Genomic DNA, 144,179 nt, shown 5'->3' with positions numbered 1-144,179 from the left:
GATGCCACACTTGTTGGAAAAAATTTTCATTCTTCCTCTCTGTACTTTACCAGAAATTAAACATGTGGGTTTTAGATTGCACTGTTGTTATTACTGCACGTGTTGACTGCTGTGGTGTTTCTGAAGTTCAACTTATTACCATAACAAATTAATGGCGTTACGGCACTATAAGAATGAACCTTTATCTTCAGCTAATAGAATCAGTAATTGTGCTCTATAGGGTAATAGTAGTTAGCTGGCGCAAGTTGGTTTACATGTACACACTTCGAAATGCTTCGTGTCGGATGGTTTACGTCTATATCTGAAGGCGACCAAAGGCCAGAACTAGTCCTTTGTGAAGTCCAGAAAACAAACACGTTGGAGTTGGTTTAAGTTACGGTGCACTTGACCGCGGGCATGGTGCCGAATTGACTGCAAAAGCAGCCGGTAAGCGAGGGCTACTGTGAGGTGTGTGGAGCTCGTAAATTCGATACACAAGTAACGAAGGGTGGTACTGACTGGGTGTGTGGTCGGAACCATAACCGGGAGGCCGCTCCCAATGTGCATCATAGTCGATTGACGGATATTAAGAATGCTACCAGAAAGACGTCCATATTGGTGGATCCATTGGATGGGATCATTGAGTTCCGTGGAGGAACAGGTGAGAAAGAGGAGGTCGTCCGCATAAGCCCTGCACTGAAAGGTGCAGTCACGTAAAGTGAGACCCTGCAGTCTAGAGGTAAGACCAGTGATAAGGGGCTCAAGTGCAATGGCATATAGTAAAGTAGACATAGGGCATCCTTGACGCACAGAGCGGCATATAGGAATCGGTCCTACAAGCCTCCCATTGACTTGTACCATCGAGACCGTGGGAAGTAGTAACCGGCGAATGGCATCGACAAAGAGTAATGGGAACCGCCACCATGAGGAGGAATGGGTGTCGTAGGCGATCAAAGGCACTCGCGAAATCGATGGATACCAGTGCTGCACGAAGGCGGCAAACTGCCGCCAGCGCGATGAGGTCACGGCATTCTCCTAGGGCTGTTTGTAAGGTGGCCCCACAACCACGTGCAGTCTGCTCCGGTAAAAGGACCGTAGGTAAGACGGCGCATATACGTGCTGCTAAGAGGAGTGCATAGATTTTATAGTCTGCATTCATTAATGTAAGGGGGAGATATCCAGAGACATGAGACCCTCCCTTCGGCTTAGGCACAGGTAGAAGAATGCCAGTGACGAATTCAGCTGGGATTGGGAAGGACGGAGTAAAGAGTTCCTGAATCAGTTCCGTCCAGCGAGGAAGCATTAGCGTGGTGAACCCCCGGTAAAACTCCACGGGGAGACCATCTGGTCCTGGTGATTTGTTCTTGGCCCTCTTATTGATCGCATCTACCACCTCTTCTGCGGTGACTGCAGACATCATGGACGTTGGCTCCGCTACGGTGAGGGTCCGATCAGGGGAGGACGGAAATCATCAGGAATTGGCGTTGTCATCAGTTCATCGTCATAAAATTGGCGATAATGTTCAGCGAAGGAACGCACCACTGCCGCCTGTGTTGTGTGGTGAGCACCGTCGGAGGTCGTGATGTTGGGGACGAAAAGTCGACGTCGGCGACGATGGTCGGATGCGGCATGGATTGTGGATGGTATTTCGTCGTGGAGGAGGTCCTGTCGTCGGAAACGCACCGAGGCACCATACAGTTGTGTACGTTGGAGAGAGAGGAGATGAGCTTTAGTACGCTGTCGTTCCCTATGGGTTTCAGGTGATGGAGGGAGCGCATCGAGCTCACGGAGGACGGCGTAGTAAAAATGTGTGGTGTCTCGATGTCATGCTGCTGCTTTCTTGCCACATTGCAAGAAGACCTTTCTGATGGCAGGTTTGGCTCATTTGAGCCACCAATGGAACGTGGATGCGTAATGCGGGAGGCGTGTTTCGCAAGACGCCCATGTAGTCACAATACATTGTCGGCAGTGTGGATAGTTAAGGAGGGAGTTATTAAGCTTCCAGTAACCTCTGCTGCGCCATACTGACTGAGGTGGCAAAGCCAGGGAGCAAATGACGGCGCAATGGTCCGAAAAAGCCAGGGCCATCTTTCAGCTTGGGCGACTTCGTTGCCAAGGTGGGCAGAGACATAAAACCGGTCTAGTCTGCCTGCAGAATGTTCTGTATAATGGGTAAAACCGGGGGTACTGCCATGAATTTTCTCCCAAACGTCCACTAGATGAAAATATTCGATTAAGGTGAGCAGCGCCGGGCATGGCGAATAACAAGGCATTTGGTCCTGCGGATGGAGGACGCAGTTGAAATCGCCTCCCATGATAAGGCGATCATAGCGCCCAGCAAACAGGGGCGCCACGTCATGTCCGAAAAAAGTGGACCGCTGCCAACGGTTCGTGGAGCCAGACGGAGTATAGATATTGATGAAGCGCGTGTCGGTAACAGCCATGCCCCTTCCAGAGGAAATGATTGTTGTGTCCTTGAGTGAGATTCCTTCGCGTATGTAGAAAGCCACGCCCTGATTGATCACATGTGGATGAGTATGAGTCGTAGCCGTAGACCGGTTGTAGTTTGGCAACGCGTACTTCCTGAAGAAGGGCGACGTCGACGTCAGAGGCCCAAAGCATGTCACATAGGAGCTGCAGCTTGGGTGCGGTGCCGATCATGTTGATGTTCAGTGTGGCGAACCGGTACGTTTGTTTTAGTGGCGGTGGACGCGCATCTACCATCACCAAGGGAAGTATGGGGAGGGCACCAACAGGAAGTCCCATCCCATCTGCTGCAGTGCCTCGCTTTGATGTTCACAGGTAGCCTCGTACGGCGGAGGCATTTCATCCCGAGGGGAGGGCGTACGTTCCTCAACGTCGTCGGCCCACGCTCCAGTGCCGTGGGTCTGTCCAATGTCCATGGGAATTGCGTCGTGGTGAGAGAGATCTGGAGCTGTCGGCGGGGAGACAGGTGTCTCAACCTGCGCACCGATCGTTACATTGTGTGTGGCGACCTCCATGGTGGTCCCGTCCTGCGGAACGTCTTGTTCATCGTGAAAACTGTCCGCCGACCTCTGCGTGGAAATGTCGGCTGGTTGGGTGTCGTCTTCGTTGTCGCGGGTGGCGACGCTTTGAGAGCCTGTGGGTGAACGGCGGCGGCGTTTGCGCCTACGTGGCGAGCGTTGTTTGCGCACGTGTTCCTCAGTGTCGGACGACAGCAAGGAGAAGCGTCGACCTGGTTCGAAGGCGTCGGTGGGTTCAATGAAGAAGTACTGGTCTCCTCAGCGTGCGGTGCGGGAGCCTGTTGGGCTGCAAGGTTGTCAGGTGGGACTTCTGCACCGTCCATAGGTGACTTGAACGGTGGGATGTGCCGATCGGATGGACCGGGCGACGGACTGGACGAAACTGTAGACGTGTCAAGAGCCGCTGCGTAAGTGACCGGTAGGGCGGTCATCGTGGGTGTGACGGACGCTTCCGACAACGAGAGCTGCGCGACACGTCGCTGAATGCATTCAGACCGTAGATGACCTTCTTTCCCGCAATCCAAACAGGTCCGAGGTTGGCCGTCGTACATTATAATGGCACGGCAGCCCCCGATACGTAGATAGGAAGGCACGTGTTTCTGCAACTCAATGCGGACCTGTCTAACACCGTTTAAAACTGGATAGGTTTGAAATTGTACCCATCATTCGGCAACATGTTCCAGAACGTTGCCATAGGAACGGAACGCCTCGGTGACGACGTCTGCAGGTAGTTCGAACGGCAGTTCGAAGATCCTTATCGTTCGTGTGCCGAGACCTGCGTGATCGACGGTAACGGTTCCGACGTTGCCGTCGAAATGACAGAAGCGCTGTCCACGTTTTGCCTCTTGAATCACATTCTCGCACGCCGCATCGTTGATCATTTTGACGTAGACGGTACTGCTAACTATGGACAAGTGGATACCAATTAGATCCGTTGCTGGTATTTTAACTTCATCGCGAATAAATAGTTCTACCTCCAGGGCCTTGGGTCGGGTGAAGTCGGAACAAAAGTTGTAACGGAATGTCTTCTTCCGATAGTTTTGCGCCATGGTGGCCTAGAAGCAAAACGGTAATCACAGCGGCCGAAGTAAACACAAACACACGATGTGCGCCTCGCCCGCAGCGCTCTGGCGCGTGACCGCCTCGCAGCACTGCCGGCGGCAGACTGTGACTCAGCTACCGGGGGCGGACATTGAGTCTGTTGGACCAGAGGACCCAGTCCTTTCCACGTAAACGTGTCACACACCTTTAGAAACCACCAACAGCTCGTACACTACCTTGTGGACAACTTGGGTCCACGGTTTCGTGAGGTACGCGCCACAGCACTTATCAACAGAAATCAGGACTCATCTCGAGAAGCCATGGTTTTCCAGTCCCTAGGGTCCTACTGAGTCTGAGAGAGCAGCTGCAGGTGATGTCGGGCTGTTAGCAAAGACACTCGCGTCGATCGTCTGCAGCCATAAAGACAAATTTCTCAGCACTGTCCTAACGGATACGTACGTCCCACATTGATTTCTACGGTTATTTCACGCAGTGTCGCCTGTCTATTAGCACTGAAAACTCTACGTAAACGCCGCTGAAGACCGTTGTCCGTGGTGAGAGGGTAATGCCTGAAGTGCGGTATTCCCCGCACACTCTTGACACTGTGGATCCGGAATACTGAATTCCCTAACGATTTCCGAAACGGAATGTCCCATACGTCTAGCTCCAACTACCATTCCGCGTTCAGAGTCTATTAATTCACGTCGTGCTGCCACAACCACGTCGGAAACCTTTCCATAGGAATCACCTAAGTACAAATGACAGCTCCCCCATCGCACTGCCCTTTTATACCTTGCGTATGCGATACTACCTTCATCTGTAAATGTGCATATCGCTATCCAACGACTGTTATCATCTCAGTGTACTTTCACAGCTTAAAATAAACACATATTTTATAATTATTGGCGTCCTATACGCATCAGTTTAAAATTCTACTGTCTGCCAGATGAGTGCATGCTGTCGAAACTAGTTGCAAAACATTTCACTAGCTTTGAGGTATATATACATAAAAAAAGTGTTTTGCCCTATCTGATCAGAAGTATATGAACGCTCCTATGTAGTGCGGAATCGAACACTATCTGTCACAAGAAGCGGCCTGCTAGTCTAAAAGGGGACGGGATGTATTGCGTTTTCAGTGGAGAAGCAGGAACAACAGACTTGGTTGATCATGAGAGCTTAGTGACTACGAAAGAGGACTAGTCATTGGATGTGCCTGAGTAATGCATCTAGGACAGACTTTTGAATCTTTCTAGAACTCTTCACGTTGAATGTTGATGATGTGAATGTGAAGTGGAAACGCGAAGTAACAGACACAGCTAAACTAAGATTAGCCACACGTCATGTACTGACAGATAGAAACCGTCGAGCATTGTGAATGGTGGTTGTAAAAATTTGCATGAATTTAGCTGGAGAAATCACTTGTGAGTTCCAAAGCAGTACAAGCTCTCACAGTGACTGTGCGCAGGGAGTTACACAGAGTGGGGTACGATAGTCGAGCATCTCCGCATAAGCCAAACAGTTCTGTAGTCAGTATTAAGTGATGCTTCAGTTGGTGTAAAGAGTGACGCCACTGGGAAGTGCATGTCTACAAAATAGTGGTTCGAAGTGATGTATCATGCTGTACCCTGTGGTAATCCAGTGGAGAATACCTGAAGAACTTTACCTATCATCAAGCATAGTGAAAACAGTGAAGTACAGTCCAGGTAATGTCATAGCATAGGGGGTGTTGCTTGTGGTCCCCTTATAGCGCTTACGATGACGTAAATGCGGAACAATATGAACACATTTTACAGCATTGTATGCTGCATATAGTATAGGAATAGTCTGGACTCGATGATTGTTTGTATGAGAACGAGAGTACACCCTGTCAAAAAACAACATCCGTGAGCAAATAGCTTATGGACAACATTTGTGAAAAGGACTGGCTTGCCCTGAGTCCCAAACTGAACCTAGTGTAAAATCTTTGGGATGAGTTAGAATTCAAGTTCGCTCAAGCCCCAGTGCCCAACAACCTTCCTCTGATTTCGCGTCTTGAAAACGAATTGACTGCCATTCCTCCCCTTATATTCATACATCTCATTGAAACTGTCCCCAGCAGATTTCAAGCCATCTTACAGGCGTAGGGTGGACGTACCCCATATTAATGGTCACTATTGGTTGTCCAGAGACTTTTGATCAAATATGTGCGGCTTTTGAGGGACCTCTTAAGCGGAACAAACACTGTCTTCGCATATTCAGGAGTAAAGACGTATTTTGCAGCTCTACACAGACTTCTTTTGTGATGTAATGTACAGCAGTCGCTCCATAAGTCCCTTACTCTCCTTTTAACATATTAGTGTATAGATCTAACACGTTCCAACAAGTCACAACAGTTTTGCTAAAATTAATCATTTTGTGCAACTCCATAACGATTGGATCCTCCCCAAGCCATTTCACATTCTGCAGCAGTGTTCCTTGGTGTGTAATAACAGTTACCACTAGTAGCCAGTGTACCATTTCGGAGGCATTTAATCGAGTACAGGGTTACTGCTGTACTGTAAAAAGCCTGCTGAACATCAAAAGGTGAACACATCTCCAGGAGGAGCCACAAAGGAGTGAACGACTGCTTACGAAAGGAAGGAGAAGACGCGATCAAGGTGGTCATGAAGAGGTGGTGGGAAGACAGAGCATGATGGAGAGGTTTATGTTCCAAACAGACCTGGCCATTGGACAGAAAATGTACCAGATGATGACAAGTAGGTGAAACACACTTTACTGAAATACGCTGTACCTTATTATTTTCACTGTGTTTTGTGTAATTATGTGTGTGTCTGCCCCATATGTTAATCGCTGTTTAACACCATTTGAAATAATTTAATACCCTGCAGTAGAAAAGTTCATTATCTAATTTCTTTAAAACAATTATGATTACATAAAAACTGTCAATTTGTGCATCCAGGTTTGTATTCTGTCATGTCAATATTTCCAAATATGGAAAGTAAAATCTGTTCATGTAATGCAATTTTTGTATAAAATACATAGAATGATTTAATGTAAGTTACCAGAAAGTACAGTGAAATGACGTTGTCAGATATTCAGACCATAAACTTTTGGCATAATATCGATCTTTGTAAGGTAACAGACTGAGATTCTCCTATTGCAGTATACAACACATATGTCTTCTAAACATCTTGATATATCGTAATTTTTATTATGTAATTACATTTTTATGATCATTTCCGGTTTTCAAATATACGAATTGCTTAACAAGTTTTGAAATAATATGTAATCTACAGCAGAACATACTTTAATAGAATTTACAACCAAGTCTTATACAGTGATGCAATTAGGTGCTGGAAACGTAAATAACTATTACATTACTTGCCTGCAGTACAACTTGAAATACTGTTTTCTGTGTAACATGATAAAACTTTAGCTCTAAAGTTGCTACAAGTATAGAGAACTGCAATACCCATTTCTTTTTAATGAATTGGACATACTTCAGCAGTAGTTCATTTTACGAAATTTTGCACAGAAAAGCTAACAATTTATTTGAAATAAATTTTTATTTATGTTGAGTATTTTGCCACCAGTAAATCAATTAGCACATATTTCTCCTCACTGTAATGTACACTAAGTGTAGTTACTACAATATCATAAAAGTATGCATTGTCATTAATCTGTGTAAGAGTTGGAGTTGGGCCAAAGTGGTGTAGATTTTGTTCAGCTGTTAAGATGGTAAGGAAGTTTTTACAATGCAGATAGAAAAGAAAATCATTAAAAAATTGGAAAAGTTGATACTTGTGTATCAAAAACATTTTCAAAAAGTATAAATCTCGTAGTCACATAAAGCATATAACACAGTCTAGGACCTCTGTAATGAACAAGAATGATGTGCAGTTGTGAACAAGACTCAACACCCCCTCCTATGAAGTTTTTAATTGATGTGTACTAAATTAACGTTTCGTTTCCTGTTTTAAAACTTAATTACTTTCAGGAAACTCCATTTATGTATTGAGAAGTTTGAAAATTATAACTAGAGCTTTTAGTCAATATTCATTTTCGTAAGTCTCAATGTTAAACACCATAGGTGTATAACCATGACAGTTTTAATATTAATATGGTCCACGTGCTTTATCACATGTACAAAGCGATTGGCAGCCCTAAGGACATACAGTGCAGCCTATGGTGGCATCTTCTTGTTCTTGTGTGGTGGCATGGCGCCTCCTCCTGAGAGACTGCCAACCCCTGCCCCCTACCTCCTGATTAGCTATCTCTGTCAGATCTGGACACTAAGATACTGGAGTCAGAGAAATTGAACAGTCTGACATTGGAATTTACGTTCTATGTGACTCCATAGGAACAATGACACATTCCTTATATTCCGTGTTACTTAAGAGTTTTTCTATGTTATTTGTGACAGGAACAGCAATCTTCAAATAATGACATATATTATTAACACCATCTTTGCTTTCTTGTTAGTTTCACCTTCTTGATAAATATTTTCGAACACACACCCTTCAGTAGGTAACATCAAAGTTTTGAAATTTTCTGCAGATGACCTTTGGTAATTAGGGTACTTTTACATCTGTCTGTGCCTGCTTTATTTCAAGCAGGCAATCTTCATGGTGTAACATTTTTATTTACTTATCAGTTCAATATATGAAATTACAAATAATGATTTCATGTTGTGTTTCTTTGTACAATGATTTATGAAGCATTTAAGACTTAAATTTAAATGTTAGCAATGAATTTTACAATGTTTAGTTTCAGTACTTGCATTTCATCCTGTTGTTGACACTGGGAATTTATAACTATTTGTCAAAAACTAATAACTGTCTAGGTTCAGATAGATTCGACAATTTTTACATAAAGTAATGCAAAGGTAATACTGAAATTTAGTTTTCGGATCCATTTCAATTAAACTTTAGCAAAACATTTTAATATAACGCATATAGATATGGCCCAAAGACATTCGAACTATTACTGACTTTGAGAAAATGTGATGTGATTAACAATGACTTCAAGAACTCACTTGTTCAAGTTTATATGTCTTCTAACAATTGTAAATTTTCGCACATACCGTTCCATTTACAGTTTTCAATGGATTAGGACTACAAATATTTGTTTCATATCACTTGTGTCACAGTTCAACAAACAAGTTAATCAGTATGTATCAATTAATTATCCACAATAATATAATATGTGAGGTTTATGTCTGATCAAGCAAGATATGTGTATCTATGACAGTACTTAAAAATTGTTTCTTAATTACAGGTACAATTATTGAATGATTAGTCTTACTAATATTTTTATTACATTGAATTGTTATATGGTGGGTTTTTGTACAAAAGACACCATGAATTGTTTCTTAAACAGAAAATACTAATATATTTCATTATATTTAAAATTAATTTTTATGTTTTCAATGAAAGATTATATGAATTGTACTGAACTGTAACACTCTCATACGTAATCAACATATCCAGTGAGATAAATGATAGACTGAAGTATTTGTGTGCAAATAAAAAGTGAGCAGTGTAGTTTCATTATTGTGAGTCTTTATCTGCGTTTTACAATTATCTGAATCCCCATTGAAATAACTTTGAATACACAATAGTTGTATGGAGAAATATTTAATAAATATGGCATTTAATTCTCACTAATAAGCATTCTGCAATTTTAAATTAATATTTGTTAGGAAATTAATGAAAACAGCTCTCATAGATGGAAATATTGCCTTAGGAACAATTATGTAGATGACTGCCAGCAATCATTGGCACTGACATGTGCAATTTTAAATCAAGCAGCAGTATTGAAACAGATGATTTTAATCAAGACATCAGAATTGAAGGCAAAAATAGACAAATGATTTTCTCAAATAGATAACACATTTTCTCAGTTAAAATGAGGACTATCAAACAGAGATTATAAACAGGCACACAATTTAGATACTATACTTCAAGGAAGAAATGTTAGAAAGCAATATTGAACACTTAGGTACCCCAAGAGCAGTTGTGGATGTTCCAGTGAATACAGATCATTTCTTATAAGCAGGATTAATAGAAACCAAAGGCACATTAGAACATGCAATAACTAATAATTTAGAAATGATTACAGGATTTACACATAATATGGAATATTTTTAGAGCAAATAGAATCTATTGTGAAATTTCCTTACAATGAAGGAACTAATTATGATAGAGATTTATTGGGCAAATTACTACCTAGCTACTACTAACAAGTAATTGTGTTATATTGCTATAGACAAGTTACAGTCTTCAGTCACTAGTGACAAGTTATTGTGTTCAGTTACTATTGACAAATTACTGTCTTCTATTAGTACTGAGAATTTACCAACTTATGATACTACTGAAAATTTATTTATTATTTTATCACTAAGAAGTCACTGCTGAAAATTGATTACCTACAGTTATTAACGACATCTTACATTACTGTTGTACAAGAAGAGGTTGGAACCTCATTAACTTTGTAGAGCAATAGGTCTACTACACATAATTCACATATTAGTAATTACTTACACTTGTAATATGTTACATGTGAGTTGACTATACATTTAACTGATGTGTTTTTCAGTCCAAAGAAGTGTGTACTATAGCAGAATAAATGTTATTACTTCTAGATTATGTTTAGCATTGTAAAGAAGACAGTGGGAACATATAGCATATGTTAAGAACTGAGTGTAGATACTAGAGCTATACATAATATTCTATATATAGTAATACCAGAAGCTCTTTGGCCATTTCTCTGGCTGTGGACCACAGTCTCAGAAATAACACTTTTTTCTGTTAACTGTAGGGGATTTCTATGTAATAATGAACTGTTTGGGTAATCATAGTGTGAAGAGTACGAAGGCTGATTAGTATAAAATGAATTAGAGGTTGATTTTTTTACATGCAAGTATTGTGTGTGTAGTTATGAAAATGCCATTTTTGGTATAAGGACACTTTTTTGCCCTTGACATGAGTTGACAGCTATTCTGGTGTGTTGTGATAGCTTATGTTACATAAAAGCCCATGAAGGGTTGTAGTATTGATTAATATTGTGGTCAAGGAACCATTTCTTTTCCCTTTAATCAGTGGGTTCCTTTGTGTTGCGTATTGTAGTGTGAGGCAGTGGGCACTCTTGGTGGGCCTACCAACAGTGACCATGGTTTTAGCACCCTCAGTCCTCTGTGCAAGAAAATACCCTTCCTTTCTTTGCTATAGGGAAGCATCAATTTAATAGTAATTAATTTGGTATTTGTTTCCTTTCTCCTCTGTGTGGAGAAGCAATAACTTTTTTTTTTGCTGAAGGGAAGTACCAGTTTTCTAGTTGGTATTTTGCTCAGATTGGAGACTCCTCCAGAAATAGAAATGCCATTATTTGCAGTGTTGGAGAAAAACAGAACACACTCCAAGAATCGCCCATTATAAGAGACATGCTCTAATTAAATGAAGGTATCAGTTCCCTGACAAGTTCTTAGGTTAAGGTAAGTATTCTAAAGTAAGGAGCGTTTCAATGTAATGGTTATTTCTGTATCAGGAGGTTTTTTAGGTTTAAGTCGTTAAATGAGAAGATCTGGTGAGGGTTTGTACATGTTTCTACAGGGTAGTAATATTAATCGATGTTAGTTTCGCACAAGGGTATTTTCACCATTTTGAATTTACTGAATGATTACATCGATGAGTTTAGAAACTTATACAAAAATAACTAGCTTAACTACAGTATGGATAGTGAAGCTCATCCCATCTTGTTCACACTTAATTAATTTAAGAGTTGTTTATATGAGAGGTACTTTGGAAAAATGTCTATGTAGCTTCTAGATAAACTATTCTTGTGTTATTTAACTCAGATGAACTTAATGACTGTTTAGTACCACATATGGACTAAATATGTGATGCAAAAATGTAAGTGAAAGAAATTACATATATGGTCTATAGTAGTCATTAAAACGCTATTAGTAGTTACTGTTATTACAAATGGAAGATTGCAATGGATCAGAAATAACAATTGCCTTAAAATAGAATGTAGTTACGTGTAATATGCTTTAATATTCAATATCAAGCCAAGGCTAGTCTATGGTGTTAACAGAAGTTATTCCAATATATTTAATGTATATTGAAATAATAAGAATTAATTGAAGTTATCTTATGAAAGACTGTACAAGTAACTGAGTTTGAAATAAAACATTAGAATAATAATACTTATGAAAAATGTAAGTACTTGTAGTTACTTCATGTTTTCTAAAGCAGAACCAAGAATGGTATGAATGTGTGAAGTAAAATAACAATTAAGTAATGAAAATAAGTCAAAAATGACTTATGACTGTTGCATAATAATGAAAAATGAGTAAAGTTGTGATGTATAATATTTGACTTAAATTTCGTGGAAAATAATAACACGATTACTCATTTCTGTGGGTGGTGTGTGCAAGAGAACAGAAGTTTTGCAGAATTAAATTCCCATAAGTGTTAGAGGTACGAAATATTCTGCATCTGGATTATCAATGAACGAGCAAGCATATATGCAATTAATATTGTTACAATGATGGTGAGGTTTAAGGAATATGCTCAGACATCATTTCAGTATAGAGGATATTCTGTATTAGTGGGAATGTTTGTTTTGTATTGTATTATTTGTTCAAGGTTCTTCTTGGGCAGCATGGAGTGGCTGGAGTTCCTCAGCATCCTTACATCACAGCAAATGCAGCATGGCGCTACCAACACTACACCAACCATTTAGGGCTACCTCAGGATATTGTAGGATAAGTGTCACCAACCAAGACCCAAATGAATAGTGGATAAACATTGCTATTGAAGAATTTTGTTTATTTGAATGTGAGAATTTAACGTCTACTCAATTCAGTTCTATGTAACTCAGTCTGTAACAAAGTGCATCATCATCTTTAATGGATGAACATAGCTCCAAAGAAGTATAAACAAAAAATAATAATTATTTTTCCACCCTGAACTTTCTTAGTTCCAAGCATTATCATCATCACTTAAAGCTACAATCTTTTCTCTTCTCAAACTTAATCCCATGTGTGGTTGTTAGTGTTCCCAGCTTTATCAGCATTACTAAAAGCTACAAAAGTTCAGTCTTCTCTCTTTTCAAACTTAATTCCATCTGCAATTGTTAATGTCATATATGTAAGTATTCGTTTTGGCAATGTAAAATGTAGCTGCATCAGGGAAACTTTAAACCAAAATTCCAACAATTTATCAATGTGTTCTTCATACCAGGCACTACAGCTCTACAGTGATTGATTGAAGCCAATATTTTTTCAGTTAAGGTCTATATTTCTTATTACCTCTTCTTAGCTACACAACTAGTTTCAGTTTAAAAAGACTTATTGAGTGTTTACCCAAAGCAAGGTGCCATACACGTGAAAATATCACCAAAATTACACAAAAGGCCCTATGCTACCATTCATGGTGGTTTGCAAATTATAGTTTTGTTGTTGGTGTGGTGATAGTTGGTACACTTATGGCTGACAAAAAATGTGCAAAAATATAACTGTTTCTTAATACCACTCAGTAATATGACAAGCATGTGATTCACTTGCTATCCATTCTCACTCAGTTGGTAAAGAAAATGCTTTGGCATCCGATATGACATATTAATGTAAAATCTCTTTCTGGTAGAGAGTTATTTGTTCCAATACTGTAGCTGAATTTATTAATTTGTAATCGCAGGTAGTAATCAACATCATCTACATGATTTGTAAACTATTGGCCAACTGTTCAATTAGTTTACTCACAGATTCAGTAGAGTCCATCATCAGTTGACCATCAACATGAAAAAGCAGTGGCATGTTTTCACTATAGAACATTCTTGGATCAGAATAAGTATCCCATAAATTATATTCACAGAAAAATGTAACAAGACATTTATGCCATCATCATGATGCTTACTTCAAGCCATGTTCTTTAGCTTCTTCATTGCTCTCTGACTGTGGATGTAAATTTTCTTCTTCAAAATAACACTGAGAAGTGCAGTGTTTACATGAAACTATTTAACACACCTATTACATGGAACTGAAACAGTCAAAACAGTTCTCATTGTCTTACATCTTGCTACAGGTACATGATTTAATTTATCATTGTGTATATTGTTCTGCCAACAACTGAGACTTCTGTCAAACCACTTGACTATCGATATTTAATATCACAGCAAAAACTCACCTATCAACTGTCTCAATTCTTATAGGTTATTAACTAATTTTTATAGTTTATTGTACTGTGGAGAATTCATTTCTTTCACTGTCACCCATTTCTCAATTTTTATTATGTTGACTTTATTTCTGCTAGATAATTCCTTGTTGCTTCATGTGAGGAAATAATTCTTTTGTTGATGAGCTGAATCTTGACTGCACTGTAACAACAACATAATGATTTCTTCTAACTTCATCAGTCATGTAAATTATAGGTTCCATTCTTTAATTTCTTGCTTCTTAAGTCCTTTCATTGTGTAATACAGTATCATGCAAGTGGTTGCTAACACTTCATTGACAGTATCTTGGATAATACAATCCTGTTAACTGGCTTCTTCAAAACTGACAATTTCACTTCCCACCTTCTGCATCTGAGGTATCAACAACATTCTTAATAAGAATATTAGGTGGGAACTGTAATGTTTTGAAGTTAAATTTTATATTTCTACATTCACAACACACCATTTTTCAGGAAAATAAACTTTATATCCACAATCGTCATAACCAACTACAGTTTCGAGTTGGAACCCAAACATTAAACTATATTGCCAAATTATAGAAATAACCTTCTTTCTTTAAGAATATTTCAACTGTACTTACACCTTCTGTTTTCATAGATCCAGACTAATTCAGAATACAGGTTGCAGCAAATTTGCTTCAACTTATAATGCTTATGGTAGATGTTCAGAAAAGCAGTGGCAAGAACATGCCATCCCACAAGGGGATTCTTGGCTACTGCATCATACTGGGAAGTATATGGTGCTGTGACAGAATGTTTTAGTCCAGTCAAGTCAGCAGACGGATGTGCAGGTTTGATTTAAAAAACTCATTGCAGTCATCTGTGTATATTTCTTTCACAGTAATATCGGCTAGTATCTTTATCATTTTAGTAAACAGTGGTAATTTTTATTTATTTTCATCGTTGAACTGCAAGAGATAAGTGACCATGTAACTGGGAAAATCACTTTACCTACAGCAAAGTACTGATTGCCTTGAAAATCACTTTTTCCATCAGTCTGCATGTATCTGCACAGACCACTTCCCCAGGTTTGTCTACTTCCTCACCAAACAGCGGCTTACTTTGTTTGCTAGTGAAACACTCTTAACAGAGGCTGCTATCAATCATTGTTTCTATACCACAGTCTTTTAAGAACTGTTGCACACAAAATTTATGCTGATGGCCAAATATTTTATGATATTTTATGCCATCTTCATAGCCTGCCGCCTTCACATTTAAACGATGAAGCTCACCTTCACTACTGAAGACATCAACAGCAATTACGGTTTTGTTCTTCAAAAATACCATGATTTACCATCATCTTCAGTTATTTGCTCGCTGTTGCCCAGCTTTCTTCATGGGAAATAAGTTACATGTCCCATCAAGACAAAACTTAATATCTTCGAAATATCGTTGCATATGCCAAAGAGCAGCACATCGACTAGATCCATCCCAAACTTCCAAATGCTTCAATTTGTATACTAGGTTTGGCACTTTTCAATTTCACTGGAGCTTTAAATGGTTGTCAATTTATAGTGTGATGTGTTGTACCACTAGCAATGTACCATTCTGTATTTTATTTACATTTATAAAATAATTGTAGTCATAGACCCTCATCTTGAAAGATCTCTATTATCAGTGCGAGCAACGTCATGTGACTAGGGCCTTCCGTTGGGTAGACCGTTTGCCGGATGCAAGTCTTTCGATTGGACGCCACAGTGGCGACTGGCGCGTCGATGGGGATGAAATTATGATGATAAAATCTCCGACCCAGCGGGGAATCGAACCCGGACACTTAGGATTAACATTCTGTCGCACTGACCACTCAGTTACCGGACGCGGACTATTGTCAGTGAATGTGTAGATATTCTGGCAGTGTGAACTAAATGAAAGAGTTCTACTATTATCGGGTAGGTGGGGAGGTACTTAGTATCCTGTTGCTGTTACATTCTACTAACGAGTTAATACAAGGGTCATCGAATGCCTGTGCATCAATCATTAATTCGAAATGAAGGAATATATCACATTTTCTGTAGGTTGATCGTAAACTTTCAGTCATTTAAAAGAAGGTTTGAACCACGGAATTGTCATAGGAAACAATATCCCTCAAATATAAGTATGGCTTTGGTAAATGTATATCCAAATGACATAGAATCCATTCACTATCGAAATAATCTCAAGAAGAATTCAATTTCCACGTATTTATTTAACAAAGATCAACACACATAGAAAAAGCTGAACATTTCGGACGTCTTTCTTAAAAAGAACCAGAAATACATGAAGTATGAAACTGTCTCAGTCATAAGAAATGCACGTCCGGTGGGACCACAGGGTGTTGAGAAACACAATGTAAAAGAGACGTTATTTCCAGAATCGCGATTGAATAGACTTTAAATTATGTGGCAGAAATAGCTGCGTTACCAGTGGTATTGAAGAGAGGTTAGACGTGCTCCAGAGAGGTAGTTCTGACCTTGCAGTTGATAATGGAATTAAGACTGAAGAAAAATCAAAACACTTTGATAGGTTTTTTCACCTGGAAAAAGTGTTCGACAGTGTCAAACGGTGCAATATTTCCGAAATCCTGAGAAAATTTGGGATAAGCCAGAGGTAAAGACTGGTAATGCGCAATATGTACAAGAACGAAGAGGGAACAATAATACTGGAAGACCAAGAACGAAGTTCACGGATTAAATAGGGTGTAACGCAGGGATGCAGTGTTTTGATGCTACTATTTGACCTATATTTAGAAGAAGCAGTGACGGAAATAAAGGAAAGGTTCAAGAGTGGGATTAAAATTCAGAGTGAAAGATAACAGTACCAAGATTCTATCCTCAGTGAATGTGAAGAGGAGTTACAGGATCATTTGAATGGAATGAACAGTCCAATGAGTGTAGAATATAGATTAACAGTAAATCGAAGAAAGATGAAGGTAATGGGAAGTAGCAGAAATGAGATCAGTGAGAAATTTAATATCAGAGTTGGTGAATAGATTAGATTAGATTTACTTTCATTCCAATTGATCCATAGTGAGGAGGCCCTCCAGGATGTGGAACATGTCAGAAAAACAATACATGACAAATATTTACAATTAAAACAAATAAGCTAATGTACCATTCCACATGTCCCAAGTGGAATGATAGTCATTTTTTAATGAACACTCTATGAAAGTCATTTTACAAATACTAATGCACTGAATTTAAAATCAAAAATTTTTTTATTTATTTATAAGGTATTAAACATGTAATACAACTACTATAATACTTATTTACAACGAACACATTACTGCACTGAAATGGTGCAGAAGTTAGATTGTACTCACACACACACACACATTTACAATGAACACATTACTGCACTGAAATTGCACAGAAATATATATATACATATATATACAAATCAGTTGATTTTACTGAGAAATTCATCAATGGAGTAGAAGGAGTTGGCCACCAATAAATCATTTAGGCTTCTCTTAAACTGAATTTCATTGGTTGTTAAGCTTTTTATGGCTGCTGGCAAGTTATTGAAAATGTGTGTTCCTGAATAATGCACACCTTTTTGTACAAGACTAAGTGACTTTAAATCCTTGTGAAGATTATTCTTATTTCTAGTATTGATTCCATGAATTGAGCTGTTGGTTTGAAAAAGTGATATATTTTGAATGACAAATTTCGTTAAGGAATAAATATATTGGGAAGCAGTAGTTAGTATCCATAGTTCCCTAAACAGGCTACTGCAGGATGTTCTTGTGTTCACACCACATATAACTCTTACTGCACGTTTTTGTGCGCGGAAAACTTTAGCTTGGCTTGATGAATTGCCCCAAAAAATAATCCCATATCACATTATGGAATGAAAGTAAGCATAGTATGCCAGCTTTTTCATTTTTATATCCCCTATGTATGACAAAATTCGCATTGCAAAGAGAGACTTGTTAAGACGCTTCAGCAATTCTGTGGTGTGCTCCTCCCAGTTGAGTTTATTATCAAGCTGTAATCCCAAGAATTTAACACTGTCCACTTCTTCTATCTACTTGTCATCGTATGTTACACATATATTCGTGGGACACCCCTTACAAGTTCTGAACTACATGTAGTGTGTTTTCAAAGTTTAGTGCCAAAGAATTGGCAAGGAACCAGTGATTAATGTCCACATACATTTCATTAGCTGATCTTTCTAAGACTACGCTGCAGAGTGAAAATCTCATTCTGGATTAGATTAGATTAGATTAGATTAGATTAATACTAGTTCCATGGATCATGAATACGATATTTCGTAATGATGTGGAACGAGTCGAATTTTCCAATACATGACATAATTAGGTTAATTTAACAACATACTTAAGTTAATATAACAACTTTATTTTTTGTGTTTTTTTGTTTTTCTTTATTTTTTTTATATTTTTGGTTTTTTTTCTTTTTTTCTTAATTTATATCTAAAAATTCCTCAATGGAGTAGAAGGAGTTGTCATTCAGAAATTCTTTTAATTTCTTCTTAAATACTTGTTGGTTATCTGTCAGACTTTTGATACTATTTGGTAAGTGACCAAAGACTTTAGTGCCAGTATAATTCACCCCTTTCTGTGCCAAAGTTAGATTTAATCTTGAATAGTGAAGATCGTCCTTTCTCCTAGTATTGTAGTTATGCACACTGCTATTACTTTTGAATTGGGTTTGGTTGTTAATAACAAATTTCATAAGAGAGTATATATACTGAGAAGCTACTGTGAATATCCCTAGATCCTTAAATAAATGTCTGCAGGATGATCTTGGGTGGACTCCAGCTATTATTCTGATTACACGCTTTTGTGCAATAAATACTTTATTCCTCAGTGATGAATTACCCCAAAATATGATGCCATATGAAAGCAATGAGTGAAAATAGGTGTAGTAAGCTAATTTACTAAGATGTTTATCACCAAAATTTGCAATGACCCTTATTGCATAAGTTGCTGAACTCAAACGTTTCAGCAGATCATCAATGTGTTTCTTCCAATTTAATCTCTCATCAATGGACATACCTAAAAATTTGGAATATTCTACCTTAGCTATATGCTTCTGATTAAGGTCTATATTTATTAATGGCGTCATACCATTCACTGTACGGAACTGTATGTACTGTGTCTTATCAAAATTCAGTGAGAGTCCGTTTACAAGGAACCACTTAGTAATTTTCTGAAAGACAGTATTGACAATTTCATCAGTTAATTCTTGTTTCTCAGGTGTGATTACTATACTTGTATCATCAGCGAAGAGAACTAACTTTGCCTCTTCATGAATATAGAATGGCAAGTCATTAATATATAATAAGAACAACAAAGGACCCAAGACTGACCCTTGTGGAACCCCATTCTTGATAGTTCCCCAGTTTGAGGAATGTGCTGATCTTTGCATGTTACGAGAACTACTTATTTCAACTTTCTGCACTCTTCCAGTTAGGTACGAATTAAACCATTTGTGCACTGTCCCACTCATGCCACAATACTTGAGCTTGTCTAGCAGAATTTCATGATTTACACAATCAAAAGCCTTTGAGAGATCACAAAAAATCCCAATGGGTGGTGTACGGTTATTCAGATCATCCCCCAGACTGTGGCTAAGCCATGTCTCCGCAATATCCTTTCTTTCAGGAGTGCTAGTTCTGCAAGGTTCGCAGGAGAGCTTCTGTAAAGTTTGGAAGGTAGGAGACGAGATACTGGCAGAAGTAAAGCTGTGAGTACCGGGCGTGAGTCGTGCTTCGGTAGCTCAGATGGTAGAGCACTTGCCCGTGAAAGGCAAAGGTCCCGAGTTCAAGTCTCGGTCGGTCACACAGTTTTAATCTGCCAGGAAGTTTCATATCAGCGCACACTCCGCTGCAGAGTGAAAATCTCATTCTGGGTACATTACTTTTTCGAAAATTTTTGAGAATGCTGGCAAGAGTGAAATTGGACGGAAATTGGACGCTATTTCTTTATCTCCCTTCTTAAACAGTGGCTTAACTTCAGCATATTTCAGCCATTCAGGAAATATTCCACTGATAAATGTCTGGTTACACAGATAGCTTAATATGTTACTTAGCTCAGAATCACATTCTTTAATTAACTTTGTTGATATTTCATCATACCCACTAGATGTTTTTGATTTTAAAGATTTTATGATGGACATTATTTCTGTTGGGGTAGTGAGGGTCAAATTCATATTATGGAAGTTGCTTGAAATTTATGGTCTGAGGTATTCCATAGCAGCATCTACCGAACCTGACAACCCCATCTTTTCAGTAACAGTTATAAAATGTTGATTAAAAAGTTCTGCAACACTATACACATCTGTCACCAATGTATCATTTACTCTTAATGCTATTTGTTCCTCTTCATGTATGGTTCTACCGGTCTCCTCCTTAACTATATCCCCGATTGTCTTTATTTTGTTATCTGATATGACTATCTTTTCCTTGTAGTATATTTGCTTTGACATCTGTATTTCAGTCTTTAATATTTTGCAATATTTCTTGTAATGTGCTATAGCATCAACATTGGAACTGTTTCGGATTGACAGATACAGATTTCTTTTTGTTTTACAAGATACCCCTATTCCTCGAGAAATCCATGGCTTTTTTGTAGACTTTGCTCTAACCTTGGTAAGTTTTGGGGGAAAACAGTGTTCGAATAAGGTAAGCACTTTATTAGCAAAAGTGTTATATTTTTCATTCATGCAAGATCATGAAGTAGATGAAGATGAGGATTTCTGCTACCTAAGTAGTAAAATAATCCATGACGGACCGAGCAAGGAGGACATAAAAAGTAGACTAGCAATGGCAAAAATGACATTTCTGGCCAAGAGAAGTCTGCTGATATCAAACAAAGGTCTTAATTGGAGGATGAAATTTCTGAGAACGTGCGTTTTGAGCACAGCATCGTATGGCAGTGAGACATGGACTGTGGGTAAATCGAAACAGAAGAGAAACTAAGTTTTTGAGACGTAGTGCGACAAAAAATATTGAAAATTAGGTACCCTGATAAGATAGGGAATTAGGAGATCCTCCGCAGAATCGGCGAGGAAGGAATGTATGGAAAACACTAACAAGAAAAAGAGGCAGGATAATAGGACATCTGTTAAGACATCAGGGACTGACTTCCATGATACTAGAGGGAGGTATAGAAGGGAAGAAAAAGAAAGACATGGACCAAAAGTAATACGTGCAACATGCGAGTTCACGTGCAAGACAATGGTAACTCAAGATTCGCTATAACAAATGTTGCTACCAAAACGTGAAAGAACTGACATGGAAAGTTAAAAATCATGACTACGGCTGTGAACCGACTCTAAATTGGTCACATGGTTTCTAAACTTCACAGCAGCTTTAGTTAAATCCAATCTTCGCAGCGATAATACTCACTACCCTGGCTGCCGCCTTGGATGTCGAATTAAGCCACCTGCTCTCCACCAATCTCCGATACCAACATTCGCTGTTCTCCACAACCCTCCGAAACAGAATCTTCTTTCCACAGTTCTTTGAAACAGAATGTTCTTCGTGCTTTTCGTGCCTCTAACTCTGGTGCTCAACAAAAATAATTCTGCCAAAAACTCGCTTCGGCCAACCAGGGCTCGTGACAATTTGTTTGACCTATCGAAACAGAGAAAAGTTTACACTCGAGACCCCTCCTCTCATCTTATGAGCTCCAGAAAAAAACTATGCATCATATTAGAGGCCAATGAGAGCTCTAGTCTTGGCATTAGCCTACGAGAAATGACCAAATCCTCGTTTCTCCCCCTACCATCCTGAATTTTTTCGAAAGCGTCTTTACTCTTCCCACAGTTTTGGTGAACACTGTTGGCATCGGCACGTCTGCTGTGGGAGTAACTTCCTAGCTAATCTCCAGGTTGTCAACTTTCTACTGGCGTCATTATGTCGCCTTGAGGTATATAGTCATCAGTTTCTGAGTTGTCTTTTCGGCGCTAAAGCCACCACGTCTGCAAATGGCGTGTCAACAAGTGAAATGTCCACCTCGGTGGGTACCTCTGAGAAAGGACCATGAAGAACGCATACCGTGCATTTAAATCGACCGCCTAGGGCAGCGCCTCATCTAAATGTGTTACGTGAAGGTTCTGCATTGTCTGAGTACACAAGGAAGACTGTTTTGCCGCAAAGGAGTGTGAAGCTCGGCCATCCCATCATCATCTCATACAAATGAAAAACTGTTATTTCAGCGACATCTGACTTGCTTATTACTTGACCTATTAAGAGGAGTGTCAACTCGTCTGTCTAGATTCTATCAAAGGAACTAATTATAAGATTCATTGCAATTGTTTCTGCTCTGTTCACACCGAAATTTCTGGTGGAAATCAATTTTAACAGACTTATAATCACAGCAGACAGATATCTCGGTCAATATGCAAATAGTGAGACGTCAGCATCATCCCATGTTCCTCTTTGTCATTTGCTGTGAGACTGGATTTTCACATTAGCTGGATTAAGAAGGAAGTCAGGAGTTCGGACCCGGATCGTGATTTATCAAACTTCCAAACCAAAAGAAAACAATGCCACACTTATTTTCAAAAGGTTGGTTATTTTTGTGAACATTTATCAAGTGGCAAGAGGCAATGAACAATTTGAAAAAGCAAGAAGATATGAGAGTGGTCTGCAGATCTCTGTCAACTTTCGTTCCACTTATACATATTTGTTTATCATTGAAAGTTCCATGTATTTCTTACAATTTGACAACATTGCACATGCCTCTCTTTTGTGTATGTTAGAAGATACATTTGACCGATGACCTTTTCAATTTCAAAACGAACCAATTTTACAATGCTTTGAAACATGACCTACCTTGCAATAAGAAAAGCGTTTTCTACTGTAGAGCTTCCTAAAACTTGTCTTTTTGGAAGGTCAGTCACAAATATATGTTGATTGCATTTTCGTTGTTACTTATTTTGAAAATCATATTACATCAAAATTCTAAGTACAGGATGACCCAAAAGTCCTTAACATTTGAAAATGCACAATTTCACGGAATAATGTAGGTAGAGAGTAAAAATTGACACACATGCCTTAAATCACATGAAGTGTTCTCGAAACCGAAAACGAGTGCAAAAAACGGCCAACAGATTGCGCTGGACAGATACACGTCAGTGAAGACGAATGAGAACACACACAGCTGCAGAATCTGGGCTACCAAAAATCCTAGAGCTGTCGTGAAATCCCTATTGCATGATGAGATCACGGCGTGGTGTGGATTTATCACATCAATTGCGATCGAACTCTTTTTTTCTTCGAGGATATGTTGGATGTTGTTTTTCAAACTTTCAGCGAGACGGGCGTGAGGTACGCCGACATGTTACATGATCGCATCATCCCTAGCTTGGCTAGAAATTATGACTTTTATGCAGGATGGCGCCTTACCCCATATTGGTACGCGTGTGAAAGACCTCTTGAACACATCGTTTGGTGGCGATCGTGTACTGAGTCATGTTTGGCCTCCTAGCTTCCCAGACCTCAATCCGTATGATTACTGGTTGCGAGGTTGTCTGAAGTCGCAAGTCTACCGCGATCATCTCACAGCAATTTCTCACCATACGTCCTGATATGCAGTACAGTGCTGTTCACAACATTGTCCCTCGACTACATGTATTCTTCATGAATAACGGCCGATACATTGAGCATTGATTATAAAGAACATTATCATTGCGAAAACCCAATTGTTATGCTAATTATTGCTTTTGTATCAAACGTAGCGAACCATTTTTGTCATTTTATGCACTTTTTTGGTTTCAATAAAACCTCATGTCATTTCTAGCATGTGTGTCAATTTTAAGTTCTCTACGTATATTATTCTGTGAATTATTAAATTTTCCAATTTTTACATACGTTTGGGTCACCTGTATTTGCAAAGACAACGTTGTTTGCATTAAACTAAAGATAAGGAAGGAGTTTAACATTTTTTTGGTGACGAGGTCATGCGGTCAGGAATATGAGTTGGGATAGCACAAGAACAAGGCACGAAGTTGCTATGGTTTATTCAAGCTAATGACTCTGATTTTCCCTTAAGTGATAGACTGTGAGTATAGGTACAGGTCTGTACTACCTGTGATAGTAGTGGATGTTATGCTTAAGCCTGAAAGAATACTGACTACTCTGAGAAGCTAGTAACTTATGTGACATCAGTGGGTATTCTTCAGGCGAATTTCATATAACTCATACTCAAGTGAAATGTAAACACACAGAGCTCCTTTTACATAGAAAATAACACACTCGATAGAGGTGGTGGAAGGCTAGAGGTCTGAGTTTAACTGTGGGATGTTATTTGATGTGTTTTTTAAAGAACTGATTTCGAAAGGCAAAGACCCTGAGCTAAAACTGACAGAGTTTATCAAAAGAGTCATTTATTGCATTACTTTAAACATACACAACTCAGTTCAGTTACGCCTTACAATGCAATTTGTAATACAATCAAATGGCACACTTTATGATTAGGATGAATTGGTTTTATTTCATCATATGACAAGAATCCCAATAATACAAACAATTGTCTACATATACAAAGAAGGACTGCGATAATCTTTCAGTAAGAGATAAACAATACAGTGCACTGTGCTCCACAGACGGTACAGAACCTGTAGAACAATGAATGCTACACAAAGATATGTAAAGAAGAAAAGGACCCTGTTAAGAGATTAATCACTGATTTTGAATGCAAATATATGAGAACATAGCACAAAATATCGAGTAGAATCAGGAGTGTACGACACTCGACATTTTGTTGAAATCTTCTGAATTTTATCGCAATCTGGGAATTTAAATTGCATAAAAACAGTACTACTGCTCTTCATGCTTACTGGTTTCAAAAGTTAAGAATTTGAAATTGTCTTATAAACAAGCAGACATTAACTATGGCATATATTACTATAATGTAAATATAAATTTCGTAAAAATAATTTATGATAAAATCAAATGGCAAATTTATTGAATAGAATGAATGTGCTGTGTTTCATCATTTTGAGTATGACAAGAATCTTGACTTCTTCTTCCATTCCTTTATACGCCATCTACACACGATTCCTTTTCCTGTCACTGACTAGTCGTTAATCAGCAGAAGTTAGAAGACTTCAGGAAAATACTTCAATCCACTAGTAGGCACAGTGCCACATTAAACCTCTGTCTGTATTTGCTTACTTCTAGGAGAAATTATATCCGTATTTTAGTAATACATGCTGTTATTGGTATCTGTCAGTTTATAAGAGAACTTAAAATTCAATAACATTGAATATATCTGCACGCTAGTCTCGACTTTTGAAGCTGATAAGCGTGAAGCGAAGAATAACATTCTCACTTTGTGACTGACAATTATGAGTAAGATGGAACTTACTGTCTCATATATGATATTTGCCCATAAGGCCACCAGTGGTGGATGGAGGATTCTGTCTCCACTCTTCGTAAATCCTTTTAAAGAACGGTGACAAAGGAAATGTATTGAAATCAAGTGTCACTTGATAAAATTCTCCAGTCCATTCATTGTTTTAGCCAGTGCCACAAGAGTCTACAGCAATTTCTGAAATCATGTGTGTAATTAAATACCTCTACATTTGCGATAAGTTTAAAGAAATAGTACAGTGATTGATGGTATTTAATAACCACCTTTCCGTGAGACTGTTGGAAGGTGCCTCAATGTAAGCAAATACAGTTTGGTTGTCAGCAATCATTCTTCTCCATTTCAGACCCAGCCCTCATCAACGAGGAGTGAACCTGGCCCAGAAGGACGGCTGAGTCTCAACGAAGCCAGGTATGTTGGAATCTAATGGCGGTACGCCATCTAGCTCGATTGTGAAGTTCTGCAGAAGAGCGCCACACAAGAGGTAGAAGTTCTGGCGGGAAAATGTCTCTCCAGGGCACAGCCGTTTGCCTGTAATATACAATGACCTTTTATTTTGATTATCACTTTACTACATTCAATAGATGTCAGACATTAGTCATAGCACACAGTTAAATTAGAGTTTGTACTTCAATGTCTGAATACTGTAAGTATACAGAGAACTTGATCTTACAAAAGTAGTAGCAATGTTCTAAAGAAAAGTAAATTTCCATGTGAGCAGAATGACAAGTACATGAATATTGCCGGCCGGAGTGGCCGTGCGGTTCTAGGCGCTACAGTCTGGAGGCGAGCGACCGCTACGGTCGCAGGTTCGAATCCTGCCTCGAGCATGGATGTGTGTGATGTCCTTAGGTTAGTTAGGTTTAATTAGTTCTAAGTTCTAGGCGAATGATGACCTCAGAAGTTAAGTCGCATAGTGCTCAGAGCCATTTGAACATGCAAATTAAGTCAAAGTTTTTTGCTTAGGCTACTATAGTGTTTTTCTCGTTTCGTGTCTGTGTGGAGACCAAGGGAACTTTTATACAAAACTCATTTAATACGTAACAATTTGCACATAATAATGGGCTATTGCAGTCATTGTTACTTTTTAAATGGGACAATCTGAAATCAGAGGGGAAAGAGTTTCTATAAATCACCTATAAATTGGTGCAGTTATTACCTTAGATGAATGTTTGATTCTTCATCAACGTTATGATAACACTCAATCAGTTTAATTAAGTTTACCATTACAAGTAAAATTTAATGACAGTGTAATTCTTAGATAACTGAATAGTTCAATACAAACGCCTGATATTAAGCGAGAACACTCTCAGACGTACTAAAGTGCACAGGCAGTATCTTTAGTAACTGTATTTTCGCGCCAACTGACTTAACTCCACATGTTGTCAGTGCACCTGAACTTATATGTGTGATAGATTATTAGAACGATGGTAACATCGACAGTTCAGTAAATATTTATCAACATATTACGATGTAATAACTGTCGTACTCATCAGATCTTGTGGGACTCTCACAGTCAAAAGGCTGCATTTTGACGACGACATGTACTCATGTCAGATAGTAAGAATGTAAGTAATGTACATTTATCTCCAATTTTTATAATTGAGCTACTTTCTAAATGAAATGTTTGCTTAATTATGTATATACACCCCGTGATTCACTTTTGTATTTTTGTGTTTAGGTAACTTTGCAGTGTTACTTGAAAATGGCCATAAGGCCGAAATTGCAATAGTAACAATAAAAATTTTGTACAGTCAACGGCGACTATGATGTCTTTTAAGAAATATTATATGACTGTGAATCCCAACCATGAGAAGTTAACTTTGTAGAGTTTTTGTCTTTTCCACCTATATTTATACATGTTCTATGCAAGCCATCGTATAGTGGCTGGGGTAGGTAGCTTCCTCCCAGGTTTAACCATTCCGCGCCCTGTTTCATGTGTGAAAGGAGCGAGGCTATATACCTCATTTCATGCCCTCGTCCTTCTTATCGTATTCTCACGGTTACTATATGAATTTACAACAGAATCAGGAGAACAGTTCTACACCAGTTTTCAAAGACTACTTGTTTAAAATAACCCAAAAGGGAATATTGACAAGGAAGTCACTGTTCTTCCAGTGACTTCCATCAAAACTTCCTAAGCACTTTTGTTAGACTTTCACATGGGCAATGCTGACCAATTATAATCTTAGCTACACATCTTTGAATCTCATCAATATCCGTTGTTAGACGTGCTTGATAATGATTCCATAATCCGGAGCGCCGTTGAAGAACAGGTCACGCTTGCATTCTGTAGGCGTCTTCTATTAGAGAGCGTTTACGCTGCCACCTCGATGTTCGCCGACATGGCCCGGCGATAGTGAATCAAGCCCACTGGTCCATTTAACCTGCACCATCACCGCTCGCCACTCTGCTCACTAAGATTCTCGCCACGCGACGATAAACAATTTTGTGGTTTGCTCGCGCGACAACCGCCGCATGTCCTCAAATTTCAACCGTAGTTGGCTGCTTCAAGGTCACGCTGATAAGTGCCGTGCTTGGCTGGGCTAGCTACGTGAACAAGTGTAGCGTAATTGACTCCCGGTGAGGAGAGAACAAAAGGGCTGCAGCGTAAATGTAATAAGGCCCACTGCGAGCAGCTTTGTGCGACGTGCCAGCAGCTAGTAGTAGAGAGCTGCCAGCAATGAGGCTGCAGGGTAAATGTGCCCTCACATACAGGCACTATACTCTCCTAGAATCTTTCCGTCTCGCATAAGACTTGACTTTGTCTTCTCTACTACTGATTTCACATTTTTCTTTTATTTTATGTTTCTTTGTAATATTACCCCGGGATATTCAAGTTCTGTAAGAGACTTCAGAAAACTACCACTTACTATTGACTTCTTTCTCATTGTGACAGGAATTACGATGCTTTTATTCACATTTAATTAGAGCTGCCTTCCAGAACACTAAATGAACATCCTCTCTAAGTCATCCTGCATTTTCGGGCAACATTCAAGTGATGATTCATTCCTGTAGACATTAATATCGACGGCAAACTGTCCGAGAGAGCTGTTAAATGATATTTAACCTATGTGGAGAACGTTGGCTACTCTATTAGACTTTCATGGGGAACATCGAATACTAGTCTTTCTTCTGTTCAATGACTGCTCTTCCCTTATAGTACACAAAGTTCTATCAGTTAAAAATTGTTCTCGCTTGGTAAATACTTATATAAATATTCTCTAGAATCAGACCTTCTCAATGAAATGGTACGGAACTGAATGCCTTTCTAAAATATAGGAAGGTGGGCTATACTTGTTCACCTTCATCTACACGACTGGACATTTAAGACTACAAAACAAAACAAAAATATCGAAAATAAGGAAGTTTTACTTATTTTGTTAGTACAGTGTAGTATGAAGAATACATGATTTTGTGTTCAGGTGATGTTTTGGGGGGTAGGGGAAAGGAGTATAAACTGTACGAATTGCCGCCTCTAGTAATAAACTGGCGCTAATCCGGCTGGGCCCTGAGATGCACTTAGCTTGAGTGACACAGTGGGAGTTGTTACTATTCTGACTGGTTTGATGTTGCCCGCCACAAACTTGTCTCCTGTTCGATGGACGTCATCCGCGACGCCCAGCGTTGAAATCACGCGATTTCCTGTGGGTAGGCGAGGATATAATCTCAGTCAAACCGCAGCTTAGAATCTTTACTAAAAAGTTTCAGGGGATGGCCTAAGGGCCGTCGATGAAAACACCCCTTCCCCTGTTTCTCAAACATTTCACGATCGGAAAAGACAGTTCTCAATGCGACGAGCGATAGGACAACGTTCTTGACAACCTTTGAAACTACAGATACGCCCAGACGTTTCCATCTCCTCTAAGGACACAGTGGGCCTGCGTCCCTAGTGAACGTGATGGAACCCGTTTGGAGTGCAACATGAACGCAACATGAACGCAATTTTTCCTCTCGCGTAAATCCTAGAGCCACTAACGGCCGTTCAAAACCAATCGCCGAATTCTCAACGTGATCCGTAGCAGCAAAGGGTGCTTACGAATTTTCAGCCTTCCTGTTTGTCGCCCTCCAGTGGCTTGATTTTCATCGAGGCTTGATCACGGAGGGTGGGGAGGGGGAGGGGATGACTGACAAACGCTTGGTAAAGCAGCAAAGAGTTCCCCTCCAAGACCCCCAATTCAGCACCCATCAACATTTACTGACAATTTTAAAATTGTACCTTTACAAAAACAGGCTCGAAGAAGTCCTAGACACCTGCAGGCAGACATCTGGAATCGGAGGGGTGTCAAGGCATTGTGTGAGAATCAACGCCCCAAAGAAAGGGGTGTTTCCTTGAAGCCCTTTATGCCGACCCCAGGGTGTTATCGCGTCGATACTGATCAGAACGTGGTCTAGGGGTAGCGTCTTTGATTCATAATCGAAACGTCTTCGGTCCCGGGTTCGATCCCCGCCACTGCCTAGATTTTGATAAATAATCAGCATTGGCGGCCGAAGACGTCCGGCATAAGAAGTCAGCCTCATTCTGCCAACGGCCTTGTCAAAGAGGGTGGAGGAGCGGATAGAGGTTCAGGACACTCTCTTGTCCTAGGGGTGGGAAATTGCCCCTAAAGGCGGAAGAATCAGCAATGATCAACGACATGAGGTTGCAGAAGGCAATGGAAACCACTGCATTAAAGACACGTAACGTGTATCCACAGGACATGTGGCCTGTATTTGAAGAAGTGTCATGATGATCTCTCCATTGGCAAAAGATTCCGGAATAGTCCCCCATTCGGATCTCCGAGAGGGGACTGCCAAGGGGGAGGTTACCATGAGAAAAAGATTGAATAATCTACGAAAGGATAACGTTCTACGAGTCGGGGCGTGGAATGTCAGAAGCTTGAACGTGGTAGGGAAACTAGAAAATCTGAAATGGGAAATGCAAAGGCTCAATCTAGATATAGTAGGGGTCAGTGAAGTGAAATGGAAGGAAGACAAGGATTTCTGGTCAGATGAGTATCGGGTAACATCAACAGCAGCAGAAAATGGTATAACAGGTGTAGGATTCGTTATGAATAGGAAGGTAGGGCAGAAGGTTGTTCTGATCAGTCGACAGCAGACCAACACCGACAACGATAGTTCAGGTATACATGCCGACGTCGCAAGCTGTAGATGAAAAGATAGAGAAAGTGTATGAGGATATTGAAAGGGTAATGCAGTATGTCAAGGAGGACGAAAATCTAATAGTTATGGGCGACTGGAATGCAGTTGTAGGGGAAGGAGTAGAAGAAAAGGTTACAGGAGAATATGGGCTTGGGACAAGGAATTAAAGAGGAGAAAGACTAATTGAGTTCTGTAACAAATTTCAGCTAGTAATAGCGAATACCCTGTTCAAGAATCACAAGAGGAGGAGGTATACTTGGAAAAGGCCGGGAGATACGGGAGGATTTCAATTAGATTACATCATGGTCAGACAGAGATTCCGAAATCAGATACTGGATTGTAAGGCGTACCCAGGAGCAGATATAAACTCAGATCACAATATAGTAGTGATGAAGAGTAGGCTGAAGTTCAAGACATTAGTCAGGAAGAATCAATACGCAAAGAAGTGGGATACGGAAGTACTAAGGAATGACGAGATACGTTTGAAGTTCTCTAACGCTATATATACAGCAATAAGGAATAGCGCAGTAGGCAGTATAGTTGAAGAGGAATGGACATCTCTAAAAAGGGTCATCACAGAAGTTGGGAAGGAAAACATAGGTACAAAGAAGGTAGCTGCGAAGAAACCAAGGGTAACAGAAGAAATACTTCAGTTGATTGATGAAAGGAGGAAGTACAAACATGTTCCGGGAAAATCAGGGATACAGAAATACAAGCCGCTGAGGAATGAAATAAATAGGAAGTGCAGGGAAGCTAAGACGAAATGGCTGCAGGAAAAATGTGAAGACATCGAGAAAGATATGATTGTCGGAAGGAGAGACTCAGCATACAGGAAAGTCAAAACAACCTTTGGTGACATTAAAAGCAACGGTGGTAACATTAAGACTGCAACGGTAAATCCACTGTTAAATGCAGAGGAGAGAGCAGATAGGTGGAAAGAATACATTGAAAGCCTCTATGAGGGTGAAGATTTGTCTGATGTGATAGAAGAAGAAACAGGAGTCGATTTAGAAGAGATAGGGGATCAAGGATTAGAATCGGAATTTAAAAGAACTTTGGAGGACTTACGGTCAAATAAGGTAGAAGGGATAGGTAACATTCCATCAGAATTTCTAAAATCATTGGGGGAAGTGGCAACAAAACGACTATTCATCTTGGTGTGTAGAATATATGAGTCTGGCGACATACCATCTGACCTTCGGAAAAGCATCATCCACACAATTCCGAAGACGGCAAGAGCTGACAAGTGCGAGAGTTATCGCACAATCAGCTTAACAGCTCATGCACCGAAGCTGCTTACAAGAATAATATAGAGAAGAATGGAACAGAAATTGGGAATGCGCTAGGTGACGATCAGTTTGGCTTTAGGAAAAGTAAAGGGACGAGAGAGGCAATTCTGACGTAACGGCTGATAATGGAAGCAAGGCTAAAGAAAAATCAAGACACTTTCATAGGATTTGTCGACCTGGAAAAAGCGTTCGACAATATAAAATGGTGCAAGCTGTTCGAGATTCTGAAAAAAGTAGGGGTAAGCTATAGGGATAGACGGGTCATATACAATACGTACAACAACGAAGAGGGAATAATAAGGGTGGACGATCAAGAACGAAGTGCTTGTATTAAGAAGGGTGTAGGACAAGGCTGTAGCCTTTCGCCTCTACTCTTCAATCTGTACGTCGAGGAAGCAATGATGGAAATAAAAGAAAGGTTCAGGAGTGGAATTAAAATACAAGGTGAAAGGATATCAATGATACGATTCGCTGATGACATTGCTATCCTGAGTGAAAGTGAAGAAGAATTAAATGATCTGCTGAACGGAGTGAACAGTCTAATGAGTACACAGTACGGTTTGAGTGTAAATCGGAGAAAGACGAAGGTAATGAGAAGTAGTAGAAATGAGAACAGCGAGAAACTTAACATCAGGATTGATGGTCACGAAGTCAATGAAGTTAAGGAATTCTGCTACCTAGGCAGTAAAATAACCAATGACGGATGGAGCAAGGAGGACATCAAAAGCAGACTCGCTATGGCAAAAAATGCATTTCTGGCCAAGAGAAGTCTACTAATATCAAATACCGGCCTTAATTTGAGGAAGAAATTTCTGAGGATGTACATCTGGAGTACAGCATTGTATGGTAGTGAAACATGGACTGTGGGAAAACCGGAACAGAAGAGAATCGAAGCATTTGAGATGTGATGCTTTAGAAGAATGTTGAAAATTAGGTGGACTGATAAGGTAAGGAATGAGGAGGTTCTATGCAGAATAGGAGAGGAAAGGAATATGTGGAAAACACTGATAAGGAGAAAGGACAGGATGATAGGACATCTGCTAAGACATGAGGGAATGACTTCCATGGTACTAGAGGGAGCTGTAGAGGGCAAAAACTGTAGAGGAAGACAGAGATTGGAATACGTCAAGCAAATAATTGAGGACGTAGGTTACAAGTGCTACTCTGAGATGAAGAGGTTAGCACAGGAAAGGAATTTGTGGCGGGCCGCATCAAACCAGTCAGTAGACTGATGACCAAAAACAAAACTGATCAGCGGTGTGTCTGAAATGTTTTCCTCGTCCACCCATAAGAAAATCCCGTGATTTCAACGCCGCGGGTCGCGGTTCTGACTTCCATGGCAGAGGAGTCAAAACGAGGGGTTAAATGTGGGCAAAAGGGAGTCTGACGACCTATCCACAGCGTGACATCTCCACGTTGCTGGTCGCCAGAACTGCAGAGAAATTTGGTGGCAACGTGATATCAATTAACCCATCTTACATATCACACAAACTTCTGAGCGCTGGCCTTTTTTCGCATGTGTCGACACCTTGCTGTCTGAAGCGTGCTCGCGGCCGAGAGTGACGTTACAGGAATCCACGCCCTTGCACCAAGACAGAGGAAGGTTGTGCACGCATTAGAGCAAAATTTCAAACTTCTGTGTTTGCATGAGAGAAATTTACGGAGTTTCGAAAAAGTGATCCTTTAATTGTGTTACGCAGAGTAGTAGGGTGTCCTCCAACTCCAACTATTATGTTGTAATCAATGTAATCCAATGTTCATGCGTATATGTCAGGTAGGTAACGCTTTTATAAATATGTCTGGTAATTCCGATAGCCATCTAAGCAGACGTTTCGCTTTTACATTCATTTTAAGACACAGGAAAGATTCATAAGGGATGATCAAAAGGTTTCGGTTCGGAGGCCACACTGATCTGTTAAGTCCATGTGGGTGCTTATATATCCACATCAGAGGCATGCTGGGTTGCATACTCGCTGCAGCAATGACCTCAAACGGAAATTTTTTGATCGCCCCGTATAATACAAGCCGAACGGGAAAGGGTTATGGGAAGATGATATCGTGAGGTACAAAACCTTGTAATGATCGCCCACGGCGACTAACACCAACAGATGATGGCTGCCTATAAAATACCACTCGTATGTACTCCGAGGACACTGCAACACAAACGCACGCTTTGGTTTTGGAGGACGCTGGGAGAGCGGTGTCGTGCTCGACAACGCCCAGCCCTGCCGTCGCCGATGAGTGCAGGATCAAAATTAGAATTAATTTAACACCTTCAGCTGCTGACGGGCGTTGATATATATCAACGGGCACAGGTGAAAATGTGTGCCCCGACCGGGACTCGAACCCAGGATCTCCCGCTTACCTGGCAGACCCTCTATCCATCCTTAAAAAAAAAAAAAAAAAAAAAAAAAAAAAAAAAAAAACCTCATTTTGTTCATTTTATCTGCTCGGGGCAGACGTCGTAAGACACCCGTTTCAGTTCGTCGTGGATCCATTAACTCAGTTTTTTTATTACAGAGAGCACCTAACCCTCTGACCGAACACGCTGAGCCACCGAGGGCACAGAGGATAATGCGACTGCAGGGACTATCTCGCGCACGCCTCCCGCGAGACCTACATTCTCACCTTTCCTCTTAGTACTATCTACACTGACTTGAGCAGTATTCCAAGATGGGACGCACCAGTGTTTAATAGCCAGTCTCCTTTGTAGGCTGATTTCATTTTCGTGTCAATCAACCCGTCTTCTACCTGTTTATCTACTACTAAAACTGTACAGTCCATCCAAAAAGACTCGAGACTGATTATATTCCTGGCGTATAAGCAACTTCAGCGAACTAATTGCGGTGGGAGCTTGAAGTAACAGTTATTAGTAAACAGCTGACTGCCACATTAGACCAGTCAGATGTGAGCAGGCAGGGTGAAGCAATGGACGTGCGGCCTTAGTGTGTTAGTGTTGTTTTGCCACAAATCGCAATGGAAGAACATCTTTAAATCAAGTGAAACATATTCTCCAGAATGTTTTGAGGAAGAGAAAAGAGTGTGCGAGGTGTTCATCGCACACCTGAGCCCCGAATTCAAACAGTGATGCGTGACACTATATTGTTGCTTCCTCTTAGACTCCTTCTTATGAGCAGATTCAATCAGTTTCGAGAAAAGATAGCTAATTCGTAGACCATCATATTTTCTTTTTCTTTTTTTTTTTTTTTTTTCACTGATGTATGTGAACATCTACATCAACATACATACTCCACAAGCCAGGTATCGATACGCACAGTATTTGATCAAAAGTATCGGGACACCCCCAAAAACACACGTTTTTCATATTAAGTGAATTGTGCTGCCACCTGCTGCCAGGTTCCCCATATCAGCGATCTCAGTAGTCATAAGACATAGTGAGAGAGCAGAATGGGGCGCTCCGCGGAACTCTCGGACTTCGAGATTTCCACACCCCTAAACATCCCTGGATGTATTGTTTCCGATGTGATAGTGAGGTGGAAAGGTGAAGGGACACGTACAGCACAAAAGCATACAGGCTGACCTCGTCTGTTGACTGACAGAGATGCCGAAAGTTGAGGAGGGTCGTAATGTGTAATAAGCAGACATCTATCCAGACCATCACACAGGAATCCGAAACTGCATCAAGATACACTGCAAGTACTATGACATTTGGGCGGGAAGTGAGAAAACTTGGATTTCATGGTCGAGCGGCTGCTCATAAGCCACACATTACGCCGGTAAATACCAAATGACGGCTAGCTTGGTGTAAGGAGCGTAAACATTGGACGATTGAACAGTGGAAAAACGTTGTGTGCAGTAACAAATCACGGTACACAATTTGGCAATCCGATAGCAGGGTGTGGGCATGGCGAATGCCCGGTGAACATCATCTGCCACCGTGTGTAGTGCCAACAGTAAAATTCTGACGCGGTGGTCTTATGGTGTGGTCGTCTTTTTCATGGAGGCGGCTTGCACTCCTTGTTGTTTTGCGTGGCACTATCACAGCAGAGGCCTACATTGATGTCTTAAGCACCTTTCTGCTTCCCATTGTTGAAGAGCAATTCGGGGATGGCGACTGCATCTTTCAACACGATCGACCACCTGTTCATAATGCACGGCCTGTGGCGGAGTGGTTACACGACAATACCATCCCTGTAACGGATTGGCCTGCACAGAGTCCTGCCCTGAATCCTATAGATTACCTTTGGGATGTTTTGGAACGCCGAATTCGTGCCAGGCCTCACCGACCGACATCGATACCTTTCCTCAGTGTAGCACTCTGTGAAGAGTGGGCTGCCATTCCTCAAGAAACCTTCCAGCACCTGAGTGAACGTATGCCTGCAAGAGTGGAAGTTATCATCAAGGCTAAGTGTGGCCCAACACCATATTGAATTCCAGCATTACCGATGGCAGGTGCCATGAACTTGTAAGTCATTTTCAGACTGGTTCAAAAATGGCTCTGAGCACTATGGGACTCAACATCTGAGGTCATCAGTCCCCTAGAACTTAGAACTACTTAAATGTAACTACCCTAAGGACACCACACACATCCATGCGAGAGGCAGGATTCCGTAGCAGTCGCGCGGTTCCGGACTGAAGCTCCTAGAACCGCTCGGCCACCGCGGCCGGCTTTTCAGACAGGTGTCCGGATACTTTTCATCAATAGTGTACGTTGGCGGCAGTAGAATCGTTCAGCAGTCAGCTCCAAATGCTGGTTCTCGGAATTTTCTCAATAGCGTTCTGCGTAAGTATTCCCTCCTGAGTTTACGAAACATCTCTGTGATAATCGCATACTGATCTACTCTACCGGTAACAAAATTAGGAGGCTCCTTCTGGAATGCTTCGATGTCTTCCTTTAATCAGATATGGTGTGGATCCGAGGCATTTGAGCACTACTCAAGAACGAGTGTTGTGTATGTGGTGTCCTTTACAGATGAAACACACCTTCCTAAAATTCTCCCAATAAACGGAAGTCAATCATTAAATGAAACAACAAGTTTAATGTTACTAGTCACTGGTAACAGTGACTGGTAACTGCAAACTTGTTTCGTTTAACTGGTAACGGTAAACTTGTTGTTTCATTTAATGTCGTGTGGCTAGGGCCTCCCGTCCGGTAGACCGTTCGCCTGGTGCAGGTCTTTCGATTTGACGCCACTTCGGCGACCTGCGCGTCGATGGGGATGAAATGATGATGAGTAGGACAACGGTCCGCCCCGGTAGCTGAGTGGTCAGCGTGACAGACTGTCAATCCTAAGGGCCCGGGTTCGATTCGGAGATTTTTCTCCGCTCAGGGACTGGGTGTTGTGTTGTTCTAATCATCATTTCATCCCCATCGACGCGCAGGTCGCCGAAGTGGCGTCAAATTGAAAGACCTGCACCAGGTGAACGGTCTACCCGACGGGAGGCCCTAGCCACACGACATTTCCGTTTATTTAATGTCAATAACAGTCACAGTAAAGCCTAAACTAAAATGTTCGCATTTAAAGGAAGTCAACCATATCATCCACCTGCCCTACCAATATCCATACGCATTAGTTGCATTTCATATCGCTTTGCCGTGTTACACCAAGGTATTTAATCGAATTGAGATTGTCAAGCTGAACACAATTAATGATATATATATATATATATATATATATATATATATATATATATGCGGTATTTTTTTTTCCTACTGATGTGCATGAATTTACATTTTTCTACATTTAGACCAAGCTGACATCCATTACACGAACTAGAAACTGTAAGTCATATTGTGTCTCCCTACCGTCACTCAACGACAACACCCTCTTTTGAATGGATCATTAACAAATAGCTGCAGATTGCTGTCCATCCTGTCCGGCAGACCATCTATGTATGCGGAAAACAGCAGCGGTCCTATCACACTTTCCTAGCACACTCTTGACGACAGCCTTGTCTCTGATGAACACCCGCCCTCGAGGACAACGTAATGGGTTTTATCACTTAAGAAGTCTTCGAGCCACCCACATATCTCGTACCTTCTGTAACAGTCTGCAGTGGAGAACCGTGTCCAATATGGAATAGGAAATCACGCGAGAAAAGGACAAGCTGAGTTTCATATGCAAAATGATTTCTAAATCCGCACTGATTTATGGATAGATAAGTTCCTCGTATATTCGAACTGAGAATATTTTCAAGAATACTGCAGCACACAGACGTTCAATTTTATGGGTCCGTTATTTTCCCCTTGCTATATAAGGGAGTCAGTTATGCTTTTTTTCCGATCCCTTGATACTTTGCGCTGGATGAGAGATTGTTTCATGTCTCAGGTGTGAAGGAGGAACACAGCGATACCATGGAAAACCTAAATCATGATGGCCGGACACGGGATTGAACCGTCGTCCTCTCGAGCGCGAGTCCAGTGTGTGAACCACTGCGCCACCTCGCTCGGTGGATAGGAGGGGCGTGGTCAGCATACCACTCTCTCGGTCGTCATGATGGTTTTCTTTGACCGGAGCAGCTATTATTCAGTCGAGTAGTTCCTCAATTGGCATCACGAGGCTGAGTGCACCCCGAAAAATGGCAACAGCGCATGGCGGCCCGAATGGCCACCCATCCAAGTGCCGGTTACGCCCGACAGCCCTTAACTGCGGTAATCTGACAGGAACCGGTGTATCCACTGCGGCACGGCCGTTGCCAATAGTAAGTATACGGTGTAAATAAAAAGATCGTCGTGTGCAGTGGGCGAGCTTATTGGATATTGTGGTGCACTGAGCATATTGTAGCACATAATGATAATCTAGGAGGATTACAAACGTTCGTTACCATTATGTTTTTCCATATGTGTAATTTATGTTGGTGAAATGCGCCATATCTGTATATGTGAATCAGGTGTAAAGATTTACCTTTGTCATTTGTGTAGTACATAATATGCTTTTTATATTGAGTAAAATTTTCATGATTTCAATATATCGCCGGTTAATACGATGGCGCCACCTGACGTCTACATGGTAAGTCACAAGGGCTCTGCAGCATCTCAGTTCAGTACACGTGAGGTCGTCGGCATAGCATGTAGTTTTACCTCTGCTGGTGTTAAGGATGTTGTACTCTTACCTATTATTCATTTGACAACCCATCTGGGAGCATTCTGTTTTACAAATGTGGGATTTGTAAATGTATTTACACTTTGTACATGAACGTATTCTCAAAGCTATGCAAAAGATTTGTAAAAATTAGGTCATCCCAGAAAAATGGTTCTACAACAGACTCAGCCTCCTGACACTCCTGTCCTGCCAGACATGGGTCTGCATCCTTTCACCATCGTTCACACCTACAAATCCTTGATCTGCCCCGTCCTCTGTTATGGCAGTGTAGCTTGGATCCGCCCCTTCCAGGTTCTATAAATCCCTCCAAATCCTAGAACGCCATGCGCTCCACATCGTCTTCCATTTCTGCCTTCCGTCCCCCATGCGCATCCTCTACAACCTCATACCCTTCCCCCACCTTCTCCTTTTCCTTGAACACATCCACACAATATATATTGTCCGCCACACTGATCCCCCTGGTGTCTCCCTTCCTCTCCACCCCCAGCCCGTTGCCGCGCTTTTACCATTGTGTCCCACCCTCTCTCCATCTCTACACCCTCCACCTCCTTTCCCAATGCAACTTCCACCATCTACCCCTTCCAGATGATGAGCGTCCCCCTGACATCTACCCTTCCTACCAGCTCTAACCCCATCTTCCTCCTGCCTCCTCCTCAGGGTTTCCGCTCCTCCCCCTTCCTTCTCCTGAGCAGCTTTCCCCTCCTACTCCCCCTCCATCTCTTGTGCTCCCCTTCAGTGTCTCTGCACTCCCTCCTACCTTGCCTTCTCTCTTCATCTCCTACCCCACCAGTCTCCTGCCTCTTAGTGTACCCACTGACGCCCCTACTCTTTTCCTCCCGCTGCCTCCCCTGCTGCCCCTTGCTCCCCCCTCCTTTTCCATCCTCTCTGGCCTCTCCCTCGCCAGGTCCCACCTGGTAGTTTTATTATTCATTGTGTGTGCTCCAAGTGGGTTTTAAGCGTGTTTTTCTGGAGTGTTTTTAATACTGTGGCCGACTTTTAACCTGTGTGTGTGCCATCATTGTCTTCTTTATGTTTTAAGATTCGTCAACTGTGTTTTTTAACTTTATGTCAACCTTTTTTAAATGTACCCCCATGAACGTCTTCATGTCAGTTTATTTTTACCTCCATTATCTCCCCTTACTCTGTTTTATGTCCCCCTTTTTTATCGCCTTACATGTAACATTTTATTCTTGTCTTACTTGTCATATCACTCGGGTGAAGAGCGGTGGATTGTGCTGCTGACAGCCCTCCCCTGCAGGGCAGGGGAATGAAATCACAATAAAGAAAAAGAATGGTTGTATGTTTCCCCACCTACCCTCTCTTTGCCTCCCTTCTCCCCCCCTCCCCCCGAGTCCTTTTGCATTCCCTTACTCTGCCTTTCCCCACTCCCTCTCGCGTCTGCCCAGCACCCCCGCCCCCTCTTATGAGTCCTCGTCCTCCGTAGGTTCCTTCCCCCCCTCCCCCACTTCATTTTTCCTCTCCTTCCCCCCCCCCCCTTTTCTTTCCCATAATCTGTCCTGGTTCCCCCTGTCTGCCCTTGGCTGTGGTATGTCATATTTGTGCCAACTTTTTAGTGCAGCGTTCAGGTGAGTATTCAGTGTTGTGCGTCTTTCCAAAGTGTTGCGAACAGAAATCATGCTGTCACTGGGTGTGAATTTTATATCTCTTGCGAACAGAAAGTAGACTGTCGCTGTGTTTTTTAATTCCCTGTCTATTATTTTACTTGTCTGCTTCCTGTGTATTTTGTTAGCATCATCAGCTCTTTCTCTTTATTTTAAGTTCCACAATTTTTTCACCACTGTACCATTTAAGTCACCGATTTTATCGTCTGCTTTTATTATTTATTATCTTCATCTTTTTAAATAAATTCTGTAGGCTGAAGAGCGGGGTACTAAGCTGCTGCCAGCCTGTCCCCTTCGAGGGGAGTCGAAACTCAATAAAGTAAAAAAAAAGTAAAATAAAAGTTTTGTAAAATATGGGCCATCCCAAAAAATTGTTGTCTCTTGTGCAGATTATCGTTTACCTATTTCCTTTTCATACAGTGTAGTGGCTATATATATATATATATATATATATATATATATATATATATATATATATATATAGAGAGAGAGAGAGAGAGAGAGAGAGAGAGAGAGAGAGAGAGAGAGCCTTTGTGTGTGTGTGTGTGTGTGAACAGAGATAAGTTATATAGAGTTCAGCAGGACCACACTCACTGACACGCTAGACCTCAATAGCCGTCCGTGATCAATGCCCTGGAGGACAAAGGATATTGTTTGACTCGCTGTGTACGATCATACAGCCATGTCATGCACACTGACTCAGGAAATGGGCTTATTTGCAGTAAGGTTCCCATGGTTATAAGAATCTTCCGTACTTCTACTACCAACCAACTGAGCCAGCTTACCATCGGTTTCTGTGTACCACAATAGGGAAATTGCTGGACACTGAGCTGAAAGCTGCGAGGCACAATGGAGACCCCAGTATTACATTGCTGATGCGCGAAACACCTAACTGTCGTCTTTGGGCGATGTTGGGTTAGTCGAGCAGGAGCTGTAGTGTGGCTAGCGTGTTCTCCTGATTTAACTCTTTATATGTTTGGAAGCATGTCAAGAGTGTGGTGCACATTTTTCCAATTATCACTAGAGTTGAGATTTTGACCTGATTCAATTATTCGTTTCACAACACTAAACGTAGGTGAAAGTGTTTTACCATAGAACACTTTTCAAACATTCGTCTCTAGCCAGCCCCGTAACAGATGTTTAATAGTTTTTTTTCCATTTTCAGATCATAACACACACTTTACACTAAGATGACAGGACAGTCATGGGATAGCGAAATGCACGTATACAGATGGCAGTAGTATCACATACACAAGGTATAAAAGAGCAAACTTTGGCATGGTCAGATGAATCCCGATTTGCGTTGGTACGAGCTGTTGGTAGGATTAGAGTGTGGCACTGACCCGACGAAACCATGGAGCCAAGTTGTCAACAAGGCATTGTGCAAGCAGATTGTGGCTCAACAATGGTGTGGGTTGTATTTATGTGGATTGGGCTGGGTTCTCTGGTCCGACTGAGCCGATCTTTGATTATAAATTATTATTTTCGAATAGATGAATACCATTAGCAGCCGTTCATGGACTTGATGCTCCCAAACAACGATAGAGTTTTTATGGATGATAATGCACGACGTCACCGGGCCTCAGTTGTTCACGATTGGTCTGAAGAACATTCTGAACGATTCGAGCGAATGATCTGGTCATCCAGATCACTCGACCTGAATCCCACCGAACATTTATGGGGCGTAATCGAGAGGTCACTTCGTGTAGAAAATCCTGCATCGGCAACAAATTCACTATTCTTTGCGGCTGGTCCCGGCGGAGGTACGAGTCCTACCTCGGACGTGGGTGTGTGTGTTTCTCCTTAGGATACTTTAGGTTAAGTAGTGTGTAATCTTAGGGACTGATGACCTTAGCAGTTAAGTCCCATAAGATTTCACACACATTTGAACAAATTCGCTATTATGAACAGCTATAGGGGCAGCATGGCTAGGTATTTCTGCAGTAAACACCCAACGACTATTTGAATCCATGCCACGTCGATTTGCTGCCCTACGCCGGTCAAAAGAAGGTCCAACACCATATTATCCCATGAGCTTTTTACCTCCGTGTATGTATGATTCAGTCTTTTTTCAAAATGGTTCAAATGGCTCTGAGCATTATGGGACTTAACTGCTCGGGTCATCAGTCCCCTAGAACTTAGAACTACTTAAACCTAACTAACCTAAGGACATCACACACATCCATGCCCGTGGCAGGATTCTAATCTGCGACCGTAGCGGTCGCGCGGTTCCAGACTGTAGCGCCTAGAGACTTTTTTCAGAAATTATAAAAATTACTCCACAAAAGTGAGGTTTATCTATGTGAAAAACTGTTTCAAGGTACAATACGGTCATGTACCTAGGAAAAAGTATTCTGTTCAAATTTAAAATCGTTGCAACCGAGAAGACCATGCCAAGACTCTATTTAATAATCTATGTATTACATTATTACTCTACTACACACCAATAATCAGTAAGTGAAGTCAATTTAAGAACTATGACGAAAAACAAGTTAAAGTTAAATCTGTTTTGAAATAGAAGCTATTGCCAAGTAACACAAAGTTTCATTTTCAATACAGGTGAAATTGTTGACATCAAAGAAACTCAGTTCATTTCCAAATATCACGTGTTCCATGGTAAAAGCCTTTTCATGTCATGGAACAATATGGTGTACGACTGACTAAGTATGGCTTAATCGTCCGTATGTTACGTAACCAGTTATAAGAATATGCAGCATTTTAGTCACCATGAAACTCTGAAGGGTTAACAGTATCTTGCAAACAGCTTTAATATAGTACACAGAACTCAGATATATAGAATTTGTAATATTCAAAAACTCTGCACATAGCACAACCTCATGTCTCACAACAACGGAAACAATACAGAATGCCGGAAAATGCTTATTGCGGTCTTTAGTGCATTTTCCGTCATGTGATACCAAACCGATCACGAGATCGAAAAAATGACCCCACAGTAGTAAGCACGCATTTAAGCTCAGGAAAGACTGCCTGAACGCCTACTGAACACCTGCCAAAAACGAAATGCAACATATTTCTCCACAGGTAATACCTCATGTGTCACGTGCATAATTTGTACGAGACAGCGTAAAAAGAATATTTCTCCAAAAAGGAACTAAAAATGATCCTCTCTTGTGACCTGTTACACTGAAACATTGCCAGTTACGGCTTACTGAAACACACCTGATAGGGCTTCCATTACGTTGGAATCTTTGTGAAACTAATTACTCCTGTTTCTCCATTTTCTCTAGCATACATTTCTGTGTTAAATGACTATGAATCAATAACTGAAAAGGGTTGAGAACAGTATGGGATATAATTCTATGGGTATTCGTAAGTAAGATAATACCGCTGGCAATCCTTACAAAATCCCTCATTCGCGAAGCTATTGTGCAATTATTACAAACCATTCTCTTTGTTTCAGACACAATCACATTTATAATTGGGACAGCAATCATTATCGCTTTCGGCCATACAGTAGCACTCCAGATTGTACGTGTCATAGGTCACATTTGGTAAGTAATTCGTTGTCAATTGTTTTCCACATGCCGTATATGATGTACAGAAACTGAAGATGGCAAGTGCACGGCCGAAACTGATAATATTTTTTAGCATATTGCTGATGTGTTTGTTACCAAAAATTAAAAGAATAGGATAGTATGTCAGTCTTCTCCAAAGACGGAATGTTATTTTTCCGAAAGAAACATTCGCCGTAGTTACTTTTGTAGTGTCACTGAATTGGCACAACAAATAGCTACTGATTGTAACGTTTACGTACATGCTTGACCCGCGCTGATTTTAACGTATTTCTTTCCGCAGCGATGTTCTTCTTTTGCACTTTATACAGTTAGTTTTCCTTCGGTATAACAGTAAATTTGTCATTGGGTGACGAAGTCAGTAACAAATGCGAGTTGACACAAAAACAAATGATAGTCCAAACTCACTTACTTCACAGTTTTAAAAAACTGCTTCACAACCATATATGACGTTTTCCCTAAACTGATATCTCCAAATGCGCTCAAGTTTGTCATTAATAATATTACATAATCTGAGGCACAAAAAGTATTGCATCTCACAGGCCAGCCTGTATAAACATAATTTGATTGTCAGTGTTTAGGACACTAAATTCTAAAACCTTTCATTTGCGATGCTCCAAACTGTAGAGGGACAAATTAATGGTTAAAATCTATAAATCGCTTACGCTAATTTTGATGTTTAAGATATTCAGTAAGGAAAGCATTGTAGAATTTCCAAACAGTTATCTGAGGCGAAAAGTTATTCAAGACGGCTGGCTCTGCAGCGATTTTGATCCAACTCTTCTCAAATAGGAGCACCTGTTTGCCACCTCGTGACTAAATTCGATATTCTTGTCACCTTTCAACTGAACAATGGAAATTGTAAAATTTGCTTGATTTTATGTTTATTAGTTTTTTCAGTTTGATACGCCACTAATAAAACAAAAAAACTGCTAAAAACTAATAACTTGGAAGTGAAGGCGATTAGCGAATTGCGACTGTAAATTAATGCACATGATGTTTGTATCAGATGGAAAAGTGCTGGTTGATGTTCATTATATTATCTAATATTAACAGACACAACTTTATTACAATGGACATATTTTTAAAAATTGATGAGTAAATAAATAGTAAAACGTTATCACTAACATACCTGCACCAAAGGGCAGAGTGTAGTCCTTCTTAGTAAGCGTGCCGTCATTCTCCAGAAATCTTTCTGGTCGGTAATTATTCGGATCACCCCACAGATTTTCATCCATATGTACGCTCCACAGACTCGTTATAACAGTGGTATTCTGGAAATCACAGAGAGAAAATATAATTACAGTATATTCTACAATTGTAATAACTAGACATTACTCCTGTACTGGAATTGTAAAATTACAATTATGTAGAATTTAATTAAATCTTAACAACTATCGTCAGCTTTTCACTGTAATTTAAAATTTAGAACATGTCAAAATATAATTCCCTTTAATGCTGAGGCAAGCCAGCACCTTCAACGTATCAAACTGTGAAGCTTTTATAGCAATGTCACGCCCATTTTTCCTATTGTATTGTTAGGAACATAACTTTTATATCTACCCGATGGTAACTTTCGTAATTACCTGACTTTACTTCAGCGTAGCTCAATGTAAGACGTATTCCTCTTTTTTCTGTTCTTATACTGTTTGTTTGTAAACTTCTAGTTTTTTTCGTGTCAAAACCCCCACATTACTGATATTTAAAGTATTCAAATATTCGTCTCCTAATGGTAAACGTTTGTTTGCATTTACAATGTCAGTTCTAGATTCAACTAGGAAATGACTTCAGCAAAAACGCCGAAATCGGTCATGGACTAAAATTAACAACTTTTTAACTAACCTGTTCAGTACGCAGTTGCGGAGCAGCAGCGTTCTCCAAAACACGGAGAAATTAATGAAAATTTCTTGTGCTTGAAATAATCTTCATTTTGTCATCATTGCTGATTATGTAAAAAAGTAAGAGTAAGATGATGACTACCCATAAACTTACGTTAGGTAGATGTCACATTTCATCTGTTAAGGTGGCAGAGGGCACACTAATCACTGAGAGAAGGAAATTTGCCTTCGAACAGTTCAGAGTTTCTTTAAATATTTTTATAGTGCAAGAGACGAGTTGGAAAAACTGCTTGTTAGTAGCAAAATTAATGACATTTCTCTATCAAGCGAAATGGATTGTATAAAGTCATTTCAAGTGTAAAGTAAGGAAATGTGCCTGGAGATGGTGTTCCAATAGAAATGCTTAAACTCGGTGGCTAAGTAATACAAAGAGAAGTTGCAAAATTCATAAAGGAAGTAATTATATCATCCCACGCCAAGACCATCATACAACAGGAGTGGCGTGTTGTCGGCAGAGAATACATGTTCTGGATTTCCTGCAGATACGATTCTACTGCGTTACGGATAGCAGATGCAATACAGACTGGTAGTGAAATGGACTGGCAACGGGAAACGTACTCCATAGAGGTAGTACCCAGCACAGTACGATTCTTGTGGGCAAAACGTTTAAACTGCACATATATTCACAGTAAATTCTGGGGTATGTGTACCAAACAGTTTCAACAACGCCCCACATGCGTGGATGATGCTGGTCGAGAAGGAAGTCCATCGACACCGACCACATACCAGCTACGACAACGTCCAGGCTAGGTGTGTACGTGTGGGTGCGGGGAGGTGGGAGGGGAGGGAGTGTGGCCTTCAACGACAGTGACATATCAGGTCATCTTTGTAACACCTAAGGCAATTTCCGCCACAGTATGCTCACGTTTCATATGCAACCGGTTGAGGGTGGGGGTTAAAAGGGGCGACATGAAAGCGTAAGTCAGGAGCGATTTCCATCAAATTTGTTATATATCTGATCCAGTTCTTGCATAAAAGTACTTTGGGTCTAAGATACCCATATTACGTCTAGGATAGTGATGGGGATGAGATGGGAGTTGTACGTAAAAATGTTCTAAAGTGATCTGTCGGCATTTATTTCCTGTATTTAGCTGACTTGAAATATTTAAAAAGTATAAAGTGCAATTGATCTCTTATATGTGTTTTCGGTGTGTCAAGGAGGTCGCAAAAATCAGTGTTGAAGCGAGTCAACAATTTTGTCAGCATGTTTCTGGACCTAAAATCATACCACATGGCTGAATACTACAGAGAAATTTAGCTTCATCTCACTACTCGTTTAGTGTAAAACAGCAGAGCTGCCGGCGTGTGCAGTGTACAGTTTACACGCTAACGTGACCGCCTAATAGCCACATCATGCAGCGCGGACAGCTGCGAGACGCTCAAGAAAAGAGTCAGCGAGGTTCTGGAAGCTACCGACAGAGGTGTGGAGTCATGCTGACTCCAGTGTCGTGGCCAGCTGTGTTAGGTTTCTCAGTTCAGGATCCGTTGGGATACAAAGACAAATCAGTAAAATTGCAATCATTCTGGTAAGTTTTTCGCTATGTTTATTTCCCTGATGAATTACTGATCTATGTATTCTGAATGTGTTTCTCAATAAACAAAATGTACATTATGTATTTAAATATTAGAATTTTGTTACATAAAGAGCACAACTAAAGTTAATTTGGAAAATGACTGAAGACCTCCATTCTTCAAATAAAATTTGAACATGAACAGGGAGCAAGGTCATGTTCTTTCTCTGACACTATTAAGTAATGCCATACAGTAATTTAATGCAATACTAGCTTTAGTAAGAAAACAGCCTTTTGTTGTTTGTGAAAATTTACCAATAGGGACTTATTTTACAAATTCATGATATACAGAACGCATTCCACACGTACTCGGCAACCCGAGCGACCGTTTCTGGAGTACAAAGCTCACCGACCTACTCAGAGAGACTTTACAAGTCTTCAGTGTATGTCGTGGGTGCAGGAATCTACTGCCGATCTCGTCGCTGAACTAGCGAAGCCTCTGGTTCAGACCCTCCACTCAGCTCCAGACTAGAGGGTACCGGTCATTTGTCGGAAAGATGCTACAAATCATGTGCTGTGCAAAGACCTCACGAGAGAGGCCAGCAGCCTTTACCACTTTCGCAAATCTTCAGGAAGGGCTAAGAATCGTCTCACAACCCAGGCGACAGATGTATTTGGTCCGGAAAATATAAATGACTGCAGATTATGCTGCCAATGACTCCTCTAATGGCCACTTCAATCTGGCGGAGGATGCCTCCCAGGGTACATGTAAAAAAAGTTAAAATATATTTGCATGAAAAGCATTAAAAGTACATTGAAAATGGTAAAGGAACACACTAAGCAGATGCAGTACAAAACTAGTTCTGGACTGCCTCTCTTCAATACTTTCCTGTACCACTCATAATGTACTTTTAACACTTTTCATCCAACCATCTTGTATGTTTTTCTTCCCCCTTTTGCATGTAAACCACTATTTAAAATTGAGAACGGCCGGGCTAGTTTGTCCCACGTTGTTTTTTCCCGTCAAAAGATGGCAGTACTCTTGACAATCTAGTTTGCCAGTTTGCTCCCTCTTCCTGTACTCTACTCCGTGCTCTGCGGCCGCAGGCGACACACCGCCTCCTATACTCGTCCATCGCAGCGCTACGGGTCACAGCACAAAGAGTAAGTGTCCCGGTGTTCATTGCATGTTTCTTTACAAAAGCATCGTCCGTTGTATTGTCTTGTGTCGTTTTCCTGTTGACTTAGGTTTTACCGCACCTAGCCCGACCGCTGTTTTGTAAAATGATTTATGGAACTTCTTTTATGTTTTCTCATTTATACTACTGCTTATAAAGCTTATTATTAGCTTCGGTCGCTTGTTTATTTTCAGTGTCACACCAGTCACACCTATGGGCATGAATGAGCTCGACAACGGCCGTTGTTTAAGCATTTGAAAATAAGAAGAACCTTACAACTGAAGCGGTATTTTCAACCTCTGCTAAAAAAAATTGCGATAATACAACATCTATCGTTTCATGTATATACTTACCAGCGTTCTAGAGATAGAAACTGTGCTTAGTAATCAAAACGTCCTCGTTATAGGGTTCGACCCCGCCATCATTAAAATTTTCAATAAAAATCATCAGCATTCGTTGCCGAAGACTTCCGGCATAAGACGTCACCCTTATTCTGCCAACAGTCTTGTCAAAGAGGGCGGAGGAGCGGACAGAGGTTTAGGGCACTCTCTTGCTCTTGGGTTGGGAAACTAGCCCTAAAGCCGAAAGAACTAGCAATGACCAACGGCATGAGGACGTAGAAGGCAATGGAAACCACTGCACTGAAGACACATAACATGTATCAATAGGATATGTGCCCTGTAGTTGAAAAAGTGTCATTATGATCTCTTCAAGGGCAAAAAATTCCGGACTAGCCCCCTTTCGCAACTCCGCAGTGGACTGGCAAGGGGGATATGACCATGAGAAAATAAGTGAAAAACGAACGAAAGGATAATGTTCCAAGAGTAGGGGCGTGGAGTGTCAGAAGTTCGAACGTGCACTGAAGACACATAACATGTATCAATAGGATATGTGCCCTGTAGTTGAAAAAGTGTCATTATGATCTCTTCAAGGGCAAAAAATTCCGGACTAGCCCCCTTTCGCAACTCCGCAGTGGACTGGCAAGGGGGATATGACCATGAGAAAATAAGTGAAAAACCAACGAAAGGATAATGTTCCAAGAGTAGGGGCGTGGAGTGTCAGAAGTTCGAACGTGTAGTGAAGCTAGAGACTCTGAAAACGCCCAGTCCAGTTAGAGTGGGAGTCAGGGAAGTCAGAAGGATTGCTGGTCAGATGACACTAGGGTAATATCAACATAGGCGTAAAATGGTATAACAGAAGTAGGATACGTTATGAGTATGAAAGTAGGAAAGAGAGTGAGTTACTGTGAACAGTTGAGTGATAGGGTTCTTTTCATCAGAATCGACTGCAAACTAACACCGACAACAATAATTCAGGCGTACATGTCGACGTCGCAAGCAGAGGATGAAGAGATAGGGAAAGTATATACGGGTATTGAACGGGTAATTCAATACGTAAAGGAAGGTGAAAATCTAATAGTCATTGGGCTTTGAAACGCGGTTGTGAGGGAAGCAACAGAAAAAATGGTTTAAGGGACAATATGGGCTTGAGAGTAGGAACGACAGAGGAGAAAGGCTAATTGAGTTCTGCAATAAATTTCAGATGGAAATAGCGAATACTCTCTTTATGAATCACTAGAAAAGGCGGTATATTTTGATAAGGCAGGGAGATACAGGAAGATTTCGGTTAGATTACTTCATGGTCAGGCAGGGATTCCGAAATCAATTACTGGATTGTAAGGTGCACCCAGGGGTGGTTTAGACTCAGATCGCAATTTGGTGATGATGAAGAGTAGGTTGAAGTTTAAGAGACTTTTCAGGAAGAATCAATGCTCAAAGAAGTGGGATACGGAAGAACTCAGAAATGAATAGATTAGTTTGAAATTCACTGAAGCTACGGATGCTGTGATAATGAATAGCTCAGTAGGCAGTTCAGTTGAAGAGAAATCGACATCTTTAATAAGAGCAATCACAGAGGTCGGAGAGAAAAATCAGGACACGTTCATAGGAATAGTATTCGACAATGTAAAATGGTGCAAGACGACCGAAATTCTGAGAAAAATAAGAGTAAGCTATAGGTAAAGACGAGTAATATAAAATACGTACAGGAATCAAGAGGGAACAATAAGGTTGTAAGACCAAGGAAGAAGTGTTCGAATTAAGTAGGTTGTAAGGCAGGTTCAAATGGCTCTGAGCACTATGGGATTTAACATCTGAAGTCATCAGTCCCCTAGAACTTAGAACTACTTAAACCTAACTATCCTAAGGACATCACACACATCCATGCTCGAGGCAGGATTCGAACCTGCGACCGTAGCGGTCACGCAGTTCCAGACTGAAGGGCCTAGAACCGCTCGGCCTCACCGGCCGGCTGTAAGGCGTGAGTACAGTCTTTCGCCTCTACTGTCAGTCTACACATCGAAGAAGCAATGAGGGAAATAAAAGAAAGAGTTAAGAGTGAGATTAAAGTCTAGAGCGAAATGATATCAATGATACGATTCGCAGATGACAATGTTATTCTCAGTTAAAGTGAAGAAAAATTAGAGGATCTCTTGTATGGAATCAATAGTCTAATGAGTACACAATATGGACTGCGAGTAAATCGAAGAAAGACGAAAGTAATGATAGATACCAGATATGAGAACAGCGTGAAACTTAGCATCAGAATTGGGGCTGACGAGGCAGACAAGTTAAAGACTTCTACTACCTAGACAGTAAAACAACCCATGCCGGACGGAGCAAGGGGGGCATAAAAAGCAGACCAGCACTGGCAAAAAGGGCATTCCTGGCCAAGAGAAGTCTGCTAGTGTCAAACATAGGACGTAACTTGAGGAAGAAATTTCTGTGAATGTACGTTTGGTGCACAGCATTGTATGGTAGTGACACATGGGCTATGGGAAAACCGAACATAAGAGAATCGAAGCATGTGCTACAGAAGAATGTTGAAAATTAGGTGGACTGATGAGGAGGTTCTCCGGAGAATCGGAGAGGAAAACAATGACAAGATTGAGGGGCAGGATGTTAGGACATCTGTTAAGACATGACGGAACAACTTCCATGGTACTAGAGGTAACTGTAGAGGGTAAAAGCTCTAAATGAAGACAGATATTGGAATATATACATCAACTAATTGAGAACATAGGTTGCCAAGTGGTACCTCTGAGATGAAGAGGTTGGCACAGGAGAGGAATTCGTGGTAGGCTGCATCCTACCAATCACAAGACTGATGACTCAAAAACATAAATAATAAATAAATAAAAATTAAAAAGACCTCTTTCTGAATGCAATATCACACTCGTTATAGAGATAGAGTCACATTTTGAAGCGGCGTATGTAGGGTGTGTATTGTATACAGTCACTGGGAATGTGAAATGAGTGAATAGTATAGCGCTAGCTTTATACATTATTAAGTAGCTTCTTTGTAAAACAGTACTGTACGCTGTGGATAAAGTGATTCAGGCAGCACTGTTTTAAACAGACTGTCATTGCATTCGGTACTGTGGAGGCTTCGATCTTCATTAGGCCATCCTAATACAGGTCTTTCGCGGTTTTCCTATACTACGTCAGACAAGTGGCAGGATGGTTCCTGTTACATGCAGGAACTTCGTAATTAGTTTTTTGATTGAGCAGTGTTCCTTGCAAAATTAAAGTTTCGCTTTAAAGAATATTCACAATAAAAGGACAGTTGTTTATTCAAATACTTATGAAGTCTGATTATTTATACACTCCTGGAAATTGAAATAAGAACACCGTGAATTCATTGTCCCAGGAAGGGGAAACTTTATTGACATATTCCTGGGGTCAGATACATCACATGATCACACTGACAGAACCACAGGCACAAATACACAGGCAACAGAGCATGCACAATGTCGGCACTAGTACAGTGTATATCCACCTTTCGCAGCAATGCAGGCTGCTATTCTCCCATGGAGACGATCGTAGAGATGCTGGATGTAGTCCTGTGGAACGGCTTGCCATGCCATTTCCACCTGGCGCCTCAGTTGGACCAGCGTTCGTGCTGGACGTGCAGACCGCGTGAGACGACGCTTCATCCAGTCCCAAACATGCTCAATGGGGGACAGATCCGGAGATCTTGCTGGCCAGGGTAGTTGACTTACACCTTCTAGAGCACGTTGGGTGGCACGGGATACATGCGGACGTGCATTGTCCTGTTGGAACAGCAAGTTCCCTTGCCGGTCTAGGAATGGTAGAACGATGGGTTCGATGACGGTTTGGATGTACCGTGCACTATTCAGTGTCCCCTCGACGATCACCAGTGGTGTACGGCCAGTGTAGGAGATCGCTCCCCACACCATGATGCCGGGTGTTGGCCCTGTGTGCCTCGGTCGTATGCAGTCCTGATTGTGGCGCTCACCTGCACGGCGCCAAACACGCATACGACCATCATTGGCACCAAGGCAGAAGCGACTCTCATCGCTGAAGACGACACGTCTCCATTCGTCCCTCCATTCACGCCTGTCGCGACACCACTGGAGGCGGGCTGCACGATGTTGGGGCGTGAGCGGAAGACGGCCTAACGGTGTGCGGGACCGTAGCCCAGCTTCATGGAGACGGTTGCGAATGGTCCTCGCCGATACCCCAGGAGCAACAGTGTCCCTAATTTGCTGGGAAGTGGCGGTGCGGTCCCCTACGGCACTGCGTAGGATCCTACGGTCTTGGCGTGCATCCGTGCGTCGCTGCGGTCCGGTCCCAGGTCGATGGGCACGTGCACCTTCCGCCGACCACTGGCGACAACATCGATGTACTGTGGAGACCTCACGCCCCACGTGTTGAGCAATTCGGCGGTACGTCCACCCGGCCTCCCGCATGCCCACTATACGCCCTCGCTCAAAGTCCGTCAACTGCACATACGGTTCACGTCCACGCTGTCGCGGCATGCTACCAGTGTTAAAGACTGCGATGGAGCTCCGTATGCCACGGCAAACTGGCTGACACTGACGGCGGCGGTGCACAAATGCTGCGCAGCTAGCGCCATTCGACGGCCAACACCGCGGTTCCTGGTGTGTCCGCTGTGCCGTGCGTGTGATCATTGCTTGTACAGCCCTCTCGCAGTGTCCGGAGCAAGTATGGTGGATCTGACACACCGGTGTCAATGTGTTCTTTTTTCCATTTCCAGGAGTGTAGATTCCTTTGCATCTATTTCTCTAATACCACACCTGATCGTGTATTGTCGACTTAGATAGCCTTTGCATATGAGGCTTGGTTCTGTTTTGTAATTAAATGCGAGGGTCGTTCAATGACTAACGCAACACATTTTTGCTGTGACAGTTTCGCTTGAAAAAATGTGGAATCTGTTGTGGTATATCGTGGAACGCTCCCGCTTCAGCTCCTATAGTTGGCGACGTTATTCGTAGCCTTCAAAATGACGTCTGAAAGAGGCGCGCTCCAGAGAGCTCTCACCGAGTTTCTTTTGGTGGAAAACCAGAGCGTCGCAGATATTCATAGGCTCTCGCGTAATGGCTACGAAGACCTGACAATGAACAAAATCGCGGTGAGTCGCAACGAGGTCGCGCAAACCTGTCGGGTCTCCCGCGTGTCAGCCGGCCGCACACCAGTTGTGACTTCTGCAATGTTAGAACGTGCGGACACTCTCATTCGAGTTGATCGACGGATCACAAAGAAACACCTCACTACTCTGCTGGACGTTGGTATTGGTGATACACTCGTCCACCTGTTGCGGTACACAAAGGTGCATGCTCACTGAGTTCCTCGCCGCCCAACAGAAGACCATAAAGAGTAATGGAGGAGCATCTGTGCGGAATTGCTTCCGCGTTACAAGGCTGATAGCCACAGTTTTTTGTCGAACAACGCCACAGATGATGAAAAATGGGTTCGTAACTTCGAAACGGGAATAAAAAGGCAATCTATCGAGAGGCGCCACGTCACCTCTCCTCCGACGGAAATGTTCAAAGCCGCATCCTCAGCCGGTTAAGTCACGGTGACAGTTTTCTGGGATTCTGAAGGGGTTGTTCTGTTTTATGTCCCTCCTCATGGTGCAACGATTAACTGTGAAATGTATTGTGCTACACCTCGTCGCCACAATAATGCAAATGAACTTCTCCTTGTCTGCGGTCTGAGGCGCCTTGCGGCTCCCCCGTCGGAGGTTCGAGTACTCTCTCGGACATGGGTGTCTGTGTTGATCTTAGCGTAAGTTAGTTTAAGTTAAATGAAGTAGTGTGTAAGCCTAGGGAAAGATGATCTCACCAGTTTGGTTCCATAGGAACTTACTAAAAATTTAAAAAGTAACTTCTCGTTTTTCATAACATTACAAGGCCTCACTCAAGTCTTCGCACCAAAGAGGAGCTTACAAAACGTCATTGGACTGCTCGTCCTCAGCCACCCTGCAGCCCGGATCTCTCACCTTTCGACGTCCATCTATTTGGCCAAATGAAGGATGCACTCCGCGGGAGGAAGTACATGAATGACTGGGAGGTAACTGATGCAGCAAGACGTTGACTCCAACATCGACCAACTAACTGACAGCATGAGGATGGAGTTACGGCGTCGCATTGAACGGAAATTATATTGAAAAATACTGTTTTCTCCAAATGAGCAGGAAATAATATGGTCTACTGGAAACCTGAATAAAACCAACCTGCTTGCAGAAAAAAAAGTGTTGAATCCCTTACTGAATTTCCCACGTAGTCTTAGCATATTGCCGGCCGTTGTGGCCGAGCGGCTCTAGGCGCATCAGTCCGGAACCACGCTGCTGCTACGGTCGCAGGTTCGAATCCTGCCTTGGGCATGGATGTGTGTGATGTCCTCAGGTTAGTTAGGTTTAAGTAGTTCTAAGTCTAGGTGACTGATGAGCTCAGGTGTTAAGTCCCGTAGTGCTTAGAGCCATTTGAACCACATTAGCAGATTCTTGATTGTTTTATTTCTGTGGATCATTTAAGCTTCTGTCGGCCGCGATAGCTGAATGGTCAGCGTGACGGACTGCCGTCCTAAGGGGCCTGGGTTCGATTCCCGGCTGGGTCGGGGATTTTCTCCGTTCAGGGACTGGGTGTTGTGTTGTCTTTATCCTCATTTCATCCCCATCCGGCGCGCAGGTCGCCCAATGTGGCGTCGAATGTAATAAGACCTGCACCAAGCCGGCCCGACCTGCCCCGTAAGAATCCTCCCGGCCAATGACGCCAAACGCTCATTTCATTTCCACTTAATCTTCTTGTAGCTAACTTGATTTGTTGACGTAAAGTGGACATAATGTGCTGTTCCAGTCACTTCTGTACCTAAGGTCCATCACCGTTCCCTTTGGAGCCCTACGTAATTCGGTGCTCTCCGATACACACGATCGAACAGTAGAGGAGTGGTACTCAAGCGTCAACTTTAGGTTACAATATCTCCGGATGTAATTAACATTTTACAATGCAACAAACGGCACAGATTACGTATTTGTTTATATGTTCAGATGTGCTAACAAAACTAACGGGGTTCCATTTAAAAAAACGTAGGTTTGTGTTAAAAAACATACTTCCGTACATTTTTTTATGGTTTGTATTAACCAATTACACTAGCCCCTCTCCTCACGTTCGGTCTGTTGAATCGATTCGTCAGTATTTGAAGTGGTTTACGAAATATACCCAGCGGTAACGTTAGGTGACTCGCCCTGTATAATGAGGTAAAAAGGTATTACAGTTTTCTTTAATAACAATCCCTCTTGCTCACAGGTACAGTCAACAAAGCATCTGGCTCGTGTTCATTTATTAGATTTGTAATTCTGGTTTCTATGTGCAATTATAGTATTTCGCCGGCCGGGGTGGCCGAGCGGTTCTAGGCGCTACAGTCTGGAACCGCGCGACCGCTACGGTCGCAGGTTCGAATCCTGCCTCGGGCATGGATGTGTGTGATGTCCTTAGGTTAGTTAGGTTTAAGTAGTTCTAAGTTCTTGGGGACTGATGACCTTAGAAGTTAAGCCCCATAGTGCTCAGAGCCATTTGAACCATTTTTTAATAGTATTTCTGGTTTTTCAATTAGTTCATTGTAAAAGGTGTTTAAAATATTTTGTCGTATTGAGAAAGAACCGAGCCAGATACATGTACGTTGAGTCACACTACCACACACAGAACAGTTACACTTGTGCTTTGTTGTTTCGTAGCTTTTATAGTTGCAGGGAACTTAATTAATCAATTGTGTTAATGGAAATTCCTTGTCATTCTTTATTTTTATTTTATGCAGTCAGATTGTGTGCTAGTAATAGTCAGGGCCAACCGGTTAGGAGACTTCGTAACCGGTCACACAGCTAGTAAAATTATTGCATTTATTCATTAATATTAGTCTTTTCTTTTTAATTAAGCCCCCTTGCAAGGTCATTCCAGGATATAAATTCTTACAGGGGAGGAAGTGAATCATACGTGCACCAAGAGACGTACACATTCCGATGGTAACGTTATTGCGCTACGATGAGATTGATCTGTGGTTCCTGTGACTCTATTGTTGTTTTGCGACTGTTTGCTGATTGTTTACTAACTGTCGAACATCAAAATTTTACAAAGAAGTTGTACTTTTTACCTAATTTGAATCGTGCACTGCTAACTGAAGAACGATAATGATGATTTCAACTTGATATCATGGTCCACAAAATTTTCCCTAGTATGTCAGCACCTTTGCACATATCTGGACTGGTGTTGAGGCAAGGAGCACACGAACTATCCTAAAATCCAGTACTAAGTTCCCCATTCCCGTACGGTGCATTGACCGACCTATATCATGCCCAATTATAGCTCTTCAGCGCCTCAGTAGTGGGCAGAGATAACTAATCACAATATTCTGGATGAAATATTATGCATTTTATAAGCAGTTGTAGATAAAATGCTATAACTCACCGCGGGAATAAAGTATCCCTTCAACGTAGTGTCCTGCGTCGCTCTATGAGGAATTGAGATTGGCGTGAGAGTGCAAAGCCTAAGCGACTCTCGTATGCTGGCCTCAAAATACGGCGTCCTGTGGAGGAAACAACATTAAAAATTAAGTATATCTATATACGTTACATAACAGTACCTAGAAAATCATAGGTCATGGTTACAGAACCTAGTGATAGTTAAGTTGTTTTTATAATGTAGATTATAAACGTGTAAATTTGACTGGCAAATAATTTATATATATATATATATATATATATATATATATATATATATATATATATATATCGCTCTGGTCTTCTACATTCCTCGCGGCGTACTCGGTTACCGTTAAATTTCGAACTGTGTGGGGACAGGATCATTGAATTCACTCGTGCAAGACACATTTGCAGTATAATTAAATCCATCTTTAGTGATCGTAATTAGTAAGAACAGTACAGTGAAGATTCCGGTAACATCAGTTGATTTCTTGTACGCGAAAGGGCGTAAACAAGTAAGTTGTTATGTTGCAAATATGTCTCCTGGATTCTCCCCCAAGGCGAACATATCCACAGAGCCATCAGTCGACGAACCACTGACAGAAGGCGAAGAGTGCTGACGCAGCTCTGGAGAATCAAAGTCACATGACAGATCAAATCAGTAACACTCTGGTGAACTCTACTCTTTGATCGCCTGTCCGATATTTGTAAACCTTCAGCAATAGCATGAGAGAAAACGCTGCAGGAGACCTCAAATAAAGTACAATATTTTCCTCAATGAGGTGTTGTGGTGCGATGGAATCGTGTATCGGATACATTCAGACATTTAGTCAAGTGTCGACAGGGGGTACGTGGTTTCTACGACATCAGCAGCCAGTCATATTACTGCTGCATTACGCGATACCACTATCACGCCAAGCGACAGAGGACTGTGCAGTTGTATGCAACGTAGAAACGTCTCAGGACTTTCACCAAACGTACAGCAGGACTACATTCAAAACCAAACCAGTCCTACAGATTTCTCCATTTCCTTTCTTTTTTTTTTTTGTGTGTAAAAGCTAGCTATAATAATAAATCATTAGCATGTTCACTAACATTAGCTGTATGCATGATCATTCAGTAGCGATGCCTCCAGCAGGGAAACCAAGGATAGGTTTTCGTAGGCTGGGACATAGCTGTGTGTTGATAATAAGAGTAGTAGGTATTATGCCGCATCTAAGAATTGCACAACCAGTCCAGTGCAAGACTTGATATACCGGGTGAAAACTGAATAAATCACGGAATAATGTAGATAGAGAGGTACAAATTAACACACATGCTTGGAATGACATGGGATTTTATTAGAACAAAAAAAATGCAAAAGTTCACAAAATTTCCGAGAGATGGCGCTTCATCTGATCAGAATAGCAATAATTAGCATAACAAAGTAAGACAAAGCAAAGATGATGTTCTTTACAGGAAATGTTCAATATGCCCACCATCATTCCTCAACAATAGCTGCAGTCGAGGAATAATGTTGTGAAAAGCACTGTAAAGCATGTCCGAAGTTATGGTGAGGCATTGGCGTCGGATGTTGTCTTTCAGCATCCCTACAGATGTCGGTCGATCACGATACATTTGCAACTACAGGTAGCCCCAAAGCCAATAATCGCACGGACTGAGGTCTAGGGACCTGGGAGGCCAAGCATGACGAAAGTGGCGGCTGAGCACACGATCATCTCCAAATGACGCGCATCTGTCGGACATTTTGTGAACTTTGTTTTTTTTTTATTCTAATAAAACCCCATGTCATTCCAAGCATGTGTGTCAATTTTTACCTCTCTATCTACATTATCCCGTGGTTTATTAAGTTTTCAGATTTATACTTACTTTTTGATCACTTGGTAGTTCAGAGGCATCAAGATCCGGCTGCTATGGTTTGGTACCCCTCCCCGTTCCTCAGACTATCTTCCATAATTTTTACTTAAACTGTTGTTTTTGGTTACACGAGCAGCCGGACGATCCATTGTCGCCACAAATTAAGACCCCATTGGGCGTTCAGGTGAAATGATTCTCTTAGACAGACGATTAACTATTGATGAAGTGACACATCGTCTGCAAATTAATCACGGTTCTGCCTACGAAATCATCCACAGCAGACTTGGGTTTCATAAAGTTTGTGCAAGATGGGTCCCAAAAGAACTCATACAGTTGCATAAAGAAACGCGCTTGGACATCTGCAAAGTACATTTCTATCGCTATTGTAACGAAAGGGACAAGTTCTTATACATGATCATTACCGGTGACGAAACATGGATCCATCATTACGAGCCGGAGAGTAGCGGCAGAGTATGGAATGGAAACATCAAAATTCGCCATGCAAGAAAAAGTTCAAGACCCAACCACCGGCAAGAAAAATGATGCTTACCGTTTTTTGGGACGCACAAGGTCAGGAACATTATGGGGAAAGGGGCACAACAATAAACAGCGTACGTTACAGTGGATTGCTTACTTCCAGGCTAAAGCCCGAAATTCGAAGCAAACGCCGATGATTGCTGTCAAAAGGTGTTGCACGACAATGCCCGTCCATATACTGCTGCCCACACTGCTGAAACGCTCCAGAAACTCAAATTTAGAGCACTGGATCATCCTCCATATAGTCCCGATCTTGCCCCTCCTGACTATTACTTGTTTGGTCCACTCAAACAGGCATTATGGGGCCGTCGATTTGCCTCGGACGAAGCATTAAAAGAAGCGGTGCATTCCTGGCTCGCAGCTCAGCCGAGAACCTTCTTTTGTGAGGGCATCAGGAAGCTTGTACAACAATGGACCAAGTGCGTTGATACGCAAGGAGACTATATGGAAAAATGATGTTCTTGTAAGTTTCCTATTTCATTACAATAAAATTTTGTAACTAGTTTGCGGATAATAATTGACTTACCCTCGTAATTCAGTTTCCAACTAGAATTGGTTAGCTTTATTGTCAAACAAACTGCCGTCTAAAAAATAGTGATGCACACAGAAGGGGAGCAGAAAATGAACATCACCTGTTGAGAGAGTATGTCAGTCGAATCAAATTTACGAAGAACCTGGCACTATGAGCTCCGGCGTGGATGCAGTCACTGATTCGGTTTGGAAGGTTGTCCAAGCTGTCGCACCCGTTCCAAGGCTAAGCTGACAAACAGCTGTTGTAAGTGGTGCTTTTCATTATGCATACCGGCACTGAGACGAAGGCGCCAGAGCCTTTCCCACGAACGTTCTAGCGGGGACTGGTGTCGGAATCTCACTGCTAATGGAGCACCCCACGTCTGTGTACCAGCACTGTGCTGTTGAAAAACAGCGCTGCGATCCTGTCGCATAACAGATAAGATATAAGGATACAAGATGTCCGTCACGTACCATTGTGCTGTCAGTTACCCTCAGTCATTACCTGAAGCCATACCCGACGGCTCCCCACACCATGAAGCAAAGAGTTTAAAACCGCTGTACCTCTATAAAACACTGCTGGCTGAACTGGACCCCTTCCCGCTAAAGATGGTCATCCGTGACAGTGCAGCACCATGATTCATGACTGAACACAGAGTGACGACATTCATCAGCATTCCATCCTTGTCGGATCCGGCACCACTCCAGAAACAGCCGTTTGTATTATGATCTTGACGATGGCCTGCTTAAGGGATGATAATCCCCTAATTCGAAGTCTGCTGCTAGTCTCTGACCAACGCTGCGAGATGACACGGTTTGTTAAAAGTAACCAAATATTTGTTCTCAGATGGCAGGTGCACGTGTGAAGGGGATACGACGTGTTTGTTGCACAACAGGGCGATCTTCCCTTTTGGCGGTCAGATGTGGCCCGCCGCCTTGACAATTATGACCTCACATTCCTATGCAGTTCAGCACTGAACCATTGTCACATCCAAACGCCCCACATATCTGAATATTGCACGATTCGACCGTCCAGTCACTGGAGACCCACAACTAGGCCACATTCAAATTCTGGAGGCTGCTCATAATGTTGTTTCAAACGAGTACGTGGCATCTCCGAGTCCTTCACAGTGATGACTCAACAGCTGTCGCTGATAGCGTCTCTTACATTCTCTAACAAGGCCTGGTGACGACACTATACATGAACAACACCAATGCAGGCTGGTGCCACGGTGTGAACCTGTATGATGTTACTTTTCCATCCGACAATGGTGCCTCACTTTTTTGTCAGGCAACGTAAGACAAATCAGAATCAGATAAGACAGGCCACCCAAAACATATCTGGATAGAATAAACAAATCATTCCATTTGATATGCCTACAAAGTGTTACACCTAGGTATTTGTATGAGCTGGTCGATTCCAACTGTGACACTTTTATATTACAGTCATAGGATACTACGGTTTTTCGTTTCGTGAAGGGCACAATTTTACATTTCTGAACATTTAAATCAAGTTGACAATCTTTGCGCCACTTTGAAATCTTATCAATATCTGCCGGAATATTTATGCAGCTTCTTTAAGACAGTACCGCTTTATAGAGAACTGCATGTCCCTCAGAATTCTGTGGTTACTATTAATATTGTCCGTAAGGTCATTAATACTCAGCATGAACAACAAGGGTCCCAACATACTTCCATTATGAAATTAACGTCTACATTTGACGATGGCTCTCCACTCCTATAAGACAGAAGTGATTTCTGGCGTTCCCCAAGGTAGTGTTATAAGCCGTTTGCTGTTTCTTATCTATACAGACGATTTGAGAGACAATCTGAGCAGCCGTCTTAGGCTGTTTCCAGATGACGCTGACATTTATCGATCAGTAAAGTCATCAAGTCGGTCGCAGTAGCCGAGCGGTTCTAGGCGCTTCAGTCTGTGACCGCGCTTCCGCTACGGTCGCAGGTTCGAATCCTTCCTCGGGCATGGATGTATGTGATGTCCTTATGTTAGATAGTTTTAAGTAGTTCTAAGTTCTAGGGGACTGATGACCTCAGATGTTAAATCCCATAGTGTCAGAGCCATTTTTTGCAAGTCATCAAAAGACCAAAACAAATTGCAAAACGATTTATAGAAGTTTAATAATTTTTTTATAATGTGGGGCCACAGTCATAATATATTTCTTTAAAGTCAGTACCGCCATTAGACTGTTTTTTTTTTATTTGCAGTGTTACATTTACACGATCATGATTTCGGCTTAAAATGCCATTATCAAGTGTTTTAATGTTATACAGTGCCTAAGATGGCACACTGTCGTATTTAAAAGTCAAGATGGTATACTCACTGATAAAACATAGCAGTAGGATTTTACCAGAAATATTAACCCTTAGACAATGTGTCTAATAGTGTATTTTAAATACGACAGTATGCCATCTTAGGCACTGTATAACATTAAAACACTTCATAATGGCATTTTAAGCCGAAATCATGATCGTGTAAATGCAACACGGCAAACAAAAAAAAACAACAGTCTAATGGCGGTACTGACTTTAAAGATTTATAGAAGATATGTATGGTGCGAAAATTGGCAGTTGACCCTAAATAACGAAAAGGAATCCATTACAATTCGGTTACACAATAAATCAGTCAAATCTCAAGTCAGTAAATTCAACTAAATACCAAGGAATTACAATTGCGAACAACTTAAATTGGAAAAAACACATAGATAATGTGGGGAAGACTAACCAAAGATTGCGTTTTATTGGTAGGACACTTACAAAACGTAACAGATCTACTAAGGAGACTGCTTACACTACGCTTGTCCGTCCTCTTTTAGAGTACTCCTGCGTCGTGTGGGATCCTTACCAGACAGGATTGACGGAGTACATCGATAAAGTTCAAAGTAGGGCAGCCCGTTTTGTATTATCGCGAAATAGGGCAGAGAGTGACACTGACAAGATACATTATTTGGTATGGACATCATTAAAACAAAGGCGTTTTTTGTTGCGGAGCGATATTTTCACGAAATTCCAGTCACATACTTCCTCCTTTGAATGCGAAAATATTTTGTTGACGCCGAGCTACATAGGAAGACGAGATCACCATGAAAAATAGGGAAAATCAGAGAAAGATATAGGTGTTCTTTCTTTCAGCGAGCTATACGAGACTGGAATAATAGAGAATTGAGAAGGTGGTTCTATGAATCATGTGCCAGACACTTAAATATGATTTGCAGTGTATCCATGTAAATATAGATGTAGATGTATCATCTGCGCTTTCTTACAAGTATTGGTCACTGTTTTTTGTCACAGGGATTTATGACTGAGTGCAGTTAGAACAGGGGCTAAAGCAGCGGCAAACTTGGTGCAGAATCTGGTAGGGATTCCATCGGGCCATGGTTCTTTGTCCATTTTGAATTATTTCAACTCTTTCTCAACACCACTAACTCTGACACTTATTTCAGGATCTTTCTTTGTAAAGGAACATTTGAAAACGAAGTTAAGCATTTCAGCTTCTGTTTTACTACCCTCAGTGTCAGTTCCTATCTCAATCGCACGTGACTGGACTAACTCTTGTGCCACTGACAGCCTTTACACAGTACCAGAATTTCTTTGGGTTTTGTGAAAGATAATTTGACAGCATTCTGCTATGGTTCATTGAAGGTTTTCGAATCCCTCTCTTGATAGCCAAACACATTCAGCATCTCTCTGTGTGTAGCACTATGATTTGTTCAAAAATGTTCAAATGTGTGTGAAATCTTATGGGACTTAATTACTAAGGTCATCATCCCCTAAGCTTACACACTACTTAACCTAAATTATCCTAAGGACAAACACACACACCCATGCCCGAGGGAGGACTCGAACCTTCGCCGGGATCAGTCGCACAGTCCATGACTGCAGCGCCCAAGACCGCTCAGCTAATCCCGCGCGCCTGTGATTTGTTTTAGACCTATTCTGCTGTAATAGCTGTTTCTTTAGAAATTTCTTTACGGTGACTGTTTACCCCGGAGGGTTCCTCCCATTATGAACTGTCCTACTGGGTACATATCCATTGAGCTCATGGTCAACTACTCTTTCAAACTTAAGCCATAGATCCTCCATGTGCTCCTGTACTGTGTGGTGAGTTTCAAGTTCCTCATTAACATATGAGTCTACTGCTTTTGGTTCATTGGTTGATTCGGGGGAGGGGACCAAACACCAAGGTCATCGGTCTCATCGGATTGGGGAAGCACGGGGAAGGAAGTCGGCCGTGCCCCTTTTTCAGGGATCATCCCGGCATTTGCCTGAAGTAATTTAGGGAAATCACGGAAAACTTAAATCAGGATGGCCGGATGTAGGTTTGAACCGTAGTCCTCCAGAATCCAAGTTCAATGTGCTAACCACTGCACCCTCTCGTTCGGTCTACCGCTTTTCCTATCTAGTTTACTGAACACAGATATCTTTCTACATGTTTTAGCTGCCATCTGTAGTTTGGTAATCCTTGTTGTCACAACCGCGCGATGGTCACTGATGTCAATTTTAACGTGAGGTCAGGTCTATTTGTTGCCATTCGAATATCTAATATATTTCCATCATGACCGGAGTTTCGAACCAGCTGTTCTAGGTAGTTTCACAGGATCTCTTGTCACGCACACCACTAACAAAACTGTAATTTTCCCAATTGATTGATGGATGATTTAAGTCTGGCCGCGCGGAGTGGCCGCGCGGTTTGAGACGCCGTACAACGGATTGCGCGGCCCCTCCTGCCGGAGGTTCGAGTCCTCCCTCGGGCATGGGTGTGTGTGTTGTTCCTAGCACATGTTAGTTTAAGTAGTGTGTAGGTCTAGGGTCCGATGACCTCAGTAGTTTGGTCCCTTAGGTATTCACACACATCTGAATATTTTTAAGTCTCCACCGAAGATGATAGTATTATTGGGGAACTTACGTAAAAGTGAACTGAGGTTTTCTCTAAAATTTTCGGTTACAGATGAGTCTGGTGGGCGATAGAAGGATCTGATTACCATTTCATGGCCGTACCCACCCAAACAATCTCACATGCAACTTCAATTTCTATCTCGATAGATCTGAGTTTTCTTTTACTCCAAGAAATACACCACATCCATTTCCAGTTAGCCTATACTACCCATATACACATAAATTTTTCGCAAAAATTTCACTAGTACTAAATTCATGTTTCAACCAGCTTTCTGTACCTAGCATTTTGCGAGTTTCACTACCTTTTAGGAGTGTTTCAAACTCTGACACTTTGTTGCAGATGTGTCGGCAGTTAACTACTTGAATTGTAATACTCTCACCTGTGGGAGGCAGTCATTTTGCATCTTATACTTGTGTATTCTACAGATGTCGTTATCTGTAGTGGATGGACAATCGACTATCCTAAACCTGCTACCTGGGTAGCAGCCTGTGACGTATAGGCACACTTCACCCATTTACCAGTTTAGGTGGACCCACAACTTTCAACCCTATGGCGCAAGTCCAGGAAGTCACAGCCTAGCTTGTCACAAAAAGACTCGAAGTTTCTGGTTCAGCCCATCCTTTCTACTTAGAATCGGGGGGCCACGATCGGTTTCGATAAAAATGCTGCAAACTACGAGTTCAGTTGAAACTCTGCGTAAGGCTGGTCCTCTCAACCTTCTCTGCTAATCGCTCAAATGATCCATGTATGACGTCAGAGCCCAGCCGACCGGCATTGTTTGTTCCAACTTGTGCTACAATTTGCATTTGGCTACACCCTGTTACCTCTGCCGGAACAGTTTCTGAGACATGCGCATTGAGTGCACCTGGTGTTCTTCCCTGCTCTATCTGCCATTTCCCTAACGGGTACCATAATTCGTCACATATTTAAACTGCCGATGTTTACCAGACTCCTACCGTTTTGTGCTTGCCTCCTCTTGACACAGGATAAAACAGGTTTCTTCAACAGGTGAAATGGGTTCCATAGACTCTCTTTCAATTTCAAAGAAAAACAGCATCTCGAACTTGTTGGTTAGTGCGATCATCAGTCTGAGTCCATCCTTGTTCCTGCCCCCATCACATATAAAAAAGTCTTTAAGACATTCTCATACCGGTATGTAGATCAAAAGTTTGCCCAGTCAAGCCGCTGGGTTGCCAAGCAGGAAAGTTAGAAGCAATGTTAGCGTTTTACATCCACCAATGTGGAGATTATTAAAGACTGATTAGAAACTTGGTGTGTACATTGGTAGTGAAAGAAATACGTATTTTCCTTTCTGATGGAACCGCCCAGGAATATGCATTAAACGAAATGCGAGTAGTAGCCTAAGTCTTTGTGTCAACGACGGAATTTGAACTTCCACTCTTTACGAACGCAAGTCTAGTGACTTAAGCGCCGTATAACCTCGCTCCATCCATCGCAAGGGGCTTTATGGATTGTCACTAGTAAGCATACCGCATCGGATTTTTTTTTTTTTTTTTTTTTTTTTTGTAACGTCTTTTCAAATCAATGCCAGATGCGTACAAGCAATCGGACCCAAATCAGCGACCGTTTCTATCGAAATAATTTCAGGTTTCAACAGCTCGGCAAAAAACACACACTTTGACACCACTTAGGTCTAGTTTTAAAGAGAAAGATGAAAAATCAAGTCAGGAACACGTTGGTCTTCGTGGCGGCCCGAAGTCGCTAACTGCGGACCCACGAAGTGAACACACGATTTTCGACTTTACGGATTCGACACATGTTCGCCAAGGAAACCAAATATCTGAGACTATTGCACGATTCGAGTGAATCAAGTGTTGTATCAAGTTTACAAAACCTGTATCTCAATCCCTGCGCTCCCAAACGAGCGTCCACTGATTTAACAACAGCGCCATTTCGCTATTAAGTCAACATCGTGCGATAATTCGAAACCATCGGAAAGGTCCGGAAAAATACTTCATCATGGACCATTGCTGGCAATTCCTGTAGTAACTTTCATTAATTCATGTATGCTATATACGACTTAATTTTCATAAAAATAACTGTGGCATTCACTGACGTTGCCACTTGTTTTACAACTAAGAAGAAATAAGTGAAATTTGTCTTTATTTCCTACCGCAAAGAAACTGCATTGTCGCTTAGGTTTCCTGTTTAGAGTTCCTAATCTGTCGATACGTCTGTTGCTCAAGGTAGTTCCTCATTTAACTATATGTCATAGCGAAGTGTTTGTTACAAACTTGCCACAGTTGCAGTACATACATTTTAGAGACTAGTTTCAAACCGACTGGTTGGCGCTAGTGTCTTCCCTCAAATTCAAGGTCGTGTCTGCGGACAACGGGCGCGACGCGCTTTAAGTAAGAAGGCATCAAGTCACCTTTACTAATAATTACAGTCAATGAAATGAGTGACAATAACAAAATACACAGTTGTTACACAAATCCAAAGTGTTTTGCGTGCGTACGTATGCTCATCAACAAAACATTTACATACTTAGAATCATTTGAGCAAAATTGGTTAGCCTGTTCGTATTGTCACTTAATTAATACAAGTGACAATAACACAGTTGTAATAAAATCAGCATCTCACAGCACCAAATTATTGAAAACATTTTGCCATGCGCGACCAAATTAGGATCGACATAACTTAGAATCACTTTAGTTTTCCATCCACTTCGTGCGATCCAGTTTTATTACAAAGGACAAAACACAGGAATACATATACTTGGGGATTTTACTTTATCTACATCTACATGGATACTCTGAAAATCACATTTAAGTGCCTGGAAGAGGGTTCATCGAACCACCATCACAATTCTCTATTATTCCAATCTCGTATAGCGCGCGGAAAGACGAACACCTATATCTTTCCGTACGAGCTCTGATTTATCTTATTTTATCGTGGTGATCGTTCCCCCCTATGTACCTCGGCGTCAACAATATATTTTTGCATTCGAAGGAGAAAGTTGGTGATTGGAATTTCGTGAGGAGATTCCCTCATAACGAAAAACGCCTTTGTTCTAATGGTTTCCAGCCCAAATCCTGTATCATTTCTGTGACACTCTCTTACATATTTCGCGATAATACAAAACGTGCTGCCTTTCTTTGAACTTTTTCGATGTACTCCGTCAGTCCTATCTGGTAAGGATCCCACACCGCGCAGCAGTATTGTAAAAGAGAACAGACAAGCGTAGCGTAGGTAGTCTCCTTAGTAGGTGTGTTACATTTTCTAAGTGTCCTGCCAATAAAACGCAGTTTTTGGTTAGCCTCCCCACAACATTTTCTTCGTGTTCCTTCCACTTTAAGTTGTTCGTAATAGTAATATCTAGGTATTTAGTGGAATTTACGGCTTTTAGATTTGACACTCAACCGCTGTCTCGTTCAGTGTGGTGTGCGACTGGCTTCCTGTCGCTAACAACCCAATTCCACCACCCTCTGTAGTGGCAGTCCACCCTCAGTCATTACATGGTCGTTTCAACGTACAGAGCGAACGCGATATCCACAGAGAAAATTTCGCAGGTCGTTCAGGGATATTCTAGTTTTTGTGCCATCATGACAGTGAAAAAGGCTGTAATGTACCATTACCATTTTCTTGCCGACGCCTATGCACAGATTCATAGGTGTAAAATTTGTAAATTTGTGGTAAGATCTTATGGGACCAAAGTGCTTAGGTCATCGGTCCCTAGGCTTACACACTACGTAATCTAACTAAAACTACATCTACATTTATACTCCGCAAGCCACCCAACGGTGTGTGGCGGAGGGCACTTTACATGCCACTGTCATTACCTCCCTTTCCTGTTCCAGTGGCGTATGGTTCACCGGAAGAACGACTGCCGGAAAGCCTCCGTGCGCGCTCGAATCTCTCTAATTTTACATTCGTGATTTCCTCGCGAGGTATAAGTAGGGGGAAGCAATATATTCGATACCTCATCCAGAAACGCACCCTCTCGAAACCTTCTGCCACTTCAGTTTGCTAAACATCTCCATAACTCTATCATCCTTACCAAATAATCTTGTGACGAAACACGCCGCTCTTCTTTAGATCTTCTCTATACCCTCCGTCAACCTGACCTGGTACGGATCCCACACTGATGAGCAATACTCAAGTATAGGTCGAACGAGTGTTTTGTAAGCCACCTCCTTTGTTGATGGACTACATTTTCTAAGAATTCTCCCAATGAATCTCAACCTGGCACCCGCCTTACCAACAATTAATTTTATGTGATCATTCCACTTCAACTCGTTCCGTACGCATACTCCCAGATATTTTACAGAAGCAACTGCTACCAATGTTTGTTCCGCTATCATATAATCATACAATAAAGGATCCTTCTTTCTATGTATTCGCAATACATTACATTTGTCTATGTTAAGGGTGAGTTGCCACTCCCTGCACCAAGTGCCTATCCGCTGCAGATCTTCCTGCAATTTTCTAATGCTGCAACTTCTCTGTATACTACAGCATCATCCGCGAAAAGCCGCATGGAACTTCCGACACTATCTAGTAGGTCATTTATATATATTGTGAAAAGCAATGGTCCCATAACACTCCCCTTTGGCATGACAGAGGTTACTTTAACGTCTATAGACGTCTCTCTATTGAGAACAACATGCTGTGTTCTGTTTGCTAAAAACTCTTCAATCGAGCCACACAGCTGGTCTGATATTCCGTAGGCTCTTACTTTGTTTATGAAGCGACAGTGCGGAACTGTATCGAACGCCTTCCGGAAGTCAAGGAAAATGGCGTCTGCCTGGGAGCTGGGAGCCTGTATCTAATATTTTCTGGGGCTCATGAACAAATAAAGCGAGTTGGGTCTTATACGATCTCTGTTTCCGGAATCCGTGTTGATTCCTACAGAGTAGATTCTGGGTTTCCAGAAATGACATGACACGCGAGCAAAAAACATGTTCTAAAATTCTACAACAGATCGATGTCAGAGATATAAGCCTATAGTTTTGCGCATCTGCTCAACGACCCTTCTTGAAAACTGGAACTACCTGTGCTCTTTTCCAATCATTTGGAACCTTCCGTTCCTCTAGAGACTTGCGGTACACGGCTGTTAGAAGGGGGGCAAGTACTTTCGCGTACTCTCTGTAGAATCGAATTGGTAGCCCGCTATAACTTACGCTATGGACACACCCATGCCCGAGAGAGGACTCAAACTTCCGAAGGGGGGAGCAGCGCTAACCGTGACAAGACGCCTGAGACAGCGCGGGTACCCCGTGCGGCCCAAAAGTGCTGTGATTCGGCTGCTGTCACTGCGGTAACAGCTCAGCATAGCGTTGTTGTGCCATTCTTCTAATGCATTCAGTGACCGATACACAGGGAACGTATCGTCCAACTCTTTATCTGTAAATCCATCTTTGACCGAACCGAGCAGTACTCGGTACATGGCTGAGAGCATCTGTTGTCAATAGATATATTGTGAGTGAATGGAATGTCTTCAAACGAGGCATTTTCAGTTTTGTGCAGATCTTTCTATTGGAATACAGACACAAAGATAAATGGAGTAAGAAAGCAAACTAAATGCAATTACTCTGTAACAAGGCATCTCTTACACTAAAGTACATAGAAAATATCCCTGAATAGCCTAATACATTTTGTCGACGCAGTTCGCTTTCACCCTGCACAGTTCGCTATTTCATTGGCGTAGTTCTCTCCATGTTTCAAGTAATACTCGACTTGAACGAAATATATGACAGTATCCAATATGCTCGGAAGCTTGCAGCTTCCGCTGTCGCAAGAAGGAAATATCTCTTGTAACGGGTACTACTATTGATATGTCACTTAGTAAATCGTACCCCCTACACGGTGCTGGTTCTCTGGAACTGTTGCAGCTGAGCGTGCCTATTTCCAGTATGGCCACAGTCTTGCTAGTAATGTTCAATAATGCCAAAACGTACCAGTCCTGCATCAGTATGCCAGAAGGGGATCATTGTTCGTGATGCCGGTAGAATGGACTTCTACAGATGCATTGCACCAAAATTATTCAAATAGTTGCTAAAGTAAAGAGTTAAAAGTTTTGAACCATTATGTCCATTGCTACCGTTTATTCGCGGAAGGTGCACGCAATTATATGTGAAGCCAGTAGAGGAAACAGTACCACCCGTGTTGTAGTAGTTGTCGTGGGACTAGGGCCTCCCGTCGGGTAGACCGTTTGCCGGATGCAAGTCTTTCGATTTGGCGCCACTTCGGCGACTTGCGTGTCAAACGATCACGGAAAACGTTACTATTTCAATAGTATTGAAATTCTACCATAGACATTTATAACCTGAAAGATTAATTCGGAAGAGCAATGCAGGAAGAGCAAACTTCGGTGTGAAAGTGGAATACCGTAAAATGCTAATAACATCACATGTGGGTCTCGGCAAAGACAATAAATTAAGTAAAATGAAGTTGGATTGTTATCCTTTGGAAGCAATATATTTCTACTTAATATGAATAACTTTAACATTCGTGGAGTAAAGAGACATGTATTCGTATTGAGCAACATGGTCAAATTGATTTAGGAACGAAGCACGTTGGCCGTATTAACAAACCCACGCCTATGTCTGACAGCCCAAAATATAGCCGAATGTCCAGTTACACATTATGACAGATTAATTATCTTATAGCAAAATGGTTATGAAACATTGTTCTGTGCTACACTTATAAGTTTCACACAACTGTATTACTACTTATATAAGAAAATGTGGATCAGATGAATGCTTCATTGTAATCGCAGACATAGCTTCCAGCGCTTGCTATATGACCGCTACAATACGGCATAGCGACTAAATCCGATTAAAATTACTTGACAGTTGACGTTTGTCTCTTGCCGTTACAATGTTGCCACATCGTCTGCCGCTCATTTAAACGCGACATGCGAACTTGCTCAAGTTCTACACATGAAATGAAAAAGAAATGACGTCACTTGATTAGTTTCTGACCCGCACCTTCTGCACATAGGGATTGCACGTTAACCACTGCGCTATAGAACCACTGTAATAGCTGGAGTTCTAATTATGCTTCTATAAGACGAGTTCCAATGCCGATAAGCTGCCTTCAAAAAGTTTGGCCTCATTCATTCCGTACGAAGCTTATCTATAAAGCATTGTAGACCAATCACTTTGATGATAATAACTGAATATGAGACGCTGAACAGCGTCTTGTGCGAAAGTAGTATGTGGGTGGTGCTGTGTACGAAATGGGGGTATTTCTTTATCATCTTTTAGAGATAGAGAGAGAGAGAGAGACTGTTGCTTTGGAGTATATTGTATCAAAAAGAATCATCCGATTTAGCACGTCTGTATTTCTGAAACTAATAAACATATGCAATGAATTTTGTTTTTTGATGAACGGGAAACTCAAAAAAAAGTTTTTCATACCTTTTCATAGACGTTCAATATGCCTCCCTTGAGATGCATGGCACATGTCAATGTGGTATTCAGATTGTTTCCACACTGCAGCGAGCATCTCTTGAGTTACAGCTTCCACGGCTGCTGTCTTGCGATGTCTCAGCTCATTCACAGTTATTGGAAACGGAGGCACATAAACAGAGTCTTTTATAAACTACCACAAGAAGTAATCACATATAGTCAGGTGCAGTGACCTTAGAGGCCAGTAACGTAAGGCTGAATCATTTGATCCAGCACGACCGACCCATCGTTCAGTAATCCTTTGATTTAAAAATTTCCGCACTTCCAGACAAAAGTGTGGCAGTGCCCTATCCTGCTGGTAAATGAAGTCGTACGAATCAGTCTCCAGCAGAGGGAAAAGAAAGTTCTCAAGTATATCGAGATATGTGCTTCCTGTAACAGTGGTCTCGGCAAATAAAAATGGGCGATATACCTTCTCCCGCGAAACTGCGCAAAACACATTAAATTCTGGAGAGTCCCTCTCACGTTGTACAACTTCATGTGGTTGTTCTGTACCCCATATTATCACATTATGACGGTTCACGTTTCCATTTAAATGGAATGTTGCTTCGTCACTAAACACTAAGCGTCGAAGAAAACTGTCATCCTCCATCTTGCCAAGAACGAAATTACAGAACTCCACACATTGTTGTTTGTCACCTTCACGAAGAGCCTGCAGTAACTGAATTTTGTTTTCTTTCATGTGTAAACTTCGACGCAACACAAGCCAAGCGGACAGCAGGGGAATGTTGAGCTGTCAGGATGCATGGCGAACGGATTTCTGCGGCCTCCTTGTGAAACTATGGCGGATTCTGTGTCAGACACTCGGGAACGGCCCGGCGATTTGCCTTTGCACAAACAACAAATTTCTCGGAATGGTTAATGCCATCGTCTAATGCTCTGTGCTGTAGGACGATCCACATCATACCTAGAACAAAACTCACGCTGTACAGTTAATATGACCTGCACTGCGCAAAACGTAGAACACAGAACGCTTTCTGTTGTCCCGACACCAATTTTACTAGAACTGAAGTGGGTGTACACTCTGAAAAATTGTAACTATTGTGTTATTTGAGATATGAGCATGAACAACGTACTGTTAGAAAGAGCAGCTTCACATGGTTCCCGCTAAGTAGCAGATTGTACGCCCATATATACCGGGTGATCAAAAAGTCAGTATAAATTTGAAAACTGAATAAATCACGGAATAATGGAGATAGAGAGGTACAAATTGACACACATTCTTGGAATGACATAGGGTTTTATTAGAACCAAACAAATACAAAAGTTCACAAAATTTCCAATAGATCGCGCTTCATCTGATCAGAATAGCAATAATTAGCATAACAAAGTAAGACAAAGCAAAGATGATGTTCTTTACAGGAAATGTTTAATATGTCCACCATCATTCCCCAGCAATAGCTGTAGTCGAGGAATCATGTTGTGAATAGCACTGTAAAGCATGTCCGGAGTTATGGTGAGGCACTGTCGTCGGATGTTGTCTTTCAGCATCCCTAGAGATGTCGGTCGAGCACGATACACTTGCGACTTCAGGAAACCCCAAAGCCAATAATCGCACGGACTGAGGTCTGGGGACCTGGGAGGCCAAGCATGACGAAAGTGGTGGCTGAGCATACGATCATCACCAAACGACGCGCGCAAGAGACCTTTCACGCGTCTAGCAATTTTTTTTTTTGTTCTAATAAAACCCCATGTCATTCCAAGTATGTGTGTCAATTTTTACCTTTCTATCTGCATTATTCCGTGGTTTATTAAGTTTCCAAATTTATACTGACTTTTTGATCACCCGGTATATATATATATATATATATATATATATATATATATATATATGGGCGTACAATCTGCTACTTATATACTTATATATATATATATATATATATATATATATATATATGTGTGGATATCATGTCTGATGAACTGATAAATGAACGGGCCAGAGCCAGGATTAAGGATTCAACGCATCAAGAAAGGACAGACAAGGAACTGGAAAAGTTAAGTGTACTGACTAGTGGAAGACCGCTCGAAACCTCAACTATTAAGTAATTTTAATCATGATTTCGAGCACTGCATTTGTGTGCCAAAGCCGAGTGAATAACAGTGATCCCTATCATGTGGTATCCATTCTGTTTCGTCTCACCAGCTTGCATGAGTGCGAACACTCTCCGATTGTGATGCAAGAGGTGCCTGACCTCATCCTCGGGGCTAAGGAAACATAGCGGTTACCTACGTCATACCGCAGCGTGACGCGTAAAGAAAGTCATCGAGCATGCACACATTGCAACATCGTGACTGATGTACGAACTTTACTCGCCCGCTCTTTCGCACAGCGCAGCCGAGTGAACATCAGGCGGATCGGGCAGGCGTCTGCAGTGCTCTGTTAGCCAGAACACCCTGTGAGTTCCGCATTAGCCGGCTGAAAGGGACCATCGCAATCTGCTACATAGGCTAATGAGTCTGAGGAAGGTTTATGGGCCAGCAAATGACCAGTCTGAATGAGAGAGGTTAGACCTCGACGGACGATTGGCAACTGTTGTGAATAGTCCTCTGGCGACGAAAGAGTCCAAAACACAGTGATCCTATAGTCAGCATTCCAGAGCTGCTAAATAACAAGTTTTGGTATTATGTTAAATCAAGAAATGGACCAAAACCATCTGCCCAGACTCTTAATTTCAATAATAGCATTGTAACGGAGGATGACAGGAAGGAAGACGAAACTCTAAATTTGTTCTTCCGAAATTACTAAGCTTCATAAACAGCAGCGTATGGTTTGAGTAGCGATGTGCCCGAATATCTGATGGAACTAGTTCGTCCCATTTCACATATCAGTTGCGGTCCTGGCGGTTGGAGCGGACGCTAGCACCAGTTGGGGGGGATTGAACACCTATCTGGTAACACGTAGTTTTACTCTGGTACTGAAACTAAGAGCTCTGTTTCAATAAGGCGCAACTGCCCGCAGTTTCAACCAGATCTGCAATACAGGAAAAGGATATTCAGCATAAGGATTGAATCTGACAGCAGGGATTATACGTGAAAAATGGGATCATTAAGGAATTGCAGTTGAGAGGTACCTGGCCTGCTGGACTCTGCAGATGGAGACACGAAGCTACGAAAGCCTGCTCCTTTAGCGATAACCTACGTCGGCAAGCCACTACAACCGACACATTTAGAAGGCTGGTAAGTTGTTGCAGTTTCGCAGTGTACTTCTCACATGATCGATCAATATTCACCTTAGCTTTAACGTAAGACTGGCGCCCATGAGAAGTGACATAGCAGTAGTCTTAGCGTGACATTTATAAAATTTCACATCAGCTGTACAGAATTTACAGCGAATGAGTTATATTGCCCCAAGATCTTGTTTTCCATTGTCTTCAGTCATGAAATGATCAGTAGGCATCATGCGATTAATGCAGTATCGACAGTGTCTTTATCGACCACACACGACGCGTTACACATCGCTCACACCTCCGCAGGAGAGATATTGAAACCGGCCGCCGAGAGCCGTTGCTATTGACGACTCGCTACAAAGTCACCAAGTGGCACTACACACGTCACCAGAGAACGCCGAATTCGTATCACCCCACTGCCTGCAACTGTGACTGGACCGCACGTCTTTTCAAGCACCTGCTTCAGATTATCCTCAGATTTCTCTGTCACGCCGAGCTTTCGGAAGATATTACAGCGAACATTACGTGCGTAGTACCACGTCAGTGAAATATTAAGAATCTAAGAAGACGCTATAGCAGCCCCCGCTGCTAGTGAATATTATAATCCACTACTAGTGAACGGAGAGTGACTGCAGAGAGATTCAAGAATACAGAGTTATGTGTGTTTAATACTGCGTATATTGTAAATAAATACATTTACGGTTTAATCATTCGATAATGTTTGATGTGTTCTGGAGTGTTCATCCTTCTCGCTACGCCGACGGACACGACAATTAGCAGCACTCACCTCGGTCTGTCATCGAGAGAGGGCAGGCGGCCGCGACCGACGGCGGAGTCCAGCTCCTGGTGTATGCGCCGCAGGACGCGCGGGTGGTGCGCTACGCACATCAGGTACCAGGTCAGGGCCACGGCCAGCGACGTCGTGGTGGGGATGATGAAGTCCATCATCGTCACCACCAGCTGCTCAACTGCCAAACAGTCCAGTGCTTGCTAACATTTTACTCGTTGATATCGCCTTTCAGTTCAGATTTGGGCTCAGTTTTTCAAAATCGATTAATCCTTGCCTGTACTTGTACGTATCCCCTGCTTTTATTTGCTATTTAGTCCGCCAGCAAAAAATAACCTCAGTTATGCTGTCTCTTTTCAAATTACCACCAGCGATTCACGATGCATCAGTTAGCGATAAAACATAACCATTCCGTCTCTTTAAGCAAAAAAATTAGACATGGCCACCTATTTGTTATGTAAGGTGTAAACGACGTTTGCATGTCCCGTAGAGCTGCAGTGGAAGCCGAGAAGAATAATTTGATCCAGGACATTCGTGGTCTATAAAGTCGGGAAACTACCTCAAATCGGCACAGGAAAACCACCTAAGCTACTGTATACATGCATGCTTTCTCACTCTCTTCGCTTAAACTGTTAGTCCTAGAGAATCAAAAAAATGTTCAAATGTGTGTGAAATCTTATGGGACTTAACTGCTAAGATCATCATTCCCTAAGCTTACACACTACTTAACCTAAATTATCCTAAGGACAAACACACACACCGATGCCCGAGGGAAGACTCGAACCTCCGCCGGGACCAGCCGCACAATCCATGACTGCAGCGCCCTACACCGCTCGGCTAATCCCGCGCGGCCTAGAGAATTAATCAATAGGATATTATTTGTAGGAAATATACTACACTTTAATTTTGTAATAGAATACATATAAGCAAGAGAAAGTGCTTTTAGAGTTACTCAAGAAATCCGTACAAAAATGATTTTCAAACTCATCCTCACTTCCACACTCACCCTCTCCTCCACCGCTCAGGATTTTTAATTTTTAGTATGTTGTTTGTGACTGTCCATCCTGCCAATGTACAAAAATTTGCGACTACACGAATCATTTTCAAAGTGGTTCAAATGGCTCTGAGCACTACCGGACTGAACTTCTGAGGTCATCAGTCCCCTAAAACTTAGAACTACTTAAACCTAACTAACCTAAGGACATCACACACATACATGCCCGAGGCAGGATTCGAACCTGCGACCGTAGCGGCCGCGCGGTTCCTGACTGTAGCGCCTAGAACCGCTCGGCCACCCCGGCCGGCAAATCATTTTCCATATCCGACCTTTTTGGTATTCCTTAACTGCGCTATCATACCACTGGCTTTGCAGTGAACTTACACACTCTAAAACCAACGATTGTGTAAAAGTTACATCACAATTTTGTGAATTTTGACAGCATGAAATTAAAAATTACATAGTTTTGTTTGTCTGACCTAACTACGAAACTAATGTACTTGTAAGGGTTAATTGTAGATCGATTTGTAAGGGTAATTGATTTTTGCATAATGTTTGCAAATGCCTTTTTTCCTTTTATTATCATCACAGGAAAGTTTAAAATAACGATACTGATCAAATAACCGACTAAGCCAGTGGGGTAATAGCCAATTCGATGAAAACCAAGAAAGATCGAATATGGGAAATAGTCTGTGTGGTTGCAAATTTTTGTACAGTGGTAGCAGGGAGTGTCATGAAGAACACAGAAAAAATTCCGACCGGTATGGAGCGAGTGTGGACGTTGGAGTGCGTTTTGAGGTCAATTTTCTACGTTTTTCTTGAATAATTCGGAAACTGCTGTTTCTAGCGAAAACGTAATTTGCACACAAAAAATAGGTTCCTACTTATTTTTGCTCTACAGCTAATAAACACATCAAAAAATGTTTTGTATCACCTCGGTTCCCAGAACTCCTGAAGATAGTTGACTGTGGATATTGTATCAGAGACACAGTCCCTTTGGCTGTTCAGAGATGTTACTAAACCCGCCCGAAGATGTAAATATCCATGTATGAGCAGCACCTATTAGACGGAGGGGGCCCGACAGCCAGTCATTTCCAGTCATTCTACCAGGAAGGAGGTACACGGCTCGCGTTGACTGTACTTCTAGGCGCTTCAGTCTGGAACAGCGTGACCGCTACGGTCGCAGGTTCGAATCCTACCTCGGGCATGGATGTGTGTGATGTTCTTGGGTTGGTTAGGTTTAAGTAGTTCTAAGTTCTAGGGGACTGATGACCACAGATGTTAAGTCCCATAGTGTTCAGAGCCATTTGAACCATTTTTTTGTCTGTAGTTCAACCATGCCTAGACGGGCAACACCGAGGATCGATCCCATCCGCATTGTTACTTTGTGCCAGGAAGGGCTCTCAACAAGGGAAGTGCCCAGGCGTCTCGGAGTGAACCAAAGCAATGTTGTTCGCACATGGAGGAGATACAGAGCAACAGGAACTGTCGATGACATGCCTCTCTCAGGCCACCCAAGGGTTATTACTGCAGTGGATGACCGCTGCCTAAGGGTAATGGCTCTGAGGAACCCTAACAGCAACGCCACAATGTTGAATAATACTTTTCGTGCAACCAGAGGACGTCGTGTTATGACTCAAACTGTGCGCAATAGGCTGCACGATGCGCAACTTCACTCCCGACGTCTGCGGCGAGGTCCATCTTTGCAACCACAGCATGCAGCGCGATACAGATGGGCCCGACAACATACCGAATGGACCGCTCAGGGTTGGCATCACGTTCTCTTCAATGAAGAGTGTCACCTATACCTGCAACCAGACAATCGTCAGAGACGTGTTTGAAGGCAATCCGGTCAGGCTGGACGCCTTAGACGCACTGTCAAGCGACTGTAGCAAGGTGGAGGTTCCCTGATGTTTTGTGGTGGCATTATGTGGGGCCTACGTACGCCACTGGTGGTGATGAAAGGTGTCGTAACGGCTGTACGGTACGTGAATGCCATCCTCCGACCGATAGTGCAGCCATATCGGCAGCATATTGGCGAGGCATTCGGATCTTGTGAATGACTTCCTTCAGGATAACGACATCGCTCGACTAGCGTGGCCAGCATTTTCTCCAGACATGAACCCTAATGAACATGCCTGGGATGGATTAAAAAGGGCTGTTTATGGACGACATGACACACTAACCACTTTGAGGGATCTACGCCGAATCACCGCTGAGGAATGGGACAATATGTACCAACAGTGCCTTGATGAACTTGTGGATTGTATGCCACGACGAATACGGGCATGCATTAATGCAAGAGGACGTGCTACTGGGTATTAGAGGTACCGGTCTGTACAGAAATCTGGACCACCACCTCTGAAGATCTCGCTGTATGGTGGTACAGCATGCAATGTGTGGTTCTTATGAGCAATAAAAAGGGCGGAAATGATGTTTATGTTGATCCCTATTCCAATTTTCTGTACAGGTTCCGGAACTTTCGGAACCGAGGTGATGCAAAACGTTTTTTGACGTGTGTAGTTTGCGCGAAGAGAGCGAGAGAATATTGAAAACCTAGCGCGACGTACGGTAGCTTGGATGGTTTTTGTAGGCCAATTTCGGTTATTCTCGACACCACAAGTGTCTTATATCAAATTGTTCGTCTCGAGTTCCCTTACACCGCTGCGGTCCGTTGCAAACAGATATCGTTTACATTCTGTGTACTGTGCGTTACATTGGACCAGCTGACTTTGGGATATACTGCTGTGGGTACAAAGACCCGCAACTGAGCACACGCCGTGTGTAAGGCTACTGTAAATTCAGTGCTACATGCGCGAAAGATGTTGAACAAAGTGAACTAAATGACTGCAAATACCATGGTAGGCCGAAGTGTACTAAATGACTTGTAAAGGTCCATTCACGTTGGACGCCACGGAACGGAACATAAAGACATTCCATATAGCATTTCTAATGACTACATTAGATCACCAGGGGGATGGAATAGTACTAAGCGTTAACATCAAGTTTTCTCAGAAAGTAAATTTTGACGTCGTCTGTTATCATCGAAATATAAGCCGTCATTTCCGCGCCTATAGTACCGGTACAATATCTCATACTGTTATGACTTCATAATCGTTATTGCTTGGTTTGTATGTGTTACGTGTTGCATAGGCTGCATGACGACTACATGTTTCATTCGACTGTTCTCCCACAAAAGAGATCCAGTATCTAAGAACGAAAAATATGTTGGTTTCATAACATCTGAACAAAGAAAAGCATACACTAACCATAAAGAAGAACACAAATTGATTTTCACGGAACAGTGAAATATTCATCAACATTGATGGACAAAAGTGCAGTTTTTTGTCATTATTTGACAGAAAGAGGAACGAGGTGCTGATGGTAATGTAAAAAGGGGATATTTACTGTCTTCTAAACATTGCTTCTTGCGTTGATACGTAGGAATTTTCTCGTAAAATAACTGTTCTTTTTTTAATATATTTTCTTGATACTTCTGTTCTTTGGGTGACTCAGCAGTGTGTAGAAATTGTTGTTGCGACAACAACCCTCCATGCAGTCTTCATAACTTTGGCGAGGCAGGCTAGCAGATACAGTGAGATCCGGCTGCCAGGGCTCGAATATTGCTCGTAGAGTATGGCCCACCACAATGATGAGATAAATTACCACATGTGTGGCCCAACAGTGCACTGCCTTGGTACCCTACATCTAGCCACTTCATACTGTCTACTAGCTGTGGCTAGACCTGATGACGCAACCTGATGGAGCAACCAAGAGGGCCACCTCCAGAGTGACTTCATCCAGTCTCTAGAAGTTTTCAATAGGTTTTTTTTTCGGGCCTGTGCAATAAGCACACCACATGCCTGACCAACTGCTGGAGTAGCCACTTGTCCAGGACACATGTGCCAACGCCTCCAAAATGCCTGATGTCAATCTCACATCCTCAAGGCAACACACTCTCGCCGCCACTTCATTGAGGCACAGGATAAAATTACAATTGGAAAAATATCAGAGGAAGTAACTTAATACTAATATCACTGTCACACGGCCAGACATGAACACTCTTGGTCCTTACACTCGTGTGCCAGCTGTGTGGTTCAAATGGTTCAAATGGCTCTGAGCACTATGGGACTTAACATCTATGGTCATCAGTCCCCTAGAACTTAGAACTACTTAAACCTAACTAACCTAAGGACAGCACACAACACCCAACCATCACGAGGCAGAGAAAATCCCTGACCCCGCCGGGAATCGAACCCGGGAACCCGGGTGTGGGAAGCGAGAACGCTACCGCACGACCACGAGATGCGGGCAAGGCCAGCTGTGTGTGTACTCTGCATTCCCTGGTATAATGCCCAGGCCTTCTACATGAAACACATCACTGCTAAACATTGGGTGCATGGAGCACTGCGCCCCATTAAATTAGACTGCCAACAAAGAAATTTTTGGAAATCAGATAATGGTTTTCCTCAGTGCACTGACCATATTCCGACACCAGTGTAATATCTAGCCAAGATGGTTGTCTGTAGGTCACAAAGGCGTGTGCAGGTCGATGGGTTGCATAGAATCAGCAGCACAATAGTTGTATCATCAGAAGAGCGCAGTTAACAAATACATTCTTTATTCAGTAACACGCTTATACAGGGGTTCATGGTGGCGACTCGATGGTGTGATCACAGCTGTGACTGCCTCAGTATTGTGCTGGTACAACGTGTCTTGTTTTGCTGTTGCTGCAGGTGGATGCCGGGCATTGTCACCTCAGTGTAGTGAATGAGAACAAACCGTTCTTCTGACTACTGTCCTTTTGAGTGGTTGATAATGGTTGTTTTGTTGGACTGAAGGTTCAAGAAAATGTTCAAATGTGTGTGAAATCTTATGGGACTTAACTGATAACGTCATCAGTCCCTAAGCTTACACACTACTTAACCTAAATTATCCTAAGGACAAACACACACACCCATGCCCGAGGGAGGACTCGAACCTCCGCCGGGACCAGCCGCACAGTCCATGACTACAGCGCCTTAGACCGCTCGTCTAATCCCGCGCGGCGACTTTAGGTTCGTCTGGAAAGTTTGGCTCATGTAGGTGGTCACAGGTAGTGATTTGAACGAGTTTAGAGGCGTGCACTGAAGAAAACCATTATCTGATTTCCAAAAATTTCGTTGTTGGCAGTCAAATTTAATGGGGCGCAGTGCTCCATGCACCCAAAGTTTAGCAGTGATGTGTTTCATGTAGAAGGCCTGGGCATTATACCAGGGAATGCAGAGTACACACACAGCTGGCACTCGAGTGTAAGGACCAAGAGTGTTCATGTTTGGAAGTGCGACAGTGATATTGGTATTAAGTTATTTCCTCTGCTATTTTTCCAAGTTGTATTTTTGGCCTATTGTTGAAGTCACAGACTTCATATTGAGCAAACAAGGTGAACAAGAGGTTACCACAACAGGCAGTGAAGATATTTCTGCACCATGGACCTGAGAAGTGGAAATCATCTACTAGAAGTAGCACCAGAGGACCGACAGAAAATGGCATTTGTGGTTCTTCTGGGGCACTATCAGTATCATAGTATCCCATTTAGGTACGAGCCAATTTTCAGTTTTGATAAGTGGAGTACTGCTAGGATTAGAACTGAGGCACTATATAGTATATTTGGACAACATAGTTGTGAAGAATATATAAGAACATGCACTATAACTAAAGGAGTTGTTTAACAGGTAACATGTGGCACATTTAACTATTAGTATAGAGAGGTGTCAATTGACAGTACAGGAAGGATGATAGTTGGACCATGTGATTAGTTATGATGCAGTTTCAACTGATCCTAGTTTAGTGAAGGTTACAAAATATTGCCTAAACCTCTTAAGGAGAACGGTTTCAGTCTGTCATGAGTTTAACAAATTATTATAGAAAGTTTGTCCTGAATTTTGCAGAAATAGTATGATCTCTCACTCACTTATTCAAGAAAGGAGTGAAATTCCATTTGGACATCAGAGTGTAAAGATGTGTTCCGAAGACCAAAAGAATAATTGACAAGTGGGGTGGTATTGATTTTTTTCAAATTATGAGATGGAGTTCATATTGGCATGTGAAGCAACTAATCATGCACTTGACTGTGTATTAAGTCAAGAAGTAAAGGGAGTGGAGCAGCTGGTAGCCTATGCTTCTTGTAAGTTAATTAAATCAGAAAGGAATTATTCTACAATGGAGAAGGAAATGCTGAGCTTCATATATGGCGTAACATACTTCGAATATTATTTACACTGTAGAAAATTTAAAGTAATAGCTTATTACACATCATCAAAGAGGTTACAATGATTGAAGGATCCATCAATTAGATTAATGTGCTGGGCATTGAAGTTGACTTAATTATTTTTTGTGGTAATTCATCAATCTTGCATGAACCTTGGGAATGCAAGATGGTCTCAGTAGAAAACTTTGTATGTTACAAAGAATGGGTCACACCATTCTGACGTGGCTAAAGCACGACAACCTGATGTGGACCGTTAACTATTTACAATGCAGCCACAGTTCATTGTGCATGATGGTCAAAGAACCAGAAATAGCACATCGCCAAGCATTACTGATGGTGAAAACATAGACAGTATATGGAACAATATATGAACAACTGTGTGCCATATGCATAGCAGGCTAAATTTAGCCATCAGCATATTCCACGGTAAAGGTTATTGTAGGTTAGCGATTTCAAACGATTGGTGTGGATATCTTAGGTCCTTCTGCACATGGCTCTGAACACTATGGGACTTAACATCTGAGGTCATCAGTCCCCTAGAACTTAGAACTACTTAAACCTAACGAACCTCAGGACATCACACACATCCATGCCCGAGGCAGGATTCAAACCTGCGACCGTAGCGGTCGCGCGGTTCCAGACTGAACCACCTAGAACCGCTCGGCCACACCGGCCAGCCCTTCTGCACAATCACCGGCTTTGTCACTTATTATGTATTTGTAAATTGAGAGCAAGTGTATTACTTCTGCAAGTGAGTGGTTGAACAGAGACATATCAGTGGATAACAGGGAAGATACTGAGCCATTATGTAAACAGGCACCGTAATAACTGGGATACACCTTTACCATACATTATTTCAACATATAATTTGGACTGAGGAGGTAGGCATTCTACAGTAGTCTTTGCAGTTCTGAAAAGTCACTGTGCCAGGTTGGTCTAGTGATTAACTTACCTGCCTATTGAGCAGGAGACCTGGGTTCAAATCCCGTCCTTGGTACAAATTTTCATTTGTCATTTCCACTACGATCTGCTCCACTACAAGCTGCATATATATATATATATATATATATATATATATATATATATATATGTATAATTTAATTTGATTCGAACATCTGTGCCTGGGTTTCAGGCAGGCTTCCCCATTTCGTTCAATGCTGAGATGCCATTCCAATACATTTGGAGAGCCTCTGCAATGCTGTTCGAGTTTAAGTGGAATACCAAGGTGTGAGGTGTGAATGAGTATTTGTATAGAGGAGGGAGTCATGCTAGGGTAGTCCATGCAGCTGTGCAAAGCCACTGTGACGTAGTGGTTAGCGCATCTGCCTAGTGAGCAGTGAGCAGTGGTTGGTACCCAAGACACGAACAGGACCACTCTATTTTGAAGGTCCTAAAGTTTCAGGTCCTAAAGTCCCCATGGGCCTTCGGCGTCTGCTCGTTTCACTTCTTGGGGAATGTCAGGTTGCTACCATCTTTTACTCCGACGGCTCTGAAACCATGGGTAGGTCGGGATATGTTTTTACGTCTCACGCCTTTCAGGAACACCATTCGTTGTTAGAAACATCTAGCATTTTTCGAGTGGAGCTGATAGCCGTTAAGAAAGCCCTCTGTTTTATTAAACGGGCCTCCTTTGTCGCTTTTTAATGTGTACTGACTCAATGGGAGGACTTCAGGCCACTTACTCATACTACTCTTGTTACCCTGTGTTACCTGCTATTCATTATCTTCTCTCTAAAAATTCGTTATACCGCCTGTTCTGGTATTATGTCATGCGGGTATCCCAGGGAATCAACTGGTTGGCCGTTTATCTAGAGAGGCGATTACTCTCCCCATATTTGTTTTGATGATGCCAAGTGCGGATTTGCTGGGGCAAATAACGTCTCTGCTCACTCGGAGATGGACCAACATTTGGTGGGCTACTGCCTCCACAAATAAACTCTGCACTATCAGGGAGACAACTACTACATGATGCTCCTCTTTCCCTCTCTCCCCCCCCCCCTCCTACAGGAAGGAACCTGCAATGGTATTCCATTCCGTATCTGTCGTACCAGACAAACCCATAATTTATTTAGACAGCGAAACATCCCGTATTGTGGTTGTGGGGCCCTACAGAAGGTTCTTCATATCCAGGTTTATATATATCCGGTTCGAGACCATTTTTCCACATAACTGACTCATTGGTTCAAATGGCTCTGAGCACTATAGGATTTAACTTCTGAGGTCATCAGTCCTCTAGAACTTAGAACTACTTAATCCTAACTAACCTAAGGACATCACACACAGGAATCGAACTTGCGACCCAAGCGGTCGCGCGATTCCAGACTGAAACGCCTAGAACCGCTCGGCCATCCCGGCCGGCTAACTGACTTATTATTTGGCGTCCCGCCCACCGTTCTCCCCATTTTCACTCGTACTCTTTCACCTCTGTCTCTTCTCCCTACGCACTGTATACAAATCTTAGAATTGGGCGCCCCTGACGTCCCCCTCAACATAGCGAGGTAAGCGGCTGCTACTGACTGTGAAGCGTCCTGTATGTAAATGTCATAGTTACGGCGCCTATTGCGCCTCTCTCACTTTGGCGCCCCAAGCAGAGGCTTGGACCATTTAGGCTCTAAACTGTCTCTAGCCCCCTCCTTCTACCTCTCGTGCTCAACTAGGTCTTTGGAATTCTTTGTCTCTCGTTCTGGAAGACGACTCATGGACAGGTGAACTGCTTGAAAGTGGTTTTTATCCTCATATCCTAATTCTCAATTGTTTGTTGGATATATTTTAATCCTTGTCTTCCTCTAACAGTTTTTACACTGTACAGCTCCCGCTAGTATGTATCAACATATGCCCTATCATCCTGTCGTTTACTCTACTCACTAATTTCCAAATATTCCTTTCCTCACCGATTCTGTGGAGAATCTCCTCATTTCTTACCTTACCAATCTACCCATCTTTCAGTATTCTTCTGCAGTACCGCATTTCGGATCCTTCGATTCTTTTCTGTTCCAGTTTTCCTGTAGTCCATGATTTACTACCACGCACTGCTGTGCTCCGAACGTACATAATCGCATATTTCTTCCTCAAATTAGGAGTTATGTTTCATACTAGCCATGAATGCTTTCTTTGCCAGTGATAGGTTGCTTTTGTGTCCTCCTTGCTACTTCTCATTAATTTTACCTTTCTTCAGTTTATCCTCAGCATATATTCGGTACTCATTAGACTGTTCATTCCACTCAACAGATCTCGTTATTCTTCACCGTCGTCACTGACGATGGCAAATCTTATCATCGACATACTCTCGCTCTGAATATTAATCCCACTCTTGCAGCTCGCCCTTATTCCCGTCACTGCTTCTTCGATGTACAGATTAAACATTAGGGACGGAAAACTACGTCCCTGTCTTACTCCCTTTTTAATCCGAGTACTTCCGTCTTGATCTTCCAGTCTTATTGTTCCTTCCAGGTTCTTGTACACATTATATGTTATTCATCTTTCCCTACAGCTTAATCCTATTTTTCTCAGAAATTCCAACATTTTGCGCCATTTTACATGCTTGAATGCTTTTTCCAAGTCGACAAATCCAATTAGCCCTTTCGGTCAGGGTGTCCTCATATAAGGACATACTAAATAAATGCTTAGTATATCAAAATTCGTTAAATTTCACCATTTGTAATTGCTGTCCTCTTATTGTCACAAGCAGAGAGTTTATTTGAGAAAACTGTCGACAACTCCTGTGAATCTGTGGAACCACAAAACAAAATTAAATGTGTACAGTCTCATGGACGCTTCCCAGTAACCTTTGTACCTCCCATCAGCTGGTTAATGTCTTCAGAGTTTCGGTAAAAAAAAATTATTTATGCGTACAGAAAGGTGCATTCTTGAAGGTGAAAGGTAAGTGACATGTTTACGACTTTATACATCTCTACAGATGAGGGCATTGTGATTGAAAGGTTGTAATAGCATAGAAATTTAGGATATTATTTCGCTGTCTTTCTAGTCATCTTACGATAATTTCACAATGCCCCATGTCCAAGACAGACGAAGGCCACTTCCAGAAGAAGAAATTATAGAGCTCCTGAAATTGACGATCTATCCGATGATCCTAGTGATAATTTTGAACATGAAGACAATGGTGGAAGTAATGTTAGATGTTTTATGTCATGTGGTGTATTGTAAGCTGAGTAGCCTAGACGCTTGATAAGTGACACTGAGATAATCACGAAACACTCGTCCCATCCAAACGACAATGCATTAGCAGCAAGAATGTTATTGTTGCGTACGAATTTGTTGCAGCGCAGCCAACCTAAAGCTGAATAAGAAAAATATCCGTTCTAATCGTAACCGACTGAATGGTAGCTTTGAATATCAATATTGGTAAGTCTGATGTCTGTTCACGTGCTTTTTATCCGGACGTGGCAGGGCGACAGCCGCGCCTATTGGGCATTCACCAGGCTCTGCGCCTGAAGACAACATGCAGTTAGCTGCTTTTGAGACTGAACACGAATTTCGACAGCCATTTTCTATGGTTTATAGTCGGTTTTGGAACCTGACAGTGGACGCATGTTTGCTCATGCAATTGATATTGCATGTGTAAATGCATGGATTGAGTACAAGAAAAACGCATCAGAATGTTCCTAAAAATAAGACCCTTAATTTGCTTCACTTTAGGGCAAGAGTGGCCAAAGTACTGACAAAAATAGATCAGCCAGCTGCCTTGACAAAGGGGCGTCCCACTAGTGAGAGTCCAAGTACTACGAAACGACCCATTGAGGAAATTCGCCCAGAAGCTGAAGTTCGTTTCGACAACGTTGGGCATCTTCCAGCCGTCAGTGACAAAAAATCATTTGACAGGTGCAAGAAACCGGGTTGCAAAAACAAAACCAAATTTTTGTGTGTAAAATGTAACATTCACTTACGTCTGTGTAGAAAAAAATTGTTTCTTTGATTATAATTCTTCTCAAGTGTAAAACCATAGTTTATGTATATAATCATTAAGTAAGCTTTGTGTAATTTATGTAGTTTGGTGAAATATAACCAAATAAAATACTTTGACTTTTCGGCATATAGTGCACCCACTTGAACACAATGTCCTCATCAGGGGACGCGTTGTATGCCCCCTTGGGGGGGCACCTCGCAATATTTTATACATCTGAAAAATCATAATTTAATTCTAAGAACTGGATAGCAAAGGCATGATTTTTTTTTTTTTCAGGAAAAAAATAATTCGTGACCGAAAGGGTTAAAGTACCTTGACTTTTCTTTATTTCCGCTTCCATTATCAAAAGCATAGTCATAACCGCCTTAATGGTGCCTTTAACTTTCCTAAAGTCAAACTGACAGTCGTCTTATAGATCCTCAATTTTCTTTGTTACTCTTCTGTATGCTATTCATGACACCAACTTGGATGCAAGAGCTGTTACGTTTATTGTGCAATAGTTCTCGGACTTATGTTACCCTACTATATTCGGAATTTTTCCGAAAGTCATATGATACATCGCTAGCCTCAGACATCAACACACAAACGATAATAGTCGTTTTGTTGCTACTTCCCCCAATGATTTCAGAAATTCTGATGGAATGTTATCTATCCCTTCTGCCTTATTTGATCTTAAGTCTTACAAAGTTCTTTGAAATTCTGACACTAATACTGGACCCCTTACCTCTTCCATAGGACTCCTGTTTCACCTTCTACCAAGTCATCAGGCAAGTCATCCCCCTCATAGAGCCCTTCAATGTACTCTTTCCACCAACCCGCTCTCTCCTGTGCATTTAACAGTGGAACTCTCATTGCACTCTTAATTTTACCACCCCTGCTTTTCATTCCACTGAAGGTTGTTTTTACTTTTCCATAAGATGAGTCAGTCCTCTCCACGATCATTCCTTTTTCGATTTCTTCACATCTTTCCTAGAGCCATTCGCCACGGCTTCTCCACATTTCCTATTTATTTCATTCGTAAAGGATTTATATTGCTGTATTCCTGTCTTTTCCATTTTGAACAGTGTACTTGCTATTACTAATTCAGATAAACTGCAGAACTCTTTGTCTTTCTCCTCTCTCAGTCCTGCAACTGAAAACATATTCTCCCGTAACTGTTTCTTCTATTCCTTCTTCTATTCCTTCATCTACGAACGCTCTGCACTCCTCCATTAGATTTTCATCTCCCTTTACATGCTGAATCACCCGTTCAGTATCCTGATACATGTTCTCTATTGTTTTACATCCTGCTTGCGACATCGGCTTGTATACCTCAAGTTGTCGGCGTCACTTTGCTGACGAAGCTGATGAGAACAACCGTACCACTGCCTGTTCATTGCTTCTCTAGTAGTTTCACGAGGGCGGGGGCAAGTTGGTTGGCGTTGGGGGCTTCTCCTGCCACATGCTGGGTCTGGGGGACTCTCTGTATCTGTCGTCTCTACTCACCTCTCTTTTAAATTCTTTTTGAGGCGGTTTCCCTCTTTTTCTGGCGCACTCTCTTCTCCGTTTGACTATAGCGGATCTGGGGTGGGACGGCTGTGGGAGGGTCTACTGGCTTCTTACGTACAGCCTTGAGGGACGCCACCTGCTGCCTTACAATTGACGGTCCAGCTGATTTCCATGATATTTTTAATCTTTTCCCTTTTAGTATGCTGAATCTCTCGACCACAAGGCATTCTTTACTCTGTGCAGATGAGTTTTCTCTCGCCATGGCTGAGCCCCGGTGACCACTCGTCTTGTCTGACCTCCGTATCGTCCTGATTCATCAACTTTTACTTCTCCATAAATCGTTTCTCAGTTCTGGAATCAGTATTGCCTTCAGGGCCTCCATTTTTCCACTCCCACTTCTTCATCTGATCGCATTCCTGGAAGACTGTACAAACTCCAGATAAACGAACTCTTGACCAAGGGGCTGATTATTTCGCTGTTTATTTCCTTAACTCCTAACCATCCAACCAACCAACCATAAATTCACCATTCTGAGGCTGTGTTCCGTCGCTAACAACAGTACCGCCAACGGAACGTTATACAGTAATCTTTCCTACCCAATGTCGCTCATAAAACACTACTAAGATATGTTTGAGCGACTGCTTGTTCGTAACGGCCCTCCAGCTACGACTGATGATTTTTTTTTTGTAGACTCCTATGTAAATCGGATGGAGTGAGGCTCAGCGGAAACTTATCCGTGTACTCTTTGAAACCATGGTACGATTTTAGATGCTCTGATTGCATCAGGGGAGGAATTTACACTAAGATGAATTCTCAGAATCTTTGGTCATTCTCTAATGTCTTGTCAAGCATGTTGAACATTATGATTCATTATATTCGGAATGGTAGTAATTATCTGTAAACAAATTGTAGCACCAGCTGCAATTCTATTTATTAACATCGCGACCGGTTTCAGCCTCCAAGGCTATTTTCAGATAGTTATGCGAATAACATATTTATGTAGCTTTATCCAAATGACCACTGGATAAGGGCCTTGGTCGCTCAAAGGCGTGGTGTTAAAAAATAAAACTGAAACTAGTGCTTCAATTTGTCACCAGTGTTAATGATTTGTGCGTTGCCATGCCACTTCTCTGTGGCATGAAGTTCATTTCTGTCACGTGTATTCCTATTGTTGTTACAATTCCTGCAAACTATAGCGTAGCTACAGATAGACTTCAATATTTCACTATGACAACTAGCATGACATGTTCTTTCACTTGTAATGTATGGAAAATAATCTAATTAGGGGCTGCAGCAACAGATATGAAAGCAGATATGAAAGTTTATACACTCAGTCCTTTTCGAACATGGTGTTCATTCGTATCTCAGAATAGTGAGTGATGGCTACGAAGATATCTACATAGAGAGAGACTGCTCGGGAAATATATGTTCCTGTAATTGATTACTTTTAAATTAACTTTATGCCATTCATTTCTTCATAGATTTAAGAGAAATGCGTACTTACTTGAAAAGAATGTTGGTTCCTCAGTCTTTTGTTTCTTCATCATCTCTTTCAGATAGACATCAATGAAATCTCTCATGTCATCGTCACACAATGTATTTTTATGTTCATCAACCATTTGCTGTAAGAGAAAGAACAGAAGCTTAAAAAATATAGATTTTAGGAGGCAGCTCCGATGAAACACACGCTGCGTTTGCAAATGATGGCGAGAAATACAAACAGTAGCTTTGAAGGTGTCTGTGAAATAACTACTTTCAATTTATCCATTTATCCAATCACCGTAACGTGCTGCAACTCCATGATAGAAATGGCAAATAATCTAAGTTATACATTTACTAAAGTATATTAAGAAATCATTAAATATATTAGGTTCGGTTTATTTTATTAAAAAGCTTACAGTGTTAGAAAGACTGTAAACTTATGTATTGTCTATTATAAAGAGTCATGCCTTTAGAAATATGTAATAATTGTTAGGGGATTTCCTGCATATTAATATATTAATCTGAGCGGTGGTAGCCCGCCCTTTTTGAGAAGAGACAGCCCTCGAACAAAGATTGTCTAAGTAGTTAGAAGTAGTGTGAGCACAGTGCGCTTGTATGGTGTTTGCGTGATGAAATTCGAGCAGTGGTAAAATCAGCCTCGGGTGTCTGTTGAATGAAGTACTATTTTATAAAAAATGCAGTTAAACTGTGTGTTAAGAGAGAAGTTTGCTCTGACTTATTGTGGAATAAAAAGCCAGTTGTATTGTGGATCGCGGGGATCTGCAAGCTGCGAGAGACATATTGCTGGTTACAGGTACAACTGAAGATCCTGTAGCATTCAGAGCTACAGATACTAATCTGCCACTTCACATTTCAGTAGCATTTTTTAAAGAAGCTTGGAAATATCTCGCCAGCACCTGAAATTCGACAGTTTTATTTGAACTTATCTACGACAGTAACAGTGTTATTTTGTCCGTTCTACAACGTAAAGTAGACTTCAAGCAGGGAAGCCATATTAGGAAAACGTGTATAAGCCATGACCTAAGTAGAACTGTAAGTTGAGTGATAATATACGATTATTTATAAATCAAATGCTTATTTCGTGTGTTTATTTATGTATTTACGAAATCAACATCCTTATAGTTTCACTGTTTTAAACCAAAGATTTTTACAGTAATAAAAGCTGGTAATTATTTGAATAAAAAATCGTTCGCCGACTCACACTCACAAATTAATGGATGCTGTTTGTCGGTGTTACTGTTGAGAACATGACACCGCAAGGTAAAGTGAAACTTTTACGTGTCTTCTTCAGAAAACTCTGGTGACTGGTGTACTTCGCAAATCGAAAGTAGAGGCGTGTGGTCAAAACGAGCTTGTGTTAATTAAGGTCAGGTATAGGTAGTAATAGAGAACGATTGCGTATTTTCTGATTACATATTACTAAGTGTTTAAACTATTTCATATCTTGTCTGAGTTATTTTTATAGCTTAAATGTTAAATATTTAGATAAGGATCTCCAATGCTTATTAGGTTACTCATTGAAAGTTTATTACTTAAATTTTGATGAAAAGTGCTGTGCTATTTAAAGCAATTACATACGTGTGAATATAGCAACATTAATATTAGGCATTCCTGCGCATTTAACACGGGACTCGCATTAGGGAGCACGACAGTTCAAAGCCGTGTCCAGCAATCCCAGTTTACGTTTTCCGTGATTGCCTTAAATTGCTTCATGCAAATGCTGGGATGGCTCCTTTGAAAGGGCAAGACCGATTTCCTTGCCCATCCTTCCCTAATCCAAGCTTGTGCGATTTTAATGACAATGAAATTGAGGGATTTCGTAATATACAGAGTGTTACAAAAAGGTACGGCCAAACTTTCAGGAAACATTCCTCACACACAAAGAAAGAAAATATGTTATGTGGACATGTGTCCGGAAACGCTTACTTTCCATGTTAGAGCTCATTTTATTACTTCTCTTCAAATCACATTAATCATGGAATGGAAACACACAGCAACAGAACGTACCAGCGTGACTTCAAACACTTTGTTACAGGTAATGTTCAAAATGTCCTCCGTTAGCGAGGGTACATGCATCCACCCTCCGTCCCATGGAATCCCTGATGCGCTGATGCAGCCCTCGAGAATGGCGTATTGTATCAAAGCCGTCCACAATACGAGCACGAAGAGTCTCTACATTTGGTACCGGGGTTGCGTAGAGAAGAGCTTTCAAATGCCCCCATAAATGAAAGTCAAGAGGGTTGAGGTCAGGAGAGCGTAGAGGCCATGGAATTGGTCCGCTTCTACCAATCCATCGGTCACCGTATCTGTTGTTGAGAAGTGTACGAACACTTCGACTGAAATGTGCAGGAGCTCCATCGTGGGTGAACCACATGTTGTGTCGTACTTGTAAAGGCACGTGTTCTAGCAGCACAGGTAGAGTATCCCGTATGAAATCATGACAACGTGCTCCATTCAGCGTAGGTGGAAGAACATGGGGTCCAATCAAGACATCACCAACAATGCCTGCCCAAACATCCACAGAGAATCTGTGTTGATGACGTTATTGCGCAATTGCGTGCGGATTCTCGTCAGCCCACACATGCTGATTGTGAAAATTTACAATTTGATCACGTTGGAATGAAGCCTCATACGTATAGAGAACATTTGCAGTGAATGGAGGATTGACACATTGTTGGATGAACCATTCGCAGAAGTGTACCAGTGGTGGCCAATCAGCTACTGATAGTGCCTGCACACGCTGTACACGGTACGGAAACAATTGGTTCTCCCGTAGCACTCTACATACAGTGACGTGGTGAACGTTACCTTGTACAGCAGCAACTTCTCTGACGCTGACATTAGGGTTATCGTCAACTGCACGAAGAATTGCCTCGTCCATTGCAGGTGTCCACGTAGTTCTAGGTCTCCCCCAGTCGCGAGTCATAGGCTGGAATGTTCCGTGCTCCCTAAGACGCCAATCAATTGCTTCGAACGTCTTCCTGTCGGGACACCTTCGTTCTGGAAATCCGTCTCGATACAAACGTACCGCGCCACGGCTATTGCCCCGTGCTAATCCATACATCAAATGGGCATCTGCCAACTCCGCATCTGTAAACATTGCACTGACTGCAAAACCACGTTCGTAATGAACACTAACCTGTTGATGCTACGTACTGATATGCTCGATGCTAGTACTGTAGAGCAATGAGTCGCATGTCAACACAAGCACCGAAGTCAACATTACCTTCCTTCAATTGGGTCAACTGGCGGTGAATCGAGGAAGTACAGTACATACAGACGAAACTAAAATGAGCTGCAACATGGAAATTAAGCGTTTCCGGACACATGTCCACGTAACATCTTTTCTTCATTTGTGTGTGAGGAATGTTTCCTGAAAGTTTGGCCGTACCTTTTTGTAACACCCTGTATAGGCCAGGCGCAATGCCCTGCGCAGCTCACCTCGCAGCGGAAGCGGAAGTGGTCGCTGTTGTGCACGGTGTCGAGGTAGCCGGAGAGCCGCGGGCAGAGCGCGGCCAGCCAGGGGTGCAGCGTGACGAAGCCGCCCGTGGCGTCGGTGGAGCGCACGAAGCCGAGCCCGGCGCGGCCCAGGGCGCGCGTAGCCGCATCAGCCTCCCTCGGCGCGCGGCCGCCGTACAGCGCGGGCAGCAGGCAGTTGCTGGTCGCCGTGAAGAGAGCCTCGGGCAGCAGCAGCCGCCGGCCGCCCGACGCCGGGCACGCGCGCACCACGCCCTGCCGGCACACGGCGCACTGTTAGCGGAGTCCTCAAACGTTTCTTCTGCTGGAACACTCTGGGAATCCTGGTACTCTGACGGGACACCTCCCGAGTGTCCCAGAAGACTGTCCCTGATTACACACATTCATAAGGCATGATTAAAAAAAATGGCTCTAACCACTATGGGACTTAACTTGTGAGGTGATCACTCCCCTAGACTTAGAACTACTTAAACCTAACTTAACCTAAGGATATCATACACATCCATGCCCGAGGCAGGATACGAACTTGCGACTGTAGCAGCAGCGCGGTTCGGGACTGAAGCGCCTAGAACCGCTCGGCCACAGCGGCCGGCTCATAAGGCATGAAATATGACACATACCCAAACACTTTTATTTTCAATTGAATGTAACATATTCAACATTTTATGTGCATAAATACACTACTGGCAATTAAAATTTCTACACCAAGAAGAAATGCAGATAATAAACGGGTATTCATTGGACAAATATATTATACTAGAACTGACGTGCGATTACATTTTCACGCAATATGGGTGCATAGATCTTGAGAAATCAGTACCCAGAACGACCACCTCTGGCCGAAATAATGGCCTTTATACGCCTGGGCATTGAGTCAAACAGAGCTTGGATGCCGTGTACAGGTACAGCTTCCCATGCGGCTTCAACACGATACCACAGTTCATCAAAGCGTATTGTGACGAGCCAGTTGCTCGCCCACCACTCACCAGACGTTTTCAATTGGTGAGAGATCTGGGGAATGTGCTGGCCAGGGCAGCAGTCGAACATTTTCTGTATCCCGAAAGGCCCATACAGGACCTGCAACATGCGGTCGTGCGTATCCGGCTGAAATTTAGGGTTTCGCAGGGATCGAATGAAGGGTAGAGCCTCTGTTCGTAACACATCTGAAATGTAACGTCCACTGTTCAAAGTGCCATCAATGCGAACAAGAGGTGACCGAGACGTGTAACCAATGGCACCCCATAATATCACGCCGGGTGATACGCCAGTATGGCGATGACGAATACACGCTTCCAATGTCCTTTCACCGCGATGTCGCCAAACACGGATGCGACCATCGTGATGCTGTAAACAGAATCTGGATTCATGCGAAAAAATGACGTTTTGCCACTCGTGCGCCCAGATTCGCCGTTGAGTACACCATCGCAGGCGCTCCTGTCTGTGATGCAGCGTCAAGGGTAACCGCAGCCACGGTCTCTGAACTGATAGTCCATGCTGCTGCAAACGTCGTCGAACTGTTCGTGCAGATGGCTGTTGTCTTGCAAACGTCCCCATCTGTTGACTCAGGGATCGAGACGTGGCTGCACGATCCGTTACTGCCATGCGGATAAGATGCATGTCATCTCGACTGCTAGTGATACGAGACCGTTGGGATTCAGCACGGCGTTCCGTATTACCCTCCTGAACCCACCGATTCCATATTCTCCTAACAGTGATTGGATCTCTACCGACGCGAGCAGCAATGTCGCGATACGATAAACCGCAGTCGCGATAGGCTACAATCCGACCTTTATCAAAGTCGGAAACGTGGTGGTACGCATTTCTCCTCCTTACACGAGGCATCACAACAACGTTTCACCATGCAACGCCGGTCAACTGCTGTTTTGTGTATGGGAAATCGGTTGGAAACTTTCCTCATGTCAACACGTTGTAGGTGTCGCCACCGGCGCCAACCTTGTGTGAATGCTCTGAAAAGCTAATCATTTGCATATCACAGCATCTTCTTCCTGTCAGTTAAATTTCGCGTCTGTAGCACGTCATCTTCGTGGTGTAGCAATTGTAATGGCCAGTAGTGTAATTAAAGCTTGCACAGAGGTTTTAAGATGTCATTTTCCCACTCTCATTATGCCAATGGAACAGGAAGAAAACGTAATCTGTGGTAAAATGCAATGCGTTGCTATTCAAAATACACTCCTGGAAATGGAAAAAAGAACACATTGACACCGATGTGTCAGACCCACCATACTTGCTCCGGACACTGCGAGAGGGCTGTACAAGCAATGATCACACGCACGGCACAGCGGACACACCAGGAACCGCGGTGTTGGCCGTCGAATGGCGCTAGCTGCGCAGCATTTGTGCACCGCCGCCGTCAGTGTCAGCCAGTTTGCCGTGGCATACGGAGCTCCATCGCAGTCTTTAACACTGGTAGCATGCCGCGACAGCGTGGACGTGAACCGTATGTGCAGTTGACGGACTTTGAGCGAGGGCGTATAGTGGGCATGCGGGAGGCCGGGTGGACGTACCGCCGAATTGCTCAACACGTGGGGCGTGAGGTCTCCACAGTACATCGATGTTGTCGCCAGTGGTCGGCGGAAGGTGCACGTGCCCGTCGACCTGGGACCGGACCGCAGCGACGCACGGATGCACGCCAAGACCGTAGGATCCTACGCAGTGCCGTAGGGGACCGCACCGCCACTTCCCAGCAAATTAGGGACACTGTTGCTCTTGGGGTATCGGCGAGGACCATTCGCAACCGTCTCCATGAAGCTGGGCTACGGTCCCGCACACCGTTAGGCCGTCTTCCGCTCACGCCCCAACATCGTGCAGCCCGCCTCCAGTGGTGTCGCGACAGGCGTGAATGGAGGGACGAATGGAGACGTGTCGTCTTCAGCGATGAGAGTCGCTTCTGCCTTGGTGCCAATGATGGTCGTATGCGTGTTTGGCGCCGTGCAGGTGAGCGCCACAATCAGGACTGCATACGACCGAGGCACACAGGGCCAACACCCGGCATCATGGTGTGGGGAGCGATCTCCTACACTGGCTGTACACCACTGGTGATCGTCGAGGGGACACTGAATAGTGCACGGTACATCCAAACCGTCATCGAACCCATCGTTCTACCATTCCTAGACCGGCAAGGGAACTTGCTGTTCCAACAGGACAATGCACGTCCGCATGTATCCCGTGCCACCCAACGTGCTCTAGAAGGTGTAAGTCAACTACCCTGGCCAGCAAGATCTCCGGATCTGTCCCCCATTGAGCATGTTTGGGACTGGATGAAGCGTCGTCTCACGCGGTCTGCACGTCCAGCACGAACGCTGGTCCAACTGAGGTGCCAGGTGGAAATGGCATGGCAAGCCGTTCCACAGGACTACATCCAGCATCTCTACGATCGTCTCCATGGGAGAATAGCAGCCTGCATTGCTGAGAAAGGTGGATATACACTGTACTAGTGCCGACATTGTGCATGCTCTGTTGCCTGTGTCTATGTGCCTGTGGTTCTGTCAGTGTGATCATGTGATGTATCTGACCCCAGGAATGTGTCAATAAAGTTTCCCCTTCCTGGGACAATGAATTCACAGTGTTCTTATTTCAATTTCCAGGAGTGTAGTTTGCAGAGCATGGAAGTAGATGGAGATGTAGAAGAAGATCTACGGTGTACGAGAAATTGCGCAACAAAGAACAGCTCTCTAAGCAGTGGGACAGCTAGAGTTGTCCTGAAGCAGGTAACCATGGCTTAAGTTTCAGGGTCGACGGCGATGGTCGCTTCTCCTACCACAAACTCAGTCGAATTCCACGTGTGATGAGGATCGCAGCGAGCGTGGGGCCCTAAGGGTCAGTGGCCTTGTCTTATCATCGGCGGGCCATCGATGCATACAAGCTGCTTATTATCTTGAGTTCCCAGCGTCATTTCCTTACACGTTTTACCAGTAAACGTGAAACATTCGAGCGACACACACTGTGGCAGTGAAGCTGGTAACTCATAACGAGACACTATCAGATGCTCACCAACCACTATTGCTTCACAGTAGTTTCGCCCATCACAGTGAAGCACCTGTTGTTTGGGAAGAATTGGGTAGTGCACGCTTGTTTGCAACCCTAGAAATAGCTGACGCCGGCATGCCATGTATGCAGCCAGTTTGAGCATGGAACTGTTCATTGGACAAATCAGCCTACATCCTTACATCATACTTTATTAAAGAGTATGACACATGGAGGTTTGGGTCGATCCGGAGAGAGTGCACGGATAGCCGAAGTGGTTAAGGTGACCGCTCGCGTTCGAGTGCCGGTCCGGCACAGACATTCGTATGCCACTATTGAGTAGTAGATCTATCTACACCTAACACAGCTAAGGTCATGGAATTCGCAGCTAGCGAATTAACTTCGAAATAGTTTGATAAAGGAACTGAAAAGAAAATTATTCTCGTCTGTCAACAACACGTTCCAATAAAATCCTGAGAGCATTAAGTAGCGACATCTGTCGAGCGCGCGGCACACAGCCAAGAGCTCGTGGATTCTGGCCGCTGCTGCAAGTTCGCGAAGCACCACGGAAGCTCCGATGTACGGACGAAAAAAGAAGTTTCAGCTATTCGCATTAATCGGACACCGTATTCAACAGTGTACACTATGTGATCAAAAGTGTCCGGACACTCTCAAAAACATAGTTTTTCATATTAGGTGCATTGTGCTGCCACCTACTGCCAGGTACACAATATCAGCGACCTCAGTAGTCATTAGACATCGTGAGAAGAATTGGCCGCTCCGCGGAACTCATGGACTTCGAACGTGGTCAGGTGACTGTATGTCACTTGTGTCATACGTCTGTACGCGAGATTTCCACACTCCTGAACATCCCTAGGTCCACTGTTTCCAACGTGATAGTCAAATGGAAACGTGAAGGGCACGTACAGCACAAAAGCGTACAGGCCGACCTCGTCTGTTGACTGACAAATAACGCCGACAGTTGAAGAGGGTCGTAATGTGTAATGGGCAGACAACGATCCAGACCATCACAAGGAATTCCAAACCGCATGAGGCTCCACTGCAAGTACTTGGATTTCGTGATCGAGCAGCTGCTCATAAGCCACACATCACGCCGGTAAATGCCAAACGACCCCTCGCTTGGTGTAAGGAGAGTAAACATTGGACGATCGAACAGTGGAAAAACGTTGTGTGGAGTGACGAATCACTGTACACAATGTGGCGATACGATATCAGGGTGTAGGCATGGCGAATTCCCGGTGAACATCATCTACCAGCGTGTGTAGTGCCCAGTAAAATTCGGAGGCGGTGATGTCATGGTGTGGTCGTGTTTTTCATGGAGGAGGCTTGCACCCCTTGTTGTTTTGCGTGGCACTATCACAGCACAGGCCTACATTGATGTTTTAAGAACCTTCTTGCTTCCCACTGTTGAAAAGCAATTCGGGGATGGCGATTGCATCTTTCAATACGATCGAGCACCTGTTCATAATACACGGCCTGTGGAGAAGTGGGTACACGACAATAACATCCCTGTAATAGACTGGGCTGCACAGAGTCCTGACCTGAATCCTATAGAACACCTTTGGGATGATATGGAACGCCGACTTCGTGCCAGGCCTCGTCGACCGACATCGATTCCCCCCCTCAGAGCAGCCTCCGGAAAAGAATGGGCTGCCATTCCGCAAGAAACCTTCCAGCACCCGACTGAAGGTATGTCTGCGGGAGTGAAAACTGTCATCAAGGCTAAGGGTGGGCCAACACCATGCTGAATTCCAGAATTACCGATGGAGGGCGCCACGAACTTGTAAGTCATTTTTAGCCAGGTGTCCGAATACTTCTGATCACATAGTGTATCTTGCTGGCGTCTTGGCTTGTTGCTGTCGCTGTGTATAACAATAATGAGTAAGATTGTCGCGACTACAGACTATCCTATGAGATGTCTTCTGTCAGAAGGGCGAGGGGCACAGGGGGCCCTCTGTGTATACGAAATACGAGTGTCCAAGTCTTAGCGGCAAATGTTGGCAGTCAGACTTAGACGATAAGTAGCACAACGTCAGTAAATTAAACTTGTGTAAACCGCAAACAGCGGTAGTTCATACTGTAGAGTCGGCACTAAATGAAGTACAAAGTAGCTGCCGATACTTCTCCTGGTATGGGGTCAACGATTTTAGGAACAGGAATGCAAAGACGAGGCGTGGCGAGTCGTGTGCACCGACAATTTCTCGTGGGTCATTTTCTCAGAGCAGCTAATGGCCTTTCTCAGTAGGAATCAAATGGCTCTGAGCACTATGGGACTTAACATCTGAGGTCGTCAGTCCCCTAGAACTTAGAACTACTTAAACCTAACTAACCTAAGGACATCGCACACATCCATGCCCGAGGGAGAATTCGAACCTGCGACCGTAGCGGTCGCGCGTTTCCAGACTGAAGCGCCCAGAACCACTCGGCCACAGCGGCCGGTCAGTAGGAATCAACATGGATTCCATAAACATGAAACAATTGTACGCTCCATGAAACGATATGATATAACATGACATTTCCATATAAAATTAAATGTAGGAAAGACAGATCCGAGCCTGAGATTCACTGAGAGAATCTTAACGAAATATAATTAATTAACCACAGTACGGCTTACAAAACACTCCTCAGGCCGATTGTGGAGTATGGCTCATCTGTATGGGACATAGCCAGCTTCTGTTAGTGTAAGAGATATATAAAATTCAACGAAGAGCAATAAACTTGATTACGGATTTGCTTAGTAAGCGAAGATATATTCGACGAACTCTAGTGTCAGACGACGCAGAAGTGACAATGTGCATCACGTAAAACATAACAGTTAAAATTCCGAGAGCGCACACCGAAGAAGAATCGTGAAGCTTATGACTTTCTCCCATTTATGTCTTGTGAAATGACCACGACGACGTAATTAGAGAAATTAGAGCTCATACGAAGGTTTATCGACTGTCCTTCTTCCCAAGTACCATTCGCGATTGGTACAGGTAAGGGACACTGCTACCAGAAGTATCCTCCTCCACACAATGCAAGGAACGTGCAGAAAAAGATGCAGACGAGACCAAGAAGGAAGTCTGCACCGGCGCTCAGGCTGACGTCCCATTCTCTGGCTGCTGGAAAGCGTTAGACACACTTCAAAATTGTCAAGAAATGAACAGAATATGAGTGGAGCGAGCTGAATATCAGAACGAATATGTGATTGGATTGAGGCACTCCTACCAAACAGCACCGGGGCATATCCTGACAGAAAAGCTTAAAATATCATTGGGCGCAATCCATGGGAGTGATACAGGCTCGTTACTGTTCCCAGTATATAGAACTGATCTGATGAATACTGTCGCAGGCTTCTTGAGGCTGTCCACGGATCAAGCTGTTATGTATAGAAAAGTGGCAACTGTAACGAAGAAAGACTTACAGATGATCTACGCTAGGTTAACGGCTTAACATTTGACCCTTAACATAAACAAATGTAACGTGTTACATATAAACAGACAGAAATAACGATTTTTGTTTCATTACACCGCTGGAGAAAAATTACTGGAAATACTCGTATCCGTTAAATGTCAGGAAGGGAGCATACGCAACGAATTTAAGTGAACCTAACCGTAGAAAAGGATTACGCCGACCTTAAATTCGTTGTTAGAAAATCGCAGAAACCACATTTCACCAACGGAGGACGTACCTTACAGAACCATTGTTTGACACATATTTGACTATTACTACTCGTTGTGTTCCTTACCATGCACTGTTGACGAAGGAAACTGAATAAATTGAAAGAAGGGATCTGCGTTTCTTCATTGGTGCCTTTTTAAGAAGGAAAGCGCCACGGAAGTGCTAATGTAACTCCAGTGTCAAACGCTACATGAGGAACATTGAGCATTCTTGTGACGTTCGTAGAAGAACCGACATACCACATCCTTCTACATACAACTCGCGAGAAGACTGTGAATGTAAAAGTAAGATTCGAACCCGTACACAGGCTTGTCAACACTCATTCTTCCCGCACCTGATTCGCTGCTGGAACAGGAAGAAAGAGGGCAAGTATTAGCTTTACACGAAGTAACCTCCACCGCACACCGTAGAATGATTTGCGAGGCATAGATGTAGATGTAAACAGCGATCGCGCTTCTTGCCGCTACTTCCCTACGTGAGCATCCCGCGCAAGGACGCTTCACTGTTCCACCTGTGTCGTGATGGACGTCATCGATTGATTTAGCTGTGTGAATTTTGCGTTGTATATGGTGTCGCAGGAGGAACGGTCAATATGCACCGATACAACAGTAACGATCACCTGAAGTAAACACGTACTCTAAAATACACACCTTAAGAGCCATCATCACTACTTCATCTTTGATACTATGAAACAAATCTCTTCTAATGCAAAATCTTTGCTTCCAATATTTTAAGAGGTGGTAGTATTGGCCAAAACAAGGAAAAAAGTCCACTAAACATGGGTTGTAATGTGCATACTTTAAGAGCTGTGAGCACTAGCTCATCTTCGCTACGGTGAAACACAGGTCTTCGGCTGAACAAATACTCGTGGCTCCTAAGGTATCATTTTAGAGTCCATTTTTCTAAGACATTTTTTCTTGTCTTGGTCATTGCTGGCTCCTCCCATAGTAAGAAATGCAAAGTGGATGCAGTAGTAGGTATTTATGTAGAAGTATGGAAAATGAGGAAGTTCTCATAACTGTTCAAGGTATGCAATTTTGAGACCATATTTATTAGAGGTCTTTTGTTTAAGTAATCATTGGTGTCATACCCCGTAATATTGACCAGTGCACCTGGGACACCTCGTATTGTGAACTGAACACGGAATATATCGAAACAATCAGAAATTTAATTTCATCAGCCGGTTTCGGCACTTAGCGTCCTTCTTCAGAAGGGCGTAAGTATCGCATTATTTGCGATTTAACAATAAGATGCATGTAGACTACTGTTGTGGTCATGTGGTTCACGTTGCCTGTACGAAAACTGTATACAACAACCAAACAAAATGCCGACATTACACCAGAACTGGCACGATGTCTGAACTTGTTATTTGACTTCTTTATTCCATTTTTGTACAAACTCTATGAACCACATGAGCATAGAAATATGCTGCATGCATCTTATTGTTGACATTCGCAAATAAGCGATAGTCGAAGAAGGACACTAAGTGCCAGAAACCGGTTAAGGACACTGAATTTCGTTTATGCAGCTGGTTACTGATTATTTCGATATATACAAGTACAGTAGCTGAAGATATGTAAAATACTGGACACGGAATATCTAAGTTCGAGTCCTCCCTCGGGCATGAGGGTGTGTGTTGTTCTTAGCATAGGTTAGCTTAAGTATGCGCAAGTCTAGGGATCAATGACCTATGCAGTTTGGTCTCTTAGGAATTCATACACATTTCGAAACCCAGTAATCTGGGAATGTTACTAAAAGCTTGTGATGTTTCTGTGGGAAGGATCCACAAGCCACTTTGAATCTGAATCAGGGAAAGTGGGGAGTGGTGCTGATTGGGACAAAGACACTACAGGTTCAAATGGTTCAAATGGCTCTAAGCACTATGGGACTTAACGTCTGAGGTCATCAGTTCCCTAGACTTAGAAACTACTTAAACCTAACTAACCTAAGGACATCACACACATCAATGCCGGAGGCAGGATTCGAACCTGCGACAGTAGCAGGCGCGCGGTTCCCAACTGAAGCGCTTAGAACCGCTGGGCCACAGTGGCCGGTGACACTACAGGCACCTTCCGAAAAGCCATTGCTAATTCAGGTCTTGTATTTGCTCTATACCCCACATTATGCGATATGCGCAGTACATGGTCAGCAATTTTTAATACCTCAGCTTGAGAACAAGAAAATTTATGACTCAACAGAGAAGAAATGTTCAGTTCTAAGCGAAATTAAACGTTACTTAAGATTACAAGGGAATTCTTTTAGAAAGGAACATTCTTGAGAAGAGCGTGTTTCTTTCAGCGTAGTAGAAAAGAGCGTATTATGCAAAGAAAACAAAAAGTGCTAATAAACACCCCAACTGTCAAGATAAAGAGTGAATTATCAGACATGTGGATACACTCATAGCAAATGTTGTGTAACGCTAGTGGAAGGTAATTCTTCTAGTGTGGATACTTGCTCACTGCTAGATGAGAGCTAAGGTGAGCTACTGCTCACAGGCAGTTCAACACTCCGGTCCAGAGCACAACGACCTTCGGCTGGTAGCGTCAGTACACGTCGGCCCAAGTCTAGCTCGGGCTACCTCCTTTGACACATAAACTGTTACTCGAGGTGTGCCTACCTGCTCTCAGTCACCACCACTCGGCACCTGCACACTGCAAAGTACTCCCTGTTAACGGCGTGTACTGAAGCAGTTCAATGAAATTATGCCTATCAATGTTTCGCTTGTGTCAACGCCATCACCAGAACTTAGGAACGCGACTCTGAGATTTTTATTAATTTAAATTATACTCTAATACCTTGCTTTTTAGTTGTAACATTGTGATGGAAGTACACTCTAAGACAAAAACTAACCACGCGCGACGAAGCAGTTATCCGAATGGGCTGTAAAACGATAGCTTTGATGTACATGTACCGAAAAACAAATAAGTACAATTTAGAAAAACTGGACGATTTCCCCATAGGAAAGAGCTTCACAAATTCTACAAGTAAATAATGCGTTGGTCCCCCTCTGGCCATTATGCAAGCAATTATTCGGCTTTGTATTGATTGATAGAGTTGTTGGATGTCCTTTGAGGGATTTCGTCCCGAATTCTGTCCAATTAGAGCGTTAGATCGTCAAATTCCCAAGGGTCCTGCCCATAACGTTCCAAATATTCTCAGTTTGGTAGAGATCCGGCGATCCTGCTGGCCAGTACAGGGTTTGGCAACGATGAAGATAAGCAGTGTGTAGGTGGGCATTATCTTGCTGAAATGTAAGCCGAGGATGGTTCGCCATGAAGGGCAACAAAACGGGACCCAGAATTTGGGCGGCGTACCGCTGTGCTGTAAGCACGTCGCAGATGACGGCCAAAGGGATCCTGCTATGAAATGAAATGACACCCCGTCACTCGTGGCTGTCGTGCCGTATGGCGATAGTTAGGCCTGTATCTCTTGGTATCCCACCGCTGTCTGGGCATCTCAGGACACTCCTTCACTGGTCATCGGAGCTCAGTCCAAAGTGGGACTCATCTCTGAAGACAATTCTATTCCATTCAGTGAGATTGCAGGTCGAATATGCCCGCCACCACTGCAAACGGCTTGTTGGCGTACAGAAGTCCATCGTAGTCGTCTCAAGGCGCTCAGCCCCATTTCTGTGACGCGCCTATTAATGGTCGTTACTGTCACTGAAGCACCAGTCACATCAATGATAATGATGAGTCTGGGACTCTGAGTGCCTCTCTCGCGATTACTCGGCCCTCACGTTCTGCCATCTCTCTAGGCCGACCGTTTACTTCTTTATGCTGTGTTCGGCCGTCGTTCACCCATTCCCATCGTCAATAATGGGATTGTTCCCACTCAAACGTCGAGTGATTCGCCAATTACTTCAACCGGCTTCTTTCAGCCCAACTACACGTTTTCTCTCAAGTGCTGACATATGCTTATATTGTTCACGCGACTGTCTGCCAGGCGTAGTTACTGTCCTACTCAGGACACGGAATGAAACTCGTAAAAACTTCATGCCCTGGTATCGACATGTCCCCTGTTTGCTGTCCCTGCCAGCTGCAGTGTGAAATTGCGCTGCAGCGTCAATCACTCATCCAACGGCCGCCGAAGTTAACGATTTTCCATTTTCTATCGATACCTGTTTGGACATCATTTTATGACTAATTTGCATAACTTCTTGTAAGTTGAGATGTTGTATTTTCACACCGCCACATCTCGTCACATAAAACACTGATTTGTGTAATGAAAGAGGCCAAGAGCCATCTATTTGCCAATGTATAATATTTAACTAAGCATTGTAATGATGTATTTTGACGATTTACAGGGAGAAATGAGTCCAGCGCTAGTGACGCGCCAAAGAAACTATAGTCTAATTCAGTGCGCATGTAAAAACATCGATATTAAAGGCAGGCTCTGAAGACATTTGAATATTACAAACACAAGTGCGCAACCCATCGTCCGCTGCCGGACGATATCACTCTCTTTTTGTCTTCTGTATAATATTGGCGCACCATTACATAGGCGTCATTACAAGATTTGTAATTTGTTTAAATCTATTGATGAATACTGTTATTTTGTTGCATGTGAGAATAGTATATATATATATATATATATATATATATATATATATATATATATATATATATATATATATATATGCCAATCGTGTCCGACGTGTCATTGTGTGGACAGAACAGTTTAGGCCGACGTTAACATACTACTTATACTCCCCCCTCGTAGTATTCTTCAAACTCAGTTTTAAACTGGCCCTTAGGTACATTTTCAGTGCGACTGATGTCCGGAAATTTCTTAGCAAACTTACACTTCTCAAATCGCACATCGCTCGCACAAAGCCTCGCTGTTCCACAATGATCCGCGGCACTTTCTAAACAGGAAAAGGAGCCAAGCAACTATATGTTGCTTCCCTTTCCCAATCTGATGCTTAATAATTTTTATGTGTGCAAGAGCGCACGTCGTGAGAGAGCCACATCTGATTTTGAGACAATCTGCATTACAACACCAAATTGCAATCAATCATCATATTTTAATAACAAATATCTAATAATATTTTCTTACATCAGATAGTTCATGGTTTTTTATCTATTCGTGTGCATTTTAACGGCGGTGGAATCTTGGAACTAGCCCAAAATTTGCCTAAACGAGCGCAGGAAACCATCTAAAAACCAAACTCATGCTGGCCGGTGTACCAGCCCATGGTCGTTAATCCGTTGCATGCATTCGATTCGGGTCTGGGGTATCTCTCTGTCTTGCAAGATAGCATGCTACGTGTTACGCTATACGAGAAGGTCGCTATACATAGTTAACATGTAATTAACATTTTTTCATTTAGAGTCATGTAAAAATCTATCACCATTTGCATAAGCTCATCAAAACGTGGGACTTAACAATAAAATTGTTCATTACAGGAGCTTCTCCTTTTTTGTAACTATATTTCGCGAACTGTTGTTACTGGGCCGACTTCTGATCCATTACAGTTGTTGCATTATCCGCAAAGCCCTAGAGGGCAGGGGATAAGACGGAGCGATGGGATGGGTGGAGAGCGGCAGATACATCACTCAGTCAAAATATGACGATGCTGACCAGCGACCTCAAGGAATCTCTCTGTACGTGCGGACGCAACGACGTGTACCACGGCCAGATGTCTGTACTCACACATACGTCACAATAGTGAAACGACCGAACTGCTGCGCTCCTTAGTGCTCATCATTATCATCTTCATCGTTATTATCATTGCTCTGCCCTAGAGCAAGTCTTCACTTGCAGCTGTCAATGCAGTCCTATCATTTGCTACCCTCTTTGTTTTGTCATAATTTTTTTCTATCATTATGCTATCCATCATCTGGTATCTTCTACAATCACTTCTTGTTCTTCCACTCACCGTTCCTCCCATAGCGTCCATCAGTAAACAGTCTCTTCACATCCAGTGTCCAAGCCCACCGTGTTTCCTCTTCCTGATTACCTTAGTAATAAGCATTATCAATTTATCTCCAAGTTATCACACAAAATCTCTCATTGACTGTCGTTTAACAGATTTTAATTTGGAGACATTAACTTTGTTTACGGGATTTATTAGTCCTCGAAATCTTACCTCCCCCTCTCGTTCACCGCGGATCATTTCAAGCAAATCCTTCACTTCAGCTTCTATTTCAGCTTCCAGTTGTTTAGAACGACGTCCGAAGCCGAAATCGCGCAGATACCGAAGGCTAAAGCGGCGTTGTTCCTTCCACAGCCCTCCATCTACGAAGAACACTCCTGTAAAAGTACAGACGACATTGTTTTCACACTTTTTTGTAACTACACTAACAACCAAAACATTATGACCACAGTCCACCGTGAAACTGAATGTCAGTTACTTAGTTAGTTACGTGTTCCATTCATCAGTCTCACGGAAACCGTTATGATGTGGGACGTATCAAGTGTATTCTTTTTTTACCTACCCCATTCCTTTAAATGGCACAAAATTCCTATATTATGAATATAGATTTATTTATTCTTATTCAAGAATTCATCTATGGTATAGAAGGAGTTGTCAAGGAGATATGACGTCAATTTATTTTTGAAACTATTACTACTGTCTGTCAGACATTTTATTTCATCTGGTAATTTATCGTGAAGTATTACAGCAGCAGAATTAAGATAGGTTAAGTAGAGGATAGTGTACGTCTTTCTTTCTTCTGCCATTATAACCATGAATGTCACTGTTGTTTGTAAACTGGCCCTTGTTGTTGAGAATAAATTACATTGCTGAGTAAATGTACTGTGAAGTTGTTGTAATAATTCCTAACCATTTCATCAGATGCCTACAAGATGTGCGACTATGAGGCCCACACATTATTCTAATCACTATCTTTTGAGCAGTGAATACTTTGTACCTAAGCGTTGAGTAAAACCAAAACATTATTCTGTATGACATCAGAGAGTGAAAGTATGCAAAGTATGTCAGTTTGCTAATTTCTATATCCTCAAAATTAGAAATTATTCTGATTGGAAAAGTTACTGAACCTAGTTGCTTTAGGAGATCCAAAAGATGAATTTTCGGATTAAGATTCTCATATATATGTACACCCAAAAACTTAGCGTGCTCTATCCTGACTACTGACTTCTGTTGATGTGTTACATTTATTGAAGGAACAGTACTCCCTGCTGTTGAAAATTGTATGTACTGTGTTTTTTCAAAGTTTGGAGCAAGCCGATTCACAGAAAACCAATCAATAGCTTTTCCAAAGACATTATTTGTATCATTTTCAATTGGAGTTTCATTTACTGGATTAATAATGATGCTTGTATCATCAGCAAACAGTGTCATTTTAGCTCCTTGTTTCAGATAAGAAGGGAGGTCATTCACATATATCAAGAACAGAAGGAGACCCATGATTGAACCCTGTGGAACACCTAATATAATGTCACCCCAGTTATATGAAGTGGGAAACTTCCTTAAATCACTTAATCCGTATAAAGAAACTTTTCGCTTCTTGTTCTGTAGATATGACTTAAACCACTCATATGCTGTTCCATTTATACCATAGAATTGTAATTTATGTAACATAATGTCAGGGTTCACACAGTCAAAAGCTATAAATAAGTCAGAGAAAATTCGTATTGGTGAAATTTTACTATTTAAAGACTCTATTATGTGGGCAGTGAAATTGCATGTTGCTATTTCAGTAGAACAGCATTTTTTAAATACAAACTGCGATTTACTAAGTATCCCATTACTGTTGAGATGGCTAACCACTCTTGAGTACATTACTTTCCCAAGGATTTTTGAAAATGCTGTAAGCAAGCTTACTGTCAGTAATTATTGACATCTGTGGTGTCTCCTTTTTTTTAGAGAGGATGGACAAAGGCATATTTTAACATGTCTGAGAAAATACCTTGAGTTAGTGATGCATTACAGATGTGACACAGAAAAACAGCTGTAACTCCTCTACCTTGTTTTAATATTTTGTTAGAGATGTCATCTAGTCCAACAGAACATTTATTTTTCAAAGATTTAATGAGTCTCCTTACTTCACAAGATGTTGTTAGATGAAAATTAGTCTGACAAGGATTTCTTAAAACTGACGCTTCCTTGTACTGATTAGCTTTTTCTTTCGAACTACACTGCTTTTTTCACCTACACCTAAGAAATGGTTGTTAAATACTTTAGTTGCTTGTGTATTGCTGGTTATTATCGTCTCATTCTCTTTAATAGTAATACTACCTACCCCAGTTGTTACCTTTCCTATCTCTTTTCTCACAACATTCCATATTGATACGATTTTATTGCCTGAGTTGTTAATTTCATCTCTAATATACATATTTTTTGATTTTCTGACAGCTTTTCTCAATTTGTTACAGTAATTTTTATAAACTACAATTACTTCTGCATCTTTACTAATACTTGCTATCTCATACAATTTTCTTTTTCTTTCTGAAGACGTTTTAATATCTCTAGTAATCCTAGGTTTCTTTTAAAACTGTTTGGTGTTACATTTAATAATTATTTTATCGTAACAATGTTCAAAAAGTGATATAAACTGATCAAGAAATATGTTGCATTTATCATTAACATTTGGCTCATTATATACATCCCCCCAAATAACATTTCTTGAACTTTCTCTGAAGTGCTTTGTAGACACAGAGTTGATCAGCCTTACACTTTTACTTAAAGGTTTCTGAACAGCACACCCTGCTAGTTTTTGTAAGTTAATCAATTGTGGATCATGGTCTGATAGTCCCTTTATCACAGGAAAGGCATGTGTTAGCTTTACATCCTCTTGCTGTACAAATGCATTATCTATCAGAGTACTACTGTCTTGACCTATACATGTAGGGAAATTGATCACTGATTCTAACTTATATGTCATTAATAACACATGTAGTTCAGTTTTCCTATCACAATTACTTAGAAAGTTTGCATTGAAATCACCACAGATTAATAACTTCTTCTTTTTGTCTGACAGACAGCATTATAGAGAATCAAACTGTTTTATGGATCGCTCCCAATCTCCTAATGGGGATCTGTACACTGTTGCTAATATCAGCACTACATTATCTAGCTGTAGTTCACACGCACAAACTTCAAAATGCTGATCTACACAAAATTTGCTTACTTCTACAGTTTTGTGTTTATACCCTTGTTTTGTGTAAATGGCAACTCCTCCTTTATCGTTGCTAGATCTGCAAGTGTAAGATGCTAATTATACCCATTTATACTGTCATTTTCCATCGCCACTGTTACATGGCGTTCGGACAGACAAAGTATATCAGTCCCATTCTTGTTTTTGAGATAATCGAAACACATTAACAGTTCATCTTCTTTTTTTTTTTTTTTTTTTTTTTATCCGTGATATTTTGATGAAATAAATTGATACTACTCTTAGCTTTATCCCTATTTAGTGTATATGAAGCTTCTTTTATTCAATTTTTCCTTATTGTTGTCTGTTTGGACTTTGGTTGTAACCTAAAATACCGGTCTGCCCGGTTTCGTTAACCACAGGGTTCATCCCTTCTATGACTGGCCCCCTTACAGTATCTGTGGCGTGTAGGCGTCGCGTGTACATGACGCGGCAAGGAAAATACATTTATAGAGCAGAGGCGAATCGGCAATCATTCTAGTAACCACATGGACCTCAAGATGGTAAATCGACTGACATAAGTGACTTTGACAAACGGGAGTATTGTTATGATCCGGCGCCTGGGAAAAAGCACCTAGGGAACAGCGAAGATGGTCCTCTGTTCACAAGCTACTGTCGTGAGCGTCTGTGGAAAGTGGATGAAGGACTAATGCTGTATTACCGACGTACAGCCGAGGAAGGTGACGGCGATTAAGTGACAAGATTTTGGGTGTCCACACATCATCAGAGATCGTGGAGCACGGAGGCTTCCTCGCTCTGTAAAGCTGGACAGGCGGCGATGTGTGGAAAATCTGACGGCAGACTACAGTACTAGCGCAAGCCCCAGTGTTTCGGCTCACACCGTTCATTGTACACTGTTGAACATGGAGCTCCACAACAGACGACTCATATGTGTTCCCAAAATGACCCAACGACATCATCAATTACAGTTCCATTGGACACGGGATCTTCGAAATTGGACAGTGGATCAATGAAAACGTTCTGCCTGGTCGGACAAACCACGTTTCTTGTCATGTCAGGTCGAAAGTGGTGTTCGGATTCGCCATCGTTCAGGCGAATGGCTGTTCTAAACATAAACACATTCACGGATGTTGCCAGATGGGGCAGTATACGCATATTCTGTGGTGGACGTTCACCGGGGCTAGTAACCGAAGACACCATGAAAGGTGCGGACTACGAGAAAATTATTGCGGATCACCTTTATGGCTTTCTGTTTGTATTCCTCAACAATGGTGGCACCCAACAGCGTGGTAATAAGCCATAACCCAGCGACAGTGACTTCAGAAGCATGATAAGGAACTCACGTAGAGGTTTGGCCACCAACTTTGTCTGATCTGAACACGATAGAACACATCTGACACGCTGGGCTGTAATTATGGTACGGTAGCGAAATATGCTAGACTTTCGAACGCGAAGACATTAATGTGAAACAGATCTACACTGGAAAAAATCTAGTTCCAATTTTTGCCACCAGGTATAAATCTGGCGCTGTAAAGCATCTCGTCGACGTCTCTAGTGCTCCTACTGAACAAACTGCGTAAGTGGCGGTTAGTAAGAAAATCAACATTATGACTTTCTCCCATGTTTGACCTTTTCTGCCCATGTGCTACTCCTAATCCATTATATATGGAAACATTTCTATACATCTTTCTTGCATTCACAGCGCCAGATTTACACCTGGTGGCCAAAATAGGAATTTTTTTCAGCGTAAATATGTCCTTCATTAATGCATTAGAATATCTACCAAGTTTCTCTGTCATACAATAATTACACCCCACATTGGATCGCTGTAAGTAGCTGCACTTTAATAACAACCACTCAAAACCTTCGGGAACCAACCAAGGAGTTGTTGAATGCGTGCCACGTAGAATCGCTGCTATATTTTGATCCATAGGTGGGCCAGCTGATGGACTAAAATGCTGTTAAGCACGTGGTTATAATTTTTTGACATCAGTGTACAAATTAAGATGTACAAGTGCAACCAATAAATTCTGACGCGTGGTTGGCTGTAACAATTAATTTAGGGTTAATGTCTTACTGAAATTAATTTAAAAATGTAATCGTTTCACCCACTGTTCGTTTCGTATTCTCTGCGAATCACTCTGATTTATACGCAGTGTAGAGGGCAGTGAAACCTACCGAGATCCTTGCCGTAGGCCCGGTCCCTGATGGCGACGTTGCTGGCGCGCCCCTGTATGTGTGGGTTGGCCAGCACCTCCTTGACCGCGTCGTAGTCGCAAGCCACCACGGTCGGGTACGGCCCGAAGTAGAAGCCGAGCAGCTTGGTGTGGTAGCGCCGCGCCATGGCGTCCAGTGCCCGGTACGGGAACTTGAAGTTTTCCAGCCGCAGCTGCAGGTAATTTCCCCATACCGGAAGCCGCCACGCTGGACCTGTAGAAGATGTCAGTAAGTGTTGTTAGCCTCTCTTGTCATTTCCTAACACAGGACAGAGGGAAGACAGATGGTTCTAGGTCAGTCTGCAATTTCCGAGCGGTTAAGAGCAAATGCAGAAACACAACCTTCTAGTGAAGGTAGGTTGGTTGCTTGTATCAGCGCCAACATCCGTCACAGTGGAGATTTTGGGATTCGATAGGATGCTCGCAGCAGGATGTTCAAGGATCTCAGAGGTCTGATTAACCCTATTTAACTGCTATCAGACTAACTACTGCACTGAAGGCTAATTCTAAACATTAGAAAAAGCAAAAGATGCAACTGATTGCACAACGAAATTATGTCTGAGTGGTGAGAGCCAACAGAAATCAGTCACTAACAGCATTGCAAAGTACGAACTATGAGAGTGGCACTCCAAGAGAAGTAGATTGGTCGGGGGCTTATTCGAGGCTGTGAGCGACACGAGTTCGCTCACCAATCCACGGGCGCTTTACAGGCTTCATCCAATCTGATGACTGGCTCTACACCTCCAAGGCGCAACTGGCCAACCATATTCAGTTCCTCCCCTTGTCCTGAACGGTAGGTAAGCGATGTTTCTGCTGTTTACATTAACAAACTGCAAGTTTAGTAGTAACAGCGTTCAGCTGAAAGCTAAACGTCACTGCCCTTCCTCTTGCGGCCAGCAACAACACTGTTTTACATCAGTTGACCCCGTCCTGAAGCCTGTCGTGAGTGAGGACCGCTACTGTAACAATCTAACCTGCATAAACCCACTGACGTTGCGGTTCTCAGGGGCAAGTATCGAACTTGCTGCCTCTGCTAAGATGTGACTTTTTGTGATTATATTCCACTGTGACGCCTTACAACAGTGTCTAGGTGGTGGACGGAGTTACCATTTAATTCTCTGAAGTGAAACTTCTTCCCTAGGACAGCTGCCCAGAGCGTCTGCAATTCGGAGGGTCTCTGCATTGTGTCTCTGACTCAGTATTTTGGAGTCTCTCGCTGGCTTTCAATAGCTTTAAGCTTCACAATGTACAAATCAATGTATCGTCAATATTATTAGGAGCGACACGACAATCGGCGTCAGTATACCTGAAAATTCCGTCACTCTCGCGCTTCAAACTGGGTCATGGCGTGACACTGTCTTACAGTTCAACTTGTAGAAGGAACCTTGCCACAGCGATAAGAGCTCGTGTTATGTATGTGGCATAATGTTCTGTTGATCTCTCTGGCCGGGACAGGTGGGCTAAATAGTGATATTGACTCAACCTGTTCGTCCGTGAATGAGGTCCCTATCTCAATACAAGTGACCGAGCGAGGTGGCCCGTTAGTAAAGCGCTGGGCACATATTCAGCAGAACAGATGTTCAAATCCCCTCGGCCTCATGTAGGGCTCTCATGATTTCTCTAAATAACTTAAGGCGAAGGCCGGGATAGCGGCATTGAAAAGTACACGGCCGATTTACTTCTCTCATCCGGGATTGTGATCCGTTTTTAATAATATTGCCGTCGACGGGACACTATCTTCTAATCTTTATTCATCCTTTTTATTAGAAGCAGTGTCAAACAGAGAAGCCAGAAAATCTCAAACATCACATAACCACAAATTGAACAACAAACCGAGAAATGCAGTTCAACAAGACTTTAGATCACTCCTGCATGGAAACTACGTCTTCATACACTTAAATCAATTATCTGAGCTACTGGTCCGTCCGGAGTAGCTGCGCCATCAGCACAAAAAAAATGAAAGTTCGTTTTTACGATTCCAGCCGTAAAGGAACTCCTATTATACCGGTATTCATTCTGTTAGGATCACGAGCACTTAAGCTATACTGTTAGAATTTTCTAGGGAAACAGAGTAGAGACTGAATTCATTTCTGTATTGGGAACAGGTTCTTCTACATCTCTATCTATACTCGGCAAGCCATCTGACGGCGTCTGACAGAGGTTACGTCTGGTAGCGTTATCCGATCCCACTTCCCTCGTTCCATTTGCGAATGGCGCGTGGGAAAATTACTTCGGTAAATCTCCGTATTAGGGCTGATTTTTCGAGTTTTGTCGTTGTGGTCATTTTGTGGGACGTATGTAGGAGTAAGTAATATGTTGTTCGACTCTACCCAAAATGTACTATCTCCGAATTTCAATAGCAAACTTCTCTATGATACACAACGCCTCTCTTCTGGCGTCTGCAAGTGGAATTTGTTTAGCATCTCCGTAACGCTCTCGCACCGTCGAAGCGATCCCGTGCCAATAGCCAGAACTGCAGAATATGGGCAACGGAAAATCCGCGCCTACACCAACCGCTACTACTTTATTCTGCAAAAGTGACTGTGCTGTGTGTGTTGACGTATCGTTTATCGTAGGGCAGTATTTTTTCGAGGAGAGGAGTCGTGTGGTTCCTGTTACCTGTACTGTCATTGGTAAACTCTATTAGAGTCTTCTGCTCACCAGGGTCATTCCAGCCTTCCAAAAGAGGGGAAAAAATGATGAGTGTAATAAGAATATAAACAATGAACTAGAACTTTGGGTATTTTCTGAAATAAAAATACATAATTTTATCTATTTAAAGAAAATGTTTATCAATTGCCATGTCTGTGGGTGTAATTAGGTTCTTACAATAATTCATGAGGAAACTACATTTGTTTAAAGTTCGTCTGTGCGCTTTGCACTGTGCCTTAAGGGCAGATGTAGGGCGAAATTGAAAATTCGAATTTTTATACTGCATAATTTATTAGACTGATTCTTTAAGAGTAACATCACAAAGTTTCATAATAGAATTCTGGCTAAAAATATGTTTTAAAAAAATTTGTTTGGGCGTCTGCGCTTGCCTTGCTCCCTCATTCTACGCTGTGATTCATACCTTCCCTACGCTAGAAATTTTTTGCACGTTAAATTTTCGTTCACACAATCGAAACGAACTGCAGATTAGTCTAGAAGGCTGTAAGAAAGATTATCTTTGCTTGTTCCTTTGTTTACAACATTTTTTTAAATAGTACATGCTTTTTCATATATCAACTTGTTTTGCTGGACATGGGTCGTAACAGTGGACGCATATTCAAAAATGTGACAAAATGTCGATTTTCATGTATAGGCAATATTCTTTCACACAAACTTTCCACAGATGATGATCCTCAGCATTCCCTTTATGGCATATAGTGGCGCAAATATCTTCAAGCAGAATCCAGTGGAAAGCCATACAGCCACAAACAAGATTTGCCACTTACTGTTTCAGATTTATAAAAGCGACATTGAGGTACCTAGTTAATCTGGACTGCTGAAAAAAATCTCTACATGGAAAGACACAAAATAGAAATGAGAGCTACATCGTTCCTGTGAAACACAACTAGCTCTTTATTAACATGGAGTGTTGACTGCTATTGACAAGGGATTTCAGGTCGATTCCGTATTTCTGGACTCCCGGCAGCCTTTTGACACTGTACCACACAACCGGTTCGTAGTGAAATTGCGTGCTTATTGAATATCGTCTCAGTTATGAGACTGGATTTGTGATTTCCTGTCAGAGAGGTCACAGTTAGTAGTAAGTGACGGAAAGTCATCGAGTAAAACAGAAGCGATTTCCGGCGTTCCCCAAGGTAGTGTTAAAGGCTCTTTGCTGTTCCTTATCTAAATAAACGATTGGGAGACAATCTGAGCAGCTGTCTTCGGTTGTTTGCAGATGGCGTTGTCGTTTATCGACTGCTCCAATTACGAGTGTTGCTGAACTGAAGGCACTCCTTGCCCAACGCATTCTGAATGCGACACCCGAGAGACTTCTATCTGTTCTGAAACATGCCGATCCTCGATTTAAACTTCTAGCAGAAAACAGTAGACAACAATTTGAACATGTCTTGCGAAGGATTCGGGAGGACGACGGTTCAATCCCGCGTCCGGCTATCCTGATTTAGGTTTTTCGTGATTTCCCTAAATCGCTCCAGGCAAATGCCGGGATGGTTCCTTTGAAAGGGCACGGCCGACTTCCTTCCCCATCCTTCCCTAATTTGATGAGACCGATGACCTCGCTGTCTGGTCTCCTTCCCCAAGCAACCCAATCCTCTTGCGAAGGTCTCACTATAATTAGAAACCGACGTCATTTTGCTTTTGATGCGGTTTTGTTTCCCCAGGACAATTAAAAACCGAAGTTATTTTGCTTTCTATGCGATTTTTGGCCTCAGGACAGTTAAAAACATAATTTTCCCATCCGATGTGGTACGATCTTGCCGTGGTGGATGTGCTTACGTAACCAACAGTGCCACAAATGTTGACTTCCGAACTTGTGCAGTCATATACATTGAACAGTACTGATAATGTAATGTGCAACTCAAACCACACCAGTCGTATTGCGATTTGTCTTTCATTTGTAGCCGACCCTATTTACGTTAAGCCGCCTACAGCGCCATCTGTTGCTAAAATTTTCGTTAATATTTTTTTCCCATTACGTTTCCCCTTGCGGCAATAAGATGCTAATCAAATTTGACGTCATTCTGAACAGTGCTTCTCTTTCTACAGGGTTTTGAAACTGGAACTTTGATTCTGTACTCTGTGTTTATTTCTCGTAATTTATGTTCTATTCAACTGTATTATTTTTGCGCGTCTGCAGCATCCGTCGAACACTGTAGATAATGATGGGTAATCTGCCCGGTTGTTGCTTTACACTTGAGTGTTGTCTATCTCTACTAAAGACCGTCTGCGACTGAGGGCGCTGAGTTAAGTCTGTAATATCATTGTGAGAATCGAATTCTCTGCACGTGAAAGCTAATTATGAATGGGAACATAAATGACAGGATTATGAAAGTGGCAGTTCCACGCCAAATACGGGTTTGTACAAAATAACGAATGTAGTTTGACCGTAACCATCGAATTGTTGTTAAATATTCATAAATTGTGTAAAATATGTTTGGTGAGAAACTCACATTTTTACTAACTGCTCAATAACTAAAACTACTGTATAAATAAATAAATCAACCCTGAATTAACCCTATTTACTGTTGAGGTTTGATGAGGAAAAGCACCTAAGAATTTGTTTAGAAGTACACTGAAGTCGTCTGCACCTTACATGAAGTTATGTCTTGCAATGGGAGGAAACCAGAACGTGCGACGTAATGATGCTAACCCACTGGGGAGGGAACATCACGACACTGTCGGTAGCGTCACAAATGTTAAGAGGGCAGCCTCGGACGTCGAAAGGGTTGGGCATGAGAGTAAAGACGGCGAATGATGTGAGAGCGCTGCAGAAATATTGAGACACGTAACAGTTTGAGACAGAATACTGAGCCCATAAGGTAGTAGTTACTGTTAAATAAGGAAATTGCCGAGCAAGTTTTGTGGTATAAAAGTGGAGGACAGAGTGAAGTGATGTGGTGCATACTATGGTAAGGAGGTATGATAGCAGTTGGTGCGAAAAACTACAAACTGAAGACAATAAGTGATTACTCAAAAGAAATAATTATAGGCCTATCATTTCTTTTAATCACTTTCATTCGAAATAATTTCAAGGAAAGATAGGCGAACTCCAAGTGATTTCGCTCTCATCTTAAAGGTAACGCAGAGCAGATTATATGCATTTGTTGTGGAGTATCTCTTTAAAACGAAATACTCGGGAATTTCAGTGACCAGAATTAGAAGTGTACACGTAGCAGATTCTTTCAATGGCATTGCATAACAGACAGATGACATCATATGAGCAAAAGATAAAAAAATCTGTTTCTCAAATAAATGGTTAAAATTGACACTTAAAAAGTCACAGACAGATTAACAAAGTAACCTTACGTTATAACTGGCATCCCATACCAGGACAAATAAACCCAAGCACATTTTAAACCTTGCAGAACAAAATTTTCACTTTGCAGTGGAGTGTGTGCAATGTTTTGAAACTTCCCGACAGATTGTGAAACGTTCCTTTCGTCTGCCGTCGAAGCTTCCGTGGCGCCCAGCAAATCACTCTCAGGTTCGCAGCCAGAATCGACGCACTCTTGGCGACGCGTGGCACCCGAGCCAAATTACGGTATGTGTAAGTAGGCTGTTTAGGTTTTTTTTTTTTTTTGGTAAAGCCACGTAGTGCTCTGTATGAAAATCGCTGACTGCGCTGTATGCAGTCAGTGGCTGGTTGGACTTATTGTTGGAATATTCGCTTGTGTAGTGTTGGGCAGTTGGATGTGAACAGTGTGTAGCGTTGGGCAGTTGGAGGTGAGCCGCCAGCAGTGGTGGATGTGGGGAGAGAGATGCCCGAGTTTTGAGAGGTTACTATGAGTGGACGATCTGGACGTGTGTTCGTCAGAGAAAGGAAATTTGTAAGACTGTATGTCATGAACTGATATATATATATTATGACTTTGGAACACTATTAAGGTAAATACATTGTTTGTTCTCTATCAAAATCTTTCATTTGCTAACTATGCCTATCAGTAGTTAACGCCTTCAGTAGTTAGAATCTTTAATTTAGCTGGCAGCATTGGTCCTCGCTGTATTACAGTAGTTCGAGTAAGGAAGATTTTTGTAAGTGATTCATGAGAGGTATAGGTTACTGTTAGTCAGGACCATTCTTTTGTAGGGATTATTGAAAGTCAGATTGCGTTGCGCTAAAAATATTGTGTGTCAGTTTAGTGATGATCAGAATAAGTAAAGAGAGAACTGTCTGAGTACGTTGAGTTTTGCTCAGCTATTTGAAAATCAAATAACGTTTCTCCAGCACTGTCATTCATTACATAAAAAGGGGAAGTTACATATGTACTACACCCGAAAATCAAATAACGTAAGAGTTTTTCCAGCACTGTCATTCTTTACATAGAAAGGGAAGTTACATAGGCACTACACCGTGGATTTAGTATGAAATTTTTATGGCAGGTTCAGATTAATTATCTGCTCTGGTAGACTATCAGATCAATCAAAATAAGGGTTAGTAAACTCCCTTTCACTTGCGAAACAAGGTTAGTCTTTTCATTAATTCAATATCCATGATCAAAGTCCTCTAGGAATCCAACTGCATTGAAAGACTCCAAGGTTCTACCGTTGTAATGCATTACGTTCACCCATTCTGTACAGCCTCCAACTGACTCCTAACAACTTCCACCAATAGCCTCTACATAAAAAGACAGGAATATACTTAACCGCCAATAAGCGAAAAAACACAGAAACACTTCCCTCTCAAATTGCCAAAGAAACATGTATAGTTTACTAGCTGTACCTGGCCACACGTCGCTGTGACTGAGTGTGGTTAAATGGATCTCCTCTCCACGGCCTCCCCTTCTCTTTGTCAACCCCCCTCTCTTTGTACTTCGCCTCCTCTCCCCTCTCTCTGTCCATCCTCTCTCTCCCCTATCTCATTCCATCTCCTCCAGCCAGCACCTCCTTCCCGCTTTCTGTGTCAGTTTCCTCCCACCCCTCTCTCCGTCTCCTCTTCCCTCTCTCTCTGACCTTGAGCCTTGTTTATTGTTATTGCAAATTCAGTTTCTGAGTCCGAATGCGTAATACAGTATCGTTTAAAATTTGAAATAAACCTGTCACGAACTTTTAGAGATTTTTGCAAATCGTTTATTAGAGTACCGTGTAAAAATTTGTAATAAGTCGATCAAGCACTTTTTCAGATTTTTGGCAACACATCATCCACTTTATATATTACGTGCATATTTATATATTATAAAATACATAGACTACTGTCTGTCTTAAAGTTCGTTCGAGTATCGGGTAAAATATTAAGTAAAACTGTCTAGAACATTTCCACATTTCGCTTTATATATTATATATTTGTTTATATACTATATACATTTATAAAATAGGTGTATAAAAACCACACGTATTTGAATGCAACGTTTTGTCAAAATTTCAAGTTAATTGACTGATTATTTTTCAGGTTTTGTAGCCACAAATATTTTTAAATACAGGGTGACTCAGTAGGAAAGGTACATGCTTTAACGGGTGATACTACTGGTGATTCTGAACAAAAAACTTCTAATAAACATATGCGCTTTTCTTAACCGTCTCATGGTAAACCAATGAAAACAGCTAGGAACGGGAAAGGTGCGGGTGTCGGTAAATTAAGATACTGTTATGTCATGGTTTGTTTAATTGTGTACGTTTCCTCACAGAAGATGTTCAAACAGTCCACCGTCAACTTCAATGCGTGTTACTGCTCTTGTATACAGGTGTTGTGTCGCCGATCGGAGCTCAGTTTTGCATTCTTTTACCTGGGAACAAGCATGTAAAATACGAGCAAGAAGTTCCTCTCTTGTGTCCACTCTCCACTTGTAGACATCGCCCTTCAGCCACCCCCACAAACAGTAATCGAATGTGGTAAGATCGGGTGACATCGGTGGCCAAGCAATGACTCCACGCCGGCCGGGGTGGCCGAGCGGTTCTAGGCGCTATAGTCTGGAACCGCGCGACCACTACGGTAGCAGGTTCGAATCCTGCCTCGGGCATGGATGTGTGTGACGTCCTTAGGTTAGTTAGGTTTAAGTAGTTCTAAGTTCTAGGAGACTGATGACCTCAGATGTTAAGTCCCATAGTGCTCAGAGCCATTTGAACTACACTCCTGGAAATTGAAATAAGAACACTGTGAACTCATTGTCCCAGGAAGGGGAAACTTTATTGACACATTCCTGGGGTCAGATACATCACATGATCACACTGACAGAACCACAGGCACATAGACACAGGCAACAGAGCATGCACAATGTCGGCACTAGTACAGTGTATATCCACCTTCCGCAGCAATGCAGGCTGCTATTCTCCCATGGAGACGATCGTAGAGATGCTGGATGTAGTCCGGTGGAACGGCTTGCCATGCCATTTCCACCTGGCGCCTCAGTTGGACCAGCGTTCGTGCTGGACGTGCAGACCGCGTGAGACGACGCTTCATCCAGTCCCAAACATGCTCAATGGGGAACAGATTCGGAGATCATGCTGGCCAGGGTAGTTGACTTACACCTTCTAGAGCACGTTGGGTGGCACGGGATACATGCGGACGTGCATTGTCCTGTTGGAACAGCAAGTTCCCTTGCCGGTCTAGGAATGGTAGAACGATGGGTTCGATGACGGTTTGGATGTACCGTGCACTATTCAGTGTCCCCTCGACGATCACCAGTGTTGTACGGCCAGTGTAGGAGATCGCTCCCCACACCATGATGCCGGGTGTTGGCCCTGTGTGCCTCGGTCGTATGCAGTCCCGATTGTGGCGCACACCTGCACGGCGCCAAACACGCATACGACCATCATTGGCACCAAGGCAGAAGCGACTCTCATCGCTGAAGACGACACGTCTCCATTCGTCCCTCCATTCACGCCTGTCGCGACACCACTGGAGGCGGGCTGCACGATGTTGGGGCGTGAGCGGAAGACGGCCTAACGGTGTGCGGGACCGTAGCCCAGCTTCATGGAGACGGTTGCGAATGGTCCTCGCCGATACCCCAGGAGCAACAGTGTCCCTAATTTGCTGGGAAGTGGCGGTGCGGTCCCCTACGGCACTGCGTAGGATCCTACGGTCTTGGCGTGCATCCGTGCGTCGCTGCGGTCCGGTCCCAGGTCGACGGGCACGTGCACCTTCCGCCGACCACTGGCGACAACATCGATGTACTGTGGAGACCTCACGCCCCACGTGTTGAGCAATTCGGCGGTACGTCCACCCGGCCTCCCGCATGCCCACTGTACGCCCTCGCTCAAAGTCCGTCAACTGCACATACGGTTCACGTCCACGCTGTCGCGGCATGCTACCAGTGTTAAAGACTGCGATGGAGCTCCGTATGCCACGGCAAACTGGCTGACACTGACGGGGGCGGTGCACAAATGCTGCGCAGCTAGCGCCATTCGACGGCCAACACCGCGGTTCCTGGTGTGTCCGCTGTGCCGTGCGTGTGATCATTGCTTGTACAGCCCTCTCGCAGTGTCCGGAGCAAGTATGGTGGGTCTGACACACCGGTGTCAATGTGTTCTTTTTTCCATTTCCAGGAGTGTATTTGACCATAATGACTTGGTGCTGGGACTATTAGAGATAACACCAGAACTCAAGAACGTGTGTAGGGTCGTCGCGGTAGATATATTTTATGGCCTGGCCATTGATTCATAATACTGCATTCGTCCGGCCACTGGCTAAAATCTCGCGCACAAGTTACCCACAGCTGAGACAGTCTTTCGTCGGTGGTATCCACCTGACGGCTTGTCGGGTAAGTGGGTGAAATCACCTGGTGGATCTTGCAAAGGTGTTCGGGTGTGTAACATACCTCCTGTTGACAGCCACATACCACACGACTTGTGCGTCAGAGTCTAGTAATGCATGGCTTACAGTTTAAGTAGTTCTAAGTTCTAGGGGTGATGACCTCAGAAGTTAAGTCCCATAGTGCTCAGAGCCATTTTGAACCAATGACTCCACGGCGGCCGATCCAACGACCAGGATACGTTGTGTTGGGATACTGTGTCACTGGCAATACGGAATGTGTAGGAGCTCCGTCATGCTGAAAGTACATACGAGCTCTTGTTGCCAAGGGGATATTCTCCACGTATTCTGGTAACACATTTTGTAAAAACTCAAGATACCTTGTCCCAGTAAGACGGTTATCTAAAACAACTGGACCGATGAGTTGGTCATCAATAATACCGCACCACACGTTGACTGAGAAACGTCGTTGAAAGGTCGTTTCCACAGTAGCGCGCACATTTTCAATTGCCCATACATGAAAGTTGCGCGTGGTGTTGATTCCGTTGCGGGAAAATGTTGACTCATCAGTGAACAGAATACGTGGAATTAATCGCTCATTGGCAATGATCCATTGACAGAATTCAAGCTGGGCCTCAGCATCTCATTCATGCAGATGTTGTTCACACTGCCGATGAAAGTGACGGACTGCGCGGTCCCTCCCACCGGAAGTTCGAGTCCTCCCTCGGGCATGGGTGGGTGTGTTGTTCTTAGTATAGTTTAGTTTAAGTAGTGTATAAGTATAGGGACCGATGACCTCAGCAGTTTGGAATTCACACACATTTGAACATTTTTTTTGATGAAAGGGATACGGACCGTGCTCATGTACTGTGCGTATGACTCGTGTTTGTGGAATACCAAGTTGGGCAGCAATTCTTCTAGAGCTAGTAGAAGGGCTGCGTTCCACTACTTGAAGAATGTTCTCAACTTCATTAAGAGTTTGTTGTACGGGACATTCAGAGACAACATTTAAGCTCGGAAGCGGACCACGCTCACGCAATCGGTGAAACACCCTGCTAAACACCTTGCTATCTGGCAATCTGCGATTCGGAAATAGTTCTTGGTATACTCGCACAGCAGCTCTGGAATTCCCATTGGACAACCCATAGACAAACACCATGTCAGCATACTTTGCATGTGCGAAGATCCGTATCATTTTCACTATACAAAATTGTATTCGTTGTTCACGAACAACACTGTAGTACCGTGCACTTCGACAAGCATTATCGGACTGAGACTTGAGGTAAACAACTGCACCATGCGCAAGTGAACTGCGTACTGACACTAACATTGCTTTCGAACATTAGAGGAATGCTTTGCCTATTCATCTATATTAACCTACAATTTTCCAGAGTTAGAGGAAGCTGACATTAATCACACCAAAGAGATATTCTGCGCAAGTTATTCTATATCCCCCTAAAGTCACCCAGCGACAGCACTTTCCCATACACGTCAGTGTCATTAGCAAAAAGCTGCAGATTGATTCTCACCTTATGCGACAAATCGTTTATGTATATGAAGAACAACAGCGATAGAATGTCTGCAATTACGTATTTGGGAACCAGTCTTACGCGTGTTATTTCGATTTGCAGGTCTTTACGCATGACGAACAGTTGAACGAGTGACAACATCAGCCAATTCGTCAGAGAATTGTGAAAGGTTATCTTTTCAGCAGATTCCTTACGACTGCAGAGAAACATTGCACCTGGGCGCGTTCTCCTCTTTCATTTACTCACCCGGCGGGAAGTTGGCAGGCTTGGAGCACTCGGCCCACAACAGGCTCAGGAAAAGTCCCAGCGCCAGCGCTGCCAACACCACGGCGAAGAGTACCATTTTGACTCCCCAGCTTGCAGCGGCGATGTGCTCTTATTGAGAGTAGGCGCGCGAGATAGCTCCCCACCATCTCGCTTACATACGTAACGCGCAACAACCGCGCCCTCCACAAATGACTCGCGACGTATGTGCAGAACCTCTTAAATACGAGAAATGTACCACTTTGGCTGACGCAGACCTTTTCACAGGCTATGAAACTGTCTAAGTTCTTTAGAAACTGGATGAGCCACCTTTTTCCCTATTTCGTGGGCGGTGACGTAGTCGGGGTCGGATTGTGAAGTCTAATCGAAATTAAATTTCGACTGCGTAGCTTCACAATTTAGAAGAAATTAAAAGTGTTTCGGCGGGAGCTGACGTCCTGTTCTTGTTGCTGTAAGCCGTTTCCAACAGGACATTTTGAAGCGTAGTTTCGGATGACAGTATACACTAAGGTACCGGTAGTGTCTGAAAATTCTAGCGATATCCGGGGTGTTGTTGTTTCTGAAATCTGCTCGATATGTGCCAGTTTATTCTATAAAAGGTAGGTTTTGCTCCACGAGTGACTTTTGTTGCATGATTTCTAGCCAGAATATACGGGAGCTCTTCCTACTAACTTCGCTTTCAACTGCTTGTGGTTCTCTATGACATATTACACTCCTATGCCTGCGACCTAAATCAATCTGTATGGTTTCGTGATTTACTGTAGCGTTGGAGTTTTTTGCCTCTGCGTATTTTACGGTCGATTAAAAACTCACTTGAGCAGTTATCTCTCTGGTGGGACCTTAGTTTCATCTGACATCAAAAGACGGAGAACAAGACATACTGAAGAGGTCGGTACATTTACCTATTACCAACGACCGAGTGCGGCGAGATTCAGCTTGCAGTGTGTCGACACCTGATTCATTGTATCTCTCTCTCGAAAATGAAGTCTGGCTGGTAAATAAACAGTAAACCTATGGAAATATGGAAGAAAAATCCAAGTACAATTAGAGGGAATAGTAAGCTCTTTAGCCGTTTGTCCTTTTCATAACCTGATTCTAATCCGAAAAATCTGATCGTTGATAGCTAACGATCACCAGCTGATAGGATTGGTGGGCCTACTATAACACCACTGAAAGAAACGAAGTGAAATTGGAAATAAATTACGCTGTTTACAAGAAGAAGTCCTTCGCAACTAAGTATTAGTAACAGTTCACAAATTTTACCCGAAAATTATTTAATACAACACTTCTGAGAGTACTCATTGTAAAAAGCTAGTAATCTGATTGCATTAAAAGAAAAGATTTTAATGAAAGATTACTTATTCAGCATCGTCATTCAAGAAAAATGTTTCGCTTGCCACACGGAGCATGACAGGTGGAATGTTTTATTACGTTGAAGAAAAATTCTTAATTCTCTGAGACGTATTGTGAAACAAGAAAAGCATGTATTCTCAGCACCTTGTCAGTAGTAGAAATTCTGAGTCCGTTGCGGCTTAATCTCATGTGAAATTAGAGGCGGCACTTCAAGAGCACTTGCGTAATAAACAAAGTTCAGCACAGATATCGTAGAGAAAGTCTAGTGCTGTTATGATTACAATCCAGCCCCGATACCCTATCGACACAGACTCCGTCACCAGATAATGATAGACCGCTTGCTGGGCTCCCTATCCTGTTTGGGCATATGTAAATGATCTGGTCGTCAGTTAAAACCTGTATCAAAGATAAATGTCAAACTGAGGTTCATCTGATGATTTTTTTTTAAATAATCGTAATTTATGCCCGAAGGCAGTAACTTGCAGACTCCATATTCGTTTTAGCACTCCTCGTCGTCTCGGATTCTTAGCAATTAGGATTAACAGAATAAACAGAGAAGGTGCAAGTGAAGAGAGGCGCGTTTCGTGACGGGTTTTCTTAATAAGCACGTGTGTTGTCATCAAACTCCAGTGGCAGACGCTACAAGAGAGGCGTTGTACATCACAAAGAGGTTTATTTTTAAAACTCAGAGAGCGTACGTTCCAAGTAGAGTCAGACAACTTGTTACTCCCTTGCATATGTGTTTATCAAATTGTCCACGATAAGTAAGTCGGAAAAATTTGACGCTCATATAGAGATTTAACGAAAAAAATGGTTCAAATGGCTCTGAACACTATGGGACTTAACATCTGTGGTCATCAGTCCCCTAGAACTTAGAGCTACTTAAACCTAACTAACCTAAGGACATCACACACATCCATGCCCGAGGCAGGATTCGAACCTGCGACCGTAGCGGTCGCGCAGTTTCACACTGTAGCGCCTAGAACCGCACGGCCACTCCGGCCGGCAGATTTAACGACTGTCGTTCATTGTGTGCGTGCCTAGAACTGAACAGAAACGTGGGAATTCAAAGATATAGTTTCAAGAGAGGTTTCAAAGTTCAAGTTCAAGGGGTATCAATGATTAGATTCTCTGATAACATTGCTATCCTCGTTGAAAGTGAAGAAGAATTACTGGATGTGTTGAATGGAATGGTCTAACGAGTGCAGAGTATGGACTGAGAGTAAATCGAAGAAAGACGAAAGTAACGAAAAGTAGCAGAAATGAGAACAGCGAGAAACTTAACCTCAGAATTTGGGATCACGAAGCAGACGAAGTTAAGAAATTCTGCTACCTAGATAGTAAAATGATCCATGGTGGACGGAGCAAGGAGGACAGAAAAAGCATATTAGCGCTGGCTAAAAGGCAATCCTGGTCATGAAGAGTCTACTAGTACCAAACATAGGCCATCATTTGAGAAGAAATATCTGAGGATGTACAGTCGTGCTCAAAAATATCCGAACGACCTGAATTGCATTTCGCCTGATTTGCATACAACCCTCATAACGCAACTGTCTAGCAGGTCATCTAATCGCTCCTCGGTACAGTCGTTTGACTATTGAAAATGGTTCCAACAAAACACCACTAGAAAACATTGCTCTGTATAGCAATAACTCAATACCACGATACTACAAATATCAGGGAACACCTTATCACAGATAGTTCGTTGTATTCATTATTTCCTCTTCAAAGTAACATATCGAACTTATTTTTTAACACAAAATTACATTAAAAATTTAACTTTTTCACGAGCTGCTAGTTGAGAATATGTATGAACTTCAAATGATACGGCGAACCGTCTCGTTCTGCATATGGATTCAAACCCACGTCATGCAGACTAAGCAAAGATTTAGTGACTGACGGAAACTAACAGTCATTCCTGACTAGGCATACAGAGAGTGATATACCTCGATTTTAGACAGTATCAGTTAGGAAACATCAACTTTAAATTACATAACGTAAACATTTTTAACGGACGCGAATTCCTACCCAGCATCTATTGTCCCTGTTAACGAACTACAAAAGATATTAAATATTGCTTCTTCACAAGTAACTTACTTGAAATGCCGTGAGGTACAGCATGGTGTTGGACAAGGATTCTAACCAAGAACCTAATCGAATTGTTATCGAAGCACAATCACTGTGACATATCGCATTTTATCGGCAGTAGCAAGATGTTGAAACTGAAGTGACGAGACAAAACATTAATTTTTTCCTTCCCACGACTCCAACCCGGTACCTATCGCTGTTATATTCTAGAGAAAACGAACGTTAAATATGGGTTTGTTACACCAGTAGCGACACGTGAGCATTTATGAACTAGAAATAATATGACGAAGAGTTCAGTGCTGGCTGGTGATCGAACCCCACACATATCGTTGTTGACTAGACACAAAGAGACGTCAGCTACCGAATTTTTCTCCGCCAGCAGCTCGGATAACATCCTTGAACTTACAGTGATCTCGCAAATAGCTCTGTGTCTCACTGGGAGTCAAAATCGTCAGACATCGTTAGTGTTGACAACGAGTGAAAATACATTAGAACCAAAATTATTATCCACCAGCAGATAGGTGTTCTCATGCTAGCGCTTGATAATACATAATGAAAACTTTAGTGCCGGGCCAGGATTCCAACCCTTTCAAGAGCAATATGTGGAGATGTTGAGGAATCTACAGTTTTGAACAAACAACAATTGTAACCGAGCTGTATTGTCACGAAGGGATCACATTTCGCGTTAAGGGCGGTCTGAGTTGCATACCCAGCTCAGAACCAATTTTATCGACATACAGAAACTCAAATATAAGATGAATAAGTGTTCTGTGATCCTACATAGCGTTTGTTTCGTCACTAGAAATAAATAACTAAGAAAGGTTACTGGTGATAGAGTTTCTACATGACGCCACTCCTGACTTTATTGTGGTTTAACCTAATGTCTACTTGGTAGAGAAGGAATATCATGTTTATGTGAATTTCAGACCACAATGCATTATACGTTCTTCATTTGTCGTAGCCAGAAAAGAATAGAATCTGTCTCTCCATACCAAAATTAAGGGCGGATGCTGGAATCGAACCCAAGCCAGGGGTATATGAATCAATCAGCAATGCAAAAAACCACCAAATCCTCTTCTCCGTAGATCATTTTTTACTGCAACGCCGTTGCGCAACATTGGACGAGAATTCTGACACACAGGCTTCCTGTAGTGGTTTGCAGCATGTTCAGTACTTTCATTTACTTGGTTGACCAAATTGCCATGAACTACTTGCCTCGGCTACCCAGTGCATACATTCCACTCCATTTTGTAATCACCGAAATAAAATCATGTAACTGCCACCTACACAGAACTACCAACAGCGTAGGATGCAGAAATGTTCCTTTCTACTTGAGCTACTCTATTGCGCTACCTGTTTGTTTAAAACGTCATGCAGTGCAAAAAAAAACAACCTGTAACTGTCTGTCTCTTAGAAGTCTACATCCGGCCATATGCATTATCTCACAACACTGTGGAATGCGGACGTTCTGCAGGAATTGTTCTTGACTCCTGGAGCTGCCTCAGTTACGGTTCAACTAGTAGTGTAATGGTAAGTGTAGTGCACCGTAGACTAAGTGTCGCAAGTTCAAATACATTCACTGCTACATTTTTTAAAACGCAATTCTGCTGTCTGCTGAAGTTATCAATCTAATGGAACTTTGAACATAATTCATTTCACTTCTCAACCCGAAATAGTCGCATGTGTAAAATGTGCCAACTACTGCGACATTTCGTTCTTTTCAGGTTTAATAGACGGCCAGGCAGCAGATGCATCTCGAAACTTTTGTATTATGTATGGGGAGAGCGCATCGTGCCAAAATACGTCAGAAAGTATTTTCTACATTAGCTGTCATGTGGTAGTGGCATTTTATCCTCCTTTAAACCTTGTTTGACAGCTTTAACTCAGGACAAGTTCCTACATGTAATCAATAAACTGCATGTGCATTGTCAGACTGTTATAGATAACATCAGAAAATTCGGATATATCGTTGATGAATAGTTTCTCTCTCATGTCTACAATTGTTTAAACAAGACTAAAAGAAACCCTATGAAAATTTGAGGTGCATTATAAGAAATGAAATAAAACTACCCATGAAAACCTTACGACGAAAGTCTGTTTTGTTAAACCTGAGTATCTGTGCACAAGCGTGCCTCTACCAGACCGAATTATTAAAATACTACTCACTTAGATTTCGATTGGGTCTGCGTTTAATTGGTATACCGTGTCGCACTCAAGAGGTATGCAAATGTAGCATTTCATAAATAAAGTTCTGTATTCCAAGAATCCCAAAATCTGCTTGTCAGCAACTGAAAGAGCCATTACCAGTTGTGCAGCATTGTAAGTTTTTCACAATTGCACTATGAGCCGAAAGTATTTTCTTGCGTTTTCCTTATCGATGTTTGGTCTGACTGCTTGTAGCTCTTTCACAGAAGGGATAAAAACGTCACAGTCAGCGAAACTTGAACTGCGAACCAGAACAGACGCTTATTTACAGATCAGCATGTTACCACAGAGCTAGAGAAGTGGTATGGATCTAAAATTCCTGTTACGAGGCCAGTAGTGACTAGAACTCGTAAATCGCTATTTAAAGAACAAGATTAGTTTGGATTTCCACGTGCAACGACTTTCCTGGGCCGAAAAACGTAAATTTACAAACTTTTGTTACACCTCAAGCGATAATAACTCTGATTATTCAATGGAAATGAAAGGAAAAATCAAGTGAACTTTGAGGCCTAATTCCGCGCACACCAGGAATTAACTATTAGAGATAACACCAGAACTCAAGAACGTGTGTAGGGTCGTCGCGGTAGATATATTTTATGGCCTGGCCATTGATTCATAATAGTTGCCAAACATACCTTGCCTTGTTGTCAAATCTCGGTTACAGTACCAGCAGCAAGAAGACGAACCGATGTGATCGTACAGCGGGCTGGGAAGTGACCATAGCTGGTATCTCACAAGACGCGGCTGGCACTGCCTGGAATACGTAATGGGTCTGATTCGCACTTCTGTAACTAGGTTTAGGGACTGGAGCGCAGTTACTAATAATACTCAGAACTGACTGTAAACTAAGCATCATAAATCAGTAACTGTCATAGTTGTTTTTATATTTCTTTCGTAAGTGTACTCAAAACTAAGAAACTCATTCATGGAAGTTTTCGTGCCTGGCCGGTGGTCGAGCACAACAAGAAATAAAAATAAAAATCAATGTCTGTGTGTGTGTGTGTGTGTGAAGAGAGAGAGAGAGAGAGAGAGAGACAGTGAGAGAGAGAGAGAGAAATATAAAAAAAAGAATGGGAGAGAGAGTAAATGGAATGCAAAGAAATCTTTCATTAAAATGTAAAATGACACGTTCCATATCATTACGAAATGTCACATTCATGATGTATGGAACAAATATTAACCGAATCAAATCTAATATAATCATATTGCTGACTAGCCATGAAGAGTCATGAATTACAGAAATTTTCGCCAATATCAGTAACCAAATCTAAACTTGAAAATAAAAGACCACGAAAGATGTCTGATATACCTCCATTCAGAAGTTACAAAGTGAGCATGCATTTAAAGACGAGGCGCATGATGTGAGGTTCTGTGATGGAGATCCGAACCCAACACATTATCGGATTGTTAACTAAATAAAATCAAATCTTATGTATCGGTTTTGCTTACCAGCTGCTAGGTGCTGGAGTCTATAATAAGGATAGAAGATTTTGTGCATGAGAGACAATCAAACCGCACAACTACCGTCCTTCTTTATCTTCCACGAATATAGCTTAAGTATGAATTGGTTACTCACCAACAGTAAGATGTGTGCATGTCTGACCAGAAATAACGACACCTATTGCGAATGTTGGCAACACATGAACACGCATTAAAAATGCATGTTAATTTTCACGAGCAGGCAGGTGTGCACGTGATAGGGCTTGAAATGAAATTATAAATATTTTTGTACTGGATCAGTATTCAGACTCATATACTTACCTTTGGAGGATACCTAGAGATTGCAGTCTTGGGAAAAGGAACGAAATGATTGAACTATACTGTTGCGAGCGATTCAGATCCTCGAGGCAGGAGACACGAATTCAAATCACAGTCTACCACCAAATTTTTCAACGTCTGTAAATCTATCAAGTACAAGTAAAATAAGTGCCCTGTTCCTTTAAATGGCTATTGGTTCATCAAATAAAATAAAACTTTTTAATGTAAGTAAGTTTACACTGGCGATAGTATTTCTGTCTACCATGACATTCGCCTGTGTCATTACCCAACGTAAACCGGCTCTGCCCAGTTGGTAATGAAGGAACGCGATGTTTAATGCGGATTCTGAATTATAACGATTTTCTCTTGAGGTTAGCAGAGGTAAAGTATTGCACGCATTGCACCTCTGATAGTTCGTTCCACCAGACCATTGTGGCCACATTTCCCAGCCCCAGGAATGTGTTGTAACGGATCATATGTTTAGCTTACAAAAATAGCCACGGTGGAAAAAATGCGAGTCTATTAAATGGTTAAGTAGAAGCAAGATTCTGACGTGGAGATTGTGCTATTCTCATGTCAGCAGGATGTAAAGACTCTTCTAGGTATCACAGCCTGATGTGAAGCCATTTGAAATTTTCACTAATTCAGCAAATGTCGTAGTTCGAGTAAATCCACTGTGAAGTGTGAAGTTACCGGATAATTCGATTATTGCCGTCATTATTGCTATCATTTTCTTCATACCGCTACTGGAACATATGTGCTTGAACCTCATTTAATGCCTTTTGGTCATTATAGAAATAGTTGCCCAAGAACAGGTTCTTTCCCTGTCTACGGAACTCTTTTCATGTTAATATCAAACATCAGCAATTACTCGTAGATTACATTAAAACTGAAGTAATTCATGAAGTCGTCACTTGATAACAAAAACGCGCTGTCTTCCTTCATTTACTTGCGCCTGTAAATGGCTGTCGAATACTGCTAAACCGAAAGCCAAGGGATCTTACTGCCGCCAGGTATATGTCGCTGACAGTTCTTAGATATGATTTGGTCGACGTGCCCTTTTTCAAGTTGTGTATGACAGAGAATGTTTTAGAAGATCAATTGTTTACCTTTACAATAAACAGAAAGATTTTCATTCTAAGCTATCCAAGTTCAAAATATTCGCAAAATTAGCTCAAATTTAATATTCACTTCTATAATGTAGGAAAGTATTTCACAGTTGCAAAACCGTCATCCGACTCATTGTCCTTACATTTAGTCGCTGACCATAAATTCTAGCTCAGTGTGACACCAGTTTAAGTAACCTAATGTAGCAAGGACTGTTTGCCAGTGCTCTTTCTCACCGGAAAATACGCAACTTACCCATTGGGCCCGTAAGTACACTGTAACAGTAATTTCTGTGTGTATGCAATACATACGGATTGTAGAATTTAGTGGTGCTGTCTCTCCCACTTCTGTGGACAATATGCCTCATCTAACCGGGCTCTTTATCATTACAGGCCCTGGGCAGTGCAACATCATACTGACAACAGTAATGTGCATTTACTCACAACCTCACTGTTCGTTTTACATCATTTTATAATCATTTAAATAAAACAACATGACCATCCAGTGGGAGACATTTCGTCCCCCTTTTCCTTCTGTGAAAGTTGTCAGTAAGCTTTTCCCCTTCCAACCAGCGAAATGCGGCAGAGTACGGCCGGTAAACGATTCACAAACCACGATTTAGTGCCGTTAAGACGATTTCTTTAAACATTGGCGTAGCTGAAGGAATTTAGTTTCTTCTTAAATTGTCTTATGCAGGAACGTTCACAGATATCTCAATTAAGAAAAGCTCTTTATCCAGGTACGAAGGTTGTAAAACAAACTTCCCACAGTTTGTGTCGGGCCAATCTTTTCGTCTGATAGCACTGCGTAAGTATTTTGTGTAAGAGGTATCACAAGTAGTGTTCTTGTAGCTGTGGGAATCATTGGTTGAAACCGAGTTTAACACCAATGGGGACAGTACTACAAATATTCAAAATGATTACAATCAAGACTTAGTTCATTCAGAAACTGAGGCGTATTTATAATACTGATGCTAGACCGTGTATCCTTGTCTTGCTTGAGTGGGCATTGGAAGGCGTTTACACACACATATACAATGCTGTGAATACTTTGAACACTATTGTTAACGTTGCTCTCATAAACTAATTTTGTTTTTTTAATTCTTCTGGGTCTTCAGCTTGCAATATGTGTTGTAGATACAGTCTTAGACCGAAAAAATTGACCGTCGAGTCGTTCATGTAAGGTGGACAATACAGTCGTGGTCCCCTCAGAATGTCCACCAATACGCTCAGTCTGGCAACATTGTAGACTACAGCACTTCCCAGAGGAAGTCTTGACTGCAGTCTGAGTACATCAGTCTTGACTACGACCGTAGTCTTGAGGTAAAACAGGAGACTATCTAATACGACATCTGGCAACAGAAATCACACATCGACAAAACTTTTATCGCCCCTTTCCTCTCGGTGCTGAAGCTATAAGTGTAATTCAAGCGAATCTACAATATATTTTGCTTTCTGCCACATTGGTAATAATAGTTTTGTTCAACATTATTTTAGGGAGAGATTTCTTTGCCAGCCATCTGCCTCTGAACAGCGCATGCGTCTGAGTTCTCTGGGACCTGTTTGCTGCCTACCGGAGGGGGCTGAGGCACTGCGCTGCCTCGCCTTCTGCCGACAGCATCTGCTCCACCCCTCACTCTCGACGGTGTAACATGCTTTAATGTTGTTGAGTGATGACCCACAAAATCTGTCTATGATTTGTGTTTCACACTTGATGGCAACGGAGGCACAAAACCGTTTTTATTTGACGAGTATTTCATTACACTAGTATGCAATAGGTCAAAGTGGCAAAGAATTAATGTCATTGTTCCTGATCCAGTGTGCTATAATTAAAGCGTCACATCCTGTTCTTTTCCCTTTCACAGGAGATTCTTCAAATAATTTATTTTTGTCATGGATTCATATGTGTTAGTTAAGGCACAGAGAGTAAATGCAATGTAATGTGTTTGGGTTTTTTCTTTTATTCCGCATGGTAAATGGATGCGAGACATTGTGTCAATATCTTGCAGAACGTGCTCTATAGCTACTCAGGCAAATTGCTTGTTTTGAGGTCCATACATTAATTAATGGAGAAGTGAACGCTGTTCAAAAGTGATATTTAAAATATTCAACTGTATTTAAGGCCACAAAATTGCCCATATTTGAAGCTACCCAGAGAAAAAGTGTTGCTAGAGCCGCTATTACCAAATGTCTGCAGAGAGTTCCTAATTGCTACTGTGGAAATTTAGCATAGAGGCCCTATAGTAATCAAGAGGTTCATTTCCTTCATACTTATCACCCTGGCATGTGAGTCTTAAGTGAAGAACAATATTGAAATTCGTATCGTTGATGGTCGATTCGAATTTCTTCAGAGACGCTTGTATTGTGAAGCAGCTTGGCAGTCAGAAAGCCGAAATCTATGACGATTAACACAACTTGCAGTATCGAGCTACCATGAGGACTTGATGCGTAAAGGTTTTCTTCCAATTTCTTTATAGAATTTTTTCTGGAAATTCGCAGCTCCATAAAATAAATCAGAAAAAAAGCTCGCACACGCTGATCCAAGCCACGGTTCGATCTAACGACCCATTGAGTCTTTGCGACACGAGATACTGGTGGTGGCACGGGGCTACGGACACACTGCTGCCAGCAAGCCACTCTCATCATGACATTGGTCGCTGAGCCTCATAACGCATGGTGAACAGGGCTTTAATATGCACGGTCCGGTTGGAGGTGGTATGCCGTTGCTCTCCTCGGACCTTTGAGTTGACTTGCCAATACAGTTAATAGGGGAACCTACAATTTAACGTGGCTTTCGGACCACAGTGCAGCTCAGCACTTTTCAGATCAACAAACACTGCCTGAAGGGAAATGAGTGTAAAATGGGAGATAAAATTTGTGGGACTGGCCAGGGATCGAAGCCGAGCCCTTCGTACTCGTAGTCTTGCTATTTATCACTTTGTCGCCATGTAGCCACCACTGTGACTTCTGATTGGCATTAAAAATTGCGCGTCCATGCACCAAAATAAAGAGAACTGAATGTAGTGACTTGAAGTTGGCATAAACAGAAAAGGAGAAGAATTAAACAACATAAATGGTCTCTCTTTGATGCCACAACCTTCATTGCCATTATGCGTCTTATGAGAAAAAACGTACACTGGAAGGTCATGTTGTTTTATTTAAATGATTACAAAATGATGTAAAACGAACAGTGAGGTTGTCAGTAAAAGCACATTACTGTTGTCAGTATGATGTTGCACTGCCCAGGGCCTGTAATGATAAACAGCCCGGTTAGATGAGGCATATTGTCCACAGAAGTGGGAGAGACAGCACCACTAAATTCTACAATCCGTATGTATTGCATACACACAGAAATTACTGTTACAGTGTACTTACGGGCCCAATGGGTAAGTTGCGTATTTTCCGGTGAGAAAGAGCACTGGCAAACAGTCCTTGCTACATTAGGTTACTTAAACTGGTGTCACACTGAGCTAGAATTTATGGTCAGCGACTAAATGTAAGGACAATGAGTCGGATGACGGTTTTGCAACTGTGAAATACTTTCCTACATTATAGAAGTGAATATTAAATTTGAGCTAATTTTGCGAATATTTTGAACTTGGATAGCTTAGAATGAAAATCTTTCTGTTTATTGTAAAGGTAAACAATTGATCTTCTAAAACATTCTCTGTCATACACAACTTGAAAAAGGGCACGTCGACCAAATCATATCTAAGAACTGTCAGCGACATATACCTGGCGGCAGTAAGATCCCTTGGCTTTCGGTTTAGCAGTATTCGACAGCCATTTACAGGCGCAAGTAAATGAAGGAAGACAGCGCGTTTTTGTTATCAAGTGACGACTTCATGAATTACTTCAGTTTTAATGTAATCTACGAGTAATTGCTGATGTTTGATATTAACATGAAAAGAGTTCCGTAGACAGGGAAAGAACCTGTTCTTGGGCAACTATTTCTATAATGACCAAAAGGCATTAAATGAGGTTCAAGCACATATGTTCCAGTAGCGGTATGAAGAAAATGATAGCAATAATGACGGCAATAATCGAATTATCCGGTAACTTCACACTTCACAGTGGATTTACTCGAACTACGACATTTGCTGAATTAGTGAAAATTTCAAATGGCTTCACATCAGGCTGTGATACCTAGAAGAGTCTTTACATCCTGCTGACATGAGAATAGCACAATCTCCACGTCAGAATCTTGCTTCTACTTAACCATTTAATAGACTCGCATTTTTTCCACCGTGGCTATTTTTGTAAGCTAAACATATGATCCGTTACAACACATTCCTGGGGCTGGGAAATGTGGCCACAATGGTCTGGTGGAACGAACTATCAGAGGTGCAATGCGTGCAATACTTTACCTCTGCTAACCTCAAGAGAAAATCGTTATAATTCAGAATCCGCATTAAACATCGCGTTCCTTCATTACCAACTGGGCAGAGCCGGTTTACGTTGGGTAATGACACAGGCGAATGTCATGGTAGACAGAAATACTATCGCCAGTGTAAACTTACTTACATTAAAAAGTTTTATTTTATTTGATGAACCAATAGCCATTTAAAGGAACAGGGCACTTATTTTACTTGTACTTGATAGATTTACAGACGTTGAAAAATTTGGTGGTAGACTGTGATTTGAATTCGTGTCTCCTGCCTCGAGGATCTGAATCGCTCGCAACAGTATAGTTCAATCATTTCGTTCCTTTTCCCAAGACTGCAATCTCTAGGTATCCTCCAAAGGTAAGTATATGAGTCTGAATACTGATCCAGTACAAAAATATTTATAATTTCATTTCAAGCCCTATCACGTGCACACCTGCCTGCTCGTGAAAATTAACATGCATTTTTAATGCGTGTTCATGTGTTGCCAACATTCGCAATAGGTGTCGTTATTTCTGGTCAGACATGCACACATCTTACTGTTGGTGAGTAACCAATTCATACTTAAGCTATATTCGTGGAAGATAAAGAAGGACGGTAGTTGTGCGGTTTGATTGTCTCTCATGCACAAAATCTTCTATCCTTATTATAGACTCCAGCACCTAGCAGCTGGTAAGCAAAACCGATACATAAGATTTGATTTTATTTAGTTAACAATCCGATAATGTGTTGGGTTCGGATCTCCGTCACAGAACCTCACATCATGCGCCTCGTCTTTAAATGCATGCTCACTTTGTAACTTCTGAATGGAGGTATATCAGACATCTTTCGTGGTCTTTTATTTTCAAGTTTAGATTTGGTTACTGATATTGGCGAAAATTTCTGTAATTCATGACTCTTCATGGCTAGTCAGCAATATGATTATATTAGATTTGATTCGGTTAATATTTGTTCCATACATCATGAATGTGACATTTCGTAATGATATGGAACGTGTCATTTTACATTTTAATGAAAGATTTCTTTGCATTCCATTTACTCTCTCTCCCATTCTTTTTTTTATATTTCTCTCTCTCTCTCTCACTGTCTCTCTCTCTCTCTCTCTCTTCACACACACACACACACACACACAGACATTGATTTTTATTTTTATTTCTTGTTGTGCTCGACCACCGGCCAGGCACGAAAACTTCCATGAATGAGTTTCTTAGTTTTGAGTACACTTACGAAAGAAATATAAAAACAACTATTTACTGTTACTGATTTATGATGCTTAGTTTACAGTCAGTTCTGAGTATTATTAGTAACTAGGTTTAGGGAAACCTAGTTACAGAAATGCGAATCAGACCCATTACGTATTCCAGGCAGTGCCAGCCGCGTCTTTGAGATACCAGCTATGGTCACTTCCCAGCCCTCTGTAGGAACACATCGGTTCGTCTTCTTGCTGCTGGTACTGTAACCGAGATTTGACAACAAGGCAAGGTATGTTTGGCAACTATGTGATCGACGAGTTAGTTCCTGGTGTGCGCGGAATTAGGCCTCAAAGTTCACTTGATTTTTCCTTTCATTTCCATTGAATAATCAGAGTTATTATCGCTTGAGGTGTAACAAAAGTTTGTAAATTTACGTTTTTCGGCCCAGGAAAGTCACTGCACGTGGAAATCCAAACTAATCTTGTTCTTTAAATAGCGATTTACGAGTTCTAGTCACTACTGGCCTCGTAACAGGAATTTTAGATCCACACCACTTCTCTAGCTCTGTGGTAACATGCTGATCTGTAAATAAGCGTCTGTTCTGGTTCGCAGTTCAAGTTTCGCTGACTGTGACGTTTTTATCCCTTCTGTGAAAGAGCTACAAGCAGTCAGATCAAACATCGATAAGGAAAACTCAAGAAAATACTTTCGGCTCGTAGTGCAATTGTGAAAAACTTACAATGCTGCACAACTGGTAATGGCTCTTTCAGTTGCTGACAAGCAGATTTTGGGATTCTTGGAATACAGAACTTTATTTATGAAATACTACATTTGCATACCTCTTGAGTGCGACACGGTATACCAATTAAACGCAGACCCAATCGAAATCTAAGTGAGTAGTATTTTAATAATTCGGTCTGGTAGAGGCACGCTTGTGCACAGATACTCAGGTTTATCAAAACAGACTTTCGTCGTAAGGTTTTCATGGGTAGTTTTATTTCATTTCTTATAATGCACCTCAAATTTTCATAGGGTTTCTTTTAGTCTTGTTTAAATAATTGTAGACATGAGAGAGAAACTATTCATCAACGATATATCCGAATTTTCTGATGTTATCTATAACAGTCTGACAATGCACATGCAGTTTATTGATTACATGTAGGAACTTGTCCTGAGTTAAAGCTGTCAAACAAGGTTTAAAGGAGGATAAAATGCCACTACCACATGACAGCTAATGTAGAAAATACTTTCTGACGTATTTTGGCACGATGCGCTCTCCCCATACATAATACAAAAGTTTCGAGATGCATCTGCTGCCTGGCCGTCTATTAAACCTGAAAAGAACGAAATGTCGCAGTAGTTGGCACATTTTACACATGCGACTATTTCGGGTTGAGAAGTGAAATGAATTATGTTCAAAGTTCCATTAGATTGATAACTTCAGCAGACAGCAGAATTGCGTTTTAAAAAATGTAGCAGTGAATATATTCGAACTCGCGGCATTTAGTCTACGGTGCACTACAATTAAAGTTTTTTTTTATTTTTATTTTTTTTCCAGACTCGTAACTTTTGACTAGTGGCCAGACGTGGTAAAAAAAAAATACACTTAGACGCGAACACGCGACTGTATGTTCAGCATTCTCGACGATTACCCCTTTTTTCAGTTTTTTACGTTACAGTCAGAAAGACTGGAAACGCAAACCGTAACAGACGCTTTCTCTCAGGTAGCACGTTGCCACAGAGCTATTTTTTCCCCTAGACCTCTTCCACTTCAGGCGTTGGCCCTATCACCCTTATCACCCCCAAAATCCTATCTAACATAAAAAAAGAAACAATCTGTTGCCACCACCACTTTCACCCTAACTTAACCTACTCTCTCTCTCTCTCTCTCTTTTTTAATAATATATAAAAAAACGGAAATAAATCTTCTTTCCGTGACAAACTGTCCAATACCCATGAAACAGAAGAACACGAAATCAAGCAAGCACTTCTGATTTGTTTTATGTTACAGCTTCTGGCAAAATTAGTTTTCCTGAGACACTTTGACTGCCGTACTACAAAAATAAATAAATGCCAACTTAATTATAATGAAGCAAAATTAGTATCGACTCGCTGTAGTGTTGTGCATCAACCAAAAATTGCCGCTTCATTATGGCAAAGTGTGAAGTAAGAAATTTTGAAACAAAACTTTGTATTTTCGACTCGTTTTAAGGTTGTGGTGCTCTTCCATTATATACTGTATGTACTCGTCTATACTCGCATCCGTATTCGTAAATGCAAAATATGCAAAACAATCCAAGTGTAGCTATTGTGCTTTGTTGCAGGAAAGAAATTCCATTCTGGTTGAAGTACATCTTTAAGTGTTGTGGCAGTGTCTGTAGTTCTAGTAATTATTGCGAGTTTTTTTCTGGTCCAGTTCCGTATGTGGTATTGGTCTCGGCAAATGAGAATGTGTGCCAAGGTATCTACAGTATGGCAATGATCGCAGTATGGACTCGGCTTCATTTTGATATTGTGCAGCTTTTCACCTGTGGGGACCTTCTCGTTTACAATGTCATACCATGTGGACACTACTTTGGAGTGGAGGATGGGATTGTTAATGTTTTTCCAGACGTTACTCCAGCTGACCGCTGGATATTTCGCTTCCATTGCGTTTTGCCTATGGTGTCTCGTGAGGTGGTAATAGGTCCTTCTGGTGTTAAGCAGCTGTGAAGTATCTTGAATATAGCTCATTTCCAGGTAGTAAGTCCGGACGTGATCGAGTTGAGCGCTGATGCGACCAACATCGAATGGGGCCTTTTTGCTCGTTGGGGCTAACCTGTTGAATAACGTTTTCTTAATTGTCGGGTGGGGTGTCTGCAGTATTTTGCGGATTCGGTCCATATATATGGCAGTGCATTGTTTCTTGATGTCTTTGACGCCCAAGCTCTAGCATGATTACACCTATCTGCTGGTGGATAATAATTTTGGTTCTAATGTATTTTCATTCGTTGTCATCACTAACGATATCTGACGGTTTTGACTCCCAGTGAGACACAGAACTATTTGCGAGATCACTGTAAGTTCAAGGATGTTATTCCGAGCTGCTGGCAGAGAAAAATTCGGTAGCTGACGTCTCTTTGTGTTTAGTCAACAACGATATGTGTGGGGTTCGATCACCAGCCAGCACTGAACTCTTCGTCATATTATTTCTAGTTCAAAAATGCTCACGTGTCGCTACTGGTGTAACAAACCCATATTTAACGTTCGTTTTCTCTAGAATATAACAGCGATAGGTGGCGGGTTGGAGTCGTGGGAAGGAAAAAATTAATGGTTTGTCTCGTCACTTCAGTTTCAACATCTTGCTACTGCCGATAAAATGCGATATGTCACAGTGATTGTGCTTCGATAACAATTCGATTAGGTTCTGGGTTAGAATCCCTGTCCAACACAATGCTGTACCTGACGGCATTTCAAGTAAGTTACTTGTGAAGAAGCAATATTTAATGTCTCTTGTAGTTCGTTAACAGGGACAATAGATGCTGGGTAGGAATT

At 42.1% G+C, this 144,179-nt stretch overlaps 1 protein-coding gene across 1 annotated transcript; it reads right to left on the bottom strand.

The window, feature by feature from the left end:
• Positions 1-25,046: 25,046 nt before the first annotated feature.
• LOC126484842 (probable cytochrome P450 304a1) lies at positions 25,047-126,636 on the bottom strand. Its single transcript, XM_050108437.1, has 9 exons — positions 126,540-126,636; positions 114,370-114,621; positions 109,200-109,363; positions 95,405-95,695; positions 91,965-92,082; positions 76,802-76,982; positions 57,582-57,699; positions 45,342-45,483; positions 25,047-26,090 (listed from the first exon to the last, which is right to left on the bottom strand). The coding sequence occupies exons 1-9, from the start codon at positions 126,634-126,636 to the stop codon at positions 25,918-25,920; spliced, it is 1,536 nt and encodes a 511-aa protein (XP_049964394.1). The 3' UTR covers positions 25,047-25,917.
• Between the last annotated feature and the right edge of the window lie 17,543 nt (positions 126,637-144,179).

Source organism: Schistocerca serialis, chromosome 6 (assembly GCF_023864345.2).
Source record: "Schistocerca serialis cubense isolate TAMUIC-IGC-003099 chromosome 6, iqSchSeri2.2, whole genome shotgun sequence".
NCBI classification, from domain to species: domain Eukaryota; kingdom Metazoa; phylum Arthropoda; class Insecta; order Orthoptera; family Acrididae; genus Schistocerca; species Schistocerca serialis.
Note: the sequence above shows the minus strand (reverse complement) of the source record. Positions and strands in the feature narration are given on the sequence as shown.

What these genes read in the sequence shown, in the direction of transcription:
- LOC126484842 (XM_050108437.1), bottom strand. Translation starts at nt 126,636, where the DNA reads ATGGTACTCTTCGCCGTGGTGTTGGCAGCGCTGGCGCTGGGACTTTTC. An exon ending in GGCCTACGGCAAGGATCTCG is followed by an intron (nt 109,364 to 114,369) that starts GTAGGTTTCACT and finishes GTACTTTTACAG; the next exon opens with GAGTGTTCTTCGTAGATGGA. An exon ending in CACTCTGCCCTTTGGTGCAG is followed by an intron (nt 26,091 to 45,341) that starts GTATGTTAGTGA and finishes TGTATATTACAG; the next exon opens with GCAAACGGCTGTGCCCTGGA.